This window comes from Ammospiza nelsoni, chromosome 22 (assembly GCF_027579445.1).
Source record: "Ammospiza nelsoni isolate bAmmNel1 chromosome 22, bAmmNel1.pri, whole genome shotgun sequence".
Taxonomy (NCBI): domain Eukaryota; kingdom Metazoa; phylum Chordata; class Aves; order Passeriformes; family Passerellidae; genus Ammospiza; species Ammospiza nelsoni.
Window position 1 is genome coordinate 50,871 of NC_080654.1, and position 123,450 is coordinate 174,320.

Sequence of the window (123,450 nt, forward strand, 5' to 3'; positions counted from 1 at the left end):
GATTCCTTCTTCCCAGCTGATACAAATCACACAGCAAGGGGAGAGTGAAACAGCATTTAAATACTATAAATCCCAGCACTTTCCCGTGAGGAGGATATGAAATAATCAGAGTTTAAATGAATATTAAATGGTCAGAATTTAGTTGAATATTAAATGGTCAGAATTTAAGTGAGTATTAAATGCTCAGAATTTAAGTGCATATCAAATGATCAGAATTTAGGTGAATATTAAATAGTCAGAATTTAGGTGAACATTAAATGGTCAGAATTTAAGTGAATATTAAATGGTCAGAATTTAAGTGAATCTTAAATGGAATTTTGGACAGCCTTTTCCTGCAGGGCCTGGTGGAGTTAAATCAGATTTTTTTCCTTTCCCTATTTCTGGAATGATGATCAAAAGTTGTTTAATGTTTCTCTGCTATGGGACCACAGCCCTGGAGGAGGAATACTGAGAATTTCAGGTGGTTGTGAAGAATTCCTGCAGGCTCCAGCAACAAGAACTCCAGGCTCCAGGTCAGAGTTTTGGTTTTTTAAATCACACTGAGGAATAATTTTAGATGGAGGTGATCACAAAAATTGGGGACAAATAACTTTGCAGTGTACCAAAAAGTTCTTTTTCTTTTTTTTTTTTTTTTAATGAAAATACTCACTGGTTTAGATTAATTTACAAATTCTTTAACTGAGCTGGACTGCTTAAAATCCAGTAACACACAGTGGAAAGATAGAAAAATTTTAATCTAGGGAATAAAAAAGCAGAAATGGAAAAACTTTTTAGGAATAAAAGAGCAGAATAATTCCTTGTCAACATGAGTGGGGAAAAGAAAAACCTTGGTGATGTGACTAGGTATTGACTGGCTACTGCCTGGCAAAAATGTGAAGTTTTGGGTGAATTTTGCCTGGTTTTGGGGAGGGAGGAAGCCCCTGCTGTGCCTTTGGAGGGTGAGATTTGCACAGAGCTCATTTACATGTGCCTGTCCCTGATTTTCATGGAACACAAATGGACTGAGGTGGGATTTGAATGGGAAATGCCCCCTCTGTGTCCCACACAGCACTGCTGGCACCTGCCAGAATGTTCTTTTTACACCTCTTTTATTTGGTTTATTTGACAATTCTGACAAGGCTTGGGAAAGGCTGACACCAGCCAGAATGTTCCTTTTACTCCTGTTTTATTGGATTGGATATATTTGATATATCAGAATTATTGTATAATTCTTACAAGGTTTGGGAAAGGCTGGTACCTGCCAGAATGTTCTTTTTACTCCTCTTTTATTGGGTGCATTTGATATATTAGAATTATTGTATTATTCTGACAACACTTGGGGAAGGATTCCTGGATCCATCTCAGGAGCTGTTAATTAATAAGAAAGGGAAATTACCAGAAGTGTTTAGAGGGAAGTGCTGTTGGTGACTCACACTGACAGACTTGAGAAATGGGTGTAAAATACCATTTCTGGAGGTTCTTCCATTAACTGAACCTAATTTTGCTCCCTTTTGGGGCTGAAATGTGTTTGCAGAGAGGATGGAGAGGATGGACTTGTGAGCCCTGTGCTTCACAACTCTAATTCAGATGTGATTGTTCCTGGGACTACAAAGTGCTCATAAACAGGATTTTCTCCTTAAAATCCAGGTTTTGTGAGGAGCAGGTGACACAAGGAGTAGTTTATTGTCTGTCCTCCTCTGGCTGCTCATCAGAGAGGTTCTGGAAATAATCCCTCGTGTTCAGATCAGGCCTGAACACCAAGATGTAGCACTTGGGCACAAAGTAACTGGCCAAAATGCCCAGGGTGGTGGCCAGGATGGTGCAGATCTGGGTGACAGCCCTGAGCACCGTCCTGAGCGTGGCAAAAATCACCAGGAAGAAAATCCAGATGATGAAATAGATGAAGGTGGCAAAGGTGATGCCCCTGGCCACGTTGTACCTCCTGCCTGGGGTCTGCACCATGAAGGTGCACAGGAAGCAGACAAAGACTAGGCAGCTGTTGTAGCCATGCAGGAGGGCAAAAGCAGCCCAGGACTGGGTGCCACACACGAGCAGCACCTCCCTGGGCAGGGATTCATAGTCAGCCACCAGGTAATCAGGGCCCAGGTGGAGGTGGCACCAGCAGAGCAACACCTGGGTGAGGATGGACACGGCCACCACCAGCCAGGCCCTGCCGTGGGTCACCCAGCGCAGCAGCCTGGGGGCACAGCGGGGGAATTCTGTCACCAGGGTGATCTCCAGGGCCTTGGGCAGCAGGGAGGAGAAGCAGCCATTGAGGCACAGGGCGTAGCAGAGCTGCTGCAGCAGGCACAGCGCCGCGCTGGGCCTGCCCACGTGCAGGCAGCAGCTGAGGCTCTGCAGCAGCAGCCAGAGCAGGGCCAGGAGGCTCCTGGCACCTCCTGCCAGCTGCACCAGGGGGCTCTGCAGGTGCTGCAGGAACAGCAGGGCTGCCCCACAGCTCAGGGCTGCAGTGAGGGCCACCAGGGTTAGCAGGGCCACGGCCAGGGGTTCATCCCAGGACAGGAACCGCTCGGCGCGGTCGTGGCAGCGCGTGCTGCGGGTGGGAGCCCACTGGTGCTGTGGGCACGGGGAGCAGCTGGTGCTGTCTGCAAAGAGAGACTGATCAGCATTGGCGACTGATCAGCATTGGAGACCTGATCAGCATTGGAGACCCCCAGAACTCAGGCCCCTCCCCTGAAGATGCCCTCATGGGTATCACCACAGACGTGGCATTTGGGGTGAAAAAAGAAGTGTCTCCAGCCATTCATAAGTGTCTCTGGGGTGAAACAACCACACACCCAGTGAAACACCACACATTCAGCTGTCCAAAAGTGTTTTTGGGGTGAAAACTGTCTCCAGCTGACCAAAAGTGTCTCTGGGGTGACACACCACACATCCAGCTGACCAAAAGTGTCTCTGGGGTGAAACCCCACAGTTGCTGCTGTTTGGTTCAGCACCAAGGGCAAGACAAGCTCAGGCATGTCCCATCCAGATATATTGGTAAATATTCCAGTAGGGACCTGCCACCCCTGGGGGAGGATTACACAGGGATCTGGTGGTGGTTTGGGTGGTGTTTCCCCTCCCTCCAAGGTGTGTTGGATGTCCAGAGTTTGTGGTAGTTCAGCCTCTGCTTTTCCACCCTCATCCCTGAAGGATCCTTGTGTTTCTTGCCACTATTTCCTTCCCCCAGCAATCCCAGGATTTTATCCTCTGCCTCTCTTCTACCCATGCCCCCAGAATTCCATCCTAGCCCTCTCTCCAAGCTCTGCAGATAAAACATAGATGTTGTCCTAATTTTCCTTCCCTCTGGGCCCAACAGGGGCAGGTCCCAGTGAGGAGCAGGACAGGGAGGAGAGCTCCCAGCTCATCCCCACCTCAGCCTGGAGACAGAATAATCCACTTAAAGCCTTTCAATTGCCCAGAGCTCACCTGTGCTGCTCCAGAAGGTGTTTTCTGAGCAGTCTGTGCAGTCATAGCAGCAGAGGTTGAATCCTTTTGTTCTTCTGAATTGCCCTGGTTGGCAGCGCCTGAAGCACTCGGATGTGGGCTCCTGGCAAAGGGCAGGAGTGAACATCAGCCAGGATGAACAAATCTCCAAAGAATCGGAAGGAACTGATCAGAAGGAACTGATGAAAGGAACTGATGGAAGGAACTAATCAGAAGGAACTGATCAGAAGGAATTGATGGAAGTAACTGATCAGAAGGAACTGATGAAAGGAACTGAACAGAAGGAAGGAATCTGCCATTTTTACCTTCTTGTCTGGGGTGTGGAACTGGATCTGGGACGTCTGGACATACAGGGACTGGTCGTAGTCCCCCACAGGCAGGTAGGTGACTGTGCCCTCCCTCCAGGCCCAGAGGATCAGTTTGTAGCCCGTGTTTGTGCCGTGGGATTGATCAAACCTGAAGCTCTGCCCATTCACCTCAAAAGGGAGGGTGTTCATGAAGTGCAGCAGCTGGGGAGGAAATGAAATCAAAATGGATTTTGGTCCAGTTCTTGTTTGGAAGTGACAGTTCTGCCAGCTGACATCAGCTGTGCCATAGGTGGGCTAAGATTGTGCCAACCTGGCTGTGAGGTGACAAAAATTGGCTGTTTGTCCCTCAGATCTGCCCTCACCTGTGGGGCAACAGCCTGGTTGGAAAGCGAGAAAACTTTGTTTTCTCACAGTGGATTTGTGAGACTTTTTAGGGAGTTATAGAAAAACAATGATAACTTGTTATATAAACAACCTACAGGTGCTGTTTTCCTACTCTGTTTGTCTGTTCTTCTCAAGGACTGTTTGTGAGAAAGATGTTCTTTTAAATTTTCCAATCAAGTAGAATGTGTCAAATCTGTCTATTAAAGAGAGGATTTTCATATTAAACTTGAAAGGGACTAGCCTGCAAACCAGCCTTGGAGTGAATTTGTGCCATTTCTGCCTCAACGGTGACACTCACCTGCCAGGACCTGATGGGTATTTTGGGACACCCTTTGGAGGTGCAGCCCAGAGCCCTGTGCAGTGCATGGGCCACGCTGTACACGGCCACGTGCACGGGCTGCACCGGTGTCACCCCCAGCATGGGCCAGATGTCCCCAAGGGTGACATTGCCGCACTGCCGGCAGTGCGTGTCCAACACCTCGGTGTCCTCCAGCCCGCTGAGCTCCCGAGAGCGCTGGCAGAACTCCTCCTGAGCCACAGAGTTGAACAGCTCAGCCACAAACTCCTGGAAGCCTGGCACTGTCCCCGTCCTCATGACAAAGCCCAGCACTGTCCCCACACTCTGGATGTTGGGGACAGAGGTGGCGATGTCCGACAGCAGCCAGGCCTCGCTGCCCAGCCAGACCTTCTTGCCCAGCCCCATGGCCAGGCTGTGCTGCAGCAGGGCCTGGGCTGGCACGCTGTGTGCAAACAGCACAATCACGTTGACTTTGGTGCTGTTAATTAATTTAATTGTGTTCTCCAGCTGCTTGGTGGCATCAGGCTCGGCCAGCTCGGTGGGGATGAGCCCCTCAAAGGCGATGCAGATGCTGTTGGTGCCAGCCATGCTGAGGAAGAGCACCTGGGCTCCCCGGCCATACTCATCATCGCTGGCCACCGTGGCCACCCAGTTCCAGCCAAAGTGGTTGAGGAGCAGCACCACGGCCTCCACCAGGTTCTTGTCGCTGGGCACCGTGCGGTAGAAGGACGGGTAGAGCTCTGTGTTGCTCAGGGTCTCGCTGCTGGCGCCGTAGCTCACCTGGGGGGAAAAGATCCTCACAAAGAATTCCAAAAGTTTATAAAAACCTTATCAAAAATACAACATGGAATGGAAAAATTCTTAAAAAGCTTGGGAAGGGATTCTTGGATGCATCTCGGAGCTGTTGAGTAAGAAATTTACTTGAGAAATTTCTATAAGAAATTTAAATTATTATTTAAGAAATTTCCATAAGAAATTTATATTAATACTTGAGAAATTACTGGAAGAAATTTATATTAAAACACAAATTTCTATAAGAAATTTATATTAAAACCTGAGAAACTCCTATAAGAAATTTGTATTAATAGTTAATAAATTTCTATAAGAAATTTATTTTAATAGTTAAGAAATTACTATAAAAATTATATTAAAACTTTAGAAATTACTATAAGAAATTTATATTAAAACTTATTAAATTACTAGAAGAAATTTGATAAGAAAAGGAAATTACGAGGAGTGTTTAGAGGGTTAGACATTCACACAAAACGTCACTTCTGGAGTTTGTTTCATTACCTACAAGGGAGAATCCTGCTCCTGCAGAGACGTTTTACCTGTGGGATGAGGAAGGAGCTGAAGAGCTTGGCGGTGAGCAGGCACAGGTCGGATTTGTGGGGCCCGATGACGGCGATGACGCGGGGCTGGTACTCGCTGTAGTCACACAGGACCCCGATGGCCCTGGTGCCATTGCGGGTGAGGAAGAGGAGGCTGGGCTGAAGGGCCACCAGGGGCTCAAAGCAGGTGTCACATATGTCATAGCCCAGGGTGACACCTGGCAGCAGCCAGCTGCTGTTGTTGATCTGCTCGATGGCAAACCTCATGGCCAGAGCCCAGATCAGCCCGTCCGTGAATAACCTGGGGACAGCAGGGACAGGACCTGTGCTGCAGCTGGCACTGGGCTTCTTCATGTAGGAAAAGCTAATTTTTCATTAGATATTTTATTAGCATAACTGATTTTTTAATATATTTTAATATAATTATTTTATTAGCATAACTGATTTTTATAGATATTTTAAAATTATTAGCATAATGGATTTTATATATATTTTTATAGAATTATTTTATTATAATAACTTTTATCCATTTTTCATGTTTATATTTTTATGTACTTTTAGTAACATAACTTATTTTTATACCTATATTTCTACATTTATTTATATATTTAGGTGCTTGATTATTTTACAATTTAACAGTTTGATTCAATTTAACTGATTTATTTACAATTTAACTGTTTGATTCATTCAGGATGTGTTTGCTTCAATTTAACTGATTCATTTACAATGTAACTGTTTTATTCAGTTTAACTGATTTATTTACAACTTGGGTGTTCGCTTCAAACCCTAAGGAAACCAGTGCCGCTATAACCTTTTATCAAGGTGAGACCAAAGCTTGTCAGCACCAAAAAACCACAAACCCATTTCCATTTTGGGACCTGTTGATGTCCCAGTGCTCCAATTCTCCTCTATCCCATCCCATATTTTCCCTTTTTCCCCATATCCCAGCCCTTACCTGTCACAGAGCAGCGGGGTGGGCTCAGAGCGAGCTGCCAGGTTCAGGGTGTCCTTCCCAAAGGGGAACAAACCCCCCAGGACAAAATCCCCCGGCCTCCTGAGCTGGGCTGAGAGACACCAGGGGCTCAGGGGGGCAGCCCAGGCACAGCCCAGGCACAGCCACAGCCCAGCCACCACGTGCATTCTGGGGAAATCTAGGAAATCCAGGCTCAGATGGTCCTGGGAAGTCTCTTTAAATAGAGCTTGGGAGGAATTTGTTTGGCAAAATAAATTGAATTCACTTTAGTGGGCAATAATCAAATATACTCCAAGTAAAAACCACTGCCCTCATCCTGATTTCCTTTACTCAGTGAGTAAATGTCCTTTACTCAGTGGGCAATAATCAAATCCCCTCTGAGGGCACTTGAGTGTAAATCCTGATTTCCTTTACTGAGTAGCTTTTACTCAGAGTGATTTACAAGTTCATTAGCACAGCTGTGGAAATTTGGGTTCCTCTGGCAGAGGTGACAAAACTCAGGTGCCCCGCTCTGATTCTGGTAAATGATTTACACAACAGTAATTTTTATTTATTTATTTATTACATTCCATTAAAAAATTTAAATTATATTTTAATTATTTAAATTTTAAATACACCTCATCATGGAAATAACCAAATCTTCCTGAGGGCAGGGTAGGAATTTGCCTGGAGAGGCCATTCCTGGCCTCTTCCTCAGCCTTGCTGTCCCTCAGCTGTACTGATATTATTTTAGGAAGTTGTTACTGGCTGATCTATTTTTCTTTCCCTCACACTGAACTAGAATATTAATTTCAGTTTAAAAACTTAAATCTGAGTTCATAGCATGGTAATTTAGGTTTTACTACTGTATTTTATTGTTGGATTTTAGGACAGCTCTGAATGAAAAGTTCAATTTCATGCATTTTCTATATCAGAAAACTGCTTTTGCTGCCAGTGCTGCTCCAAGGCTGGAATATTTTCCTTGCAGGAAGAAAAGCAGATTTAGAGACCTAAATACAGGAATGCACCAGCTGCAGCTGTTTTTTCCAGGTATGTTCATACTGACATTTTTTTAGGCATCGTTTCCCTTTCCTGGACTATTTAAGTGTCAGTTTAACTATAAAACTTTAAAAAATAAGTTCTAAACACAATTCTGAATTTTGGGCAAGTTCATCTTCAATATTAGCAATGGTAATTATAAATATTAATATTTATCTCTTAAATAATTATGAGTGTGACAAGGGAGAAAAAAATTTTTCTTGTGGTCATGCCATCATTTCTAGAGATTTAAACCCATTTTTTTTCCCTTGACACACATTATTTGATTTAGTTGAAGGTATTTAATTCACTGCACTGGTGAAGTATCAGTTGGCCTGATCTCCAGGGAAATGAAACAGATTTTTCCAGGGAAATAAAATCTGAGTAGGTTTTCTGTAACTGGTGTTGGACCTCCGAGTGTGATCCCACAAAGGACACTCCTCAAAAACCATATTATTCACATCATTTAATGTGTAGTGAGTCCAGTCTCCATGAGGTAATTGTGATTTCCTGAATTTTTCAGTGGTACATTAGGGCAGAAAGAGGCAATCAGCTGCAGGATTGATCCCTGCAATAACCCTGCAGGGCTTCTCCAGCTCCCAACGCTCAGAAAGTCCCACCTGAGACCCTCTGGCTCCTCCAGGGGTTTGGCAGAGGCTCCCAAAGCAGTGATTTACAGTACAAGTGTGGATTTTCTGCCCCAGGGAGGCAGAAAAATCCTTTTTGTAGGCATTGAACACATTGATAAAAATTAAAAATAAACACACAAGAACACAACTCAGAAGCAAACAGCTCCAGGCTGGGCTGGACAGAGGGGATTGTGCAGCAGAAATTACAATTTGCTGCACATCCCAAGTGCAAAATCATGGATTGAACAGGGAAGGGGCACAGGGGAAGCTGCTGCTGGGTGGAACAATTTTCTCCTCCTTCCACCCCCATTTCCTTCAGCTCCCACAGTGGCAGGGAAAGGGCATTTCCCCAGGGCATTGCTCAGCATGAAATCCTCCAGGTGGGATTTTTGTACAAACCAAAGTGTGGGAATGAGCTCAGACACCACAGCTCCAATTTGTGCTGCCACACAAGGCCACAAATATTGCTGTAAATGCACACAAGCTGCTGCGCTTGGGCTTGAAAAGAAAAGCCGTTTCCAGCTTTGCCAGGAATAAAAAAAATTAAAACTTCAATCCCTTAGCAGCTCATCCTAATGTGGAATTATTTTTCTAACTCTGCACAGCTCCTCCTAATGTGGATTTTTTTTCTAATTGTAGAGATGTAAAAAAAGGTGTAAAAAAAACCTATTCCATGTTTATGAAGTGGAATAACTTGGCCAACTCCTCAGCTCCAGGCTGGAAAGAAAAAGTGGAAATAACCAAATAATATATGTGCAAAAATGTTATTTTCACTCTGGGCTCATCCTGGCAGGATGGGTCAAGCAGCCTGTGCTGCAGAAAGAGCTCCTGGCTCATGCTGTAAGGTGGGAATAAAAAAAAAATCCCTTAGCACCTCAACCTAATATGGAATTTTTTTCTAACCGTACAGATGTAAGAAAAGGACTGGTCCACATTTATAATATGGACTTGTTTTGCCAATTCCTCAGCTCTAGGCTGGAAAGAAAAGTGGAAATAACCACGGACAGTGTGTTGCTTGTGCATAAATGTCTTTTTCAGCCATCAGGGCAGATCGAGCAGCTTGTGCTGAGCAAAGAGCTCCTGGGTGATGCTGTAAGGTGGGAATATAAAAAAATCCCTTAGCAGCTCAACCTAATGTGGAATTTTTTTCTAACTTTAGAGATGTAAGAATAGAACTGACAGATGTAAAAAATAACCGGTCCATGTATATAATACGGAATCATTTTGCCAAATCCTCAGCTCCAGGCTGGAAAGAAAAAGTGGAAATAACCATGGACAGAATGTCTTGCTTGTGCAAAAATGTCATTTTCACCCCAGCACCACCGTCAGGGCAGGTACACAAATAGTTCCTGGGTGATGCTTTATGCTAGGAATAGAAAAGAATCAATCCCTTAGCAGCTCAACCTAATGTGGAATTGTTTTCTAACTTTAGAGATGTAAGAATAGAACTGACAGCTGTAAAAAAATAACCGGTCAACGTTTGTAATATGGAATAATTTTGTCAAATCCTCAGCTCCAGGCTGGAATGAAAAAAGGGAAATAACCACGGACAGAGTGTGTTGCTTGTGCAAAAATGTCATTTTCAGCCATCAGGGCAGGTTAAGCAGCTTGTGCTGAGTGAAGAGCGCCTGGGAGATTGCTGTAAGGTGGGAATTAAAAAAATAAATCCCTTAGCAGCTCATCCTAAATGTGGAATTTTTTCCTAACTTTAGAGATGTAAGGTAAGAACTGAGAAACGTGAAAAAATTAAAGGTCCACGTTTATACCATGGGATAGTTTGGCCAACTTTCCACCTCCGGGCCGGAAAGAAAAAGTGGAAATAACCACGGACAGAGTGTGTTGCTTGTGCAAAAATGTCATTTTCAGCCATCAGGGCAGGTCGAGCAGCTTGTGCTGAGTGAAGAGCTCCTGGGTGATGCTGTAGACATCTCCGATGTAGGGAATGGCTTCTCCCAGCATGGCCACGGCCTCCTCTTGCGAGCCCACGTTCATGATCTCCAGGAAGGCATCCCGGGAGGGCAGCGTGCAGAAAGCCACGGTGGCCGCCTTGCGGACAACCCAGGGGTGGTGCTGGGCCAGCGAGGCGTTGTAGGCGTCGGTGCAGAGCACGGAGGTGCGCGGCTCCCCCGAGCGCAGCCCCTCCAGGAAGAGCTGCAGCCAGCGCAGGGCGCGGTGCAGCCGCAGCACCGTGCGGCAGCCCGAGTCCGAGCGGGCCCGCAGCGCCGCCAGCCCCGCCGCCAGCTCGTGCTGCACCAGCGACTGCAGCGACACGAAGCCGTGCTGCTGCTGGTGACCTTCCAGCAGAGCCACCTTGGCCACGGCGTCCTTGGAGATGAAGGAGAAGACGGCGCCCAGGCTCTGCAGGAAGCTGAGGGGGAGAGGGGAGTGGTGGGTTAGGTGGGCGAGGGGTGGGGAGAGAAGAGGAAAAAATACCTGAGGGGTGAAAAAACCAACCCCAAAGCCACCTCGGGGGGAAAAGAGAACCCTGCCGCCCCCCCGCCAAAAAAACACCTCAGGGGTGAAAAGACGACCCCGAAACATCTCAGGGGTGAAAAGAGAAGGCAAAAAGCATCCGAGGGAGGCAAAGCAAAGCCAAAAAGCATCTGAGGGGGGGAAAGAGAAGCCAGAAAGTAACTGAGGGGGAAAAAGAGAGCCCAAAGAATTGCCTGAGGGGTGTAAAGAGATAGCAAAAAGCATCTGAAGGGTGAAAAGAGAAAGCAAAAGCTCCATCAGGGGTGAAAAGAGAAGACAGAAAGTATCTGAGGAGTGAAAAGAGAACCCCAAACCCACTTCAGTGTGAAGCCGTCGCTCCCTGATCGGTCACTGCATCCTTCTGCCCACAGCCCCCCCGCTCGCTGCCGGGCACTCACCGGATGAGCCCCCGCCAGCCGCTCAGGTAGGGCTCCAGCAGCACCTCTCGCTGCTCCGTCACGCACCTGCGGAAGGCGTCCAGGACCTCCCTGAGGCTGAACGGGCCCGCGGCCGCCGCCGCCATCGCGCCGCGGCGCCACCGCCGCCGCCTCCCCCTCCACTTCCTCCTCCTCCTTCCGCATGCCTCACCGCCCTCTCGGCCAATCAGCGCCGCGTCCGTCACCCGCCGCGCCCCGCGGGCCAATCCGCTTCGCGTGCGTCATTGTGGCTCGGCCAATCCGCGCGGGGCGGCGCAGGCGCGGAGGAGGCGCTGGGGCTGCGGCCTGGCCTAGGTGCATTTGCGGGGGTTTTTTTGTGTTATTTTTTGTGGTTTTGTGCTTTTTTTTGCCCGTTTTTCTGTGTTTCTACACGTGTTTTCCCGGCTCTCAGCAGTGGTGGTGGGTATTGCAGCCAAACGGGGCCGCTTTCCCGCAGGTTGTTGTTTATCACCTCACCTGTGTTTTCTGTCTCGCCTCAGGAAAAAGTTTGGGCTCTGCTTGAGTGTTCGGCCGGATCCTTGAAAGAATTGAAATGGCGCCGGTAAAACCAACGAAATCTTCTCTCGTTGTGCCCCCATCGCATATGCTCCTGGGCTAATTTTCTGTGCGGGTTTGGGACCTGGAGTGGGGTAAAAATGCCCGAGATCAAAGTCACCCCCTTGGGTAAGTCCGGCCTAAAATCGCCTTGAAATGCCAACACTGAAACCCTGGGGGAAATTCTGGCTCATATTTGGAATCCGTGATGTGATTCCTTTCTGCCCTCCATTGTTTTTTCCAGTGACCATTATAACTGTTTGGATTAATTAATCAGGATTAATTAAGTTACTCTTGTAAAGGTACTGTGGTGTTGTGGAGCATTTAATTCACTACAGTGCTAAAGAGCCACAGGAAGAAAATATTTCTCATTTTTCCCTGTTCAATCTTTTTTTAAATGTGGTTTGTATTGAGAGGGCAGAGGATGTACTGAGCAGCAGATCTGCTTTATCGTCCTGGATAGTTTTCAGCCTTGGTGCGGGTTTAACTTAATGAGGCTTAACGAGGGCAGAGCAGCTGGAGAAGGAGTTCTGATCCTTGCCAGATGAAGGATTCTTCTCTCTTCCTTGAAACTGCAATTGCAGGAAGTCTGTGCAGAACTTTGCCTGCTTTTATTTTGAAAGAATTGCAGCTTTTCCCAGAGGTGTTTTACCAGTGTCTTACTGGTGTTTTATTGGTGTTTTGCCGGTGTTTTACTGGTATTTTGCTGATGTTTTACTGATCTTTTACTGGTGTTTTGTCAATATTTTACTGCTATTTTGCTGATGTTTTGCTGGTATTTTGCTGGTGGTATTTTTCTGCTGTTTTCGTGGTGCTTTCCTGGTGTTTTATTGGTATTTTGCTGGTGATGCTTTATTGGTGTTCTTCCAATATTTTGCTGGTGTTTTGTGATGCTTTCCTGGTGTTTTGTTGGGGTATTATTGGTATTTTCCTGGTGCTGTCTTACTGGTATTTTGCTGGTGTTTTGTGATGTTTTCCTGGTGTTTTACTGGTGGCGTTTTGATGGTGTTTTACTGGTTTTTCACTGGTGTTTTCCTGATGTTTTCCTGATGTTTACTGTTATTTTGCTAGTGGTGTTTTGCTGATGTTTTACTGATATTTTGCTGGTATTTTGTGATGTTCTCCTGGTGTTTATTGATGTTTTTCTGGTGTCCAGGTGCTGGCCAGGACGTGGGCCGGAGCTGCATCCTGGTGTCCATCGCTGGCAAGAACGTCATGCTGGACTGTGGGATGCACATGGGCTACAATGATGATGTGAGTGTCCCCTGGGCCAGCTCCTGTCCTCCCTTCTGTCCCTCCTGCACCCCTGGGCTCCTCCATCAGCCCCTGCTGGGGCTGGGCTGGGGCAGAGCTGTTCTTCCCCCTTCCCCTCAAGTGTTCCATGAAATATCAGCCCTCCTTTCCCTGGCTCGTGGACTTGGGGAAATGTTTATTAATGTATATTAATGCAGCTGCAAATGCTCCATTCCAGCTGGGGTCGGACTCTCTGGGTTTCCTCTGAGCGGGAATCCTGTCCTAAGCTTTGGGGCAGCTCATTCCACGTGGAATCCTCATCACATTTCTGCTGCTCCAGGGGAAGAGAAGGAAACTCCTGATTTTGGCTTCCCTGACTCAGCAGGAAAGGAATAATGGCACAGATATTCTGTAGGATTTAGTTCAAGCAGCACATGTGCTGACAGGAAAGCTTTTGGGGCTTTGTACTTCAGAGCCAGGATGTGATCACTTCCTGTTTTATTTGGGAGATAAAATTATTTATTTATGAAAGGGTCAGTTTCTGTTTGTGCTCTCTTTTCTGCCTCTCCTTGCACACAAAAACTGCCTGAAGAGTGCTCAGCACATTCCCAATGTCGCATTCCCTCCATTTTTGTTGGATCACTGATGCTGGTGTTATTGGAAAAGGATGAGTACATTCCCAGTGTCCCATTGTCCCATTCCCTCCATGGTTTTTTGGATCACTGATGCTGGTGCTGCCTGGAGAGGCCTCAGCACATTCCCAATATCCCATTCCCTCCTATTTTTGTTGGATCAGTGGTGCTGGTGCTGCCTGGAGAAGGATCAGCACATTCCCAAAGTTCCAGGCCCTTCCCTCCGTGGTTTTATTGGATCTGCTGTTGTCTGGAGAAGGATCAGCACATTCTCAGATCCTTCCATCCATGTTTTTTTTTAATTAGGAGTGCTGGTGCTGCCTGAAGAGTGCTCAGCACATTCCCAGTGTCCCATTGTCCCATTCCCTCCATGTTTTTTGGATCACTGATGCTGGTGCTGTCTGGACAGAGCTCAGTACATTCCCAGTGTCCCACTGTCCCATTCCCTCCCTGTTTTTGGATCACTGGTGCATTCCTGCTGGATCTCCTGTTTTCCCCCGGCTGTAGAGGCGCTTCCCTGACTTCTCCTACATCACCCAGAATGGCAGGCTGACTGATTTCCTGGACTGTGTCATCATCAGGTGAGGCTCCTTCCTTCTCCCACCTCTTTTTGTGCCGTCCCAAGCCCACCCCTCATATTTTATCTGCTTTTTCCTCCCTGAGAAGATCTGGGAGCCACCCAAACTGAATTCTGTGCAACCATTTAGTTTTTTTTTTGTTTGTTTGTTTGGGGTTTTTTTTCCAGCCACTTCCACCTGGACCACTGTGGGGCCCTGCCCTATTTCAGTGAGATGGTTGGCTATGATGGCCCCATCTACATGACCCACCCCACCAAGGCCATCTGCCCCATCCTGCTGGAGGACTACAGGAAGATCACCGTGGACAAGAAAGGGGAAACCAACTTCTTCACATCACAGATGATCAAGGACTGCATGAAGAAGGTGGTGGCCGTGCACCTCCACCAGACAGTGCAGGTCAGGGGGCTTGCAGTCAAGGGGGTAAATTGGAAATGTAGCTAATTAATCAAGAGGTTAATTTGGAAATGTAGCTAATGAGTCATGGGGTTACATTGGAAATGTAGCTAATTAATCAGTAAGTTGTTGGAAATGTAGTTAATTAATCAAGGGGTTATGTTGGAAATGTAGCTAATTTATCAAGGGGTTAAATTAGGAATATAAGATAATGAATCAATGGATTAAGTTAAGAATGTTGATAATGAATAAGGAGTTAAATTAGAAATGTAGCTAATGAATCAATGAGTTAAGTTAGAAATGTAAGGTAATTAATTAAGGGGTTAAGTTAGAAATACAGCTAATGAATCAATGGGTTGAGTTGGAAATGCAGCCAATGAATCAAGGGGTTAAATTAGAAATGTAGCTATTAGGCAAATTCTCCTTCCTCCTTTTGAGTAAATCCAGAGGGATTTAGATTTCCACATATTTCCAATTGGAGTTGAAATACTGGCATTGCTGAGGGGTTTGCTGTTTATATTTTATATCTATATAAAGTTGAAATGCTGGCAGTGCTGAGGGTTTGCTGTTGGCAGGTGGATGAGGAGCTGGAGATCAAAGCTTACTATGCAGGCCACGTGCTGGGAGCTGCCATGTTCCAAATCAAGGTTGGCTGTGAGTCTGTGGTGTACACTGTGAGTATGCCCAAAGTTAGAATTATTCCCCTTTTTTAGCTCTAAATATTCCCAGATATCTATATTTTATATCTATATATAATGATATATAATTATATATATTTTTATATATATATATATAATTTTTTTTATATTTATATTATTGGTACACAATATATTATATATAATATCTATTATATTTATATATTATTATTCATATGTTATGTATTTATATTAATGGTATACTGTGGTTTATATTATATATATACTATATATTTATGTATTAGCATACATATATATTATTTATATTACATTCTGTTAGATATTTGAGTCTCCATTGGTTCAAAAATCTCTTAGGGTTTCTCTTCTCCCCTCAGGGTGACTATAACATGACACCAGACAGACACTTGGGGTGAGTAAAAAGCTGAATTTCAATTTTTATCTGAATTAATTTAAACAAAACTACCATAGAGCTCCAAAGGCACCCTTTACTCCCATTTCCTGCACCACTCCTTAATCCAGCTTGGAGATTTTCAGATTTAACCTGCCAAACACCCTTTCCTGCTGTGATTTTGTGTTGAATATTATTGCATTTAGAACTGGTAATAAACTGGACAAATACTGCTTTTTGAGCTCTGTAATTTCAATTCTGAGCTGGATTAATTCAAATTAAGCTACCACAGAATTCCAAAGGTATTATGGGATTTATTCTCATTTCCTTTATTTTTTATTTTTCTTTATATATTTATTCCCATTTCTACTTTATTCCTATTTCCTGTGGACACAATGACATTCCCCAATACAACTTGGAGATTTTCAGATTAGAAACACCAGAAACTGTTTCCTGCTGTGATTTTTGAATTTTAATGCGTTTAAATTAATGCATTTAAAACTGGTAATAGACTGGATAAATATTGCTTTTTGAGCAATCTCAATTTTGAAATTTTAATTTTTGAGCTCTGTAACTTCAATACTGAGCTGGATTAATTCCAATTAAGCTACTGTAGAGTCCCCAGAGCCCACTTTCCTCCCATTTCCTGTGCCATTCCCCAACCCACCTTGGAGATTTTCAGATTTAACCCAGCAGAGCCCCTTTCCTGCTGTGATTTTGGGTGGAATTCCCTGTTTTCAGGGCAGCCTGGCTGGACAAGTGCCGTCCTGACCTGCTGATCACTGAGTCCACCTACGCCACCACCATCCGCGACTCCAAGCGCTGCCGCGAGAGGGATTTCCTCAAGAAGGTGCACGAGACTGTGGAGAGAGGAGGGAAGGTACAGAAGGAATGAAAATAAGTAAAAATATTAAATAATAAAGAAAAACAAATCATAATAAATGTATGAAAATAAATAAGAATTAAAAAAAATTATAAAATAAAATTTAGAAATAAATATAAATATAATTATAATAAAATATAATATAATAAAATAAGTAAATAAAAATTAACAAATAAAAAAATAAAAATATACTCAAATAATGAAAATGTAAGAATTATTATTAATACTAAGTAATAAATAATAATAAATATGTAATTGTCTTTCCCACACATTAACAAATCCTCAAAAATATCAATTAGTGCTGGAGATTGCAGTTATCAGTTGGTGACTGAAAATGTAATAATGGAAAATTATTATTATATCTATAATATATTATTATTTATATTATTATATATGTGGTTATATATCTATTGTATATAGTATATAAAAAGTAAATATAATAAAATATGATTATACAATATATTATATACTTGATAATATATAATATATAGTAATATATTCACATATAAATATATATTATTATATATATATTATATCATAAAATAGAAATATACTACTACTACTACTAATGTAAATAATAATATTAGTAAATGAACGCTGTTTGGCTCTGTCAGACTGAACTCCCCCTGTGTTCCAGGTTCTCATCCCAGTTTTTGCCCTTGGCCGTGCTCAGGAACTTTGCATTTTACTGGAAACCTTCTGGTGAGCCCCCGCTGCTTTTGGGATCCTTTGTGTGTGATGAGTGCTGGAAATGTAGGAGTTGATCTGTGGGGAGACAGACACTGAAACCTGCTTGGGCTTGAATGCCACTGACAATATAGAATTATATATAAATTATTCAATAAATAATGTTTATAATAACATAGAAATATATTTAATATATATTATATATATTATTTAATATTCCTCCAGGAGTGGAATTGCCCTGGGTGCAGGGAGAGCTAAAATTAAAATTATTAAATATTGAAAATATTTTATACAAAATAGTTCTTTCTAGCTCATGAAAACAGGGAAATACACCCCAAAAAAACCTTGGGAGACTCCCCAGCTTTATGGCCAGCTGAGATATATATACTATATATTATATATTATATATATATATATATATATATGAAAATACATATATATAATATTTATTTATTTTTAATATATTTTTATATTATTTTGTATGGAGCTATATGTTATATATGCAATATATTATATATAGTTATATATATCATGTTATATATATCATATGCTATATATATGTTAGATGTATGATATGTTATGTATAAAACATGCTATATTGTGTTATATTTATAAAAATATGTTATATATGTTTAATCTCATACATATAAAAATATGTTATATAATATATAGCATAATATCATATATTTTATATTGTTCATTATATATTATATATTTGCCTCTTTCTTTTCTTGCAGGGAAAGGATGAACCTGAAAGCTCCAATTTATTTCTCCACGGGCCTGACAGAGAAGGCAAACCATTATTACAAACTATTTATCACCTGGACCAACCAGAAAATCAGGAAAACCTTTGTGCAGAGGAACATGTTCGAGTTCAAACACATCAAAGCCTTTGACAGAGCCTTTGCAGACAACCCTGGGCCCATGGTAGGAGAGGCTTGGGAGCTTTTTTATTCCAGATTTATCTCAAATTATGGGGGGAAAATCAGCCTGAGCATCCTCCACCCCAGTAATCCCAACACAAAACGTCTCATGGCCAAGTCATATCTTTAAATACCAAATTTCTTTAATTTCTGTGATTTTTTTTTACTTCATTGAAAGTGAAACAACCAGAAAAAAATGAAAATTTTGAATGTTTATATCATCAATCCCACCTGAAAACATCCCATGGCCAGGCCATCTCTAAATATTACATCTCTTTCTGTATTTCTCTGAATTTTTTGTTTCATTTAAGGTGAAAAACCCAGAAAAAAATGATTGATGTTTATGCCATCAATCCTACCTCAAAACCAGGGCATTTCTCTTTCTGAATTTTTATTTAATTAATGGTGAAACACCCAGAAAAAAAAATGAAAATTTTGCATGTTTATGCCATTAATCCCACTTAAAAACCTCTCATAGCCAAGTCATCTCTGTAAATATAAAATTCCTTGATTTTCTTTGAATTTTTATTTCATTAAAAGTGAAACACCCAGAAAAAAATGAAAATTTTGCATCTTTATTTCCTCTACACATCCTGATTCATACCAGGGTTTTCTTTTCCACACAATCTTTTATTGGATGCTCTGCACAGATTTAGGCTATTTCTATAAACCTTGGAAAAAATGGGTTTTTGCATCTTTGACTTGCAGGTGGTGTTTGCAACCCCTGGGATGCTCCATGCAGGACAATCCCTGCAGATCTTCAGGAAATGGGCAGGGAATGAGAAGAACATGGTAAGAAATTGGGGTTTTATGGGGTTTTTATTGGTTTTTTTAATAGGATTTATTGGGTTTTTTGGGGGGTTTTTATTGAGTTTTTATGTCTCATATTAATGTGAGTCGAAACTACTGAGATTATGGCAAAGCTTTTCTTGAGGAGCTGGAATTAAAGGACAAAAATCCTCCTTGAACTAACTCTATTTTGTGACTTTTTAATGTTTTAAATGGATTTCCCAGGCTAAATCCATGGAATTTTTGATTTTTTGGGGTTTTTTTTTTCCAGGTGATCATGCCTGGCTACTGTGTCCAGGGAACTGTGGGCCACAAAATCCTCAGTGGGCAGAGGAAGCTGGAGATGGAAGGAAGACAAATTGTGAGTTGGATTTTCAATTCCCAGCACTGAAAATACCTCAAAATAATCTTTACTTTTGGAGTTGCACTTATTTGGGTATTCTTTTCCTTTTTTGCTTTAGCAAAGTTTGATTTGTTTTATTTTTTCCCCCCTTTTGCATTAATTCCTGCCAAAAAAAAAAACATTGAAGGGCCCTTTGATTCTGCTGTAAAATTTAGGTGAATAAGTTTTACTAAAACTTAAGAAGTTTTACTTCTTAATTATTAAATAAATTAATAATTAACTAAATTCTTAAAATTTCTTTAAATACTTAGGGGCATTTTATACTGTTAGTAACAAGGCAGGTGAAATTGATATATTTTCACATTTCAATTGATATATTTTCAATTTTTCATTTTTCAATTGATATATTTTTCCATTTTTCATTTTTCAATTGCTATCTTTTCACCCATATAAAGCACATTTGGGTAATAAAACACCAGCTGACCTGCAATATTTGATTTTTGTGACAAATATTGTCTGAAATGAGGCAATTTGAGCTTTTCAATTACAGCAGCTTTGTGTTAAGGCAATTTAGGTTTTCTCCTTTTTCCTTTTAAATAAATCCAGAGGGATCTGGGTGTTCCTGGGTGTGTCCCAAGGAATTCCCAGTTCCCAGAGCTCTGCTCTGTTCCTCCCAGCTGGAAGTGAAGCTGCAGGTGGAGCACATGTCCTTCAATATTTGATTTTTGTGACAAATAATAGTCTGAAATGAGAGAATTGGAGCTTTTAAATTATGACAGTTTTTGTCAGGGCAATTTAGGTTTTCTCCCTCTTAATTTTAAATAAATCCAGAGGGATCTGGGTGTGTCCCAGAAGAATTCCCAGTTCTCAGAGCTGTGCTCTGTTGGAAGTGAAGCTGCAGGTGGAGCACATGTCCTTCAATATTTGATTTTTGTTTCTTGACAAATTTTTGTGACAAACATTGCCTGAAATGTGGCAGCTGGAGTTTTTAAATTACAACAGCTTTTTGTCAAAAAAATTTAGGTTTTCTCCTTCCTCCTTGGAAGTAAATCCAGAGGGATCTGGGTGTGTTCCCAAGGAATTCCCAGTTCCCAGAGCTGTGCGCTCTCAGTTTCTCTTGTCCCCAGCTGGAGGTGAAGATGCAGGTGGAGTACATGTCCTTCAGTGCCCACGCAGATGCCAAGGGCATCATGCAGCTGATCCGGCAGGCTGAGCCCAGGAATGTGCTGCTGGTGCACGGGGAGGCCAAGAAAATGGAATTCCTGAAGCAGAAAATCGAGCAGGAGTTCCGTAGGTATCCCTGGGCAGGGGGAGGGAGCCCTGAACGGCTGGGAATCACATCTGGGGCCCTCAGCATGGCTGGGGAGGGGGGCACTCACAGCTCCCCTCGAGGAAGTGATGATTCTAACACCTTAATTAACATTAATTAAACCCTGTTAATTGCAGTGATCCCCTTGGACACAAATTAGAACTGTTTTCCATGTGAGAGGAGGGAATGGAATTAAAATTTTACACATTTTGGATCAATTTTGGATCCTTCAGCAAAGTTATGGAGGGTGGCACTTACAGCTTCCCTCAAGGAAATGATGCCTGTAATACCTTAATTTACGTTAATTAAGTTAATTGCAGTGATCCCCTTGGACATGAATTAGCATTATTTTCCATGTTAGAAAAGGGTATTGAATTAAAACTTTGCACATGGATCCCTCAGCACAGGTAGATGGGGTGGCACTTACAGTTCTCCTCAAAAAAGTGAGGCCTCTGACACCTTAATTAATATTAATTAATTGCAGCGTCCCCTTGCATGTGAATTAGGATTGTTTTCCATGTTAGAGGAGGGAGTAGAATTAAAATTTTACACATTTTGGCCCTTGGGGTGACATTTACACTTCCCTTCAAGGAAGTGATGCCTGTAACACCTTCATTAACACTAATGAAGCCCAGTTAATTACAGTGATACCCTTGGACATAAGTTAGGATTGTTTTCCAGTGGAGAGGAAGGAATGGAATTAAAATTTTACACATTTTGGATCCATTTTGGCCCTTTGGGTGGCATTTACACCTCCCCTCAAGGAAGTGATGCCTGTGACACCTTAATTAGCATAAATTAATTGCAGTGGCCCCCTTGTAGCTGAAGTTTCTTTTGTTACTGTTCCCTTTGCAGATGTCAGCTGCTTCATGCCAGCCAACGGAGAGACCACCACCATCCTCACCAACCCCTGCATCCCTGTGGACATCTCCCTGGGCCTGCTCAAGAGGGAAACAGCCATAGGTGACTCTGCCCACCCCATTTCCTCCCTGCTAATGGGTTATAAAGCTGTAAATTTATATTGAAAATAGAATTTAGATGTAATTTTTTATTTTAAATTTAAATGTAGGTTTATATTTAAAATATAATTTATGTGTTTCAAATCAATGTGCACACCCTGCCTGGTTTGCTACACGTGTGTGCTTGATTTGGGAGATAAACTGAATAGATAAATATATATATATAAAAATAAAATATTTATATTTTTAATATAATTATTATATATAATTATATTATTGATAATATAGTCATATAATTAATATAGTTATATTAATAAATATATACCATAACTACGCTATTACTATTTATATATTAATAAATATATTTTATATTTATTTATATAAATATATAGATTATATATACTATATATAATATAAATATATATTTATAAACAGAATTTTAGAAAAAAATAATCTCATTTTTACATGAGGAATTGCTCTGGGAAGAGAGGGAGTTGCTCTGTATCATTAAATATTGATTTTAGGTGTCAATATTGCCCTGTTTAGGTGCTGCCCCTGATGCCAAGAGGCCCAGGCTGATGCACGGCACGCTGCTCATGAAGGACAACGTGAGTACAGAGCCCTCAGCTGCCCTAGGGCCTCACAGGGTGGGTTTGTGTTCTCTGCTTTTTGTGCCCTCTGAGGGTGTTTTTTGTGTCCTCTGAAAGTTTTTTTCATGTCCTCTGTGCTTTATGTCCTCTGAGGCTGTTTTTTGCCCTCTGAGGCTGTTTTGTGCCCTCTCAGGGTGTTTTTTATGCCCTCTGAGGTGTTTTTGTGCTCTCTGGAAGTGCTGTCCTGTTTCAGACACACAAAGAACACAAATTACCGCCAGCGCTTTCACTTCCTCCCAACAAAGGAAGTTCATCTGCAATGTCATCTTTCTTTTCAAACATCGCTCCCCTGCTAGAGCTTCAACCACCTTCCAGAGACCAGCTGGATGCTGTTAAATATTTATTTATTTATAATTATTGAGGTGGGTGTTTTGTCCCACTCTCAGCTCTCCCTTTGAGCAACAAACACTCCACGATATCCCAGCCCAGAAAGGGAATGCCCTTCCCTGCTTGGCAGCACCAAAACTCCCCCAAGCTCTGAGAATTAATTTTCTCCCTTTAATCTCTTTTTCCCCCAGAGTTTCAGGCTGGTTTCCCCTGAGCAGGCCCTGAAGGAGCTGGGGCTGGCTGAGCATCAGCTGCGCTTCACCTGCCGCGTGCACATCCAGGACCCGCGCAAGGAGCACGAGACCGTGCTCAGGGTCTACAACCACCTCAAGGGGTGAGCCCTTGGGGGAATCCTTAACATCTGAGGGGTTGGGAAAGCTGCAAAAGGCCTCAGAGACAGCAGAACTGTGATCAGAGCTAAGCAAGAGCCATGAGATTGGTCAGCAGAAAAATTATCTAAGAAGTAGAAAAGTAAAGACAAATAGAACAATGGTTTGTATATTAACGCTTCTCTAGAATAACTCCCTAAGCTACAGAAAAGTCTATCTAGAGAGATATTAGGGAGTTCTAAGCTTAATAATGCAGCTCTGTGCATTGTGTTTTGAGGCTTACAAGCAGGTAGTGTATTTGAAATTAGCAAGCATTGTTTTAACCAACAGGATTTGTGCTTACAGTGGTTGGATAGAACTACTGTCAATGTGCTTTTGCTTTGTGTGATTGGTCACAAAACTTTTTACAACTACGGCGTTCTTTGTCTGCTGCCTGGAATGTGAGCTGCTGGGATCTTCCCATTGTCATAGCCATGGAATGAGACTGATGCTGGAAAATAAAACAGCTCCGGGCACGTTCCCAGCAGTCCTATCCCATTCATGACTTGTACACAGCCCCAGCCAGCAATGAGCCCTGAGCCCTGGCAGGGCTTTTCTGGCTCTCAGGGATTCAACTGATTCTTTTATCCCCATGGTTTTTTATCCCATGTTTTTTTATCCCCATGGTTTTTAAGCCCACGTTTTCAAGCATGGGGTTGGAAAAGTTAAAGGAAGTGGAACAAACCAAAGCAACAACTTGTAAGAAGTGGAAGATCTCTCCAGCCACCGCTCACGAGAATTGTCTTGGTTTGGAAAGAGGTTCTGCTTAAAGAAGGCAGGAGCCTCCCCTGAAATGGAAAATGTAAACCCACTCCCTTTGAATTGTTGTAATTTTGAAATTAAGGGGCTCTCAGGCAAAAATATGGGAGCAGGAATAACAGTTCCTTATTAGGGAAATGAAAAAAAAATACAAATGCAATAGTACAAAAAGAAAAATCACCAAAATGAGCAGTGGATCAGCTCCTTTTCCCTTCTTGGGCTCAGAACTGGGATTTGGGATGAAAACCCAGCATTTATTTCCCAAATAAACCCCAAATTTCTCCTTTCTCTGCAGGGTTCTGAAGGATTACTCAGTGCAGCACCTCCCTGATGGCTCCATCACTGTGGAGTCCATCCTGATCCAGGCCACAGCTCACTCTGAGGACCAGGGAACCAAAGTCCTGCTGGTCTCCTGGACCTACCAGGTGGGAATTCCTCATTTCTCACCCAAATCCCTCCATCCCAACCCTGCCTCCTCTGGCTTTGAAGGAATTTGCAAGACAAGGGGCAGTCCCTGGTGTTTTCTGAGCAGAAATGATTTGACAGCTCTGTTAAGCAGAGAACTTCTGGGCTAATTCCACTTAATTCAGTTCTGAATTAAGTATTTCATTTTGTATTTCTAACTTAGAAAATTTCAAACAAATAGAGAACTATTTCTGATTTAAACATTCTTTTATTTGAGTCATCCCATCACCTTCCCTTTCTGTGGCTGGATTATTAAACGTCCTGGATTATTAAATTATTAAATTGAACTTTCTGGACTATTACATTTTCTGGATTATTGGATTTTTCTGGATCATTGAACTTTCTGGATTATTACATTTTCTGCATTATCAAATTTTCTGGATTATTAATCTTTCTGCATTATTAAATTTCCTGGATTATTAAACTCTTTCTTGACAGCAGGAAATGCCTTTGGAAGGCAAAGCAATAAAGCAATTTATTCCTTGATTTCCAGCAAAAATGAGGCTTTTCCTCAAAAAAACCCCTCAGGTCCTTGGAGAAATGGAATTTCACAGCAATAGTTTGTAAAAACAGCCAGAAATGAATTTGTGGATTTTTAAACACAGCTCACATTAGATCCTGCAAGGTCCAGGAATTCTCTCAGTCCATTCTTGGGCACCAAAATTGAATTTACTGCCTCAGGTGGGACAATCCAAGGAGGATTTTGCTCTCATGCTGTTTATTTCTTCTGTTTTAGGATGAAGAGCTGGGCAGTTACCTGACATCCCTGCTGAAGAAGGGGCTGCCCCAGAGCACCCCCTGAGAGCTGAGCCCAGATTTTATTTTGTTTACATTTTCAATGCTTTTTTCTGCTTGATTTTAATAAAAGAATTTCAGTGTTTGTCCAATTCCTGCAGTGACACCAGCACTGGGATTTTCCCCCTTGGAAAAAAACAGCCAGGGAGTCAAGAATTTGTTTTTAAATAGACCCGAGGAGCTATTTACACATTAAAGTAAAAGTTACTCAGTGTTCTCCCCTCCCACAGCTGAAAATCCCCTGCTTAAAATTAAAAGTATAAAAGCATCACAGAAAGTAAAAAACCCTAAATGTACTGAAAACCAAGCAGCAAAACATCTTTAGTTCCTCATCCTTCCCTCAGGCTCAGCTGCAAGGAGCCTCTAATCCAATTTTTTTTACATTTTTCAATAAGATTGTGATAAAAGGAGTTCCCCTCCAGTGCTGGGAGGATTTCCCACTGGGAAAAAATGGGATAAAAAAAAAGAATTTCTGCTCAAGGTAAAGGATTCTTAAGGGCTGAGGCTCTCACAGTGCCAGGAATTAGAATTTTCCAGAGTTTACAAAAGTTGCAGCTGAATTTTTTCACCAAGGTTTAAAAATCTGAGCAAAACAGAGAGGGAGAGGCCAGAAGCCAACCTGCGTTTTTTGATAATAATTAATGAGGTGGCCAATTAAGGACAAATACCTGGGTGAATTTTGGGGAAAAAAAAAAAAAAAAAAAAACAGAAAGAAATCAGAAAAAAAAAAATTACCAAAAAAACCCCTGAAAAAAACCCAGAAAAATAATCAGAAAAAAAAGCTCCAGGAAGCACCTGGGATCTGTTTCATTCCCCCAACCCTCCCCACTGGAAGCAGAGGTGTTGGAATATGAATTTTTATAATTTAGGAATGGGGTAACTGAGAGGTGTTTTAAAAACTTTTATGTGAAGGGTGAGACAATACAGATGTTACAATTTTTATAATTGTTTAATTCAATTTATAATTTATGTTATAAATTCCTTTCGGCTCAGTCCACAGAGCTCCTCTTCTGCTGGGGCACTTGGAGGGGCCAAATCTGAGAGGAGAGAGCAGAAAAAACATTGATTTAGGGAAAAATATTGATTATGGGGAAAAGAAAACATTGATTTAGGGAAAAACAAATACTGATTTAGGGGAAAAGAAAGCATTGATTTAGGGGAAAAGGAAACAGTGATTTAAGGGTAAAGAAGCACTGGGATCTTGGCTGGTTGAAAGCAGGTATTTGCAAATCCATCCCACTTCTGTAGGCTGAAAATTGTTAAATTTCAGCTAAATTGTTAAATTTTGGCTCAAATTGTTCATCATGGGAAGGTCTGAAAAAACTCATCCCATTCTACCCCTGCCAGGGCCACCTTCCACCATCCCATGTATATTCAATAATTATAATAATATATAATCACAAATAATTATAGAATAATGTATATATTAATCTATATTATAGTATATAAATTATAATATGTATTTGTTTTCTAAACCAGGACACTATTACATATTAATTAAGATACATTAATTTTATATTATATTAAAAATAATTATATCATTATTATATCAATCAATCTATAGTTAAGTTATAAAATATAATACAATATATTATATAATGATTAATATATTAATTTCATATTAGTATAATTATATAATATATAAATTTATAAAATATAATACAGTATATGTTTAATATTCTATATTGTTATAGAATTATATATATTAATCTAAGATATAAAATATATAGTATATAGAATATATTTATTGTATATTAATTACATATTATAAATAATTATATAATTATACATCATAATATAGCATTGTACATTATAATATTCTATCATAATTACTATGTATATTATTTATTAATATTTATCAATACTTATAGACAGTTACCACTGTAATAATGAGTTATTATGATGAAGTAGCGCTGCCCACCTGTCGGGCTGTACTCCACGCTGTGCAGGAAGAGCCCCTCGGGCGGGGCCGTGGCGTGCGGGGGCAGCGCCCGGGGGTCCCTGAGCTCCAGCAGCTGCTGCAGCTGCCCCGGGGCCAACCTGCCCTGGCCCACGGCCACCAGGGCCCCCACCATCCTCCGCACCTGGCCGCAGAGAGGGGACAGCGCTGGGTCCAGCCTGACAGCCCAAGCCTGGCTCGGTGCCCGTCCCCGCCTGGAGTCACCGACCCAGCCCGGCTGCCCCTGCTGTGCCTTTGGGCTCATCCGGGGAGCGTTTTTGTCCCTCAGTCCCACCCCAGCAGCCACAGCCACCCCAAAATCTGCAGGAGAAGCTGCTTTTCCCCCCTTGGTGACATTCTCAGCCTGCCACGTGCAGGAGCATCTTCAGGTGACCACCAGGGCTCCCACCATCCTCCTCACCTGGCCACAGAGAGGGGACAGTGCTGCGTTCAACCTGACAAAGAACCAGCCTGGCTTAGTGCCAGTCCCAGCAGCTCATCCTCCTCCAATTCTCTAGCCCCAATTCTCATTTCAATTCTCCACTTCCAAAAGTCCACCCCCAATTCTCCATCCCCAATTTCCCGTTCTAAATTCCCCATCCCCAATTCTCTGTCCCTCACCTCCAAATCTCCATCCCCAATTAATTTCCAATTTTCCATCCCCAATTCTCCATTTCAATTCCCCCTCCCCAATCCTCATCCCAAATTCTCCACCCGCAATTTTTCATCCCCAATCCCCCCTCCCCAATTTTCCACCCCCACCTCAATCCCTGATTTGGATTTAACAAAAATTCCATTTTGACCTTTCCAAACTCTCCCAACCCTCCCTGCAGTGCTGGAACAAATCCCTGGGCTGAGTTTGTGACCCATTAATTAAAAAATAAATAAACAAAAGCCCCCTGAGCAACCTGCTCATGATCAGCACTTCAAAAATATCCAACAATCCAAGGTGGTTTTATCCAGAGGGAAATTTTGGGACCTTGGAGTGCCCAGAATTTCTCTCCAAGCAGCTCAAATCCTCCCCTCTATTATTTCATCCTCCCTCGCTAGAGGTCATTGCATGCCATGACTTTGCTGCCTCCACAATTCAGGAAAAATCAGATTAAAAATCAGATTATTGGCACCCATCAGATTAAAAATCAAATTATTGGCACCCATCAGGTTAAAAATCAGATTATTGGCACCCATGTCTGTAGGTTTGGTGCCTCCACATATAAAAATATCCACATTCAGCTTCCTAAATGGTTAAAATATTAACATATTAAATATTAAAATATTAAGATAATGATAATATATAACTATATATTAATAATTGTTATTATTATTATTTTGGAATTATTTCCAAAAAATCCAGGGGAGTTTCAGGGCAGAGGGAGAATTTCTGCAGTTTGTAAAGCAAAAAAACCCTTTTTAAATTTTTTTTTCCAAAAAAAGCCAGGAAGTGAAATTCCAGACAGCTTTTCCTAGGCTCAAATCCACTGAGCGTGGAAAAAAATTAAAAAGAATTTTTAAAAAGAGCCGAGATTGTGAAAAACACATTTTTTTCCATCCTGCCATCTGATTTTGTGAAGGTTTTGGGCACAAATTTAGGAGATTTTGGGATCAAATAAAGAGCCCAAGTCCTTGTGAGTGCGACACAGATGGGACATTGCTAAAATAATCGATTTTTAGATGAATTAGTTACTTTTAAAGTTAATTAATAAATTTAAATTTGGGTTGGCAGCAGTTGCAGGCAGTACCTGTCGGTACAGGAAGGATTTGCTCTTCACCTTCACCTCCCAGAACTCCAGTCCCCTAAAAAAAAAACAAAAAAGAGCATTTAAATCAAATTTCAGGTAGTTTTTAACTTCCCAGAACTCTAGTTCCCTACAAAAAACAAACAAACAAACAAACAAACAAACAAAAAAAAAACAAAAAAAAGCACTTAAATCAAATTTCAGGTGGTTTTAACATTGGGCTGTCACCTGTGCAGACAGGAAAATAAAACCTAACTCCTTGACAGAGGTGGATTTTAGCCATGAGTGTAAATAACCCAAAAAATGAGTGAAAATGACACAAAACCCCCTCCCAGGAGCTGCTCCCTGACAATCCCACACTCCAGCCTGTTCCCCCCAGATTTTCCCTACAAACCTGATTGCCTGGACTCTCACCTGTGCAGGTAGAGACTAAAAAAACCCAAACCAATTTCTCACCCAAGGTGGTTTTTAGCCACCAAAATGAGTGTAAATAACCCAAAAAATGAGTGTAAATAACACAAGAACCCCTCCCAGGAGCAGCTCCCTGATATTCCCACACTCCAGCCTGTCCCATCTGGCTTTTCCCTAAAAATCTGACTGCCTGGACAGTCACCTGTGCAGGTAGGAAAAACCCAAATCCATTCCTTGGCAGAGGTGGTTTTGAGCCACCAAAATGAGTGCATATAACACCAAAAATGAGTGTAAATAACACAAAAATGAGTAATTAACACAAGAACCCCTCCCAGGAGCCGCTCCCTGCCAATCCCACAGCCCCACCTGGATTTTCCCCACAGCCCTGAGTGTCAGGGCTCTCACCTGTGCAGGTGGTGCTGGCCCAGGAGGCCGTGGCCGGGCTGGAGCTGCAGCAGCTGCAGGGTCCTGACGGGGCTCTGCGCCGCGGCCTCGGGGCGCGGGGAGCGGAAGGTGCTGAAATCGTGGGTGCCCAGCAGGAGCCGCGCTGCCGCCCTCATGGCCGGGATGTCCAGGGGGCTGCGGTGCACAGAGCGGGCTCAGGGCACTGAGCCAGGCCTAAACACCAGGGAGTTACAGCAGGCTCAGAGCCCAGAGAGTTATGCCAGGCTCAAACCCCAATAAATTATGCCAGGCTCAAACCCCAAACTCCTTTTAAGGCAGGAAATCAGAGCTCTGACCCATCTCCCTGTCCTCTGTGACTGCTCCAACATCCAGAAAAGGGTTTGGGCTTCCAGGTCCTGACTGGTTTCCAGTCTGAGCAAAATGAGCGACCCAAAACCCTGCCCAGATTCTATTTCAACTTTTTTTTTTTTTTTTTTTTTTTTTTTTGTGATCAGCACTCCAAACCTCACTGGGCAGCAATTCCCACATCTAACAACTCTTTAACAGGGGAAATTCATCCTAAAGCTCTCCTGGGACCCTTAAACCCTCCTGATGTCCAACTTAAACCTCAGCCTGAGACCATTCCCTCTCCTCCCGTTCCAGAGCCCAAGCTGGGGCTGTCCCCTCCTGTCAGGGACTTGTTCAGAGCAAAAAAATCCCATTTTTTTCCCCTCCCAGCCCTGATTTCCTAATTTCCTTGCAGAGGAGCCTCCCCAGGGAGCTGCACTCACCCTCCTGAGGGAGCCCAGCACAGATCCTGCTCGAAGACAGGGATTTGGGAGCGGTGGGCACAGCCCAGCAGCAGGCGGTAGATGTAGGTCCTGGAGAGGGCACAGAAACGGGCATGGAAGGTGCTGGAAACCCGCTGGGCACTGAGGATGCTGTGGGACAGAGGGGAAAGGTGACAGGGACACTGAAATTCCAAAGGTTTTCCATTGACAAGGACACAAATTCCAAAGGTTTTCCATTGACAGGGACACAGAAATTCCACAGACTTTGCACTGGAAGGAGCTGGACACTGAGGATGCTGTGGGACACAAGGGACAGGTGACAGGGACACAAATTCCAAAGGTTTTCCATTGACAGGGACACCAACATTCCAAAGCTTTCCCACGGGAAGGTGCTGGGCACTCACTGGGCACTGAGGATGCTGTAGGACATGGGGTACAGGGACACCAAAATTCCCAAGTGAGAGGAAAGAACTCCCCTCTGTTCCCCCCAAACAGCTCCTAGAGCATATGGAGATGCTTTCAAGGAGGTCCCTTCCCTCAGGACCTGCAGGACTTTGTGCAGCCAGGAAAATCCAGGAAAATCCCAACATTGGAGGGGTGGGGTGGGAGTGAACCCAGCAGAACCCTCTCAGCCCCAAAAGCCATTCCCCATGAGTGTCCACCCATCTCCCACCAACCCCAAAACAGCCAAAAAGGAGCTCCCAGGCACCTGAGCTCCCCTGTTTTCCTCCAAAGGCAGCAGGGAGAAAATTCCCTGTTTCTCCAAACCCGAAATCGCCACCCCACAGAGCCTGGGAGGCAGAGAGGAGGGCACAGAGAGCAAATTCTACCTGCCAGGGAAGGAAATGGAGCTTCCCTGAGCTCCTGCAGCTCTCCCAAAAGTGTTCTCTGGACTGGATGTGACTCTCCCAAAATCCAAAATGCAAAATCCAAAATCCTGCAGGAAAAGCCCTGCTCAGAGCCACCACCCTTGCAGGTGCTGCTTGAGAGGAGAACTCTCCTTACAAGGGAATTTTTCTCCTGCTGTTTTGCCTCTCTGCCTTTGGAATTTAGTGAGGAGAAAGGAGCCAGGGCAGCCAAAAAACCCAGGATAGATTTGGGATCACAAATGTCTTTATTTACTTTAAGGAAAGTTGGTGCTCTGGGGATTTTTGGCCTCTGGCTCTCAGCCCTCCCTCCCCTGGCTCAGAGCACAGAGGGAGAAATGAGAGTTCCTGGAATTTGCTTTGGGCCCAAATTGGGGTTCTGAGTGCTTCGAGATTTGTCTCCAAAAAATAAAACGCTGCCACAAAGATTTGCAAAAACCAGATTTGTCTCCAAAAAAATAAAATGTTGCCACAAAGATTTGCACAAACAATCCCAGGAATTGCTCCAGTGCCATAAACCATCAGGAGAAATTTAAATTCCATCCTCCAGGGTTTGAAGGAGGAGCTCCAGCCTCCTCCAAACACCAGAATAAAATGATGACATTTATTTCCCTCTGTCTGCATGCCTCTACAAGCACCCAGCCTGCCTTGAGCTAGCACTTGTGTGGTTTTGATTAAATAACCATCCTTTTAGGGAGGTTCTTTCACAGGAGTTTATTTCTGCTCACAGAATTCCTCAGTGCAAGCAGCTTTTCCTGTTGCAATTGTTCCTTTTAGCCAGGAATTGGTTTTGTCCAGAATTTTCTCCAGCAGCTGCATTTCAGATTCCAAAGATTTTCTCAGATTGCAGATTCCAAAGATTTTCTTTCTCTGCATTTCAGAGATCCCATTTTTAAATCTCATTTGCTGAGATCACATTTTTAAAAATTATGGTAAATAAAGAACTGTGGCTTTTTTTTTTTACCTTTTCTACATTTTTTAGCGTTTCCAACAGGGCCTGAATTTTGAGATCAAAGGGAAAAAAAAGCCCAAAGACATTTAATTAGAAATGGAAATATATGAGAGAAAAAATCCTCCTGTTCTCTCCACCTCAAAGCCAATTTGCAGGAGGTGGGAGGAATCCCAGCTCTGCCTTGTCACTCAGAGAATTTTTATTGTGTGGTTACAAAACCAGGAACAGGAGGTGTGAGACTCCTACACTGCCAGTCCCACTCTGAGGGCAGCAGAACCCTCCTAAAACAGCTCCAAATATTCTGAATATATTCTCTGATTGAAATATTCTAATTTTTGGGGGATGGTGTTGGAATCTGAAATGTAAAGAACTCTCAGAACTTTGGGCCTGGAAGCCAAAGCTCAGAATTAAACCCAGGATTTGATTTTAGACCTTGGAAAAATCTCCCAAACTTAGGTGTTACAAGTGAAAATGTGGATTTATAGTTTAAAGCAGAGACAGGTTAAGGTAAGTAGAGAAAAATCTAAAATTTTATCTGAATATCGCAAGTCCTTTGAGCACTGAAGGTTCTCTCCTCTCCTTTAATCTCTTTATATCCTCCACCCTGAACTTAAAAAAAAAAATTTATTTACATGCAGGAATTGCTTGGATAGGGACATAGAGAAAAAATTACAGTTTTAAGGTAAGTAGAGAAAAATTCAGAGTTTTATCTGAATATCCAAAGTCCTTTGAGCACTGAAAGTTTCCTCCTCTCCTCTAATCTCTTCATATCCCCCACTCTGAACTTCAAAAAAAGTGCATTATTTACATGCAGGAATTGCTGGATAGGGACCAGTTTTTCCTGCTCTTGCAGTAAAATCATGCCAAAATAAAGGAATTTTTTGCTCTGCACTTGTTGGAACCCGGGAAATTCCTCTGGCTGCCCTGGAGGAGTCAAGCCCCTGGCTAGGGGGCTCAGAGACCTTGGCACAGAGCCCCAGACCCTTGTGCCTTGGATTGTGCCTGGAAAAAACAATCACCAACCTTTATATGAAGAATTGCAGTTCAAGAAAGTTTAAGCAGAATGACAGTGAATTTATCACAGGGTGAAAAATAGATTTTTGGCGTTTTTAGAATGGGAATTCAAGGGGCAAGATGGAGGGATCTGGGCATGTCCAGCCTTTCTCCTTCTTGTTCTTGGCCTCCATCTTCTGCTGTGATGTTGGCACTTTTGGATTGGTTTAGAGTAGAAGCTCACTGTCTAACATAGGTGGTAGGTATCGATAAATAATTGTAAATATTGCACATGTAGTTTTTAGGATAAAAAGATAACACTAGTGTTTGAATTTTTCATCACTTGGGGTCACCGATTGTGGTGGTGTTTGCAGGGGACCCAGGGTGAGGGAAGAGAGGAGGATCTGACTCCATGTTTCAGAAAGCTGATTTATTATTTTATTATATATATTATATTAAAACTATACTAAAAGAATAGAAGAAAGGATTTCATCAGAAGGCTTGCAAGGAATAGAAAGGAATGATGATAAAATCTTGTGACTGACCAAAGAGTCCAAGCCAGCTGGACTGTGATTGGCCATTAATTAAAAACAACCACATGAGACCAATCAAAGATGCACCTGTTGCATTTCATAGCAGCAGATAATTATTATTATTATTTACATTTTGTTTCAGGAGAAAAAATCCTAAGGAAAGGATTTTTCATAAAACCTGTCTGTGACACACCACCCAGGGGCAGGCAGAGTGCTTCTGTCTGTCCTGCTGAGTGCACCTCAGCTGGACAGGAGAAAAAGGTTTATAGATAAGAAACAATTTGATAGATAAGTAACAATTTCATAGATAAGAAAAAAAATTTATAGGTAAGAAAAAATTTTATAGATAAGAAAAATATTATAGATAAGAAACAATAAACAACGTTGAGAATAAGAAATGAAGAGTTCTGACTCCTTCTATGAGCACTGGACAGGGAAAAGAGACTTTTAACACCTTGGGGTCCCTGTGAGCAGCAGAAATCCCGAGATTCTTGCAGTAGAATATGGCCAAATGAAGGATTTTTGACGGACTCACCGGATAGGCTCGGGTTTGAGGAAGTGGTTGAGGCCGTGCAGCAGCTGGGGGCCAGTGAAGGGTGCCCTGCCCGGGGCCCTCTGGATGTCCAGGTGGGCGGCGTTGGCCAGGGCGTGGACGCCGCTGTCCGTGCGGCTGGAGATGTGGAACTTGATGGGAGCGCTGGGCTTCAGCTGCTCTGCTGCCTTCTGCAAGCAAACAGCAAGAATGCAGCAAGAATCTGGCAAAAAGTCAGAAAAAATTCAGCAATAATTCAGCAAAAATTCAGCAATAATTCAGCAAAAATTCAGCAATAATTCAGCAATAATCTAGCAAAACTGTCGTCCTCCTGATGCCTTGTGAAGGCTGACCTAGGACAGAGACTGGACAGAGTTAAAGAATAAAGCAGGGATTTAGGAAAAAGATGTCCTCAATGGATCTACCTGGTGCAGCACAAGAGCCCAGCCAGGGCTGCACCCAAGATGAACCAAAATGGTCCCAAAAAATGGATGGTCAGTCACAAAACTCTAAGTTCTGCTCTGTTTGCATCTTGGAGTGAATGGTCCAATTCCAGCTTTAGCCTATGCAGTCCCATCCTTGTTTTTCTCTCTCCAGCCCACGGTGTTTGTGCTCCTGGGCTGAGATTTGGATCATTTGTCCTTGGTGCCCAGCTGGAGCAGGAATTGTTTTGTCTCCCTGCTCTGTGCACAGAGCTCACCATCCCACAGTATGAAGCCCAGACCCACCCACTAAAGCAGCACAGAATGTGAAAAATAGAAAATCCAAACCAGAAGCATCACTCCTGGCTAACCACACCTTGTGCTGCTTCCAGAGGAGTTTGGAGTTACTGTGGGTTATAAAGAATTGAGGGTTTGCGGGAATTTCTCCTAAAATCAGTGATTTCTCAGCTTCTGCCCTGAAATCATCTCACACAGAGGATCCAAAATGCCATGAGAGCTTCCTTAGGGGGATAAAATAAAGTCAAAATAAACTAGTAAAAATTAACTACTATCTATCCTCTGCTTTGTGTCATGTGAGCTTCCTTAAGAGCACAAAATAAAGTGAAAAATATTCATTTCTTTATCTGCTTTGAGTTGTTGGGTGAGGGGGAAAAAACAGAGGATCACCCATTTCAGCTCATTTCAACCCAAACCCAAGACCGAAAATCCAGTGAAAATTACTGCAGGGAAGAAGTGAAACATCTCAAAGAGTGAAAAACCACAAAAGAAGGCAGGAAACCAAAGGCATGACTCAAAATCTCCCTCTCCTTCCCATCCCTGCTCCCGAGTTCTGAAAACCAGCGGTTTTTATTGGATTTTAATTTTCTACAAGAGTCAATAAAATTCGAATTGCTGACTCACAAATACCTTCCAGACTCCTGGAGGAGCAGTCAGAGCTGTGAGCTCTCAGAAATGTTCCTTGAAAATGCACAGGGAGGCAGGAAAAAAACCCGTAACCAAGCTGCAGGGGGAGGCCTGGGAAAGAAAACCAAACTGATTTTTCCATTCCATTTGCAATTCACATGTGGTTACAATTAACAGTGAAAAAAAAAAAGATCTGTATTATCACCCCCAAGCAGAGAGGAGCAGACAGAAATGAAATAATTTCCTGCAGCAGACCTTGGCCTGTGCCTCAGCAATTTGTCTGAGAGCAGGGCCTGATTTTTAAGAGCAAAGTTCCTCCAGAGATGTTTGGGTTTTGCAGGCTCCTCCCAGGTTCCTCTCTCCACCCTTTTCTCCCCCTCCGTCCTCAGCAGACAAAAACCAGCCAGTGGAAAACAAGAGCTGGGAAAGACAACAGGAGAGAACATGGCAAAAATCCTTATTTTTTGGGGTGCAGCACTGCTTTGGATCCCTCAGTGCATCCCAGCTCCACCTGGATCAGCAAACTGAATTTCTCCACTAAAAACCAGACTGGAGAGGAAAAGAGGAGCAAAGTCTCAAGTAAATCTGATTATTTCCCCCGCTCAGGTCAGCCAGCAAATCCAAAAAGGTGCAGGACAGGGGCTTTTCCTTCCACAAATGAGATTTTTCTTCTCCATCGGATTTTTCCTACCTTCCTGAGCATCCCAAGGGGGAGTTTTACCATCAGCACCACCAAATAAATCCCAGTCTGTGAAGCTCAAAGCTTTATGGATTTTTCCTCCAGCACAACAAAACACACTGATAATATCCTACCAACTATTGCCTCCAGCTTCAATTTTAATATTTAATTTAATATTTCATTTATTAATATTAGTATTTATTATTTCATTTCTTTTGGATGGGATAGAATCTCCTGGAAGAGAGAATTCCTGAACTGCTCAACTTCTCTTTGCAGGCAGCTGAAAAATGACCCCTTCACCTTTGCAAATATCTCCTGTCTGAATATCCAAAGTCCTCAGAGCACTAATGGTTTCCTCCTCTTTTAATCTCTTATTATGTCCCACCCTGAATTTCAAAAAAAAGTGCATTATTTACATGCAGGAATTGCTGGATAGGGACCAGTTTTTCCTGCCCTTGCTGTCTTTCATCTGAGGTTTGGGTGCTGCTCATCCAGATCCCAATCCTGTCTGGGATCCTCTGTGGGTTCCCAGGGTGGGACTGAAGCAGGAATTAAGATTTCACCCAGCTAAAAAAAAATGAAGAAGATAAAGGAATAAATGAGTCCTGTGTGTGCTCAGTTCACAGCTCTCTGCTCTCTCCTTTAAGCCATATTTTAATTTTTTTTTTGTTTTCTTTTATTTAGCAGGTGCTATAAACACTGAAATCTTGGCTTTGGCACCTGCTGGAAGCCTCTCATATCTCACCCTTCTGAATTTATCCCAATTTTTTCCACCCAGCCACATTCCTGGAGCAGCCAGGGTGGAAGTTCATCCCTCAGACACTCCAGGGATGCAGGGGAAGCATTAATTGCATTTAGCTGCGTGTCCTACTTCATTCACTGGGCCTTCCACAGCTGGAATTACGCTGGAATTTCCACTGCTGGCTGCCAGAATGATATGGATCCACATTCCAGCTTGCTTTTATTGCTCCCAGCTCATTTTTCCTCTCATGCTGATGAACATCAGCCATGGCAGGGGAGCAAAAGTTCATCCACTTCCCTTCCTGAAATCTGAATTAAAAAAAAAAAAATCCTCAGGATTTTCCATTGACCTTTACAGGCCAATATTGGGAATGTTTTGTAAAAATAAATTTCTCTTCCCCTAGACTGGTCATGGTTTTATCCTCTGGACACAGAGGCTGCAGAGCCCTGCCAGGGAGCTGCATAATTTATTAATTACAGTGTTCTAATAATTAATAACACGCAAGCTGCTGGTTGTAAGTCATGCCAGCCTCCCTGACTCACTGGGTGCTATGTCAGCTGAAACTAATTAAAAACCCAGCTCGTTTGCAGTTGGATTGATGAAATGGAAGTGAATGCCAGGAAGGACACGCCGAGAATGTGGATTTTGTTAGAAGAGAATGTTTCCAAAGCAATCTGCCACGTCACTGGGATTATTATCAAAACAGAGGCTGAAGATGACAGTTCTCTTTGTCTGTTTGAAATTCTTGCTCTTTTTTTAAAGGATGTAGGGAAGGAGGTTGTACTAGAGCTGCCTTGCATAGTAAGGAGCTGGTGTTTCTCCTTTCTCTCTCTCCTCCTCCCCTTTCCTTTCACGAGGAACAATTTCTGCCCTCAGCACAAGGCTACTGGCCAGAACAGGCTTTTGGGAGGGGAGGATGAGTTTGGGCAGAAATTCCCAAGAAAATGAGAAATGGGAGATGGTTCAGGCAGGTCTGAGAGGGAAGGGAACTCTGCAGATCCTAAACACCAGCAAAAAGTGAGATCTTCCTTTACAGCAGAGGCATTTTTAAGTATTGAGACAGAGCCTGAAGTCCTAGATGTGAAAATTTCCATGAATTACTGGAGGGAGCCAAATCACACAGCTCCAACATCAGAGGAAACGAGGCCTGGAATTTGCTTTGGGCCCATGTTGGGCTTTCAAGACTTGTCTCCAAGAAATAAAATGTTGTCAGCAAAGTTCATCCTCCTCAAAAAGAGATTAAAAGCTCCTACAAGAGACAGAGCATGAAGTCCTGGAAGTGAAAATTTCTGTGAATAACTGGAGGGAGCCAAATCACAGAGCTCCAACCTTCCAATGAGGGGAAACGTGGAAACGAGGCCTGAAATTTGCTTTGGGCCCAAGTTGGGCTTCCAAGTGCTCCAAGACTTGTCTCCAAGAAATAAAAGTTTATCCCCTTCAAAGGATGAAAAGCTCCTACAACAGACAAAACATGAAGTCCTGGATGTGAAAAGTTCCCACAAAGAACTGGAGGGATCAAAATCACAGAGCTCCAACCTCCCCATGAGGGGAAACAAGACCTGGAGTTTGCTTTGGGCCCAACAAGCCCAAGTTGGGCTTCTGAGTGCTCCAAGAAACAAAAGTTCACTTTTCTCTAAGAAATAAAAGTTCATCTCCCTCAAAGAGAAAAGAAAAATTCCTCCAAGAGGCAGAGCATGAAGTCCTGGGTGTGAAAATTTCCGTGAATTACTGGAGACAGCCAAATGACAGAGCTCCAAGCTCCTCATGAGGGGAAACGAGGCCTGGAATTTGCTTTTGGTCTAAACTGGTGCTTCAAGACTTGTCTCCAAGAAATAAAATGTTGTCAGAAAAGCTCACCCCCTCAAAGATAGATGAAAAGCTCCTACTAGAGACAGAGCATGAAGTCCTGGAAATTAAAATTTCTGTGAATTACTAGAGCGAACCAAATGACAGAGCTCCAACCTCTCTGTCAGAGGAAACGAGGCCTGGAATTTGCTTTGGGTTCAAATTGGTGCTTCAAGAGTTGTGTCCAAAAAATAAAATGTTGTAAACAAAGCTCACACCCCTCAAAAAGAGATTAAAAGCTCTTATAAGAGACAGAGCATGATGTCTTGGATGTGAAAAGTTCCCTGAATAATGGAAGGGAGCCAAATGAGAGTCCCAACCTCCTCCTGAGGGAAAACAAGGCCTGGAATTTGCTTTGGGTCCAAACTGGGGTTCCAAGTGCTCCAAGACTTGTCTCCAAAAAATGAAATGTTGTCAGCAAAGCTCACACCCTCAAAGAGAGATGAAAAGCTCACACAAGTATCTCTGGACTAAACCAAGGCTCCATTACCTCTGGGCAGCCACAGGGCTCTGTCACAGAGCAGCACCAAGAACTAACAAAGCTTTGCAATGACACTGATCTGTTCTGCCCCAGCCCAAACTGACACAAAACCAACCAGCCCATCCCAATTTCCACAAAACAGCTGCTGGAACACCAAGTCTGCACCTCCCAGGTTATTTGCTTGCAAACAAATGGCTGAACATCCTCAGAACACAGTAAGGACCTCATTAGAGCTTTAATTTTGCCCTTCCCTTCGCTTGCCTTCCTGGCTTTGGGGAAAGCAGTGAAGTTCAAGGCTGCGGAGAAAAGGAGGAAGGAAGAGAAATTCCTGCAGGCCCCAGAAGTTTTCTATTAAAGCTGCTTTAAGGCTTCCCATGTGGTTCCAATAGACACAGCAGTGCCCAGCATCAATAGCACCACATGAAAGCACTGAGCTGGCCTGCAAAGTGCTGATACTGAGGAAAAGGCAACACCAAATAAGCTCATGTTTGTCTTTTTCTCCTCTTCTTTTCTCCCCTAATCACCCTCCCTACCCATCTGCCTGCTCAGACACCACTGGGATAATGCAGAACAACTGCTGGGCTCAACCCATGCCCAGAGCCTGGGGCCCTGCATGGCTGAGGATGAGATAAATGGGATAGAAAATCCTTTTTGGGCTCTGCACAAAATTTAGCCACTTTCTCTGCCACAGGCTCAGGGCAGGAAGCCACATGAATGCACCCTGAGAACTCTGATTCCAGCCATAATTCCTCACACTTTCCTTTCGAGTTGATGCCTCAGGTTTGGCTTTCCTATTCTCCAGATTCTGTGCTGATTCCTCTGGTTTTGGATTTTCTATTTTTCACATGCTATGCTGCTTTAGTGGGTGGGTCTGGGTTCACATTATGGGATGGTGAGCTCTGTGCACAGAGCAGGGAGACAAAACAATTCCTGCTCCAGCTGGGCACCAAGGACAAATGATCCAAATCTCAGCCCAAACACCGTGGGCTGGAGAGAGAAAAACAAGGATGGGACTGCATGGGCTAAAGCTGGAATTGGACCATTCACTCCAAGATGCAAACAGAGCAGAACTTATAATTTTGTGACTGATCATCCATTTTTGGGACCTTTTGGTTCATCCTGGGTTCATTTTGGGGACCATTTTGGTTCATCTTGGGTGCAGCCCTGGCTGGGCTCTTGTGCTGCCCAAGGTGGATCCATTGAGGAGAAACTTTTCTGAATGTTTCTGCTTTATTCTGTAACTCTTTCCAGTCCCTGTTCCAGACCAGCCTTCTCAAGGCACCACAGTGAGAGCAGCAGGAATTCTGAGCCCCACAGAGCGCGGGGATGTCCTGCCCTTGGACAGCTCTGTCTTCCACACCAGCAGAGCATCCCAAAGTGCTGCAATTTGGGATTTGGGTCAGACAGACTGACCACAAATGGGAACTGAGTGACAAAATGTGCTCTGAATCAACATGACTCAACAACCTCTTATCTTCCAAGCCGGCACAACTTTCCTTTTGAACCCCATGATGCTTCCAAGACAAGAGAAATAATTCACCTTCCTTTTGATTCCTGACTCAGCAGCTCAACAGCAGCTTGTAATTAATTTACAATTTAAATTCCCAACTGCACCACCACGCTCAGGTGACCCATTTTCTACTCCTGGGTGTAAAAATGTTTTTTTTCCATTCCTGTTCAAACTCTCTGCCAACCCAAACAGCAACCTGGCGTCCTCAAACCATTCCCAGATCCAAGGGAATCCCTGGGAGCAGTGCAGGGATAACAGGATCATTTTTTTTCCCCCCAGGCATAACAGAACTCCAAAAAAAAAAAAAAAAAGGAAGCAGAACAGAACAGCGGACATCCTGCTGTGCTTTGTTAACAAACCTCTGTCAGGAACATCCTCCCCTGGGAGGAGACAGCATCCAGCTGCTAAATCCATGAAGGAACTGGACATGCAACACAACTGAGGCAGTTTTAAGGACAAGCCACAAGTCCTAACAAAGCTCAGGTGGGCCAGCACCTGATAAGGCTCTTAATTGAGCAGTTCTGGGCTCAATTTTAAGTCTCTTTGAAGGGTTCACATCTTTTTAAGGTCAGAATCTTCATCATGATATAGTATAGTCATGGGATTTGGGGATTTGGTTTTGAACTTCGAAGTGTTTAGCACTCTGCCAGTTTTATTGAGCATCCATCTCAAAACAATATTTACACCTGTGTGACCCTAAAAGCTTCATTTTTATGACAACAGGACCTACCTCCAAATAATTCTGGACTCCAACCAGGGCCTGATCACTCTTGGTCTCCATAACCCCACTGCAGAGCAAAACAAATATGATTTATTGATGTCAACATTTAGGGACTTGACAGAGCCCACCAAAAAATTCAGGACTTCTTGGATCTTCCCACAGAACTTGTAGGGACCAAACACTGAGGAATGAGCAGGGAAAGTGCCTTATTGGTTATTAAACTTATTAAAATCTAAATTATTAAAATTAAAAGTGGTTATTTTCCAGAAGGGATGTTGGAAATAAAATAACCCTTCAGATGTTGCTCTCTGGACTGGCCCTTGAGATAGAGGCTGAGAAGAGAGTAAAGCAGATAAGTTAGTTTGAGATTAAACTATTTTAGGGCCAGGAGTTGGTTGCCAGTTGGAGGCCAGGACTTGTGAATGTCATAAATTGACTAAAAGGCCACAAGGACAGTTTGTGGTGAACTTCCTGCTCTGTCCTGCTCCCCCAGCCTGAGAGAAACTTTCCTTCTCCTCTGCCCCTTCCTGTCTTTTTGCCTTGCTGGTTTGATGCATTTGCTGCCTGAACCATCCCTTTTTCTGTGCACAGCACGGTCCAGCTCTCACCTGCTCAGGAAGGGGTTAATCTCTCACCTGGACACTGTTCTCACCCAATCCTCATCAAACTCTCCAAATTCTCCTCTACCCAAACTCTGCCATCCCATATTCTGCTCTCCCTAAACTCCACTGCCCCAAACCCTGCCCTCTCTCCAAATCCTGCCATCCCAAATTCTGCTCTCACTCCTTCCTCCCCAAACTCTGGCCTGCCCAAACTCTGCTCTCCCAAATTCTGCTCCCCCGAGTTCTGCTCTTCCCATTGCACTCATCCAGCCGTCCCCAAACCTTGCTCTCCCAAACCCTGCTCGCTCCAAACTCTATACCCAAGCTGTCCACAAACACTGTCCCCAAGTTCCATCCCCAAGCTCTGCTCTCCCAAATCCTGCTCTCTCCAAGCTCTATCCCCACGCTGTCCCCAATCTCTGTCCCCAGCCCCGCTGTCTCCATGGCTCCCCGGCGCAGGGCGGGGCACGTACCTGTACCTGGTGCCAAAGTACTGAAAGAACACCAGGTACCGGGCAGGGGCACCGGCCATGGCCGGCCCGCCGGGACCCGGGCACAGCCCCGGGAACGCAGGCCCGGCACGGAGCGGGCCGGGCAGGGCAGCACCGCCCGCAGCACCGCCCCTTCCCCCGGCCGGCACCGCCGCTTCCGGCACGGCACGGCACGGCACGGAACGGAACGGCGCGGAACGGCGGGGACCGGGAGAGAGCGGGGTGGGATCGTGGGGAACGGGGTGGGCTGCAGAAGAAGGCAATGGGATCGCGGGAGCCGGGATGGTCTAATGGGGAACAGGGATGGGCTGGAGAGGAACGGGATGGGCCGGTGGGGAACGGGGAGTGGACTCAGGTGACCGGGATGGGCTGCTGGGAACCGAGGATGGGCTCTGGGGAACAGGGATGGGCTGGTGGGAGATGGGACCTGCTCATGGGAACTGGGACCTGGTAATGGGGACCTTGGATGAGCTCATGGGGATCTGGGATGTGCGGTTCGGAACCTGGGATGTGATCGTGGGAGTCAGGATGTGCTGATGGGATGGGAACTGGGATGTTGTGCAAACATCAAACCCCTCTGGAACGCTGGGCTTCACCTCAGCTGCTCCTCAGCTCTCCACTGTGCTGCCTGCAACTCAGTTGGATGGAAGCAAACAATAATAATAAAAATAATAATAATGTTATGTTGATTTCAGCTAAGAAAACACATAAAGCAGGGACCACAAGAGATGCTCCAAGGGCTGGGAGAGCTGGGAATGTTAAAAACCTGGAGAAGGCTCCAAGGAGACCTCAGAGCACCTTCCAGGGCCTAAAGGGGCTCCAGGAGAGCAGCAGAGGGACTGGGGACAAGGAACAGAGTGACAGGACACAGGGAATGGCTTCCTTGGAGTGGAATTCCAGAGCAGCTGCCCCTGGATCTCTGGAAGTGTCCAGGGCCAGGTTGGAGCACCCTGGGATGGTGAAAGGTCCCTGCCTGTGGCAGGGGGTGGGAAAAATGGCATTAAACATCAAATTTCACTTCATTTCGTCCCTGTTCCTGTCCATGGCTGGGTGAGGTCTCCTTGTGACATCTGTCAGGGCCCCCTTGGCCTGTTGATTCACTCATGGCTTCAGTTTAGAGGTAGGATTTTCACGTCAGGCCCTTCTCTCAGTTCACAGAAAGTTCATCTGAAACCATCAGTGAGCGATGTGGTTGCTGCTGCTGGGTCTGTGGTGCTGGGTGGGTGGAAGATCAGGATTAATTAACCTCAATTAGCCACACCACTGTTTGTTGCCTGTCCTGTGGCAATGGAATTCACCTTCAGCTGGACCCACAAACCCAGATGTGCTCCTTCCCCAAGTGATTCCTGCCGATTTATCCCCTGGCTGCTGGCAGCAATAAATCCAGAGTTTATGGAAAATGAAAAACTGGATTAAGGAGGGACAGGATTGATGCCAATCCTGCTGCTGGTTATGGAATTTTACCATTGGATTGGGTTTGTTCTTCCTGCCTGGAAATCCTGCCTGGAAATCATGGAAGGGTTTGGATTGGAGAGCTGAAATTCAGCTATTCTGGAAATCATGGAATGGTTTGGATTGAAAAGCTGAAATTCCTAATGACAGGTGAAAAAAAAGGGGGAGAAGGGATAAATCCTAATGGCAGGTAAAAAAAAAGGGGGGGGAAAAATGTGGATAAATCCTAACAATAGGGGAAAAAGATGGATAAATCCTAATGGCTGGTGTGCAGGAGGGGCGGTCAGGGCTGTGTCCGTGCCGTGTCCGGTTCTGTCCGTGGCTCCGCGGGAGGCGGGTCCGTGCTGTTCCCGGTTCTGTCTCGGTGCTGCGGGAGGCGGATCGGAGCCGTGGCAGGGCTGGACCGGGGGCTGTGCCCGGTGACGTACCCGGTGCCGTAGCCGGTTCCGTGGGAGGCTGGGCTGTATCCGGTGGTATCCCCGGTGCCGTAGCCGGTTCCGTGGGAGGCTGGGCTGTATCCGGTGCTATTCCCGGTTCCATCCCCGGTTCCGTGGCGGTTCCGTGGGAGGCTGGGCTGTTCCCGGTGCTATTCCCGGTTCCATCCCCGGTTCGGTGGCGGTGCGGGAGGCGGGCCGGTGCTGTAGCCGGTTCCATCCCCGGTTCGGTGCCGGGAGGAGGCGGGCCGGTGCTGTAGCCGGTTCCATCCCCGGTTCGGTGCCGGGAGGAGGCGGGCCGGTGCTGTAGCCGGTTCCATCCCCGGTTCGGTGCCGGGAGGAGGCGGGCCGGTGCCGCGGGGGGCGGGCGCTGCCCGCGCTGAGCGCAGCCGGCGGGCGATGCGCTTCCTCCGCTGAGCGCAGCGCGGCCGAGCCCGAGCCGGCAGGATGACGGTGGAGTTCGAGGAGTGCATCAAGGACTCGCCCCGGTTCCGGTAAGCGCCGGGGCCTCCCCGGGAACGGCTCGGGGCGGTGCGGGGGGAACGGGAAGACGGGCAGGGCCGCGGCCGGGCGGACGGAGCGGGGCCCGGTCAGAGCGAGCCGGGCTCGGGCAGAGGGAGCCGGGCCCGGGCAGAGGGAACCGGGCCCGGGAAGGAAGGGCCGGAGCCGGGGCCGGGAAGGGCCGGAGCCCAGCGCGTTCTGCCGGCAGCCGGCGTTGCTCGGGCCGCAGGCGCTGCCCTGCCGTGCCCGCATCCCTCCCGCACCCCGACTTCCCGTTGCCCGCACCCTCCCTTCCATGTGCCCCTCTTCCCTCCGTGTGCCCCATCCGTCCTTGTGCCCCCCATCCCCCCGTGTCCCCATCCCTCCATGCCCCGCATCCCTCCGTGCCGCGCATCCCTCCGTGCCCCGCATCCATCCCTCCGTGTGCCCCATCCCTCCGTGCCCCGCATCCCTCCGTGCCCCGCTTCCGTTCCCCGCATCCCCGCTGCTCCCGGAGCTTGGCACGGGAACAATTCGGGGTTTTTGGGGCTCGCAGCGCCGGTCCCCGCCGGGAACGCGCATCCCCCGGGGCTCGGCCGGGCGGCGCTGCCAGGAGCCGCCCGCAGAGCCGCTCAAGGGGAATACACTCATTTTCCATGCGCTCACATTCCCGGCTCTCGGAGGGTGGATTTTTTAATTTTTTTTTTTTTTTTTAGCGGTCTTGGAGGAATCTGGGCTGTGACAACAAAGGCTCCGGCTTGGCTGTGCTCTCGCATCCACATCAGGCCGGGGCTGGCGGGGAAGGAGCCGGCAGCTGCCGCTCCATTGTGCCCAGAGCATCCTGGCTGCGTGTCTGGAGGGGCTGGGATGTGCTGGGATGTGCTGCTGCTGTTCGGGGAGAACAGAGCTCCCGCAGGCAGCGATCCCCGCCGCCCCAGCGCCGTCTGCATCAGCCAAATGCAGACAAAAGCCTGCAGGAGCGGCTGGGGCTGCCTGTGTGTGCAGGGGAAGGAGTTATTGGAGGGTGTCTCTGCTTCCTGCAGATGTTTTGTGTTGTTCCTGCTCGGAATCTTTTTGTTTATTGGGAAAAAAACAAACAAACAAAAAAAACCCAAGAAAAAGCAGCTTGCGTTTTGTTGGAAGTGTGTTTAGGAATGGTTTCTAAAGCATTGAATGGTTTTCTGAAGCATTTCTAGAAGTGGTTGGGGTGCAAAAGGGTTGCAGTGGTCTGTGGCTGAGGCCGGGCTGCCAAATTGGCATTTTGTGGTGCTGAGTGCTTGTGGAGGTAACACACGTGTGGCTGGGATGTGGGAAGGGTCACCCTGCACGTGGTTTTGTTGGGATCCTGCTGGGAGATCTGCTCATCCTGCAGGGAGAGAGATCCTGCAGGGAGATCCTGCTCATTCTACAGGGAGATCCTGCAGGGAGATCCTGCAGGGAGATCTGCTCATTCTCAGGGAGATCCTGCTCATTCTATAGGGAGATCTACTCATCCTCAGGTAGATCCTGCTGGGACATCTGTTAATTCTCAGGGAGATCCTGCAGGGAGATCCTGCTCATCCTCAGGTAGATCCTGCAGGGAGATCTCATTCTCAGGGAGATCCTGCTCTTCCTGCACTGCCAGGTGCTGGGCAGGGCCAGGTGAGATGACAGCTCTGGCATCATGGGACTTTTCATAGAGTGAGGCAGGAAATGCTTTCATCAACCCTCTGCTCACTTAGCATCCATTAGGATTTATCCACCTTTGTTTCCTGGTTTTTTCATCTATCATTAGGATTTACTCACCTTTTCCCCCCTTTTGTTTTGTATGTCATTAGGATTTATCCACTTTATTTCCCTTTTTTTTGGCCTTTCATTAGGATTTACCCACCTTTTTTCCCTATCATTAGGATTTATCCATCTTCTCCTCCCCCTTTCTTCCCACATATTATTAGGATTTACCCACCTTTATTTCCATTTTTTTTCACGTATCATTAGGATTTGCCCACCTTTTTCTCCTCTGTCATTAGGATTTAACCACCATCCCCCCTTTTTTTTATTCCACAAATCATTAGCATTTATCCACCTTTATCCCCCACTTTTTATCCACATATCATTAGGATTTACCCAGCTTTATTTCCTTTTTTCCCCTATCGTTAGGATTTACCCATCTTTATTCCCCTTTTCCCCCCTATCATTAGGATTTACCCACCTTTATTTCCCCTTTTTCCCCCCTATCATTAGGATTTACCCACCTTTATTCCCCTTTTTTTCCCACATATTATTAGGATTTACCCACCTTTATTTTCCCCACATATCATTAGGATTACCCACCTTTATTCCCTTTTTTTTTCCTGTCATCCCACCCCATTGTGCTGCAGAGCACGTGAACGGCAGGGTGGCCCCGAGCCAGAGCTGTGACCTCACTGTCCAGCTGTCTGTCTGTCTGTCTGTCTGTCCCACATGGCACTGACCCTTTTCCTGCTGACGTCAGCCCTGATTGATCTGTTTATTTATTTATTTTGCCCCTGGTGTGTGTGTGTGGGCTCCAGGCCAGGTTTTTCAGCATCATTCTGCTCTGTCCATGAAAACAAAACAGCTCTCAGAGCCCTCCCTTGGACCTTGATCAAAACCACTTATTTAAGGCTGGAATTATGAACTATTTCCCCCATGGCCAGACACAGAATCTCTGTAAGAGGGAGAACAAGAGATTAGACATTTCAGGAGCTTGGGCATTTCAGGAGGGTTGGAATATGTGCAGCAGGGGAATATTTAAATTATGAACACCTCATATAGTGAGAAATTCTAATGTTAGGAGGGGAAAGAAGAATCAAGTTGAGTTATTGAGAATTTACACTTTGAATATTCAGAAATCCTAACATTAGAAGGAAAAAAAGGAACCAAGTTGAATTATTCAGAACTGACACCTCAAATATTGGGAAATTGTGATGTTAGGAGGGGAAAAAAGGAATCAAGTGGAATTATTGAGAATTTATACCTCTAATATTGAGAAATCCTGACATTAGAAGGAAAAAAAATTAAGCTAGTTGAGTTATTCACAATTTACACCTTGAATATTGAGAAATCCTGATGCTAGAGGGGAAAAGAAGACTCAAGGTGAATTATTCGGAGCTTACACCTTGAATATTGAGAAATCCTGATGTTAGAAGGAAGAAAACAGAAACAAGTTGAATTACTCAGACTTGACACCTCAATTATTGAGAAATCTTGATGTTAGAAGGAAGGAAGGGAACTAAGTTGAGTTTTTCAGAATTTACACCTCAAGTATTGAGATAATCCTGATGTTAGAAGGAAAAAAAGGAACTGAGTTGAATTACTGAGAATTTGCACCTCAAATATTGAGAAATTCTGATTTTAGGAGGAAAAAGAACTGAAATACTCAGACTTTACACCTCAGATATTGAGAAATCTTGATGTTAGAGGGAAAAAGAAGAACCCAGTTGAAACATTCAGAGTTTACACCTCAAATATTGAGAAATCCTGATGTCAAATCCCCCTCATCACTTCCTACCTGATAAGTTCCAGTTCCTACAAAGAAAATTGACTTTTTTTGATGTTTCAAATGCCATTATTTAGATGTGTCTCAGCTCCAGCTTGGCAGATAAAGCTGATTTCTGCCAGGCACTTGCAGAGGCGTGGCTGCAGTTCAGGTAAACAATTTAATGACCTGGCAGGACCTGTTCTTGCACCTCTGAGGGTTTTTATCTCCCAGCAGGAGTTTGGGAAATCTAGGAACACTCTTTGTGGGAATGGATTTGTAGAGAATTCCTAAATCCACTGAGAAATCCAATTTAATCAGTCCTCTGCTCACTTACCATCCATTGGGATTTATCCACCTTTATTTCCCGTTTTTTTTTTGCCTGCCATTGGGACCTATGCACCTTTTTTCCCCTATCATTAGGATATTCAATCATATATTTATATTTGTATATTTTTAGAATATAGTTATGTATATATTTATGTTTCAATATATTATATATAATATAAAATATATAATTATATATTTTATATATTTATATAGTAGTATATAATATAGTTATATATTGTATATATTTATATATTTATATAAAATTATTAATTCTTTTTATATTTATATTTATATTTATATTTATATTTATATTTAGGTACTGGCTTGGGTTTTTTTTTTTTTTTGTAAGGTATTATTTATATACAAAAATTCTGCTCAGAGTGGACGGAATGAGGCTGAAGGCCCAGTTTGGTGTCAGGGCTTAGCAGGGAACAGCTGAATTTTGGAGAGGTTTTTGCTCTGGATTATTTTGGGCAGGAAGGTTGGGAGCTGTAACCTGAGCTGCAGGAAGGATTTGGGATTTGGAATTTGGGGTTTTGGGTTTGGGTTGGCTGCAGCTGTCCCTGAGTTTGTCCCACAGCACTGCCACCCTCAGCTTCAAAATCAAAAATTAATTTTAATTAATTTCCTACTTACAGAACTCTCAGCTTCAATATCAAAAATTCATTTATTTCCCACTTATAATACTTTATTAATTACATTCAGTTTATTAGCTGAAAATATCTATTTATCTATTTTAGTTTATCTGGTTTAACTTTGGGGTCTTCCCACAGGGATATTTGGGGTCTTTATAAAGAGATTTTTGGTGTCTTCCCACGGAGATATTTGGTGTCTTCATAAAGAAATATTTGGGTTTTTCCCACAGGGATATTTGGGGTCTTCCCACAATATTATTATTTACAAAACTGGAAAGCTCCTGAAGTGGAGGAAGGAATGAAAATCAGATTTTGGACTCCCAGGCTCTTCTTTAGCGGTGGCCCCTTTAAATCCTGGTTTCATAACTATGAAATTTCAGCCACAGGATGAATTCTTTTATTTAAAAAAAATGAATTTTTCTGGTTTTGCTTAAAATTAAACCAGGCTTCTGCTGGCTTGGTTATCTGGAATAAAGAAAAGAGCCCTTGAAAGGGACCTGGAGTCCAAGTCTGGCTGAATTTTGAGAACAGGACAAAATGTTTTTGTGAGCTTGAGGGTTTTTGGGTTGTTTTTATTTCTTTCCTTGTTTGCTTCCCTCTCTCAGGGCTGGATTGGGATTCCAGGCATTCGCTGGGTGCAGCTCCCCAAGTGTTTGTTCCACTCAGGGATTTCTGAGCTTTATCTAAGGTAAAGTTTTGCTCAGAAATGAGGGTGGAGGAGAGGAGGTGATAAAAAAGCAGAATTCAGGGGGTTTCTGGGAAAAAAAAAGGGGGAATTTGTTCCCTTTTTGACAGCAATTCCAGGCTTGGAGGGAGGAGGGAACATGGAAAAATGAGATTTTTTTTTACCTGGCAGCTGCTTTTCCTTCTTTGGGGCAATGCAGGGTTAAAATCTGGGAATGGGAATTTGAGGAGCAGAATTCCCTGCCTGGAGGGGGTGGAGCAATGGGAGTTGTGTTCCTTGTAATTAATTAAGGAATTAATTGTAGGCCTTAATCCCAGGCTGTGGGGGGATTTGGGGTGAATTGGGGGTCAGTTGGGGATGAATTGGGGGTGATTTAGAGGTGAAGAGCCAATAGTAAAATAGATTATATTAATTATAAATTATATTAATAGCAAATATCATTTGACATTTTATTAATTATAAATAAATGTAAGATACAAATATAATATATAATAGATGGAAAAGATAATATTATTATTTATTATTATTGTATTAATTATAAGTAAATGTAAGATACAAATATAGTCTAAAATATAATAATAAAATATATACATATTATTATATTAATTATAAATAAGTGTAACATACAAATATATAATATATAATAGTTTAAAAGATAATATTTTAATTAATTATTATTATATTAATTATAAATAAATGTAAAATACAAATATAATTTATATAAATATAAACTAGAAATCTTAATTAATATTCTATTAATTATAAATAAATAAAATTATAAATCTTATATAGAATATGAAGTATAAATATAATACAAAAATATTAATTAATATTATGATTATTATAAATATTATTATATCTATTTTCTTTATAATAAATTTATTTATTATAATTAACTAGGTATTGTATCTAAATATTAATAAAAAATATTTTATTTTTGTTTCGTTATTTATTAATTTATTATTTTATTTATATTTATTTATTAATAAGATAAATTAATATTGATGATATTGATAAGTACAAATAAATAGTAATGAATTATTTTATTTGTTATTTAGAAATATTAATATGTACCCATGATGATGCGTGTCTGTGACACGGGGCTGATGGCCCAGCTCATGGGTGGCACGTGCCAGAGCCCGGTGCTCACCCAGCCCTGCAATCAGCCCTGAGCGGCACCGTCCCAAGAGATCCTGTCACATCAGGGGCTGCTGCAGGGTTTAACCCTTTCCGTTCTCTGGGAACTGCGGCCGCTCCCAGCTGCTGTGAGAGCACAGAGGGGCTGCCAGGACGTGGGATGAGCTCCCGGGATGTTTAATGGGAATATCACACACCCTGCACGCTCAGGGGTTGTGCCAGGCTCTGGGGAAGCATCCCCAGGCTTTGGAATGCTCATGATACCTTGGAATGCTCAGGATAAACTCTCAGGATGTTTAATTGCAATAAAAGGCCCTGCACACACAGGAGTGGGCTTTTCTCAGCACCCAGGGGTTGTGCCAGGCATTGGGATGCTCAGGATGAGCTCACAGGATTTTCAGTGGCAATAAAACACCCTGCACACTCTGGGGTGGGGATCCCCAGCACCCCGGGCTTGTACCAGACTTTAGAATGATCAGGATGAGCTCCCAGGATGTTTAATAGGTATAAAAAGCCCTGCACACGCAGGGGTGGGGATCCTCAGCACCCAGGGCTTGTGCCAGGCTCTAGGGAAGCACCCCCAGGCTTGGCAGAGCTGGGGGATGCAGAGATCTCCTGAGCAGCCCTTCAAGCCTTGTCCTTGTCCTGCTCCATTCCAGCTCAGGGACACGCTGCTGTTCCCACAGCTCAGCCTCGGGGCACAGTGTCCCCCCTCTGTTCTCTGATAAACCCAGACTTTGGCAGCGGGGCAGGGTTTGTCCCCAGGATGGCAGAAACAGCCACCACAGTGCTGGCACTGACCCAGCAGGAGGGGCCTCTGCCTTTTTCCTTTTTCCTTTTTCCTTTTTCCTTTTTCCTTTTTCCTTTTTCCTTTTTCCTTTTTCCTTTTTCTTTCCTTTTCCTTTCCTTTTCCCTCCTCTTCTCCTTTCCTCTCCCCTTCCCTCTCTTCCTTTCCGTTTCCTTTCCCCTTCCCCACATTTCCCCACCTTCCCTCATTCCCAGATTTCCTTTTTAACTTCCTCCTTCCTCTTCTCCTCCTTTCCTCTCCCCTTCCCTCCTTTCCTTTCCCCTTTTCCACCTTTCCTCACCGATCCCTTCACCCTTTTCCTCATTTTCCTCCTTTTCCCTCCTTTCCTTTCCCCATTCCCACCTTTCCCCACCTTCCCCCATTCCCACATTTCCTGCTCTGCCCACCTGGCATTTGGGGGCCGTGGAGGCAGCAAAATGACATTTTTTTGAGGCAACAAAGTGACATTTTTTTGAGGAGGGACATCCTGCCTTTGATTCCCAGAGTGGAATCCGAGCCAGATTGAGCCGGGGAGTTGGGAAGGAGGCGAGGAGCTCTTGATGTGCCACTGACTCATCTGAGCTGGGAGATAAAGCACGAAACTGTGGGATGGTGCCAGCTCCCAAACTGGGCTGAGAGCCTGGAAACCTCCAGGATTTGGGATGGGGGAGATGGCACAGCCAGGTTTGTGGGCTTTCATCTCAGCTCCTGAGCCTTCACCTCACCTGGGGGTGACAGGTGGGTGCACACAGGAAATCAGGAGTGAATTTTAGCTGAATGCTCAGTGTGGAGGATGGAAATATGGGAATCCTGTGGGGCTGAGTCCTGCTCTGCCCTGGGCTTGGGGCTGGAGTTCTGCTCTGCTCAGCCCCATTCCTACAAGGCCAGCTTTGTTCTGCCTGCAGCACAGAGGATGCTTTCATTTTCTTCCTCATCCATGTTTCCTGCCTGATGATTCCCCCTTCCCTCAACAATTTGGCTTTTTCTGTGAGCCTGGGAATGCAGGACATTCTCAGGGATGCTTTTCCTGCATCCAGAGGGGATTCGGGACCTCAGAGGGATGGGACAGGCAGCAGGAAATCTGGGAATGGGGGAAATGTGGGGAAGGGAAAAAGGGAAAAGGGAAAAGGAAAGGGGAAAGGGGGAAAAGGAAAGCAGGGAAGGGGAGAGAGAGCACCCACAGCACGTGAGGTACTCCCTTCCAAAAATAATCCAAAATCCCCTCCAAAATGTCCTTTCCCACACCTGGAGCACTGACACGCTGATTTTTCATGTGGGGATGAATTCCACAGCCACATTCCCCTGAAAAGTGGGACTGTGCCCCAGCCCCTGAGGGGAATAAATCAAAATTAGGGATGAGCAGCTCCAGGGCTTTCATTCACACTCCCCCAGCAGCCCCATAAACTCTCACCCTTTTAGGAGAGGGTTGTGGCACTGGGAAAAAATCCCAATTTTGTGGCACAGCAAATTCCATCTGGCACCAGTGGGAAGGTGCCAAATTGTCACTTGTCACCCAAATGGCACCAAGAGGAAGGGGCAGGGGCTTGGTGCCACTGCAGGGCTGCCTTTGGCACGAAAAGCCTTTTCAGCCCCAAACAAAGCCAGCCCAGAGGTTGGGGAGCTCCAGCTCCAGCCAAGGCCCAGAGGAGGAGGGGAAAAATGGAAAAAAATTAGAAATAAAGAGCATTTAGTGCTGAAAGAGATCCCTGCTGGGGGAAGTCTCAACAAAAGCTGCTGGAGCTCCTCCAGCCCTGTGGGTAAACGGTGCCACCAAGGTCACTTGGGGAGAAGACAGAACTGTTTGAGGCCGTTTTTTTTTTTTATTTAAATCCATTTTGCTTGTCAAAGAAAGCAAACAAATGTCTAAAGGGTCTTGTGGCACAGAATGTGTCTTTCTTCAGCTCAGGAATAGAATATTCCTGTGTTCAGGGCTGCCTGTGCAGTTCCACTCTTGTGCCAGGCATTTCTCACTGGGGTTTCCTAAAAGCACCCGGGAGCTGTGGTGCCAAAATCTTCTGCTAAAATCAAAAATCAGCTAAAATCAACCCCGCAGCTGGACTGTTCCCCTGAAAAAAAAAAGAAAATTAAAAATTAATTAATATTCAGTGCAGAGAGGAAGGTGGGGATGCATTCAGGGATAAATTCCTACAGTGAGCTCAAGGTGGGAGCTGCAGAAAAATAAAAATATTCAGAGCAGAAAGGAAGGCAGGGTCCATCCAGGCCTGGAACCAGTTCCAGAATAATTTACCCAGAATAAATCCCTGCAGGGAGCTGCAGGTGAGTGGTGCTGAGCAGGTGATTTCCAGAAAATTCCAGATGTTCCTGGGGAGGTTTGGCTGGGAGTTGCCAGGGAAAAACCCGTTATCATCAGATCCATGACATCAGGAGTGCATTAGGAGGGCTAAGGAAGGATTTCATCTCTAAGCCGTTAAATCCTGCAATAATTGAGGTTGGAAGAAACCTCTGGAGGTCACCAAATCCTCATGACCTTCCCCAAGTAGCTCCTTGGTGCTGCAGGAGCTTGGAGAAAAACACTCAAATATTGATTAAATTTAATTTAAGTTGATTAAATTCCAATTCCCGACTCTTAAAATCGGAGCAGAAACGAGAAGAAAAATGGGAAGAAGAAGAAAAAGGAATGGGATTTTGTGTGCATTATAAAACTCCATCTTTTCTGCTGGAAACTGCCAGGTTTTTGCTAAATATTAATGTTTAAAAAGTCAACTAAACACAGCATGCAACCAAAACTCTGCAATCTTACTCATCCTGCTTCAAAGCCTTGTCTAAACATCCACCTCCAGCGTCTCAGGGAGGGGAAGGAGCTGTAAACTGACATTTAACAAATTCCAGACAGGAATTGGGGTTTTTTGGGGCTCTGTAAAAACCTCCTGAGCTCTGCTGCCAGAGCCAGAGCTGAGTTCGGGCACAGAAATGGAGAAAAGTTCATTTAGGGGTTGTGCAGCTGCCTAAATCTCAGTGAAAATTGGGGGAAACAAACACCAGGAAATGTCTGTGAAGTGAAAATAAGATTTGGGCATTAAAAAGAGGATTTGGGGTGGTGGAGCTCTGTGGGAGAGGAGCTGGAACTGAAGGATTTGGTGAAAAAATCTGAATTTTTGAGGAACCACTGGAAGGAAGAAGAGGTTTTTCATCAGGCTTTAAAAAAACCAACCAGAAGAGAATAAAATAATGAAGAGAGAGATGATTTTGGTGTCACAGCCTGAATTTCTGCTGTTCCACCTGGAAGAATTTGATGAAAAATTCAAAATTTTGAGGAACCACTGCAATGAAGAAGAGATTTTTCAGCAGGCCTTTGGGAAAAAAAACCTGAAATGAGGATAAAACTATGAAGAGAGAGATGATTTTGGTGAATTTCTGCTGTTCCACCTGGATTTTCTCCTCCTGCTCCCACTGGCACAGCCTCCACCTCTCCATGGTGCCCTCGGCCATCTGCGGAGAGATTTTAGTCAAGATGAGAATCCAGCTTATTCCATTATCCTGGAATAAAAACCAGGAGAGCCCAAGCACTGCAAACAGCTCTTCAGTGCCATTCCTCCATTAAGAAATTGCTGTGAGGGGGAAAAACACCCCTTTTATCCCAAGGACAGGGACATTTTAATGATGAGGTAAATCCCCTCCACACTCCTCAGCTCACAAAAGGGGCAGTAAATGAATTATTCTTTATAAAACCTAACATGAACCTCAGGCAAGGTGATAAAACAATTCAATTTTAAATTTTTTTAGTGACTTAAATATGAGTGGCTTTAAAATTATTTTTACAAGCTGTTTTTCCTTGGGTTTTTCCCACTTATTCCAAATTTTGGGTGAAGCAGCAATTTCCAGAGGGAGGGAAATCAGCAGGGAATGGAGATGTCAGGGAAGGGAAGCCGCAGGAGGCACAGAGCTGGAAATTGGAGAATTTAGCAATTTCTGGCTGCTCAGGGTGGTTGAAAGGACAGGTAGCAGAAAATCTCATTGCTGCAGCAGTGCCAGCAGATCAGATCCCTGTGGAATTAGCATAACTCCTGCTATAAATAGATTTATCTGGGCCAGAGCAGAGCTCAGCTGCTTTTGCCCACAGTCACCTCCAAACAAAGCAGCTCCTGGGGGCTCGGGGGCTCTTCTGGGATTCAAAGGAGATTTTTGGGGATGATCCCACTGAGGGGGCAGAGATTGCACTGAACCAGCCTCTCCTTTTTGTGGCAGCCAAGCTACCAGCAAAAAACCTTTGCCAAAAAAGCTCCTTGCCAAAAAACCTGTCCCAAAATCTCCTCGCCAAAAAACCATTACCAAAAAATAATGGGAAATGGGAAATGGGAAATGGGATGATGGGAAAGTGGATAATGGGAAATGGGATGATGAACAATGGGAAATGGAAATGGGATAATGGACAGTGGGAAATGGGATGATGGACAGTGGGAAATGGAAATGGGATAATGGGAAGTGGAAATGGGATGATGGACAGTGGGAAATGGGATAATGGGATAATGGGAAGTGGAAATGGGATAATGGACAGTGGGAAATGGAAATGGGATAATTGGAAGTGGGAAATGGGATAATGGACAGTGGGAAATGGGATAATGGACAGTGGGAAATGGGATGATGAACAGTGGGAAATGGAAATGGGATAATGGACAGTGGGAAATGGGATAATGGGATAATGGGAAGCCAGGCCCAGCATGACAAGGCCCAGCCTTGGCAGGGGATCAGGGAATCTCACAGAGCAGGACTGTGGGGCTGCAGCCAAGGGAACACAGCCCCAGTGTGGGGCTCACAGGGAGCTGCTGTGGGGGCTGCCACAAGGGAGGGCATTGTCCCCCTGCCCGGGCTGTCCCTGCCCAGGGAGCCCCAGGAGACAGTGGGAAAGGGGGAAAAGAAGAGAAAAGGGGAAAAAGAAAAGAGGAAAAAGAAGAGCAAAGGGTGAGGCAGCAGGAAAAGAGGAAAAAGAAAATAGGAAAAAGAAGAGCAAAGGGGGAAAAGAACAGAAAATAGAGAGGCAGTGGGAAAAGAAGAGAAAAGAGGAAGAGAAGAGCACAGGGAGAGGCAGCTGAGCTGGAGCAGCACATGCAGCATTTCCAGCAGAGCCGCTGGAATCTGGGTCAGGCTCAGTCTGGAGCTGCCTCGTCAGCACAGCAGGGCTGGACTAAATCCATCTGTCCGTCCGTCCATCCGTCCATCCATCCCCGGGGTGCCCAGAGAGCTGCCCACACCCCCGGGGTGGCACTGAGGGCACCGAGGGCATGGCACAGCCAGCAGGGCTGGGATGGGATGGGATGGGATGGGATGGGATGGGATGGGATGGGATGGGATGGGATGGGATGGGATGGGATGGGGGCTCCTGCGGGGGACACAGCCCTGGGCCACCAGACAGCCCAACCCTGGGAATTTGGCTGCCCAGGGGTTTGTCCCAGGCTTGGCACTGATCTCCATCCCAAGGGAGCCATAAATGTTGGGTTTTACTTTGGGCCTGTGCTGGAATTGCATCCCCCAGCACAGCCAGGAGGTGGGGACAGGGACAAAAGGGGATAAATGACATGGGGATGGGGGTAAAAGGATGGGGGCAGGGGTAAATGGGGATAAATGGAATGAGAACAGGGTAAGAGGGGACAAAGGACATGGGGACAAGGGATCCCTTTCCCAGGGATCTGATCCTGCTCAGGAGCTTGGCAAGGATGGTGAGAGGAGGGAGCAGCAGGATGGGAATCCCAGATTTCCACTCCAGGATCTCAATTCCCAGTTTCTTTTTCTCTTTAAACTCCCAAGGTTATCCCGAATTTCCCCTCCTTACCCTCACACACCTGTGGCTGTGCCCTGAGCTCTCCCAGGAGGAAAAATCCCTGGAATTCAGCAGGGCCTGGGCAGGATGGGGCTGCCATGGATACTGTCACCATGGAGCTGTTGTCATGGTGACCCTGCTGTGGATGGAGGAAAGGGAAAGGGAAAGGGAAAGGGAAAGGGAAAGGGAAAGGGAAAGGGAAAGGGAAAGGGAAAGGGAAAGGGAAAGGGAAAGGGAAAGGGAAAGGGAAAGGATTCCCCTCTGAATTCCTGCTGGAAGGTTTTTTTTTTAGGAATTCCTCACTCACCCAGTGAGGTTTATTCCCCTCTGAGTTCATTCTGGAAGGGATTTTTTAGAAATTCCTCACTCAGTGGAGTTTATTCCCCTCTGAGTTCATTCTGGAAGGGATTTTTTAGAAATTCCTCACTCAGTGGAGTTTATTCCCCTCTGAGTTCATTCTGGAAGGGATTTTTTAGGAATTCCTCACTCAGGCGTTGCCATCACAAGGTACCAAATCTCTGCTCTGACTGTGGCACTCCTGATTTATGGTCCATCCAAAAGGGGAGAGTTTGGCAGCTGGGAACAGCTGGGAACAGCTGGAACAGCTCAGGGGAGCTCCAAACCCCTCCTTTCCAGCTGGGAGAGGCTTTTGTGGAGATTTTAGGGTGGGAGAGGCAGAAATTAGCCAGAGATGGAGCTGGCAGAGGCGCAGGAAGAGGGAGGGAAGCTTCCGGAAGCATTCCTGCTCCTGCTGCAGGGATCTGTGCCCTGGGAGCTGGCTGGGATCCCACTGGGATGAGCTGACTCGGAGCTGGAGCTGCTCTGGGGCAGCTGGGGAAGGGAAAATCCCCAGGATGATTTTTAGATGGTGACTGAGAGAGGCTTTATGTATCATTTTTGGTCTAATTTTCTAATTTTTGGCATAATTTTTAATATAATTTTCGATTTTTCTGCGTAACTTTTTGCCTAACATTCTATTTCTCAGCATAATTTTCTGCCTAATTTTCATCATAATTTTCTGGCCTAATTTTCTTTATAATTTTCTTCATAATTTCCTGCATCATTTTTGGCTTAATTTTCTATATAATTTTCTATTTTTGTGTGTAATTTTCTGCCTAATTTTCATTATAACTTTTGGCCTAATTTTCATCCTAATTTCCCGCGTCACTTTTTACCTAATTTTGTATTTTTTGACATAATTTCCTGCGTAATTTTTTGCCTAATTTTGTATTTTTTGTCACAATTTCCCCTGGATCCCTTTCCCAGTGATCCTTTCCCTGGATCCCTTTAGCATGCAGCTGCTCCTGGCTGGAACTGGAGCCATAACGAACTCACAGCTCGTTATCTCTGGGGCTATAAAACCATTCCTGGTGGGATTTTGGCCACGTTCTGGGTGATTTTTGCCATTTCTGAGCCAATCCAAATGCACAGAGCAGGGCTGTGGGGATCTCTGAGGGAGCTCAGCCTCGTCTGGCAGTGGAAAGGGCTTGGGGGGAGGCCAGGGATTGTTGTGCAAAAAGAAAAAGGAAAAAATCCTGGCAGGGCTTCAGCAGGAAGGGAGAGCGGCAGGAAACGCTCGGGGCACGGGGCCAGGACAGGCTCAGGCTGGGACAGAGCTTCATTCAGAGCTTTTTGGGGTGAAAAGAGCCAGTTCTGGGACAGAGCTTCATTCAGAGCTTTTTGGGGTGAAAAGAGTCAGTTCTTGGCCAGTTCTGGGACAGAGCTTCATTGAAATCATTTTGGGGTGAAAAGAGTCAGTTCTTGGTCAGCTCTGGGGGTAGAGCTTCTTTCAGAGTATTTTGGGGTGAAAAGAGATGGTTCTTGGCTAGACCTGGGGACAGAGCTTGATTCTAATTATTCAAATATTCATTTTGGGGTGAAAAGATTCACTTCTTGGCTGGGCTGAACATGGCTAGGGTTTGTTCAGGAGGCACAGATGGGATGGGATGGGATCCATGGGATGGGATCCATGGGATGGGAATGGATTCTCATTCCCACATTCCTCCAGGATGGAGCAGAATTGGGACAGAGCTTGATTCAAATCATTTTGGGGTGAAAAGATTCAGTTCTTGGCTGAGTTGGGTTCCTGCAGATCCATGGAATGGGAATGGGAATGGGAATGGGAATGGGAATGGGAATGGGAATAGGAATGGGAGTGGTGGGGAGCAGATGTGGATTCTCATTCCCAGATGCCTCCAGGATGGAGCAGCATTGGGACATCACCTTATTTCAATTATTTTGGGGTGAAAAGATTCAGTTCTTGGGTTGGGTTGGGTTCCTGCAGCTGGGAGAGGCTGAGAGTCCCTGGGATTTGCTCGGGAGGCACAAATGGGATGGGAGTGGGGATGGACTGGGATGGAAATGGGAATGGGATGGAAATGGGAATGGGGATGGGAATAGGGATGGGATGGGATTTATAGGATAGAATGGGAATGGGGTGGAATGGGAATGGGAATGGGGATGGGAAGAGGGATGGGATGGGATGGGATTTATGGGATAGAATGGGAATGGGGTGGGATGGGAATGGTGAGGAGCAGACATGGATTCCCACTCCCGGATTCCTTGGGGATGGTGCTGAGGTGGCATTTCCTCATCCCTGAGGAGTCATCCCAGGTCCCCAGGGTGCTTGTGTAACTCTGCCTTTCATCTCTGACACGCTGGGAGCAGTGGGAGGATGGAAATTTGGGAGTGGAGCTGGCACAGCCTCAGCTTGCCAGCAGTGAAACTGGGATTCCTCAAGGGAAGCAGGATCTGTGGGATCTGCAATTCCATCAGTCAGCAGGAAAAGGACATTTTAACCCCAAAAATCTGGTGCTGTGCAATTCCTTCAGTGAGCAGGAAAAGGATGTTTTAACCCCCAGAAATCCAGTGCTCTGAAATTGTATCAGTTAGAAGGAAAAGGACATTTTAAATGTCCTTTAAATCCCCAAAACCCCAGGGATGGACTTGGGCATGGTGTGCCCTTGAAGGGTGGGAAATCAGGGGTTGATCAGGCCCTGAGATGCAGAAAGAAAAATCCCTGAGCAGCAGAGCCAGGTGTGTGGGAGGGTTTGGGATTGAATTTTGGGATCTTTTTGCTTTCCACTCCCAGCTTATCTCAGAGTTCCTCTCCCCAAGCTTCCTTAGGATATAAAAGTACCTGAAAAATGCTGGATAAATGTAATTTTCTTTGCTTCCTGGATCTCCTTTACAACCAAATAAATCACTGGGATCTCTGCCCTTGCATTCAAACCCTTTTAACCTTTTCCATCAAGCCCATACCAAATAAAAAGCTCCAATTATTTGCACCTTGTGTTCCCCAGCCCCAAAAACATCTCCCTCCTCCACAGAGCCCAAATTTATCCATGGGTTGGGATAAAAATAGGCGGTAAATCATAGATGAATAAATCATAGAATAGACGAAGGAAGATGAACATAAATGAATAAATGATAGAATTATATTAAATTACAGACAGGAAATCTGCTGCCTGGATTGCAGATTCCACAATGGCTTCCCTGGAAAGACGATGCCCAGGAAATCCAGCTCTTTCCTCTTTTCCAGCTGCTCTTTGTGCCCAGCTATCAGCAGCACGAGGAAACCGAGTGGAAAAATTGAATCTGGCAGCAGATGCATGAAGGCACACGAGCCCCAAACCCAGGCACCAAAAATAGCTGAAAGAGGGGGGGAAAAACCTGAAAAGAGCCTTTTTAACAATTCCTTTTCTTTCCAAAGCTTTGCCCCCGGGCACAGCCACGCTGCTGTTTGTGTGTGTGGGAGGCAGAGCAGAGTGGGACAGCTGCTGTTTCTTTATTTTATATTTCTTTGGTTTGTTATTCCATGGAAAAACTCCCTTTTTGTTGTTGTTTTTTGGCTCTGTTTTCCATGTTTTCCAAGGGCTGGTGGTGGCCAGGGCCCTGGGCACTGAGCTCCAGTCTGGATTTCATTTTCCAGGGGGTTTGGAGGGAGTTTAGGAAGGCAAAAAAGGGGCAACCCAGCATTTTTTTACTGGAGAATATTCCTGGGCTGAAGACACCCAGAGCCCGAGACACAAATCCTGATGGTTCCTGCAGGAATGTTGAGGATTGAGGGTGTCCTGTCCTTTACCTGAGAGCAGGACCAGTTCATGTCCCTCCAAACCCCATCCCTGCAGCTGGCACATGCTCAGGGCTGGGATTTTTCCAACTTTGGCTGGAATATTTCAGGAACCAGCTTTTAAAATCCTGATCCCACAAACCTGTGAAGCTCCCTGACTAAAATTAGGATTCCAAACCCTTGGTGGTGTGAGGTTTGACCACATTCCCAGGTGTGTGGTTAAAGAAATCACCCTCTGAGTGCTGTGCCAGGGAACACCCTCAGCTCTGCAGGGTTTGCTGCTCTCTGCCCTCCCAAAATCATTCCAGGAGCACATTCCTGAGCCTGGGAATGCCTCCTGCAAGTGGCTGATGTCATGTTTGCCTCGGAGAGGGAGGCCTGGTGACCTTTGCAGCTGGGCTGTGACAGCTCCTCGCTGTCACATCTGCCTGCTGACGTGGAAAAGGAGCAGATCCCAAAATCCTGGAGTGGATTTATCCCTATCCAAGCACAGCCCCACGTGTGTGGAGGAGCTTTTCGGTGTTCAGAGGCCCAAGGGCTGCTCTGTGTGGGTCTCAGGGGTGGTGCCTGAGGTTTAAAGGTCATAATTCAGCACTTCAGACAGCATGGAAATGGGATTTGGTGGTGCTGGAATGAGGAATTTGTGCCTGGTGGGGCTGGATGGAACAAGGGTTATCCCTGTGTCAATTAGCACTGCTGCTAATTAACAGAACAATGCCACTAAATGAATTTGCTGGGGGTGTCTTCCCAGCCCTAGAATCATCTGGATCATCTCCATCTCTTTTCGCAGCCCTGGACTTCGTTCCTGAGGGATTCAGTGCCAACATCCCAGTGGGAATAGCGAGTCCCTCAGCCCCTCTGATCCTCCTCACCCCTTCCTGGCCTCCTACCCAATCATCACAAGCCGCCAATTAATGATTCCCTGCTGCTAATTAACGATTCCTCCTCGCTGGTCTGTTGCAGGGCAACCATTGATGAGGTGGAAACGGATGTGGTGGAGATCGAGGCCAAGCTCGACAAGGTGAGGGCAGATTGTGGTCTGAAGGACACTGCTGGATCCCCTGCTCAGGAATGGGGACCCTCCAGGTGTCCCCTAAAATCTGAGCCCATTTCCAGCCGTTAAATTCAGATTTAGCACCCCAGACCTGGGGCCTGGCAGGTGTGGTGGAGATGGAGGCCAAGCTTGACAAGGTGAGGGCAGATTGTAGTCTGAGGGGGACTGGTGGATCCCCTGCTGAGGAATGGGGTCCCTCCAAGTGTTCCCTAAATTCTGAGCCCTTTTCCAGCTCATAAATTGATGTTTAGCACCTCAGGCTTGTCCCCAGGACTCCTCTGAGCTGGGATAAGAGCTCCAGTCCAGCTCCTCCTGGGACAGGCTGTCCTGTCCCAGGATGGGACTTCATCCCTGTCCTGGACTGGGATTTTACCCCTGTCCTAACCTGGGCTGGGATTTTATCCCTGTCATTTCCTGGGCTGGGATTTTACCCCTTTTCTTTCTTGGGTGGGATTTTGTCCCTGTCCCAGGGTGGGATTTTCCCGCTGTCCCACCCGTGACAGTTCCCAGCACAGCAGGAACGGGAAGGGCGCCTGTCCCAAAGCTCTGGGCTGGGTGTGGGACAAAGCCAGGCTGGTCTAAAGCCCATGCTGAGCTCATGTCTGTGTGTCCCCTTGTGTCCCACGTGTGTCCCCCTGTCCCTGTCGGCGTGTCCCCAGCTGGTGAAGCTGTGCAGTGGCATGCTGGAGGCTGGCAAGGTTTACATCACCACCAACAAACATTTCGTCAGCGGCGTGAGGGACCTGTCCCAGCAGTGCAGGAAGGACCAGATGATCTCGGTGAGCCTGGGGGGCTGGGGGTGCTCAAATTCCTGACTGGGGGGCTGGGGGTGCTCAGGGGGCTGGGGATGCTCAGATCCCTGTTCCTGGCTCAGGGGGGAAGATCCCTGCTGCTGGGAATGGATCACAAATCCAAGCCCCTCACGCTGCTTAAGCAGCCACTGAAAATGAGATTTGGTGGGAAATCAGAGTGAGATCCACTCAAAATGAGATTTGTGTTTGGAGGGATGCAGAGAATCTGATAATACCAGGCTGGGAGGTCAGAGATCCATTTAAAATGGGATTTGCTGGGAGGTCAGTGTGAGATCCATTTAAAATGAGATTGGGTGAAAGGTCAGGCTGAGATCCACTCAAAATGAGCTCTGGAGGGAGATCAGAGTGAGATCTACTCCAGCTGAGCTCTGCAGGCAGTGCTGGGCTGTGCAATGTAGGTCAGTGAGCAGCAGGGATTTGGGAGGTGAGCAGCCCACGCAGAGCTGCACACGTGGAGCTCAGCTCTGCACTGTCAGGGAAAGGCTCCAAGGGCTCAAAACCCTCCCTGGCAAGGACCAGGGGCTCCTTAGAGCCTTCCTGAGCCTCCACCCAGCCCTGGCAATGAGGGGCAGCTGCTCCTCTTCACTGCCAGGTCCCTTCACCTTATTTATTTTTATTTTATTATAATTTTATTTTATTTTTAAATTTTTATTTAATTAATTTAATTTATCTCATTTAATTTTTATTCCTTTTTTAACTGTATTTTATTTCATTTTTATTGTATTGCATTTTACTGTATTGTATTGTGTTTTATGGGATATTTTGTGGGATTTTATCCCTGTCCTTTCCTGGGATGGGATTTTCCCCTGTCCATGTATTGCATTTTATTGTATTTTATTTTATTTTTATTATTGTATTGTATTTTTGTTTTTTCAGGAGTGCCTGGATAAATTTGGGGACAGCCTACAGGAAATGATCAATTACCACATGGTAAGGGGCTGCCTCCTCCTCTCCCCTTGGGTGCTGGTGGTATTGCTGATGTCCCCTGTGTTTGCCACAAACAGAGGTCCTGCAAGGGGGACAAAAAAAAGGACGAGAATTCACCAAAATCTTGCACTCCAGAATTTTCTTTTCTTCCTTTTGGGCAGCAGAGGGAGGACACACAGAGCCCTGAGGAGGATTTTGGCTGGTAAAAACCTTTTGGGGGCAGATTTTTTTCCCCCTTTCTCAAAATAATTGATATTTTTTCCCCTCTTCTCTCTTCCAGATCCTGTTTGACCAGGCCCAGAGGTCGGTCCGGCAGCAGCTGCACAATTTTGTCAAAGAGTGAGTGTTTATTTAGTGTTTGTCCTTTTCCTTCAATTTGCAGCTTCCTGAGCTTCCCATTCCTCCTGTCCTGGGAATGCAGGGAGCAGAACCAGAACCTCCCTGCAGGGCTGATCCTGCAGGATGAACATCCCAAAATCCACCTGCAGGGCTGATGCTGCAAGATAAGCCCATCCCAAAGTTCAGATCCTGCAGGGCTAATCTTCCAGGATAAACTCCTCCCAAAATTTAGATCCTACAGGCCAAGCCCGTGCCAAAATCCCTCTGCTGATCCTACAAGGGCTGATCCTACAAGATGAACATCCCAAAGTTCAGATCCTGCAGGGCTGATCCTGCAGGATAAACTCATCCCAAAATCCATCTGCAGGGCTGATCCTCCAGGCAAAACCCATCCCAAAGTTCAGATCCCTACAGGCCAAACCCATCCCAAAATCTGCAGGGCTGATCCTGCAGGATAAACTCCTCTGAAAAATCAGACCCTGAAGGGCTGATCCTGCAGGATGAACATCTCAAAGTTCTAAAGAAAGACTTGACTGAAGCTGGAATGGACACGCTGGGCTGAGCTGGGATCCTGCTGGCACCCCTGTTTTATTCTCACTTTCTAACCTTGCTTTCTCCCCATTTCTCCCAAATTGTCCCATTTGTGGCCGCAGTGACGTGAGGAAGTTCAAGGAGACCAAGAAGCAGTTTGACAAGGTGCGAGAGGACATGGAGATCTCTCTGGTGAAGAACGCGCAGGCGCCGCGGCACAAACCGCACGAGGTGGAGGAGGCCACAGGCACGCTGAGCATCACCAGGAAATGCTTCAGGCACCTGGCCCTGGACTACGTGCTGCAGGTGGGGGCACCTCACCCTCTGAAGCCTCTGGGTTTCAATTTTCTGTTTGTCAGATTTACTGGGTGGGTCTGGGCTTCATATTAGGGGAAGTTGTCCTGCTCAAATTCAGGATTTTCCTGATTTTCCGAACTTTTCTGGATGTCCGTTGCGGCTGTTGGGCAGCTCCAGCTGCTCAAATTCAGGATTTTCCTGGTTTTCCTGACTTTTTCTTTCTTTGAATTTCAATTTAAATCCTACGTTAGGCTCTCTTCACAGAGTAGGGATGTTGGAATAGGGTTTGTTTTTTTTTTTATTTAGAAATGGGGTAACTGAGAGGTGTTTGAAAAACTTATTCTGTTTTCAGTCTCATGTGAAGGGTGAGACAGTACAAATGTTGTAATTCACACCATCACAATCAGAAGTTAACTGTTTTCTTAATTTCTTAGTTATACTAATTTCTTAATTATAATACATAGTAATTATATTACTAATTTCTTAATTATAATGTGATATAAGTGTTTCTTGGCCTATCAGTGTTAGTTATACCATGCTGTAAATGCTTTAATAATCTAAAATTACCCTTTTAAGAAATCATTTCAATAAATTCTATGAAATTTATACATATATACATAAATTATATTAAAATTGTATCAATATATAAAATAATTAAACAGTAAGTTATATATTACATATAAATATATTACAATATTTATATAAAACTTATATATATATATATATATACAAATAAATTATATAAATTATCATAACATCCTTTCAATAAATTATTTGCTCTTAGTAAGAAAAAGGAATATAAGTTTCCCCAGCAGTGATTTTAACCAGGTGAGAAGTGTGCATTTATTGCACCTTTTCCAGAACCCACCTTACAGGCACTTTGCACTGGAATAATTCAGGAATAATTTGGGATCGATTTCCCAGTGGATCTGGAGATTCCCAGGCTGGCTTTGCTGCTGGTGCTGAGAGGAATATTTTGATTTTTTCCCCCAGATCAACGTGCTGCAGGCCAAGAAGAAATTTGAGATCCTGGACGCGGTAAGAGCTGCAGGAGAGGAGCCCTGGCTGCTCCTCAGGGAGAAAATTCAATTTTTGGGGATTTTCAGGTGCTGCTTTCCCTTCTTTGTGCCCACAGCAGAGTGCAAGGAAGGAGAAGAGGGATAAATTGCTTGGGGAAAGTAAAGAATAAAGAATTAAGAAAGAAAAATTAAAGTAAAAATAAATTATTTTGAGGGGGGAAAGGGTTTAGGGTTTTTTACTCTACCCCAGGAAATGGAGTAAAGCAGGGATAAATTGCTTTGGGAAAGTAAAAAAATCAAAGGTTAAACCCATTTTTTATGGGGAAAAAGGGTTTAGGGTTTTTTACTCTGCCCCAGGAAATGCTGATTTGTGCCCACAGTGAAGTGGAAGGAAGGAGAGGGATAAATTGCTTGGGGAAAATATAAAGAGTTAAACCTAATTTTTCTGTGGGGAAAAAAGGCTGAGGATTTTTCACCCTGGCGCTGACCCAGCTGTTGTTTCCATCCCCAGATGTTGTCCTTCATGCACGCGCAGTTCACCTTCTTCCAGCAGGGCTACAGCCTCCTGCACGAGCTCGACCCCTACATGAAGAAATTGGCCACCGAGGTGAGGGGGGCCTGGGCTCTCCTGACCCCCAGAAGGGTTTGGGAACCCCAAAAGGGTTTGGGACCCCCAAAAGGGGTTCCCCTTTTGCTGCCCCATGGCCAGCAGGGAACGCCTAGGGGCTGCTGCACGAGTGGGGCCCACCCCAAGCCGGCTTTGGCCTCCCTTGTGCCCCTTTTCCCTCCTTTTGGCCTCCTTTTCCCCCCTCCTTTTTGCCTCTTTTTTGCCTTTTTCTTGCCTTCTTTTCCGCCTTACTTTTCTTGCCTTTTTCCCTCCTTTTTGCCTCTTTCTTTCCTTCTTTTTTCCCCTTTTTGCCTCTTTTTTCCCTGCTCCTTTCCTCCCTCCTTTTCTCCTCTTTTTCCCCCCCCCTTTTTCCCCCTTTCCTCCCTTTTCGGTGCTTTGGGCCCAGGATATCTCTGTCCCACCCCATCCTCTCCATCTCCATCCTGATTTTCCCCCGTTGCTTTTCCAGCTGGACCAGCTGGTGATCGACTCAGCCGTGGAGAAGAGGGAGATGGAGCACAAGCACGCCCTGATCCAGCAGAGGGTGAGCTCCAAATTCCCAAATTCATTATTTTCCTGGAAATTCCGGATTTTCCTGACTTTTCTGGATGTCCCTCGTAGCTTTTGGGCAGCTCCAGATTCCTCAAATTCAGGATTTTCCTGATTTTTCTGATTTTTGTGGATATCCCTGAGAGCCTTGGGGCCACCTCAAATTCAGGATTTTCCTGATTTTCCTGCCTTTTTCTTTTCAAACTTAAATGTAAATCCTACATTTAATATTCAAGTCAAAAAAAAAAAAAGCAGAATTTAAATAGAATAAATTTCTTTTTATTCTCACAATAGAATCTGAGGCATCTCAGATTTTCCACCCTTGGCAATGATTCCCAGCCTGAAGGTTGGGAATAAATAATGAATTACTGTTAATAATAATAAATTAAATTAATTTAATTATTTTTCTTTCTCTCCTCTTCTCCCTGCATTGCTGCCTGGCCCTGCAGACCCTCCTGCAGGTGAGTTCCCACCTGGATTTCCACCCTGATCCCAGAAATCCCGTGCAAAACTTTGGCAGATTTGTCCCTTTTTCTTGCTTTATTAACCCCTCTCCACCCTGATCCCCTGGGGCCTGTCATTCTGAGTCTCTTTCCTCTCCCCAGGATTTCTCCTACGATGACTCCAAGGTGGAATTCAACGTGGATGCCCCCAACGGGGTGGTGATGGAGGGGTACCTGTTCAAGAGAGCCAGCAACGCCTTCAAAACCTGGAACAGGTGAGAAATTATTCCAAATAATTACTCCAATTAATTGAAATATTAATTTTAGCAATCAAATAAATATTTATATTTATATTTATATTTATAATACATATACTTAATAGAATAAATAAATGCAATTAATTAATTATAAATACATTAATGATAATATTAATGATTAACATTATTCCAATTAACTGATATAATTCAAATTTCACCTGATCTTGGGGCTGAGGCTTTGCACTCTTCCCTGCCTTACCCAACCCTTTCAAACAACTCTAATTCCAAACCTTTTTGGAAAAGGAATACCCCAATCTTATGGAATTAATTAATTTTTTTAATTAATTAATTTTTTTCCCATGCAAATAAAGGCAATTTCTGTGTGTAAACAGTCCATTAAAGCATTTAATTATTGTATTTATTTTATTTATTTATTTTATTTTATTGATTTATTTCAAAACCTAATGAAAATTGGAATTTTTAATGGGGAGGTGGTGATGTCTGTCTGTGTGCTTGTCCCCCCTCAGGAGATGGTTTTCCATCCAGAACAGCCAGCTGGTCTACCAGAAGAAGCTAAAGGTCAGTGCAGCTGCCCCAGGTGACAGCAGGGGATGAACCAAGTGATTGGTTAATTAATTAATTAGTTAGTTCATTAACCAGCTGCTTGGCTGGGGCGGAGCAGGGATGTGGATCAGGGGACAGCAAGGCCATGAGTGGGCTCCAGGAAAAAAGCAGCAAAGATTTGTGAAATAATTATTTATTAAGTAATTATTTATGGAATAAATATTTATTAAATATGTATTTGTAAAATAATTATTAATTAAATCATTACTTATTAAGTAATTATTTTGGGTGGTTGGGTTAGGAGTTTGGGGGGCTTGGGAAAGCCTTGGAGGGGTTTGAGGCAGGAAGGACTTTGAAAGTGTTGGGAAGGAATTTGGAGGGTTTGGGCAGGAAGGATTTTGGGAAGGAATTTGCAGGAGCTGGGAAATAATTTGCAGGGCTTGAGGCAGGGGGGGACTTTGGAAGTTTTGGGAAGGAATTGGCAGGGCTTGAGGCAGGGGGGGACTTTGGAGGATTTAGGAAAGAGTTTGGAGGGTCTGGGCAGGAGTTTCCCAGTGGTGCCCTGGCCCCAGGAGCCCCCCAAGCCCCTCCAGGCCCCGCTGTGTCCCCAGGACGTGCTGACCGTGGTGGTGGAGGACCTGAGGCTCTGCACGGTCAAACCCTGCGAGGACATCGAGAGGAGGTTCTGCTTCGAGGTCGTGTCCCCCACCAAGTGAGTTTGGGGCTCCCCACGGATCCCTGGGTTGGAGTGGCAGCACCTCTGGCTGTCCAACCTTGTGGGAGGCATTTTTACCTGGAAACTTTGGGATGGGAAAAAGCCCCAACCTTGTGGGGCTGGAAAGTTTGGAAAGGGAACAACCCCAACCTTAAAGGGTAAATTTTTACCTGAAGGTGTTGAAGAGGGAACACCCCAAGCTTGTGGGGTTAAGTTTTAACCAGAAGTTTCAGAGTGGGAACACCCCAACCTTGTGGGGTTAATTTTTGCGTGGAAAGTTTGGAGTGGGAGCACCCCCAACCTTGTGGGGTAGATTTTTACCTGGAAGCTTTGTAGTGGGAACCTCCCAACCTTGTGGGGTGAATTTTTGCCCTGCTGCAATTCCGGTGCTGAGGATGAGGAGGAGCAGCCTCACCCCAAGCCCTGGTGGTGTTTTTGGCTCTCCCCACCCCGTTGCAGGAGCTGCATGCTGCAGGCTGACTCGGAGAAGCTGCGCCAGGCCTGGATCCAGGCTGTGCAAGCCAGCATTGCCTCTGCCTACCGCGAGAGCCCCGACTGCTTCTACATCGAGGTGAGCCCTGGGAAGGAAGGCTTGGAACTGCTCCTTTTACTGACTTTTTAATACTTTATACAGCTCAGGAAAGAGGGGGAGATGTAGGAAGTTGATTTGTAAAAAGAATTCTCAAAATCTGGCAGAAAGCTCACTCAGTCTTGTACATGTATATGCAAACACTGAGATAAGCATTTACAACATAGTGTAACAAAAGCTAACAAGCCAAAAAACACTTAGAGTATGTTGTAATTAAAAAACAGCTTCTAATTGTAATAACATAAATTATAACATCTCACTATGAAAATAAAATGAAAGTTTTTAAAACACCTCTCAGTTACCCCATCTCAAAAAAATCACTTAATCCAATACTAAGGTATCATCCCCCTCCTTTAGAGCCACTCCAAACCAAGCTGAGTTTGCTCTCCTCCAGGTGTTAATCTCCTGACTTATTGGAGGTGCTCATCTCCTGATTTTTTCGAGGTGCTACAGGTGCTCATCTCCTGATTTTTTCGAGGTGCTACAGGTGCTCATCTCCTGATTTTTTGCTTTTCCCTGCAGAGGCTGGACAGAACAGCCTCCCCCTCCACCAGCAGCATCGACTCAGCCACGGATTCGCGGGAGCGGGGCGGGAAGGGGGAGCCGATCCTGCAGAGGGTGCAGAGCATCCCTGGGAACGAGCAGTGCTGTGACTGTGGGCAGCCAGATCCCCGCTGGGCCAGCATCAACCTGGGCATCCTGCTCTGCATCGAGTGCTCTGGCATCCACAGGTGCTGCTGGGCTGTGGGATCCCGGGAAATCGTGGGGAAAATGGGCTGGGGTGGAGGGCAGGATCCTGGGGAAATGGGCAGGGGTGGAGGGCAGAATCCTGGGGAAAATCCTGGGAAAAATGGCTGGGGATGGAGGGCAGGATCCCAGGGGAAATGGGCAGGGATGGATTAAAAAATTCCCAGGAAAAAAAGCCCGGGAAGGATTAAAAGATTCCCAGGAAAAATGGCCAGGGATGAAGTGCAGGATTCCAGGAAAAGTGGCAGAGCTGGAATTACAGAGAGATAATTGAGAACTCATTAGGGAAATTCTGGGCTTGTGGGATTGTAATTATTTCTGGATTTTCTCCCTCTTGGCTGAACAGGAGCCTGGGTGTTCACTGCTCCAAGGTCCGATCCCTCACGCTGGATTCCTGGGAGCCAGAGCTGCTGAAAGTGAGTGCTGGATTTTCCCAGGGAGAAATGCTGGGAATCCAGGGATTCCCTGGAAAAGGGGAGAATTCCTCCCCTAAGCCTTTAATTCCCTCCCTGAATTTCACTTCCAGCTGATGTGTGAGCTGGGCAACAGCACCATGAACCAGATTTACGAGGCGCAGTGTGAGGAGCTGGGGCTGAAGAAACCAACAGCAGGGAGCTCCAGGTGAGCCCAAAATCTGTGGAAAAGCAGGTTCAGGGAAAACATGAACTTCAAAACTCTTTTTGAAATATGAGAAACAGGTGGACAAAACACCCCAGAGCAGCAGGTCCATCCCCTCATGGTGACTTTGAGCAAACCCAGTTCCTTCTGTTCAGGCAGGTCCAGAGACCTCAAAATGCCTCATTTTAGAGTTTGAGAAATAGGAATTTTAGACCTCAGATGGAATAGGAATTTTAGGCCCAGAGAAGCAGCTCCAACTCCTCATCGTGGCTTTGGGCCAACCCAATTCCTTCAGAGGGCCGCAAATGCCTCATTTTAAAGTCCAGGAAATTGGAATTTTAGACATCAGGTGGATTTGTCCACACTCCAGAGCAGCAGGTCCATCCCCTCATGGCAGCTTTTCCCAAATCCCCTAAATTGCTGTTTCTGTGCTGCCCTCCTCCCTCAGGCAGGACAAGGAGGCCTGGATCAAGGTGAAGTACGTGGAGAAGAAGTTCTTGAAGAAGCTGCCGGGCGGGGAGACGCTGGCTGAGGCCGAGGCCGAGCCCAAGCGGCGCCGCTGGTGCGTCAAGAAGTGCCAGAGGCACAGCAGCGGCTCCCGGGCACCCGCGGCGCGCAGGAAATACCGGCAGGAACCGGGCAGTGCCTGCCCCGCCATGCTGGCCTCAGGTGGGGAGCCATGAGGGAACCTGGAAACCAAACATGGGGGGCAATGCAGGAAATACCGGCAGGAACCAGGCAGCGCCTGCCCCGCCATGCTGTGTGCAGCTCCAGCTGGGGAAGGCTCTCCCTTGCTGGCCATTAATTCTGAGTTTCCCTGGGAAGCAGCAGCCACCCTGGAGAGGAAATTCCGCCGGGATTCTCTGTTCTGCCCCGACGAGCTCGACTCTCTCTTCTCCTACTTCGACACCGGCGCCGGCTCCGGCCCTCGCAGTAAGTACTCTGAAACAGATCTTGATTTTTATTTTTAATGGATTTCGGTTTTACCTCTGCAAGAGAGGCTGTGTCTAGCAAGGGCTCTGGCTGCTCTGAGGTGGCTTTGGTTTAAAATCTGTGAGATTTTGGGTTCTTAGGAAGGTTCTGCCTGATCTGGGATGATGTTGGTCTGAAATTTGTGACATTTTGGGTTCTTAGGAAGGTTCTGCCAGCTCTCAGAACTCTGGGATAACTTTGGTCAGAAATTTCTGGTATTTTGGGTGTTTAGAAAGGTTCTTAGGAAGCCCCTCCCTTCCCTCCCAGTTCAACTCTCTGTTGAGTTGAGGTGTTGGGTCAATGGTCTTGAAGGTCTCTTCCAACCTGGTCATTCTGGGAATTTGGTGGAATTCTGTGAATTTGGGGGAATTCCCAGGAACTGGGGAGGTGCTGAAGTCACCATCCCTGGGTGCAGCACTGGGTGCCAGGGTTGAGTTGAGCTCTTGGGGTTGGACTCTTGAGCTCTGGGTTGGACTCGATCTTGACGGTGTCTGCCAACCTGGGGATTCTGTGGATTCTGTGGATGTTGTGGATTGATTCTGTGGGTGGATGGATTGGATGGATGGATGTATTGATTCTGTGGATGAGTTCTGTGATTCTGTGGATGTTGTGGGTTCTGTGTTTTCTGTGACCTTTTCCCGGGGGAGGAGCAGCCCGGGCAGGCCTGGCTCCGGGCTGGGTGTTCAGGTGGCCGTGGTTTGTGTCCTGTTGGCCCCGCAGGTCTGAGCAGTGACAGTGGCCTGGGCGGGAGCACCGACGGCAGCGGCGACGCGCTCGTGTTCGGCTCTGTGGTGGACAGCGTCACCGAGGAAGGTGGGTGGCACCCGGGGGGTGGCACTTGGAAGGGCTGAGGGCATTATCCAGAACCTTCTTGGCTGGAGCTCTCAATAGAGTTGGGCTGAGGGATTTTGAGGAGTTGATTGGGAAAGCAGAACTTTTCTATCGAATCAAGAACCTGAGTCCTGCTGGAGGGCAGGGTTAGATGGGGTTTTGGGGAAGGAGTTTGAGGGTTTGGGGAAGGAGTTCTTCCCTTTGAGCATGGAGAGGGGCTGGGGTGGGTTTCCCAGAGAAGCTGCCCCATCCCTGGCAGTGCCCAAGGTCAGGTTGGAGCACCCTGGGATAAGTTTTGGCAGCCCTTCCAATCCAACCCAGTACAGGATTCTATATTTTCTCACGGAATTTTCCCCAATAAAAGGCAGAACTCCACAAACAATGCCAGGCCCAGCTTCCCTTAGGCAGGGTGGATGACCAGGATGGCATGGAGACCATCCAAAATGCACTGAGAGGCTTTGGGCTGACTTTTCCGCCTTTGCTCTCCCTTTTCCCCTTTCCCCTCCTTTTTGCTCTCCTTTTGCCCTTTTCCCTTTTGCTCTCCTTTTGCCCTTCCCTCTGCTTTTCCCCCCTCTCCTTTTCCGCTTTCCCCCCTTTTTTCCTTCCCCTCTCCATCCGAGCAGAGTGCGAGGTGTCGGATGACTCCAGCGGGGAGGCGGAGCTGGAGCAGGAGGTGTCGGACCTGGAGGAGGTTCGGGAGGTGCCGGCGGGGCTGGTTCTGTCCCGGGCTGCCCAGAGCCGGAACCTGCCCCTGCTGGCCGCTGCCCTGGCCCACGGAGCCGATGTCAACTGGGCCAACGAGGAGGACGAGGGCAAAACCCCCCTGATGCAGGCTGTCAGCGGGGTGAGGGTCCCCAGGGGCTGGGGATCTGGGCTGGGAGGTAAAACCCCCCTGATGCAGCTGTCAGCGGGGTGAGGGTCCCCAGGGGCTGGGGATCTGGGGTGGGAGGTAAAACCCCCCTGATGCAGCTGTCAGCAGGGTGAGGGGTTTGGGATCTGGGGTAGGGGGCTGGAGCATGGGAGCTGTTCAGTGCAGGTGAAATGGTGTGGGAATTCCCTCTGGGAATCGTCTGTTGGGGTGTGCGAATTCCCTTTGGGAGTAGTCCAGTGTGGGTGAATTGGTGTGGGAATTCCCTTTGGGAATTGTCTGGTGGGGGTGAAACGGAGTGGGAATTCATTTGGGAATTAGGTATGGGTGAAATGGTGTGGGAATTCCCTATGGAAATTGGGTCTGGCTGAACTGAGGTGGAAATTCCCTTTTTGGAATTGTCTGGTCTGGGTGAATTGATGTGGAAATGCCCTTTGGGAATTTGATATGGAAATTCTCAATTGTCCAGTCTGGCTGAACTGAGTGGAAATTCCCGTTTTTTTCCCCATTTTGCCCCTTTCCCAGGGCTCCCTGCTGGCCTGTGAGTTCCTGCTGCAGAACGGGGCCGATGTGAACCAGCGGGACGCGCGGGGCCGGGCGCCGCTGCACCACGCCACCTACCTGGGGCACACAGGGTGAGTGCAGCCATCCCTGCCACCTACCTGGGGCACACAGGGTGAGTGCAGCCATCCCATCCCTGCCACCTACCTGGGGCACACCAGCTGAGTGCCACCCATCCCATCCCATCCCATCCCATCCCATCCCATCCCATCCCATCCCATCCCATCCCATCCCATCCCATCCCATCCCTGCCACCTACCTGGGGCACACAGGGTGAGTTCTGTCACCTACCTGGGGCACACCGGGTGAGTGCCACCCATCCCTGCCACCTACCTGCCACATCCCTGCCGCCCATCCCATCCCTGCTTCCTGCGAGGAATTCCCACCTGGAGAGCACAAAACCTCAGGATCTGGGGGAATCCAGCTGGAAAATGCAAATGCAGCTCGGGGCTGGCACGGGGCAGGGTGAGGTGGGAGATTGGGGTGGGATCTTTTCCGAGGTAGGTGGGGAAGGGCTGGGGTGGAATTCACAGAGAATTTGAGGCTTCCCCATCCCTGGAAGTGCCCAAGGGCAGGTTGGAACAAGCTAGGATAAGGATGATGAGCTGAAATTCTGTTCCTTGGAACTGGAATTCTGTTCCTTGGAGCTGGAATTCTGTGACTCTCAAATTCCGTTCCTGAGGCTCCCTGTCCCCCAGGCAGGTGCGCCTGTTCCTGAAGTGTGGGGCTGGAATTAGGGATTTGGGAATTCAGGAATTTTGTAATTCCTTTCCTCCCCAGGCAGTTGTGCCTGTTCCTGAAGCGTGGGGCTGGGATTTGGGATTTGGGAATTCAGGAATTGTTTCATTCCCTCCCCAGGCAGGTGTGCCTGTTCCTGAAGCGTGGGGCCACCCAGGACACCCCGGACGGGGACGGGCAGGACCCGCTGAGCATCGCGGTGAGCGCGGCCAACGCCGACATCGTCACCCTGTGAGTGCCACCGGGGCTGGGGAATGCTGGGAGATACTGGGAGACACTGGGAAACACAGCCTGGGGACTGGGAAATACTGGGAACCAGCAGGGGCAGGAATAACCCACCCTGCTGTCCCCTGCAGGCTGCGGCTGGCGCGCATGAACGAGGAGATGCGGGAGGCAGAGGGGCCCCTGGGGCAGCCCGGCCAGTACCCCAGCAACAGCCCCACGGAGCTGCAGTACAGGAAATGCATCCAGGAGTTCATCAGCCTCAACATCGACGAGTGTTAGGGACAGCCCGGTGCCCTCGGCCGGCCCGGAGCCGGGCGGGGTCCCCGCGAGCCCCACCCTTGGATATTCGGTGTTTTCCCTGCTGGTTGGTCTGGTTGTGATGCCTGCACACCCCGAGGGTTGAGCTGCCCTCAGGGGGTTTTTCCTTGTGGGGTTTGAGTTCTCATGCTTGACTACTGGATGGCTGATTTTTATTTTTTTTTAATTTTTTTTTGGAGGGTGTTTTTGGAGTAGGAGCCTCCCCAGGGTATGACCATGGAGTGCGTTGTAAGTGTGGGACATGAGCTTAGAGGTTAAAAAACAACATAAAAACAACAAAAAAAAGGAAAAAAAATTCAAAAAGAGAAGAAAAGGAAAAACTTCTTGTGACCAGGGGAGAGCCACCAACACCAGGAGCAGACACAGCTCTCCCTAAAGAACTGGCTTGGAATTCTGGCAGGGATGGTGGCTGGAGCCTGCTCTGCCCTGGGACGGCCCCGAGGTGCCCTCCAGGCTGGATTTGGGGCAGGGATGCTCCAGAGGCCCAGCCGGATCAGGATCAGGATTGGGATCTGGATCAGGATTCAGGATCTCCAGCTCCTCGCCCGTCGCTGCTCTCAGGACTGAACCGGCCGCGCTCCCCTCGACTGCTGCCCCGGCTGCTGGGCTGCCCAAAGCCATAGCTGCCCTGCTTCCACCCCCTGCAATTCCCAGAAGGATTCCCATCCTGCGGGATTCCTGGAAGGATTCCCATCCCATTGGAATACCCAGAAGGGTTCCAGCCCCACTGGAATTCCTGGAAGCAGCAGCACTGATCCCTGTCGCTGGCGATGGGCTCGGGGCAGGGAGGGGAACAAGCTCCAGCTGCTCGGTGCAATTTCACAGAATCACAGAATCCCAGATCCCATTGTCCCAGAATCCCAGATCCATTATCCCAGAATCCCCAGGCTGGGAGTCACCCTCAAGACCACGGAGCCCACCCCACACCCCCACACCCCAACCAAACCACTTCTAATCCCAATCTTCTTCCAATCCCACCCAGGGATGGGGAATTTGCCTCCTCTGGGTTCCCTGCAGGTCTCCATGGGGGAAATTCCACCTGCAGGAATCCCCCCTGTGCTACCCCATGTGCTGGGGCAGCTCAGCAGCTTTGGAGCTCCCCAGCTCTGAGGAGCAGCAGAATTTTTGTGGTTTTCTCCTTGTTTTTCCTCTCTCAGCTGCAGTGAGGGTGCGTGGCTCTCCTCGGAGCACTTTGCTGCTGTCTCACCCTGTCCTGGGAGGGTTTATGGGGCTCAGGGGGCTCTGGAGTCCTGGCTGGAGCTTGGAGACTTTCCCAATGTCCCCAGCTGCAGCTGGCACCAGGGTTTGTCAGGATTTGGGGTCAGGTTCTGTCAGGATTTTGGGTCCCAGTCCTGGCTGCTCCTGGCACAGTTGGGATGGGGCTGGGAGCTGATCCTGCTCCCGAACCCACCCGAAACCCCGGCCTGGCTCCAGCAGGACTCCCCAGATCCCTGAGGAAGCCCCGGAGCTCCCCAGGAGCCCAAACCCCGCTGGGTCCCAGCCTGGGGCTGGCCCATCCCAGGAATTCCCTCCCCGTTGGTGCTCCCCCATCCCTGGGGCAGCGCTTGGTGCTGATTCCCCCTCGAGCCGTGCACATCCTTCAGGGTCCTTCAGAGCTCTCGGGAGAAAAGAGAATTCTCACGTTTGGGAGGGGAGGAGAATTGTCATCATTTGAGAAAAAAGAATTTCTTCATTCTTGATAGTGGAAGAGAGTTTTCACCATTTGAGAGCAAAGGAGAATTTTCACATTTAAGAAAAAAGGAGAATTTCACATTTGAGAGTGGAGAATAATCCTCATTTGAGAGCAAAAGAGAATTTTCACCATTTGAGAGTGGAGGGGAATTTCTTCCCTCTTGAGAACAAAGGAGAATTTTCATATTTGAGAGTGAAGAATTTTCACATTTGAGAAAAAAGGAGAGTTTTCACATTTGAGAGTGGAGAAATTTCACCATTTGAGAGTTGAGAATTTTCCCCATTTGACAGCAAAGGAGAATTTCTTCACTCTTGAGAGCAAAGAAGAATTTCCACCATTTTTCACCACTTTTCAATTTTCACCAGGACAATTTCACACTCTGCTCTGCTCGTGGATTTCAGCACGGCCATAATTTGAATTATTTGAATTTTTTAACCTGTACAGCAACTCCAAACTGATTTTCAACCCCCCCCCCCCAGCTTTTCCCAGCTTTTTTAGGAGGAGTTCAAAACCCAACTGATCCTTTTGAGAACCGAGGAAAAACCACAGCTTCCATTTTTGGGTCATTTTATTTCACTTTTTCTGGGAATTCTGGCCACAAATCCTGGCCAGGCTGCACCCTGGAAGCTCAGACTCACTGCTGAAGTACATGAAGTTGGAAAAAAAATGTAAATATCGATGCAAAAAGCAGCATCTTGCAAGACAATGGATTTATTTAACATTGTATTGGTACTTTAAATATTTAGATTCAATGTATAAAAGCAACTTGGTGCACTTTTCCTACCTGACAGTATTTTGGGGGGTTTTATGTTCTTTTGTTATGGGTTTTGTGCTGTCTTTTTTAATCAGTGGAATTGTTTAAGTATTTAATTTATTCTTATTATTGATGTGCCCAGAGGACTAGTGCAATTTTTATTCAATACAGTTGGTCTGTATTTAATGTCAGGATTTTTTCCGTAGCGTTTTTAGGGAATATTTTTCCAAAATTGCCTCTTTTTTTTTTCCTCTCATCCCAATTTTCCTCCCTTCCCCCCCTTTTTCCCTTTCTGTTTCCATCCCGGATTCAAAGCCTCAAAATTTGAGATAAACCAAACACCCTGCAGTCCCCAAACCAAAACTTTCTCCAGGAAAAACACGTTAAGGATGCACTTCTCCCTGTTTCCTGTGTTTCTTGGACTTTTATGTCTCCTTGGGGGGGTTCTGGTGGGGTGTGGGCTCCAAATTTTGGAGGGGAGAGTGGGGAAGGCTCGCAGAAAATTCAATTTCAATTTTCAAATGGAAATTTAAGCATTTCCAGGCTCTGAGGGGGATGAAAAAATGAACATTTTGTTGTTTTTTTCCTGCCTGAAACGCAGCTGGGTTTGTGTTGTACCATCCTGGTTGGAAGATTTTGATGCCCTAAATTAGATTGTCTTTTTTTTTATTATTTTATCTTTTATTTTTCCAAGGGGGTGTGAGTGTTTTCTCTTGGATTTAACCACATTTAACAGGAGGAATTTAAAAGTTAAAACCCCTCACCCAGGATCCTCCATCCTTGGGACTTTTTGGGATCTGGGGGAATTTTTCTCTCTTTATTTAACCCAAGTGCCTGGACTTGGAACCAGTCTGGGTTTGGATCTCTGATTCCAGCTGGGACTTTCAATATTCCAGGGTTTTTTCAGGTATTCCAGCCTTGCTGCCTCTGAGCTGGGAAATTTCTTGGAGTATTTTAAAGGAAAAAATTTAAAAAAATAATGGGATTGGAAGATTTGATGCCTTCAACCAAAAATCCAGGTGTGAGAAGCTGAGCTGGGCCAGGCATCAAATGCAATTGTTTGTTGGAAAATACCTCTGAGATCATCAAATTAATTAATTGATCATTAATTAATCATCCTGCAGCTTCCAGGAGAGAACTGGAGGGAGGATTTTGGGATTGAGAGATCAGGAACATCAAAAATATCAGGAAATACCAAAATGAGGATCAGGAACAGCAGAAAATTTGTGATTTGTGTAAAAAAACCCCAGGAACTGCTCAGGGAATGCACAGAATTCCTGACATGGGTGGAAAAATGGAATTTTTGAGTTTCCCAGCAATTCCTGGGTTGGGTTTTGGAGTTTCTTGGCAATTCCTGGGTTGAGATTTTGAGTTCCTCACCAATTCCTGGTTTGGGTTTGGGAGATTCTCACAATTCCTGATTGGAATTTTTGGGTTTCTCAACAATTCCTGGTTTTGGAGTTTTTTAGCAATTCCTGGTTGGAGTTTTTGAGTTCCTCACCAATTCCTGGTTTGGATTTTTGGGTTCCTCAGCAGTTCCTGGTTGGAATTTTGGAGTTCTGGGGTTCCTCAGCAATTCCTGCTGCTGTCCCTCTCAGAGCCAGCAGGGGCCGGGAGGTGACACCGGTGACGGAGCTGGGGACAGCCCTGGGGACGGAGGGGCTGAGGGACAGAATGGCTTGGGGAGGTTCCAGGATGGGTGGGATGTCCCCATTTCCACGGGAACGGGGCTCACTTGGGAATGGGCTCCTCAAGTCGGGCTGGGCTGTGCCGGGAATTCCCGCTGGGAATGGGGCTGGGGACACCGGGAGGGGACACCAGCACGGAGGGGTTTGGCTGGAGATGCTGCTGTCCCCAGAGGTGGCACCTGGGGACACCACGGGGACAGGGAGAGATCCCTGGGCCAGGCCAGAGGGGTTTGGCCGGGCCAGAAGCCTTATTTGGTTATATTAGAGGGGTGTTTTGGCCATCTCAGACATTTTTGTGGCCATCTCAGAGGGTTTTGGCCACCTCAGATGTTTTTTGGTCAGTTCAGAGGGTTTCTGAACAGCTCAGAGGGGTTTTTGGCCATCTCAGACATTTTTTTTTGGCTATCTCACAGGGGTTTTTGCCATCTCAGAGGTTTCTGGCCAGCCCAAGGCTCTGCCCTCACTGTAAATAAAATTAAACTCCCACCCCTGCTCTCCTCCCTCCCCGCTCTCTTTGCACCAGGATTTTTTAACCCTTTCCCCCCTTGCACCTCTGGAAATTCAGATTTTCTCTCTGTAATCACCTTTGTACAATTCCAAAGCTCTTTCTTGTGCTCTCTGCCTTTTTTCCCCTCTCCTTTCTCTGGTCTCTTGAAGCACTCTTAATAAAAATCTGGATAAAAACTCCTTCCCTCCTTCTTCTCAGCTTGGTTTCTTGCTGGATTAACCAAAATCTGCATTTTTAACCCCTTTTCCTTCTCCAGGCTGAGCTGTGGGGCACTGAATGGCACACAAAAATCTGGGGTTTTTTAAAAAATAGTCAAAATCTGTTTTCAGAGCATTTTATTATTTAAAACATAATTTGAAAAACCAAAGTGTGTGGGTTTCAAGAGAGTAAAATGCTCCTGTGCAAACATACCCATCAAAAATAAAGTTTATTCTGTTTTATGTACAGATAAATTAACAAAAATTAACAAATATTAACAAAAATTAACAAAAATTAACATTATCTCTGTTATCTGCAACAAAACCACAGCATTCCACAGGAATCAGAGGGTTTTTCTGGGACCTGAACAATTCCCAGTCCTGCATTTTTTTCTCTTTATTTCCCTCTGGAACAGTCAGAGTTGGTGGGAATTACCCAGGAAATCCAAAAGCAGCGGGAATTCCAGAGGGAAGGAGGGGTTTGGGAATTCCAGCTGGGATCAGAGTCCAGGTGACTTCCAAGCACTGCCAATGCTCAGGGAGCTCCCAGCTGTGGACCCAGAACATCCCTGGCACTTCTCCCCCAGAATCTGGGAATTCCAAGCACCGCCAGTGCTCAGGGAACTCCCAGCTACGGATCCAGGCTGTCCCTGTCACGTTTCCCCCAGAATTCGGGAATTGCAGCCCCCAGCTCCTCACAGCGGTCCCAGCTCCAGCCGCTGCCCCAGTCCTGCGTCCCGGGCTCGCCCGTGGCCGTTCCGCGGCTCCTCCCGCAGTTCCCCGGCGCTCCCCGGGGCCCGGCGGACGCTCGGGGTGGGGCCGGAGCCCCCGCGGCCCCTCCTGGGCCGGAGCCTCTGCAGGCAGAAGAGCAGGGACAGCACCAGCGTGTCCAGGAGCAGCTCCAGCATCTCCACCACCGAGAGCACCGAGGAGCCGAACCACAGGCTCCACTGGCTGCCCATGCTGGACAGCAGCAGGTTCTCCTGGAAAACCCAAAATGATCAGGTACGGGACTGTGTTTTTCCTATTCCTCACACCCGTATTTGAAACATATGGGGTCAGTGGATCATTTTCCCAATAAATGAAAAACCAAAACCAATCCCAAATCCCCAAGCAGCAGGTTCTCCTGGAAAAAAACCCTGATTTTTTATTTATCTGAGCTCTGGGAATAGGAACTCTGCTGTGGGCCTTGTGCACAGCCTAGGAGTTGAGCTGATTCATAATTAGTATAATATAATAAAAAAGTATATATATTTATATATAATATAAAATAAAACCAAAATTCTATTAATTAATCATTAATATCAAATAAACATATATATTTATATATAATTAAAATAAATCTTTAATTTCTATTAATAATTAATATTATCATAGACATAAGTACACATATTCCTATATAATATAAAAATTTAAATTCTATTAATAATTAATATCATATAAACAAATAGATATATTTATATGTCATGTTAAAATAAAGCTTAAATTAGTTTCTATTAATAATTAATATTATCATATAATTAAACAGATATGTTTTATATACTATAAAAATAAAGGTAAATAATTAAATCTTAGGAATTAATTCCTGCTGGAACTCTCAGGAATTCCATGGAAAGGGAATAAAAAGGAGCTGTCACCTACTGAGAGCAGCGGGGCCTCGTGCACAGCCTGGGAGCTGAGCTGGCGGTAGAAGATGGTGACCTTGGCAATGTCCCTCCTGCAGGGACAGCACAGCTGGCACGCCGGGCACCCCCAGGTGGGACTGGGGCATTCCCAGTGGGCACCAAGACATTCCCAGTTGGCACCAGGCCATTCCCAGTGGGACTGGGGGAACATTCCCAGCTGGCACTGGGCACATTCCCAGTTGGTTCCAGGGCATTCCCAGCTCGGATTGGGGCACATTTTTTTGGGACTTATTGGAGAATTACTGGGAATTTATTGGGGGTTTATTGGGGATTTATTGGGAATTTTTTGAGGGTTTCTAGGGATTTTTTTGGGATGATCGTGCAGGTTTTCCTGTTGGCCTCCCTCCCCATCCCAGGCGCCATTGGTTGGGCTGATCCCATTAGGATGGGGACGACCCCACTGGGACGGGAATGACCCATTGGGATTGGGATGAGGATTTCCCTGCTGCCCTCCCCGCCCATCCCAGACCCCATTGGGATGGGGATGACCCCATGGATTGGGATGAGCCCAGGATTTACCTGCTGCTGCTGGAGTTGTAGCCGTTCTGGTGGCGCAGAGCCTGGCGCACCCAGTCCTGCCATGGGAACATTGGCATTGGAATGGCGGCATTGGAATATTATCAATGGGATATTTATTATTGCAATGCTGGCATTGGAATATTGTTAACAGGATATTGTTAACAGGAGTTTGGCATTGGAATGTTGTTAATGAGACATTGTTACTGGAATGTTTTCATTGGAATATTCTAAATGGAATATTTGTTATTGGAATGTTCATTATTGGACCATTGGCATTGGAACGTTTGCCACAAGGAGATTCGTTATTGGAATATTTGATATTGGAATATTGGTAATTGCAATGTTCAATTTTGGAAGATTTCTATTGGAATATTCGTGATTGGAATTTTTGATATTGGAATATTTGTTATTGGAATATTCGTTATTGGAATTTTTGCAGTACCTGGGATTTTGCCGAGGGCCACTTGGCTGTGCCAGCTGAGACCTTGTACAGGGATTCCCTGGGGAGAAAAACCAGGAATTCTGGAAAACCTGGAATTCTGAGCACCAGGAGCTGCCCAGGGAGAATTCCCAGAAATCCAGAAAACTCCAAGGGCAGCTCTTCAGAACCTTTGGGAAAAGCTTCCCAATTCAGCTCACAAAATAAACCCTGAATAATTAAATATAATAAATATAAATAATAGAGATAAATACATCTATATTAAATTAAATATTGATTAAATAGAATAAATCTAAATAATTAAATTTAAATGAGAAAAATATAGAAACATTGAATAAATTTGATTTTAATTTAAATTAAATTTTAAAAGTTGGGAGCATTAAATTGAAATTTGAGTTGAGATTTCTGGGGCTCACCTGCAGGGTTTGGGGCAGTGCTGGAAACAATCCAGGCGGTGATTCCGGAGCCGGGAGTAGAGCTGGTAAAAACAGTGCCCTGGAAAATGGGATGGGAGGAACAGGGTTGGGAATTCCCAGGAATTCCCACTCCCTTTGGAATTATCCCAAAGGAAAATAATCAGAATTAAATCCTAAAATCCTGGAATTAAATCCTAAAATCCACAAATTTAGGGTTGGAAGGGACCTTAAAGGTAATTCCCACCCCATGGATCCAGGATCCTTTAAACCCAGGGAATTCTTGGATTCCAGGGATTCCCCAGGGACTCAGGAATTTCCAGGGATTTTTTTCACAAGTATTCAGGAAATCCCAGTGATTATTTCGCAGGATCCAGTGAATTCTATTATTATTATTATTAATTAATTCCCAGGCTCCCTTACCCCAGGTGGGCTGGTGGCTGTAGTCGCTATTCCCAGGTAATCCCGGAGATTATTTATTATTATTATTATTTTTAATTTTTTTAATGTTATATTTTATATTGTTATTTCTTTTGCTGCCTTACCCCAGGCAGGCTGGCGGCTGTAGTCGCAGTAGCGAGCCCCGGCGGGCAGCGGGTAATAGAAATATCCACAGCCACAGCGCTGCACCATGGCCCGCTGGAAACACGAGTGCAGGCACGCCTGGAAACAGGGAAAAACACTGGGATAAACAAAAAAAATCCACATTTCTAGCACGGAACTGGTAGGAGAAAAGGGGAAAAAAAAATTGGATAAATCAGAAAAAATTTGGAATCTGTAGGATGGAATTCTTAGGAGAAAAAGGTAAAAAAATTTGAACAAATAAAAATAAATTCTGATTATGTAGGATGAATCTCTTAAAGAAAAGGGCAAAAAAAATAATTGGATAAATCAAAAATATTCTGAATCTGTAGGATGGAGCTCCTAGAGAAAAGGGTAAAAAATTGGATAAATAAAAATAAACTCCAAATCTGTAGGATGGAGCTTTTAGGAGAAAAGGGCAAAAAAAAATTGAAGTTGCTGTTGTAGAGCAGTTTCAGCCTGGCTAAGCCAGGTGTAGCTAAGGCAGGCTCAGTACCTGCAGGGTGTAGGAGTTGTTGTAGAGCCTGGCTAAGCCAGGTGTAGCTAAGGCAGGCTCAGTACCTGCAGGGTGTAGGAGTTGTTGTAGAGCCTGGCTAAGCCAGGTGTAGCTAAGGCAGGCTCAGTACCTGCAGGGTGTAGGAGTTGTTGTAGAGCAGCTCCACGGCCACGTCGGCCCCGTCCGTGGTGCACCTGCCGTAGTTGCCCCCCAGGCGATTCACCTGATCCTGTGGGGACACAAGGGATGATTAACAAGCAGGGTTCATTAATTAGTGCCCTGAGTGATTGATAGGCAGGGTTATTTAGAGCCAGCCATCACCCTGCAAGAAGGGCAGGGAGTTAATAAGCAGCAGAGCTGGACGTTGGTAATTAATATCAGGGAAACAATATAAATTAATATAATGAATATAATTCATATACAACTTATTATATACATTAATATTTTCTATTTTATATACTATCTATTAAGTGGGAATGAAATCAGGCTCCAAAATTTTGAGAGCCAAAAGAACATTTGAGGTCTTCTTATTTGGGGCTGAGCCCAGTGAGGAGAGGAAGGAGAGGACCCCAAGCCAGGTGTCCCCATGCCCCCAAGGAGCCATGCCCACCTGGCAGATGCCAAAGGGATGCTTTGGGATGGTTTGGGATGCTTCCACCCCATGCCCACCTGGCGGATGCCGATGGAGGGATGGTTTGGGATGGTCTGGGATGGAATGGTTTAGGATGGTTTGACCCTGTGCCCACCTGGCGGATGCCGATGGAGGGATGGTCTGGGATTGTTTGGGAAGGTTTGGGATGGTTTGGAATGGTTTAGGATGGTTCCACCCCGTGCCCACCTGGCGGATGCCAATGGAGGGATGGTCTGGGATGGTTTGGGATGGTTTGGAATGGTTTGGGATGGTTCCACCCCGTGCCCACCTGGCGGATGCCGATGGTGGTGGCGATGCCCGGGCGGATGTGGAAGCCCTCGTGCTCCAGGAACGGGGTCTGGTTGTGGCTGTGGATCATCACCTTCACCCCGGCCACCGTGGACAGCAGCGGGAGGTGCTCCTTCTGCTCGGCCCGCAGGATCAGGGACAGCCCTGGGGACACACAGGGGACAGGGGAACAGCTGGAGTGCCCAGCACTGAGCAAATCCCTCCTGTCTGGGTTTGGGTCCCAGATTTGGATTCTGGGATCCCTCAGTTTGGATCCCAGAAAGCCATTTTTAATCCTCAGAGCCCAGGTGACAATGGCAGCTATTCCGAGCTTCCATATTAAATAATAAATAATAATAACCCTATAAATAAAATGCAGCAAACCCAGATTTGGATTCTGGGAGCCCTCAAGAGCCATTTTTATTCCTCAGAGCCCTGGTGATACTGGCACCTATTGCAAACCCTCAATAATCCCATAATAAATTAAAAAAAAACCTCTAAATAAACCCCAATACTCTGCAATATACACTGTAAGAACATCCTGCTCCAAACAAAAAATAAATTCTGCTTTTTTAAGCCCAGATGCTGCTGGGGCTTAAAATAATAACATTGTGGTGGCACAATAATTTGTGTCACGCAAGAGAGGCTAGAATTTGCCACTAAATCCTGCACTGAGGACAAATTTAATGAATTCTCTTAATTTTAGCTCTTTTTCCCCATTTTGCAGATCACTCACCATAAGGAATTCCTGGTTTTGTGGCTGCCCAGAAGGGATCTGTCCCCTTGCTGTTAAAAGTGTAGCAGCTCCCAAAAACTGGGTGGTGGAAGTGAACGTGATCACTGGAAAATCAGAGATTTGATGGGGTTTAATTAATTGATTTATTACCTTAATTCAAAGCTGGGTGTGTTGGGAAAATGAGATCACTGGAAAGTCAAGAGAGATTTGATGGGGTTTTAATGGAAAATCAAGAGAAATTTAATGGGGTTTTAATTACAAGTGTGAGACCACCTTAATTCCAAGCTGGATGTGTTTGGGACAGGGTGCATTCCCTGGAAACCCCGATTTCACAGAATCACAGAATCCCCAGGTTGGAAGAGCCCTTCAAGACCATCGACCCAACACCTCAACTCAATCCTGGCACCCAGTGCCACATCCAGGCCTTGTTAAACACACCCAGGGATGGGGACTGCAGCACCTCCCCGGGCAGCCATTCCAGAACTTTATCCCCTCTCCACAAAACCCTTTTTCTGAATCTCCAGCCTGGATTCCCTCGGTGCCAGCTGAGGCCGTTTGTCCCCCTGCACCCACCTGGGCCTGCAGGGCTCCCCATCGTACTGGCAGGAGTAGACCAGGTCCTGGAAGTGCTGCTGGTGCTGGGGCAGCCCCGGGGGCAGCTGGGCCATCACGTTCATGTAGTGGAAGCGGAACCACTCGAGCAGCGCGTCCATGCCCGACGGGTGAGAGGTGTAGAAGCAATTCCCACCTGTGGAGTTGCACTGGGACACAGGGAAAGGGCAGGGAAAGGGGATAGGGTCTGTTATTAGCATGGGGATTGTTAGTATTTTGTGATAATAATTATATTATGTTATGTTATATATATTATTATATTATAAGGGAACTGTTATTATACCCATAATAGTAATAGCTTATTACCATCATCTATTACTATTATTGGAGTTACTATTAAATTCTAACTATTATATTATAATCACTATTATATTACATATTTATATTAATATATAATATATTAAATATCTTCTTAGATAATTCTAATAAATAATGATATGAAATATCTATCAATATCTATAAATATATGCATATAATAGTATATAATATATATTATTTTAATATTTTATATATATATATATATATATATATATATATATATATATATATATATAATTATTGTATTATATGGGAACTATTATTATTCCCATAATAGTAACAGGTAACAGGATATTACCATAATCTATTACTATTGTTGGAATTATTATTACTTTTTATTTTATTTTATTACGTTACATTACATTATTATATATTTATACTCTCTCTCTATATTATTATTATATCATATGGGGACTATTATTATTCCCATAATAGTAATAGATCATTTTTGTGTAAATCCCATCCAGGTATTTTGGGGCGAATCCCCAGGTATTTTGGGGTGAATCCCCAGTTCCTTTGGGGTCAATCCCCATCCCAATCCCCAGTTTCTCTGGGGTGCACCCCACCCTGCGGTGCCCCGCTCCCCCTCTGTGCCGCTCACCAGCCGGAATCCCACTCTGGAATGTTTTTCGCCGGCCCTGGGGTCCCACATCCTGACCAGGGAGAAGTTGTGGCTGAGCCTGAAGCCGGCGCTGCTGAGGTTGGCCCAGGCCTGGACCCGGATGGCCCCGTCCTTGTCCCTGTCCCTGTTCCTGTCCCTCAGCTGGGACAGCCTGGCCGAGGCCTTGGGGCCGTACAGGAAGGTCAGCGACTCCTCGGCCATGCGCTCCAGCTGCTCCAGCTGCTCGCTGACCAGCTCAAACCTGCAGGGAGTGGGGAAAAATCCACATTTTGGGAAAATTCCAGATTTCTGATCTCACAAGCTCCATGGAAAGGTTATTTCTTGGGATCTGTGGGAGAATATCCAGAAATTCTGCTGCTCAGCACACCTAAATCTAATAACTTTATTTAGTATTTATTTTAATAATCTTTATTAATAATATTAATTTAATATTTAAATTATTAGTATTATTTATTAATAATAACAATGTTATATGTCCCTCCTGGGAGAGGAATCCCTGACCCTTCCCAAACCTTTGGGACCATCCAGGTGTGCTGGGATGGCAGACGGGGATGGTTGTGGGATGCATCCAGGGGGTTCTTGACTCTTCCCAAACCTTTAGGGACACATCCCAGACCTTTCCAAACCTTCAGGACACATCCCTGCCCATTCCCAAACCTTGAGGGACGCCTCCCAGACCATTGCCAAGGCTCAGCTCACCTGGAGGGATCCAGGTTGCAGATGGTGACGGCCGGGAACATTTTGGGCTCGGAGTCCATGGACATGGTGAGCACCACGGGGTAGGCCCAGAACTGGCTGAACATGAGGGCGAACTGCCAGTAGAGCATGCCCAGGCTGGCCAGCAGCAGCAGCGTCCAGAACGCCGTCTTCATGCGGTTCCTGCCCGAGCACACCAGGCGGATGGTGCCGTGGATCGTGGTGTTCTTGCAGAAGAACTCAAACATCTCCTTGAAGGAGCCGTAGAACTCGATCAGCCCTTCCTCAGCTGCTTCTCCTCCTCCTTCTCCTTCTGGAAGCTCTGGTTCCATCCTCTAAGTGGCTTTCTGTGCATGGAAAACAAGGGAAAATCGTATTAATGTGAGGGAAAGACTCTTCCAAAAAGGCTTTTTCAAACAGACTTTGTCCAAAGGGGCGTTTTCCAAAGAGGGTTTTTCCAAAGAAACCTTTTCCAAACAGGTTTCTCCCAAATGGGCTTTTCCAAAGAGGCCTTTTCCAAATAGTTTTTTTTCCAAAGTTTCCTCTTCCAAAGAAACCTTTTTCAAGCAGGACCCAAACAAGTTTGTAATTAGGAAAACCTGACAATAAAATTGCAGAGAATCTGAATCCAGGGAGATCCCCCAGGATCTGGATCCTGGAAGGAGCAAAGAACCCAAATTCTGCTGCTGCTGCTGAGGGATTCTGAGGAGCTTTCCCACATTTCCAGAGGATTTCCTTGCCAAGGTGGATTTGGGAAGTTTGAGGCCAAAAAAGGTGAGGAATTTCCTTCTTTCCAAGGAGCAGGGTTTGATCCTGAATTATCAACTCATTGTGGTCCACACAGATTTGTAATTCATGATGAGAGGAATAATTCTAGTGGAATATTCTGGTTTAATCATTATTATTTATTATGTTATTTTATATATGATTTATTATTTTTATATATTTATTTTTATATATTATTTATTATATCTATTATTTATTATATTATTACTTCTTATTTATTCTTGTTTTATGGGCCTAAAACAAGACTGACTCAAAACCACTATGGCTTCATCTTTATGGCAAAGAATTAGGGAAAAATTCAACTTTCAGCTGGTTGAATTAGAAAATTAGAAGCTGGTTTTAATTTTTGCTGTAGGATCTCATTCTGCAGAGTAAAAAGGATGAATTTCTCTCTGAACTCTGCTCCAAGATGAAATGCAGGAGGTACAGGCAGGTATTTTGGGATGGAAATTAAGAAAAACCTCAGTTGGAAGCACAGAAGGGATGGGCTAAATTAGGGTGCGGAGAAAGAATTTAATTCAAAAATTGTAGAAACCACTGGAAATAAAATAAAAACGCCCTCAGGGTGTTTCTTCAAGACCACCAAAATATTAATTAAATAATATTATTGATATTAATTAACATTATTAGCAGTAATTTTGCCACATAAATAGGAATTTAGGTATTTGTATTTTACAGCAGTGAAAAGAAATGGAAAAGAAATTGAAAACCACTCACAAGAGCGGCATAAATACAACTAAAAACCCAGATATTTTTATTATTATTTCTCCCAGTAATTAAAACATCTCCTGTGCTATTCCAGGGAAAATTCCAGTGTTTCTGAGCATGGAAAAGTGGCTCTGGTGGCAGTTTGGGACAGCAGAGTGACACTGGGACATTTCCGTGTCCTGAAGATGACAAGGTGAGAATTTCCAACATGACAGCAGCCCGTGAATCACCCTGCTCATTATGTCATTAAAAGGAGTTTACTGAGTCCAAACTTTGGGACAACCTTTGCTCCAAATAAAATAAATAAAATTAAAATTAAAATAAATCAATAAAAATACAGGGATAGAGGCTGAAATTGAGGAGAGGAGAAGCAGCTAAAGGATTGTTGGGAGAGGTTCTGTGACGGAATTAATGAAATTAATTTGATTTAATTCAATGAAATTAAAGCTTTGAGTCTTTAGCCATGAGGAAATGTGGAATATAAAACAAAAATAATGACCTAAAATGAATGCTAAAAGAATCTAGTCCTTGCTCATGAGGTAATGTGGGAAAAGGGCAATAATTACCCAAAATGAATGCTAGAAGAATCTAGTCCTTGCTCATCAGGAAATGTGAAATAAAAGGAATAATTACCCAAAATGAGTGCTAAAAGAATCTAGTCCTTGCTCATGAGGAAATGTGGGAAAAGGGCAATGATTACCCAAAATGAATTCTTAAAGAATTTATCAAACAGATTTTTAAAATCTAATTTTGACTATAAAAACCATCAGACAAAACCTGGTTTTCAGAGTTAATTCAGATAATTTTCAGGTGTTCTGAGTGGGATTTTAAGTTTATGGTGAATTCATCCTGTTTAAATCTGCTTTGCTAAAATGATTCATTCTAAAAATTTAATAAAGCAAAATAATTCAGAACCAATCTGGAAAAATAGAACAACCCAAGATTTAGAGCTACAAATATAAAAATACGCATTAAAAAAATGAAATTATAACCGAATTCCAGCCCCTTCCCCACGGTACCTTGGCAGAAACTCTGATCTGTGAGCGTTTAGAGAAGCCACTAAACCCAGCCCCGGGCTTAACCCTGAGCAGAAGTCAGGTCCTGGCCCAAAGCTGTGGGATTTGGGAGGCCCTGGAGCTGTCCAGCCTTTATGGAGGGAAGGGATGACATCAAAAGGGGCAGGACTGGAGGAAGAGATGATGGAAATTATTCAAAGCATGATCCAGGGAATAATAGGAAGTGAATAAACTGGACAGACGGGTTAATGTGGAGCTTACACCGGAGTTAAGCTGGGTTTAAGGGCTGCTGGCGTGTTCACCTGGATTTTTTTTTTCCCCCTCATGATCAGAGTCATCGTTTTTAGGGAAATAACCGTGGGTTCCAGAATGTTCTTCCTGCTCTGGATTTTCCATCTTTGTCCTTCCCGCTCTGGATTTTCCCATCTTTGTCCTTCCCGCTCTGGATTTTCCCATTTATGGAGGATCTTCCTGCCTTCTTTCCCTGTTTTCCAGAGCCTGGCAGGATCCCAGGGAATTGGAGCCCTCAAGCCTTGAGGAATTGCATTCCTTGGTGGAATCAATGTGGATTTCCTCCTGCTTCTTCAAGAATATCCCCATCCCAATCCCAATCCAACCCCAATCCCATCCCAATTCCAATCCAATCCCATTCTAATTCCAATTCCATTCCAATCCCATCCAGGATTCAGGTTCTGAGATGGAACCAGAACCAAACCAACCCCGTTTAAATCAGGTTTTGGGTTAAAGAGTGGCAAAAATGAGGGAGAAATGGATTTGGGGCACCAAGGAGAACTTCCATGATTATTTCTGATTCTTTCCCATGCGGAAAACAGCTCTGCAGGAAGTTTTTTAATGTGAAAATGGGAATATTTGAGATTCAGATGAAGTTTAGAACCTCATTTATTTTTGATCCTTTCCCATGTGGAAAATAGCTCTGCAGGAATATTTTTAATGTGAAAATGGGAATATTTGGGGTCCAGATAAATTTAGACCCTGCCTTTCCAAATTGGATTTTCTCTCCCACTGGAAGGCATGAAATATCAGTGTTTGAAAAAAACCCCTGAAATTTCTTGTGAAATTTGATTCAGAAAAAAGGCAGAAAGGTGAAAGGAAAGAAACTCTCCTGATTTTGATTGATTTCAATCCTACTTACACTTGATTTATGCTGGATTTTGTTCCAGTTAATTACCCAGTGCAGGGCCAAGGACAGAGTTTGCACAGTTCATACATAAAAACTTCCAAGAAAAATGGTAAAATTCCTACATTTTCTTTACCTCTGCAGCTTTTATCAATGAAACTGGATGTGATTCCATGAAAATCAACAAATTAAAAACAAAAAATTAAAATGAAAAGGAACCTTCTGGCCACGTCCACAATTGCTGCTCCTCAGGACACACAGAATATTTTCTCCCTCCCTCCCTCCCAACCCTAATTCCTTACTCAGAATTTTTAATTACAGCCCTGCAACCCCCCAGGACTTTCTCAGGGCTCTTATCTCCACAATCTCTGCATTTTGAAATTTAAAAAAAAAAATCACATTTTTAAGCAGTGAAGGAGTTTTTCCCCCCACATTTCTCCCAGTTCAGGATCCACAAAAATGCCCTAACAAAACCAGGAGATTTTCTCAGTGATGCTGATCCAGATTTTTTCCTTATTTTCCAAGAAAAAAAAATCCTGGAGGAAATTTTGCAGGGATTTTTTCTGAGGTGCTGCCATTGTGAGGCAGCAGGACAACAATGTTTTGCTCTGGTGGCTGCCCCTTGTGCAATAATTGCATTGTCAGGGATTGATTGTTGCATTTTCCATTGCACAACCCGGGGTGAGGAGAGACACAAACGTGACAGAACAAGGTTCCCAAAGCTGGGAGGTTTTTTATGAGATTTTAGCTAATTAACTCTTCACCTGGCTCTGCTAAAACTCGTCATTCAATTTGATTTCTTTTTAAATTAAAAATTAAAATTATTTTAAAAATTTAAAACTACAATTTCTAATTAAAAATTCTGAAATAACGTGGGTTTTTTTTTTTTAATTTAAACAAGGTTCCAGGTATATTTTGTGAAATTTCCTTTTAATATTAAAGAGGGGTAGAACAGACTAATAACAGCTGGTTAATAGGATTTGAATCTCTTAAATAATTGTAAAATTTAAGCGGAATAAACCACATGTCTCATCTTCATTCTTTCCACTCTGCATTGCCAGGGGAAATTTAGGTGTGCAGAGCTCCAGGAGAGCAGGAGAACATCCAAAACATGCAGAGCTCAGCTCAAAAAGCAATTCAGAGATTCTCAGCGGAAATTTAGGTGTGCAGAGCTCCAGGAGAGGAGGAAAATCTCCAGAATATGCAGAGCTCAGCTCAAAAAGCAATTCAGAGATTCTCAGAGGAAATCTGGGGGTGCAGAACTCCAGGAGAGCAGGAGAACACCCAGAACATGCAGAGCTCAGCACGAACAGCAGTTCAGAGGATTGCCAGAGGATTTCAGGGTTGCCAGAGGAAATTTGGGGGTGCAGAGCTCCAGGAGAACACCCAAAGCACGCGGAGCTCAGCACCAGCTGCAGTTCAGGGATTGTCAGAGGAAATGTTGGCGCGCAGAGCTCCAGAAGAGGAGCAGAACACCCGGAGCACCCGAGCTCAGCATCCCTGCCGGGGCAGGGCAGAGGGAGGTGGGCAGAAGCGCCCCTGGAGCCCTGCAGGGCAGGCTCTGCCTCCGGAGCCAGCGGGAATTGCGCGGCCAGAGGGTGGGACAGCAGGGAGGGGACGGAGCAGCGCTGGGAGCTGCACACGGGCGTTTGGCTGGACTGGCTGATCCAGTGGCCAGCTCTGCACACCAACCTTCCTTCTGGCACTGCCTGCAATGCTTTTTGTGCTAAGCTCTGCATTTTCTGCATGTTCTCCTTCTCTCCTGGAGCTCTGCACCCCTAAATTTCCTTCAGGAAACCCTCAATTGCTGTTTGTGCTGAATTCCTGCATTTCCTGGATGTTTTCTTCCTCTCCTGGAGCTTTACACCCTTAAATTTCCTCTGAGAATTCCCTGAGAATTGCTTTTCATGATTAATTCTTCTGGTTTCTGGATGTTTTCCTTCTCTCTCAGAATGTCAGTGGAGCTCTGCACACCAACATTTCCTCTGGGGATACCTGAATTGCTATTTTTACTCTGGGAATCCCTAAATTGCTTTTTGTGCTGAATTCCTGCATTTTCTGGATGTTTTCCTCCTCTCCTGGAACTCTGCACCCCTAAATTCCCTCTGGAAATCCCTCAATTCCTTTTTTTCCTCTGGCAATCCCTGAATTACTTTTCTTTTTTTGCCTCTGGAATCCCTGAATTGATAATTTTTTTCCCTCTAAATTGTTTTCTTGTGAGCAGCTTTGGGCCCTGGCTGGGGGATTTCTCTGCAATCCCTCCCAGGGATCTGACCCTGCACGATTGGGATGTCCCAATGCTGCCAAACCTGCTCCAGGCTGGTTCAACACCCCTTAACCCCTGCTGGGCTCGTTTTTCATCCAAATTTTCCAAAATAAAACTCCCTGGCACATGAGCAATGGGCATATGACTAATCTGTTAATCAGCAGCCATGGAAATATTCCTTAATTACCCCTCCTTAATGAGCAAGCTCCACGTCAGCCGTGCCCTGGGTGCAGAGGGTTAAATCCAGCCCGGAAATTCAAATTAAAATGAAAATTAAAATCCTGCTGGGGTGAGCCAACATTCATTCGTACTCACTCACCTGTGTGAGGAGGGAACCTGCAGCTGCTCCTGGCATCCTCTGGAATAATTCCGGGGTTTTTTGGGATTTTCTTCCTCTTCTGGGTCCTGTCCTCAGGGATCTGTCACCCCCTGGAACCCCAAATCTGAGATCCTGCCTGGGGATGGGTTTTGCTCTGATTTCCAGTCAGACCCAGCAGGATCTGGGGGAATTCCGAGGGCTGGAGAACACCAGAACCTCCCTGCTGGGAGGGCACCAGAGCTGCAGCCATCCTGGAGCTGCACACAGCATCGCTCCCTCCTGAAAAAGGCCAAAAATCCCAAAAGAACCCTGGAAAAGGGGGTGGAAATCACTCCCAGCTCCTGGAGCAGACCCAAAATCGATTCCCAATCCAGGAATTCCAGCTGGAGAAGGAGCAGGTGAGGAATCCCAAAAAATTCCTGGGAAAAGAGGTGGAAATCACTCCCAGGTCCTGGAACAGCCCCAAAATGGATTCTCAGGGCAGGAATTCCAGCTGGAAGCTGAAGTAGGTGAGGAATCCCAAAAAACTCCTGGAAAAAGAGGTGGAAATCCCTCCCGGCACCTGGAGCAGATGAGGAATCCCAAAAAATTCCTGGAAAAAGAGAGGGAAAATCCCTCCCAGCTCCAAAATGGATTCCCAGGGCAGGAATTCCAGCTGGAACTGGAGCAGGTGGCAGCTCCCAGCTGCCAAAAATCAAAAAGAATTCCTGGAAAAAAGCTGGAAATCCCTCCCGGCACCTGGAGCGGATGAGGAATCCCAAAATGTTCCTGGCTTGAGGTGGAAGTTGCAGCTGGAGCAGCAGGAAGAGGAGCAGTGGCAGCAGGGAGGAGGGGATGGAGCAGGAGCGCTCATTAACAAACCCTAATTAAAGCTGGCATTGCTCAATGCCTGTGGCAGCTCCTGCCCCGTGCAGGGTTTGCTTTGGGATCAGTCCAGCTGCGATTCCCCGGCTTCCCAACTTGGAGGGTTTCCCCGCAGCGGAGGAGCATGGAATTGCAAAGAAAGCTTTAAAAAAAATTCTTTTTAAAAATTATTGAAAAATTCTTTTTAAAAAGCCTTTATTAAAAAAAACCTTTATTTTTAAAGAAAATTTATTTTAAGAAAACCTTTATTTTTTAAAAAACTATATTTAAAAAAATCTTTATTTTTATAAGACTTCATTTTAAAGAAAGTTTATTTTTAAAAAACTTTTAACAATATTTTTTAAAAGCAGAAAAAAAAGCTTTAAAAAAAAGGGAGGGAGGGAAGGAGAAGGAAAATCAGAGGGAGATGGGAAAAGGAGAACACCAGAGAGATTTGAAAAGCTTTTAAAAACTTTATTTATCTTTATTAATATTATTTTCATACATCAAATACCAGGTTTTCTTGTATCCTTTAAAAACCCTTAACATTTGCTATTAAAATCTGCTTTTAATTTATTTTTAGTGCCCCAAACAACCCCTTAAAGCCTTAAAAATCCCATCTATTTCCTATAAACATAAACTGTTTTTATTTACTAAACATAAACTTCTTTTTATTAAGATATAAAAAATTAATTTACATAAAATCCCCCATTTTATACATTAAAAATACCATTTAATTCTCATAAACACAATTATATTAAAAAAATAACTTTTCTACACCCCTGCTGCTTCACCTGCCAGGCAGGCCTGATGACACGGGGTTAATCGTTAATTAAAATGTTCATTAAATTGTTAATTGCTGTTTGTGCAGAGCTCTGGTGATGCCACCTGCCCTGGCATGGCTTTGTCACCTCCCCTTATTGCTCCACCCTTGTTAAAAATGAGATTTTTTGGGGGGATATTCCTCGTTAAAAAGGAGATTTTTAAAAGGATATATATCTAAACATACTTTTTAATATACTTCTACATATATATATTATTTTAATATATCTCATATATATGTAAAATATATGTTTTTACACACATATATATATTACTTACATATATCACATATATATATATGGAAAAATATATTAAAAATTATTTTAAGCTAAGGCTGTGCTTTTTGACAAATTGCGCTGGATATCGCCCCTTTTATCCTTTATTCAACATTTTTATATAAAATCTTTTAAACTCTGAGCCCTATTTCTCGAAGTTTGCGTGTCCGGATCACCCTCCCCGCTGGAGCGCGAAATTTCCTCGCATTCTGTCGCGACAGGGCTCGCGGGGCTCGCTCCCCTCACGGTTCCCGCCCTGCGCGCGCGGCCCCGGAAGCGGAAGCCGCGCAGGCTCCGGAAGAGCCGCCGGCTCCTTCCCGGCAGCGCCGCCATCTTGGCTTGGGCCGTGAGGGAGCCGCGGCCGCCGCTGCCCGCCCCGCCCGCTCCGCCGCCATCGCGGCCCGGCCGCCGCTCCCCGCCTGCCTCCCTCCCTCGGCCGCGGGCAGGAGGGGCCGCCCGGGGCCTGGCGGCCGCGGAGAGGTGAGCGGGACGGGGAGGGACGGGCGGGCTGCCTTCCTGTCTCACTGTCTCTCTGCGTTCTCCTTCTCCCTCCGTTTTCCCCTGTCCTTCCCTCCCTTTTTCACCCTTCGCTTCTCTTTCAGTCCTTCCTTTCCTCGGCTGCCTTCCTGTCTCACCCTTCTCTGCCGTTCTCCTCCTCTCTCCTTTCCCCGTCTCTCTCGTTTCTCCTTCCTCCCTCCTTTTTCCCTCTCCTATTTCTCCCTCTCCTTCCCTTCCTCCTTTTCCACCTTTCCCCTCTCTAAGTCCTTCCTTTCCTCTTTCCCTCCTTCCCTCCCTCTCTGGTTCCTCTTTCCCCTCTCTCATTTTCATTCCCTCCCTTCCTTTTCCCTTTCCCCTTTTCCTTTCAGTCCCTCCCTCTTTACCTCTCCCTTTCCCCCTTTTTCTTTCCCTTCTTTCTTATTTTCTCCTCTCCCTTTCACTCCCTCCCTTCCTCTTTCCCTTTTCCCCTCTCTCTCCATTTTCTCTTTTCCTCTTCTCCCTTTTATTCCCCCGTTTTCTCCTTTTTGTTCCTCATTTTTACTCCCTTTCCCCCCTCTTTTTCTGTTCTTCTTACTCCTTAAAAATTCAAATAATGGAATTTAAATCCAAATCATTGAGTATATCTCTCAAAACAACCCATAAAGTGGATTTTATAAAGACCTGGAGAAAGCTTCTACGAAGCTCTGTGCTTATTAAAGTTACACTGGTTAATTGTTGTAAATTAGATTATATTATTACGATTTTCCATTATTTTTGCTCTGTAAAAATTGAAATATTTGAGTTTATATCTTAAATACAACCTATAAAATAAAATTCTTTGGGATTTTATTTTTAAGGTTTTCTGTGATTCTTGCTCCTTAAAAACCGAAATAATTCAATTTATATCTCACAGCCCATAAAGTGGATTTTTTTTAAGGAGCTGGGGAAAGGTTCTACTAAGCTCTGTGTTCACTGAGGTTGCATTAATGAATTTTAATGAGTGGATGTAATTGTAATTAACGTGTGTGTTAATCAGATGAGCAGCAGCAGCAATAAGAGGGCCCCCACCACAGCCACGCAGAGGCTGAAGCAGGATTACCTGAGGATCAAAAAGGATCCAGTGCCTTACATCTGTGCTGAGCCCCTGCCCTCCAACATCCTGGAATGGTGGGCATGGGATGGGGAATGGGAATTGGAATGGGAGTGGGGAATGGGAATTGGAGAGTGGGAACTGGGCTGGGAATTGGGACAGATTGTCCCTCACCCCGGGAGCTGGGGTGCACTGTCCCTCGCCCCTGAGCAGCAGAAGCTTTCCCAGGCTCTCAGCTCCTTCTCCCTCTCTCTGGAGTCTGGGCAGGTGCAGAGGGAAGCTTTGCCTGAGGCTGCTCCTGGTTTTTTGGGCTATTTGTGGGTTTCCCCAGTGTTCCGTTCCCCTCTTTTCCAGGCACTACGTGGTGCGAGGGCCTGAGCTGACCCCGTATGAAGGTAAATCCCTGCCTGGAGGGTTTCCATGGAAAAACAGGAATGCCAGGGGGTGGGAAAAGGCAAAATAACCCCACTAAAAACAGCTCCAAAAACTGGGAAGGAGGTGAAGAAATAGGGATGCTGCTGTCAATCGTTCTTGTCAGGAATGGGATTTATTTAATACAATTTTATATGTATTTATTAAATATAATTTATTTCACACATTTTTGGGGTAGTTAGGAGAAGGAATAAAGCAGGGGAGTTGGGGATGGGAATTTGAATTGGGGTGGGAATTATTAATTAAATATAATTCCTTCAACCCATTTAGATGGTTTAGAAGAAGGAATGTAGCAGGGGAATTGAGGATGGAAGTTATTGATTAAATATAACTCATTTAACCCATTTTTTGTTGTTTTGCAGGTGGATATTACCACGGAAAATTAATATTCCCTCGAGAATTCCCTTTCAAACCCCCCAGTATTTATATGATCACCCCCAATGGAAGGTTCAAGTGCAACACAAGGTAAGGGCTCCTTCCTAACCCTGCAGCCATTCCCATCCCAGCCATTCCCATCCCAAATCCAGGACTCCTTCCCAGTATTGCTGCCATTCCCATCTCAAACGGGAAAAAATCTGGGGAAAAAAACCCAGCCATCCCAGCCATTCCCATCCCAGCTGGGTCCCATCCTAAATCCAGAACTCCTTCCCAGTATCCCATCCATTCCCATGCCAAATCCGGGACCCCACCCCAGCCGTTCCTTCCCAGCCCAATTCCCGGTTCCTGGCTGTCTGTCCCTGGCCAGGCTCTGTCTGTCCATCACGGATTTCCACCCGGACACCTGGAACCCGGCCTGGTCCGTGTCCACCATCCTGACGGGGCTGCTCAGCTTCATGGTGGAGAAGGGGCCCACCCTGGGCAGCATCGAGACCTCTGAGTTCACCGTGAGTCCCTTGGGGAGAGTTCCACCAAATTTGGGGGTTCTGGGGGGTAAAGCCTGGCTGGAATTTGGTTCCTTTTTCCAGTCCTTTTTCCTTGACCCTGGTCAAAAATTAACATAATTTATATGTACAGACATTAATTTGAGTGAAAAATACTCAATTTTAAGAGCTACAAACCACATAAGAAGCCTTGGGAATTTGGGAAAATTTGCAAGGTCTCAGGGATAAAGCTTGGCTGGGATTTGGTTCCTTTTTCCTGTCTCTCCCACAGGTCCACAGGATGAAAAATGAAAAAAATTTATGCCCCACAAACCTCTATTTTAGTCAGTAGTCCTCACAAATGTGATGTTTTAAATGTTAAAACCCACTTGGTGTGAGCTTTGCACCGTTCTGGTGGGAAATCAGGGGTGGAATTGAAATAAATGGATTGAATTTACATGGAATTGCTGATAAATTTGGTTTTTCTCCCCAGAAAAGGCAGCTGGCTGCGCAGAGCTTAGCATTTAATTTAAAAGATAAAGTCTTCTGTGAGCTCTTCCCTGAAGTGGTGGAGGTAAGGAAATCTTCATTCATGATTCATTTTTCAGCTCCAGACTTCCCTTGCCGCCCCTCCCCAAATTCCACTTTCCCATGCAGGAAATAACCAACAACACCCAAATCACCCCAAATTCCATTGAATTTTCTGTTCCCCCTTGCAGGAAAGCAAACAAAAGCCCCCAAATCCCCACAAATTCCACTTTGCCACTGAATTTCCTCTCCCTTTTCAGGAGATGAAGCAGAAGCAGAAGGCCCAGGACGAGCTGAGCTCCAGGCCTCCGTCGCTGCCGCTGCCCGACGTGGTGCCGGACGGGGACGCGCACCTGGGGCACAACGGGCACCCCCTGCTGCAGGGGCAGCGCGCGGCCCTGGTGCCCGGGCACGCCGGGGGGCTGCAGCAGCCCCCCAGGAACCACGGACTCTTGGGGGGAGCCCTGGCGAACTTGTTTGTCATCGTGGGCTTCGCCGCCTTCGCCTACACAGTCAAGTACGTGCTGAGGAGCATAGCCCAGGAGTGAGAGCCCCGCAGAGACCAAATTTTACTGGGTTGGGGGTGACCGGGGCTCTTCGGCGGGGAGAGGTGGGGTTTGGCCCTGCCTGGGTCACGGCGGGCTCGGGGAACCTTTTGGTTTGTAGAGTTCTGCTCCATCTGTGGCTTCAACAGTGAAGATCTTCAGCCAAGTTTTATTCTGTTGAGTTTTCACTTCAGGATGAATGGGACTCTTTGGGTGGAAAATTTGGGATTTTTTGTCCTTCCTGGGTCATGGTGGGGCTTGGTGAGACACGTTGATTTGTAGAGTTCTCCTGCATCTGTGGTTTGAACATTGAAGATCTTCAACAAATTTGACTCTGTTGACTTTTCAATTGAGGGTGAGTGGGACTCTTTGGAATGGGGCTCTTGGGGTGGAAAATTTGGGGGTTTTTGCCCTTCCTGGGTTGTGGTGGGGTTTTGGGTTCAGAAGTCAAAACATTGTTGGGGAGCCCCTTTGATTTGTAGAGTTCTCCTCCATCTGTGGTTTTAACAGTGAAGATCTTCAGCCAGTTTTGACTCCATTGAGTTTTTCATTCAGGATGAGTGGGACTCTTGGAATGGGACTCTGGAATGAGACTCTTTGGGTGGAAAATTTGGGGTTTTTTGCCCTTCCTTGGGTCATGGTGGGACTTGGTGAGACACGTTGATTTGTAGAGTTCTCCTCTATCTGTGGTTTGAACATTGAAGATCTTCAACAAATTTGACTCTGTTACAGAGTTTTCGCTTCTGGTTGAGTGGGACTCTTGGAATGGGGCTCTGGGGTGGAAAATTCGGGGTTTTTTGCCCTTCCTGGGTTGTGGTGGGGTTTTGGGTCTTGCTGCTGGTGAGAAGTCAAATATATTGGTTTTATTGTCCCAATAATTGGTTTTATTGTCCCAAAAATGGGGGTTTGTGTCCCAAAATTCAGCATCTGGGGCTCTGGGGATGGAGGGAACAGCACCTGGGGAGGGAAAAATTCCAGTTTTGGGGTGGGAATAACAAAGGAGCTCCTGCAGAGCAGCTGGGTCAGAGGAAAACCCCAAATGTGGTTCCACTTGATTCAGGATTTGCTTTAATTCTTAAAAAACCCAAAATTCCTTTGGGATTCATCTGCTGAGGTAAGACTTAAATTTTGTTTAAAACCATCAAAACCCCAGCCCAAATTTTTTGGTTTTTCCCCTAAAAAATTGTTGCATTTAAACCCCAAAATTCCAATACTTTGGAATTCCCTGGATTGGGAGGAAGATTTGTGGGATCCCTGTGGATTCCGGGATTTGGGAATGGAATTTTTATTCCCATTTTTTGGGGTTGATTTGTGTTTTCCTGGGAATTCAGCTTTTGCCCCCCAAAAAAAGAAAAAATTAAATTTCAACCTCTCCCTCGGATAAAATCTTGGGATAAATCCTTGAAATTGCAGCTGCAATTCTGTGGATTTAAAAGTTTGGGAATTTTCCCACTGAATCTTTATTTTTAATAAAAATTCCTGGATTTTGGGGGGATTTTCCCCCTTTTCCTGGATTTTCCAAGCTCAGAGGAGTCGGAATGGCTGCGTTATAAAGTGATTTATTCATGATAAAAATCCATAAAAAATCGACTTTGTGGGGCTTTTTTGGGGAATAAAATTCCATGGGGAAAAAAATGGGATTTGGGATATTTCAGTTCATAAATAAAATAATGAAAATATTCATTTTTCCTGATTGTTTTCCTTTTTTCAGTCGGATTTTCCAGCTTCCCTTGGATGTCTTGGTGTCTTTCCTTCATCATTCCATAATTCCTGTAATTCGTGAAATTTTGGGATATTTTTGGAGCATTCCTGATGATAATTACTGATTTTAATTAACATTAAATTATAAATAATAAAATATAATATTATAAACTAGATAGATAATAATTGCAATTATGTTAAAATTATATATCTGATTTGTTTATAGACAAATTACAAATTATGAATACTTGATCATTTAATAATTACAGATAATTTAATTATTGATTAATCATGGATTAATTAATCCTGCCATTTTCATGGGGAAAAAAAAAATGGATTTTTAAAGCCAGAAAATCTGTGTCCAGCAAAAAAATCACCAAAAAAAAGGGAATAAATTCCATAAAAACTCCAGGAATTCCCAAATTCCTGGAATTTCTTTTGGGAATGAGGACGGCTCATTAGGATTAATTAGGAATTCTTAATTAGCGCCGGGAGCTTTGCCCTGCCGGGTTATTTCCCTTTTGGAGTGGCAGAAATTTGGGAATTTTTTCCATTTTTCCGGGAATTTGGGGTTTTGGGGATCGGCCACGAGGTGGCGCCACCGTGTCGGGAATTGGGGCTGGAGGGGATTTGGGGAATCCTGGAAAATCCTAAACTGGGAACGATCCCGAAATCCCGAAATCCCAGCCTGGGGGCGGCTCTGGGAATGGGGGAATTCCCTGGGGAATATTTTATGGGATTGTCACAAAATCCCGGAATGTTTGGGGCTCTGGGAATGGGGGATATTTTATGGGGAATATTTTATGGGACTAAAATTGGGAAAAGAATTTTTGGGGCGATCTCCAACCTCTCCAGGAGAAAGCCAGGATGGGATGATCCCAAAAATCAGGAAAAGGATTTTTGGGGATTATCCCAAAATTGAGAAGAGGATTTCGAAATTGAGAAGAAGATTTTTGGGATGATCCTGAAATTGGGAAGGGGATTTCTGGGATGATCCAAAAATCAGGAAAATTATTTTTGTGATAATCCCAAAAATTTGGGGATATTCTGGGGGGATTTTTGGGATTTTTCCCAAAAAATCAAGAAAAGGATTTCTGGGATGATCCCAAAATTGGGGAAAGGATTTTTGGGATGATCCCAAATTCGGGAAGGGGATTTTTGGGATTTCCCAGCCTGGGGCTCTGGGAATTCCATCGGCCCCGGGAAGGTCCCGCAGGCGCCGGGGAAGTCCAAAATTATCAACAAATCCCAAAAATGAGCAACAAATCCCGCCTGGAATGTGCTGGGCTGAGCAGCCCTTAACTCCTGCCATGCTGAGGACGTTCCATCGGGACTTTTCCCCTTCCCAAATTCCAGGGTTCCATTTCTTCCCATTCCCAAATTCAATTTTATTCTTTTTTTCCCTTCCCAAATTCCTTTTTTTCCCCATTTTTTCCTGCCCTCAAATTCCACGTTTTTCTGGAGGTGCTGCCAAAAAACCAGGGGAAAAAAATTGATTTTTCTGGATTTTGGGTTGGGAGTGTCCCGTGCCTCAGTTTCCCCAAGATCCAGAGTTTTCCTCCCAATACATAAAACTTTTTCTCCTTATCCACAAAACTGGGAAATAAAACAGGGATTCTGCTCTATCCATGCTGGAGTTTATCCCGAGGCAGGGATTTCCAGCCCTGCCAGGTGCTCCAAATTCCCAAAAAAACCCTGATTTCCCTGGGATAAATTCCCCCAAAAAAGCTGATTTTCCTGTGAGAAATTCGCAAAACCCTCCTGATTTCCTCAGGATAAAATCCAAAAAATCCTGAATTCCCTAGGATAAAATCCCCCCCAAAACTCGGATTTTGCTGGGATGCGCGGGGAGGGAGCGGGCGCTGATCCCGATCGGGGGCAGTTCCATTATCGGGGAATGTCATGGCATCGTGGAGCGGCGCCTGCAGCTCCTCCTTTTTTCCCTTTTTTTTTTTTTTTTTTTTTTTTCCTGTTTTTTTCCTCCTCCTTTTCTGGGAGTTGATGGAAACTCCTCCGGGAAGCCGCGAGGAGCCGGAGCCGCGGCAGGAGCTGCGATTTGGGATTTGAAATTTGGGGTTTGGGATGGGGAACCCGCGCCCTCCTGCCCCCTGACAGCGCCGGGGGCTGCGGGGATTTTTTAGGGAAAAACCGAAAAAAGGAAAAACTTCGGGAAGCTCCATCTGCTCCTGCCGGGCTCGGGAGGTTTCGTTCCCCCCGCGGAGCTTTTGGGGTGTGGGGAATTTGGGGTTTGGTTTTTGGGTTTTTCTCGGGGGGACGTGAGGCATTTGGGGTTTGGGATTGTTTTTTGGGATATGCTTTTTGGGGTTTGTGTTTTGGGATGTAAGGAATTTGGGGTTTAGGATTTGTTTTTTGGAGTGTGAGAGGTTTGGGTTTTGGGATTTGTTTTTTAGTGTTTGAGGAATTTGGTTTTTGGGATGTGAAGGATCTGGTTTTGGGAATTGTTTTTTGGGGTGTGAGAGGTTTGGGGTTTGGTTTTGACGGTTTGGTTTCTTTGGGATGTAAGGAATTTGGGGTTTGGGATTTGTTTTTAGGGATTTGTGTGAGGGGTTTAATTTTGGGGTGTGAGAGGTTTGGTTTTGGGGATTTGTTATTTGGGGCGTGAAGAATTTGGTTTTGGGGATGTGAAGGATTTGTTTTGAGGGATTTGTTTTTTAGGGCGTGAGGTATTTTTGGGGGGGTGTGAGGGGGTTTTTTTTTTGGGATTTGAGGGATTTGGTTTTTGGGGTGTGACTAATTTGTTGTATGGGATCTGGTTTTTTGGGGTGTGAGGGGTTTTTTGCCGTTTGTTTTTTGGGATGTGAGGGGTTTAGGTTTTGGGATTTGTTTTTTGGGATGTGAGGGGTTTGTTTATTAGGGAGTGACAGTTGTTTTTTGGGATCTGTTTCGAGGAATTGTTTTGGGATGTGAAGGATCTGTTTTTTGGGGTGTGAGGGATTTGTATTTTGGGATCTGTTTTTCGGAGTGTGAGGGATTTTTTGGGGGGCGTGAGGGATCTGGTTTTTGGGAACTTTTTTGGGATCTGTTTTGGGGTGCGAGGCATCCGTATTTTTGGATCTGCGTTTTGGGATCTGCGTTTTGAGATCTGTTTTTGGGCTGTGAGGGATTTTTGGGGTGCGAGGCTGGGTCTGTCCCCCCAGGGCCGGCCCGGGATGCCCGCGGTTCCCCCGGTCCCGGTTCCCCGCAGCGCCGAACGCAGCTCGAGCGTTTCTGCCGGGAATGGACGGGGCGGTGCCGGGCTCTGAGCCGAGCCGGGCTCAGCCCTGCCCCGCAGCTTTCAGCACCTCCAAAACCAGCTTTAAACCAAACCTGGGAGGGTTTAGAGCCTCCAAAACCAGCTTTAAACCCAATCGGGGAGGGTTTAGAGCCTCCAAAACCAGCTTTAAACCCAATCGGGGAGGGTTTAGAGCCTCCAAAACCAGTTTCAAGCCCCATTTCGGGGGGCAGAGTAAAACCAGTTTTAAATCTGATTTGGGGTCAGAAGGGGCTGAGTAAAACCAGTTTCAAACTGGATTAAAGGGGTCGGAAGGGGCTGAGTAAAACCAGTTTCAAGCCCCATTTGGGGGGTGCTGAGTGCCTTTCAAACCAGTTTTAGGCCGGGTTTAGGGCAGAGCATCTCCTCGCCTCTGGGATTTCTGGGAAGCTCCCACGGACTCAGCTGCATCTCCTGAGGATCCAGAATTCCAAACAAATTCCAAATAAATTCCAAATAAATTAATCTCCGGCTTTTCCATCCTGAGGAGCTGCTTGGAACCTCCTGGAATTTGGATTTTTTTGGACACAAATCTGCTTGGATCCTTCTGAAATTCTGATTTTTCTTTATACAAATCCAGTTGGGTCCTTCTCACCTGCTTAATTCTGGATTTATTTTAGAGAAAAATCTGGCGTTTTTTGCTCCTGAAGGATTCTCCTCCGGCTCCTTGATTCTGACCTGGTTAACTTGGATTTATTTTGGACACAAATCTGGGTTTTTATTGCTGATTGCTTGGATCCTTTTCACCTGCTTCATTCTGGATTTATTTTAGAGACAAATCTGATTTTTTTAATTGCTCCTGAAGGATTTTCCTCCAGCTTCTTGATCCTTACCTGATTAATTTGGGGTTTTTGGATTTTTATTGGTACTGGAGCATTTTCCCCCTGGCTCCTTGATCCTGACCTCAGAAACTCAGGTTTTTTTGGACACAAATCTGATTTTTTTGGTCCTGGATCATTTCCCCTCTGGCTCCTTGACCCTGACCTGGTCGGTTCCAATTTTTTGGGACACAAATTGGATTTTCCTCGGTGCCACCATGCGGGGCTGGTGGCTGCTGCTGGCGCTGCTGTGCCACCAGCTGTGTCCCCGCATGGTGACAGCAGCCAGGAGGGACAGGGACAGGGACAGGAGGGGCAGGAAGGAGCACCCAGAGCCCCTGAACACCTCCCTGGCCAACAGCGAGGAGCAGCCCAAGGTGGGTTTCCTGCCTTTTCTGAGCTGATTTTGGGCTCATTTCACCAATTCTCTTTGGTTTTTTATGTAATTTTCATTGTTCTCCATGTTGGGAACAGCAGAGAACTCCCAAGGTGGATTCTGGGAGTTGAATGATCCATTTTTCCATCCCCTGAACATCTGGGTGGGTTTTCCATGGAATTTCAGGGGATTATCAGGGAATGGGAGTCCCAGCAGTTGCAAAAAGATCTCTGAGGGACTCAGAAAAAAAATCTGAGGAATTTTCAGAGCTACTGGCTCCTCCTAATCCCTCAGTGTCCTCCAAAAGCAGCACCACCAGCCCAGGCTGGATTTTTGGGACTCCTGAGGCAAATGATTTACTGGGATTTTCCTGCCTTTTGGGCTGGATTTTTGGGACCCTCTGAGGCCAGTTCTCGTCCTGGTGTGTCCCCAGCTCCTGGGCTGGATTTCTGGGAGCCCCTGAGCTCAGTCAGTGCATGATCCTTGTCCTGGTTGTCCCCAGCTGCTGGAGGCTGCAGATGCACGGCTCACAGACCCCCGCAGGACCTGGATCTCCTTCGTGCACCGCCCAGATGACGGCAGCAACTCCAAGAGGAGATGCAAAGGCAAAGACAAGAAATTGGTAGGACTTGCACTCCACGTGTCCCAGTTTCCGTCCTGCTGCTCATCCTCAAGGTTCCAGCTTTTCCCAGCCCAAAGAGTGCTAAATTTCCTTTTTTTTTTTTTTTTTTTTTTTTGTTTAATTTCTCCATTTTTGAGAAATTTGAACCTTCTTGCTTTGGCAGAGGAGATGTGGGAGTTTTGAACCAGCCACTCCTAAACTGAGCCTTTCTCGTCTCTCAAATTGAGCCTTTTTTAGGTTATTTTCCCGCTCGTTAAAAACAAAATCAGTATTTTTTTTCCCCATCCAAGAGATAAAGTCCAAGTATCCCAAAGGACCAATTAATCAAGGTGTGGACAAGTGGTTTATTTCAAATTAATGAGCTGAGTGACAGCTCATTAATCACGTGGCACTTTTCATCTACTGCTTGGACAATCTTGGATTCTTTTAATAAATTTAATTATTTGAGGAATTATTTGCATCCTCTGAATGTCTGGGCAGCTTTTCCGTGGAATTTTAGAGGTTTATCAGAGGAATGGGAGTCCCAGCAGCTGGAAAAAAATCTCTGAGAGACTCTCAGAGCTCTTGGCCCTTCCTGATCCCTCAGTGTCCTCCAAAAATTATCAGGAATTTTCTGGGAACAACCCCCCTCACGTTGCTGATGTTCCTGTAGGATTTTCTGCAATTCCCAGGTTTTAATCCCAAATTTTCCTTTGTTTGTTCCCTCAGCGAGGCCTGGTGGGGCCTCCGGGGCCTCCTGGGCCTCAGGGACCTCCAGGAGCTCCTGGGGCTGAAGTCACCAGGGAAGATCTTCTGCAGGAGTTCAAGGAGATCTTGAAAGGTAACAGATTTTAAAAAGTCAAAGATTTCCAGAGGATATTCAAGGTAAAGGGTGTTAAAGGCTGGAGGATCTTTGTTTTGGTGAAGAACCATGAACCAAAATGGTGACCAAAAATGTTCCCCCAGTGCTGCTGGGCTTTAATTGGAGATCCAAGTGCAGAATTCCAGGCACACATTAATGGTTTCATAGGCCAGGCCCTTAAATGAAGATTTTATTTCCTTTTATTTCATTTTATTCCTCTTTTCCCCTCAGAAGCCATGGAGCACAGGGCCTCCCTGCCCATCTCAGCCCAGCCCAGCCAGCTGCTGCTGTCCCTGGAAGAGGTTCCCTCACAGGAACAGTCAGGCCATAAAATGAAGATTTTATTCAATTTTATTTCATTTTATTTCCCTTTTCCCCTCAGAAGCCATGGAGCACAGGGCCTCCCTGGCCATCTCAGCCCAGCCCAGCCAGCTGCCCCCACTGCTGCTGTCCCTGGAGGAGGTTCCCTCGCAGCGGCGCGTGGAGGAGGCGTTCCACTGCAAGCTCAAGGGCCAGGTGCTGGTGGACAAGAAGACCTTGGTGGAACTCCAGAACTTCCAGCCGGTGAGGAACTCCAGCCTCATCCTGCTGGGGATCAGCTCCAGGGCTCTGTGGGGCTTCTGCTCAGCCCAGAAACTCCTCTAGGGCTAAAAGGAAGAGACAAATCCATGAGGTGTCCAAAGGAGGCCACAGGTGGATCCACCTGGGATCCCCTTTTTAAATTCATTATTCTGGAGGTTCTGCCTCTGATGGATCCACCTTGAATCCCCTTTTAAAATCTGATATTCCAGAGGTTCTATCCCTGATGGATCCACCCGGGTGAATTCCCTTTTAAAATCCATGATCCCAGAGGTTCTGCCACTGATGGATCCACCTGGGATCCTCTTTTAAAATCTGATATTCCAGAGGTTCTATCCCTGATGGATCCACCCTGGTGAATTCCCTTTTAAAATCTATTATCCCAGAGGTTCTGCCACTGATGGATCCACCTGGGATCCTCTTTTAAAATCCACCATTCCATTATTTCCCAAACTTTTGGCAGCCTAGCTTGGCAGCCAGACAGGATCAGCCCTGAGGCATGGGCAGGGCTGGAGGGAGAGCTGCTGCCTCATTAATTAGCAGGGAAAATGGGACTAATTAAGGCATCCCAGCAGTGGGCTGCTGCTTCCTGTGCCTCAGGCATGAGGTGCCCAATTCATTCCTGATTTTTCCTGGCTGGGAGCTGCTGTGGGAGGCTCTGGGTGCCAAACTGGCGCCGCAGCCAGGGACAAGAAGAGTCGAGTTTGGGCTTGTGCCCTCTGGGAAAGGGGAATGCAGAGCCAGAGCAGAGCAGGGATTTGGGATCAGCACAGGGATGGAGCCAGAACAGAACAGGGATAGATTTGGGATCCGCACAGGGATTCAGGATCAGCCCAGGGCTGGATTCGGGCTCAGCCCAGGGCTCAGCTCTGCTCTCTCTCCACAGCCCGTGGCCAAGGGCGCATTCCTGCGGGGCTCGGGGCTGAACCTGGCCACTGGGCGCTTCACTGCCCCCGTGGGTGGCATCTACCAGTTCTCAGCCAACATCCACATCGGTGAGTGCTGCCCCAGGGAGCCTAAACAACCCAGAGAACCCCTGGAGAATCCCCAGATATTCCAGAGGTTCTGCCACCGATGGCCCATGATGGATCCCCTTTTTAAATCTGATATTCCGGAGGTTCTATCCCTGATGGATCCCATTTTAAATCTGATATTCCAGAGGTTCTGCCCTGATGACCAGTGATGGATCCACCTTGTATCCATTGCCTTTGGCTCCATCAGATAAGGAGGAACCCTCTGGCACCTCCTGCAGCCATCCCAAGGCTGCTGATGTCCCTCTGTTCCTCAAACCCCAGAATTTGTGGGATTTCTGACATTTTCCCTCTGTTTCTCCCAGACCACAGCGAGCTGAAGAGCAAAGTGCAGCTGCGGGCGCGGGACAGCGTGCGGGTGCTGATCTGCATCGAGTCCCTGTGCCACAGACACACGTGAGGCACCCCAGGGGCACTCAGGGGACTCCTTCCCTCTACTTTTCCACATTTCTGAACATCTCAGCCAACTTTGGAAGATGAAGTTCACCAAAAGTGGATTTTATGGCATAAATTATTTTTTTGTGTCCCAAGGGAGGCTCAGGGGAATTTTGGGAGCTTTTCCAGCAGAGGGCAAAGCTGTGGCTCTGTCCTTGGCCCCAGACCCCAAATCCCTGCCCAGGTTTATTTTAATGCCCTGCCCTGAGCTCCTCCAGAAATCCACAGGTCCAGAAATGAGGGTGACTTTGGGACAGATCCCAGAGCAATCAGTATGGATTTGGGACATGTCCCAGAGCAGTGGGAGTGATCTGGATGGATTTGGAACAGATCCCTGAGGATGGATTTGGGACAGATCCCAGATCCCTCAGGATGGGTTTGGGACACGGATTTGGAGCAGAGATTTGGGGCAGGTCCCAGATTCCTCAGAATGGGTTTGGGACAGGTCCCTCAAGATGGGTTTGGCGCAGGGATTTGGGGCAGGGATTTGGGACAGGTCCCAGTCCAGGCGCGCGTGGCTGGGACAGACGGACGGAGCCAGCAGCAGCAGCGCTGGGAGCCTGCCTGGACACATTTCCTGTGGAATTTCCTGGGAATGCCAGCCCTGACTCACCCATCCATCCATCCATCCATCCATGGGGCTGGAAAGGCCCCGGGTTTTGGGACGAGCCCCGGAAGCTCGGGAAGAGCAGGGGAGGGCTGGGGCAGGACCTGACACAGCCTCACCTGAGCGGCTGCCAAGGGCTCCAACCTCTCCTTTCTCCTGGGAAAAACTCGCTGGGACTTGCTGGGATTCATCACAGGGAAAAATATAATTAATAAAAGTTAGGAAAGGAGTTGGTTTAATTGGGAAAATAAGGAAAAGCCAGGATTAAAACTGAGTTTAACTGGGTTTGTGCTGAGTGGCAGGTGCCAAGGGGCTCCCACTTGCTATTTTTGCTGGAAAAAGCATGTTGGGTTTTGCAGGGATTCATCACTGGGAGAAAAATGATTAAAAAAGAAAGGAGGAAAAGGGCTGATTAAATTGGGAAAATAAGGAAAAACAATGATGGGCAGGAACCAGCCAGGCTTAAAACTGAGTTTAACTGGGCTGAGCAGGTGCCAAGTGGCTCCAACTTTTCATTTTTTAAATCTGTTTATTTCTTATTTTTTAGGTCCTTGGAAGTCATTGCTGGCCTGGAAAGCAACAGCAAAATCTTCACTGTTTATGTCCATGGCTTGCTGCAGCTGCAGGTGAGGCCCTGAAAATTGGGAATTTCTGCCCCAAATCTCTGGGCAGGACAAGGAATTAGTTCCTGGACTCTCCCCTGGAATTCCAGGAAATAAATAGCAAATAAATAATTAAATAATAAATAAATCTATAAATAATGATAATGTTAAAATTAATAATTATTAATAAAGAACAATAAAATGAATAATTAAATAAGTAGCAAATAATAATTAAATAATAAACCCTCTTTGTTCCTACATTTAAAGGAGGGAAATTCCTCACCTGGGCCAGCACCAGGAGGAAAACCTGACTGGGGTTTCACATTCTGAATTGAAGGCATGGGAAAAAGAAAAATCCAATACTTATAATAAATTTTAATTTATTTTTATTTCCCAACTCTCCCCTGGCATTGCACTCCCAGTGGAGTTCTATTTCCAATGGAATTTCCATTCCCAATGAATTGAAATTCCATTCCCAAGGGGATTTCTTTGGGAATTTCTATTCCCAGTGGGATTTCCCCCCTCCCAGGAGGGGCTCTGAAGCCACTTCACCCAAAAATGCGCCAGGACAGGAAGGATTTTTTTTTCAAAAAAACCCAAAAAACCCCAGACCAAATTCCTTCCAAAGCCACAAAAATTCTTCCACGTCATCAGCTCGGCCCCAGACTTTGGGCTGAATTCCTGCTGGGAATTTCAGGTTTCTGTGTGCCAGGCTCTGACCCCCAGGAGAGCCCTGCACTGACCTGGGGCTGAGGAGAAGCTTCCAGAAGGGAATGGTGGAACTGGGATTGTGGGTGTGGGGTTTGGATAGAAGGTGAGATGTCACAGGGTGGGAAACTCAGAGTTTGGGGTTTTAGAATATGGAAATAGCTATAGAGCAAGATGGAGGTTTTAGGGTGGTGGCTGGTCCTTCTTCTTCACCTCCTTCTCCTTTTTCTCCTTCTTCACCTTTTCCTTTTCCTTTTTCTCCTTCTCTTCCTCCTCCTCCTCCATGGCTTTGAGTGGTTTTGTGTAATTGGATAAAAACTCCACATTGCAGGCCATGGGTGGTTGGTTATTGAGTAAAAAGTAAAAATAATTTCTTAATTGGACACTTTATCCTTAAAAGGCCTTCTAGAGACAGACAGGGCTCCATTTTTTGGTGAAGTGCTGCAGAACTCTCAGTTTATAGGACAATAATATAGATAAGAACTAACAAACATCTGAGTCGAAACAAGAAATTCCATCTCTCACATTTAATCCCAGCCCTGGCTAAAAAAGAAGCTAAAACTCAGCAGATTCCTGCTGGTGGGAGGGATTTTCCCCTGTTTTCCCTGCAGAAACCCCCATTTTCCCATTTCCCTGCAGGCTGGCCAGTACACCTCCATCTTCGTGGACAACGGCGCCGGCGCCGCCATCACGGTCCAGCCCGGATCCGATTTCATGGGAATGCTGCTGGGAGCCTAGCAGCGAGGATGGCACCCCAAAATCCCCAAAATTCCCAATTTCCTGCCTTTTGGACTGAAAATAACCCCCTCACTTTGACCTTGAAACTGCTCCCTGCTCCTGCAGAATTTGAGTTCATCCCCAGCTCCTCCAGCTTTGCTTCCAGAAGTTGCTGCTGATTTTTGAGGTCCTCACCAGCTCGTTCTTCATCAGAATTCTGCTTTTTGTCCTCTTTTTACCCAAAAAATCCCTTGGAATATTTAATTTGTGCTTCACCAGGCGCTCACGGAGCAGCACGCTGACTTTGGGGCTCGTTGTGTTGTGATTTGATTATTTCACTGTAGCACTTGTAACCAGCACGGGTTTGGGTTTTTTTGGGATTGATTTGGGGTTTGTTTTGGGGTTGGAAATGAAGGATTGAGATGGGAAATATCAGAAATAAATCAGTGACTATTTTCTGTGTGGTGGGGAAGAAGGGGACAAGGATTTTCCAGCAAAATTACTTTTGCCAAGGGGTTGAGAATGGCTTGGATCCTCTCCCAGGCTCAGATTTGGGTGTATTTGACCAGGAAAATGTTGAATTTTCCTACAATCCAAGGAATCCAAGGCTTGAACTCTTTTATATCCTTTATATCAAAATAAAATTATATAATTATATATATAATATATATAATTATGTCTCTAATTATATATTTTCTAAATATAATTATATATATTTTATATTGTTCAAAAATATATAATATATATGGTTATATTTATATATATGGTTTTCCATAGTTTATATAGACAGTTTTCCCAGTTTATTTATTCACTCTCCCTCAATCCCGGAATCCCAAACTTTTCCCCAATCCCAGAATCCCAAACTCCCCCCATTCCCACCCCAGCCCCATTCCCGGGTCCATCCCATGGGTTTATCCCGCTCAGGACCCCAAAGGAGGAGCAGGGATTTGGGGATTTTTTGGGAATCTCTGGAGTCCCCTCCCGTCCCCCCAGCCCCAAAACCCCCGTGCTGAGCAGTTCCCTGTCCCACCCCGTTTATCACATCCTGGCATCGCAGATTTTTGTTTCATTCCCATTTTTTTTTGGCTCCAGGAGCTCTGGGAGTCAGGAATTTAAATTGGTGTTCACAGAGGAATGCGGATTTGGGTGCCAAAAACCCGATATCATCTGTCTGGCACCTCCAGGGCAGGTGATTCCCGGGAAAAATGGGAATGTTGGGCTGGGATTGGCACAGCCTGCAGCCCTGGGGGCTTCTCCTGCTCTCCCAGCACAGGGAAAAAGGGAATTTCCAGGACTTTCCAGGATTTTTCTGCTGTTCCTCCCTCCCTGCCCATGCCCAGTGGCTGTGGAGTCATTAAAGCTGGAAAAATCTGGGAGAAATCTTTAATTCTCTTCCCCACTCCCTGTCCCGAGTGTTTGGGAGCTGACCTGTGGGACTGGGATGTGGGATGAGGAATTTTGGGAATTTGGGAAGGGCAGATTCCAAAGGGGAATCCAGGAAAATCAGGGAGCTGCTGATCCTGTGAAAGCAGGAAGGACCAGTAAAACATGGCATTTTTATGGTTTTTTACTATGGAATGCTCCCTCAGGGATATTTCCCAGGGAATCAGGGATTGGGGTCCTCAGAAGTGCAGGAATTATCCCAAAATTCCCATTTTTTTTTTTCCAGGAGCTGTTTTCTTTTCCTCCCAGGTTTTGATTTCTTTTGTCACTTTGATCTGCAGACCAAGAGCGGGAGGGGATGGGAGGTGAGAGGCGGTCACGGGATATTGGATGCCCAAAAAAAAAAAAAAAAAAAACCACATGGAAAGGGGAAAAAAAATGGGAAAGGAAAAGCGAAAAATGAAAATCTGAGAGGGGACGGAGCAGGGGGGGCTGTGGGCATTCCCTGGGATATTTTGGGAATTTTTCACTCTGTCCCCAAAAACTGGGATACGATTCCAGAGCTGGAATTCCACTTTTATCCCTGGATTTGGCTGGGACTGGGAGAGATCCATGGAAAGTTCTGGTCCTGGAACTTCCAGAGATTCTGGGTCCGAATTTGGGTGGATTTTGGGGGAATTTGGAGTTTTCTGTGTGGATTTCGGGGAGTTTGGGGTTTTCTGGGTCCAAATCCATGCAGATTTTGCCAAGTTTGGAGTTTTCCGTGTGGATTTGAGAGAATTTGGAATTTTGGGGAGTTTGGAATGTTTTGGGTCCAAATCCATGCAGATTTTGTCAAGTTTGGCGTTTTCTGGGTGGACTCTGGGGAATTTGGAGTTTTCCATGTCCAAATGCAGGTGGAATGTGGATTTTGGGCAGTTTGGAGTTTTCTGCATGAATTTTGGGGAGTTTGGATTTTTCTGTGTGGATTTTGGGGCACTTTGGAGTTTTCAGTGTGGATTTGAGGCAGTTTGGAGTTCTCTGTGTCCCAATCCAGGTGAGTTTTGGGACTCTGGATTAGATCCCTGTGCCTCCCCTCTGCAGGAGCCGCTCCCCGGGACAACCCCGAACCTCGGGAACCACAGATTTGAGCAACTTTTGGGAATCTCCTCCTTTTTTCCATCATTTCCACCAAAACCCGCCAGCCTGGGCATGGAGCCAGCAATGAAATAATCCCAATTTTCTTTGGGAACGGCTCGAATTCCCTGCAGGCGCCACATCCCTGCCCGGGGGGTGGGATCCTGCTCGCCTGGCTGGGCTGGAGCCGGGATTTCTCTCTTTTCCCCTCCTCTTTCCCCCTTTCCCCCCTCCTTTCCTCCTCCTTTTTTCCTCCTTTTCCCTTTATTTTCCCCCTTATTTTTCCCCTCCTGTCAACCCCAGCTTTTCACTTTTCCCAGAATTTTTTCCTGGCTCCCAGTGAAAATTCCCAATTTTTTGGGATCAAGCCTGTGGACAGGGGAAAGGGATGGGGTGGGAAAAAATAAAAATCCCTCCAAAAACACCCAGGATAAACCCCCTTTTCCAAACTTCCAGCATTTTTTCTCCTTGGAGAGGGAAGCTGGGGGAGAGCAGAGGCTGCAAATCTTGGGAAGGATTAGGGTTTGACTCGGGCTCCAGGAATGTAAATGTGTTTGGCTCCATCCTGGCTGCAAACTCCTGCCTGGAGCCCGGGCCCAGCCTTTGTTTGCCCACCCTGGATGGGCTGGGAGTGCTCAGACTGGGACTTGGGAGGGACCAAACTGGGATTTGGGAATGGCCAAACTGGGATTTGGGAATGGTCAGAGTGGGATTTGAGTAGGGTCAGACTGGGATTTGGGAATGGCCAAACTGGGGTCTGGGAGTGTTCACATTGGGATTTAGGAATGCTCAAATAATTGGGATTTGGGAGTGCTCAAACTGGGATTTGGGAATGGTCAGACTGGGATTTGGAAGTGCTCAAACTGGGATTTGGGAGAGGTTTCGGTTTTGTGGAGGAGATTTGGGGGCAGCAGGAGGAGTTGGGGCTAAAATTGTGGGGATTTCCTTTCTTTTCTCTTCCTTTCTCTTTCCCCTTTCCCTTTCCCCTCATCAAGCCCAAATATTCACTACCTCAGCACCTTAAAAATTATTTTTTAATTAAAAATCACCTTTTAGGGATGTTTTTTCCCTTAGGTTTTAACAATTCCCATACCAGGATAAGGCCGGGATGTGCTCCCAAATCTGCTCCCAAATCCCGCTGTCCTGCAGGAGTGAATCCGCACAAAATCCAGGTGTGAACTCCCAAATATTGACCTGTGTGTGCAAAATCCAGGTGTGAACTCCCAAATATTGACCTGTGTGTGTGCAAATCCCAAGAGGCAAAATTCCCCCTGGGGAAGGAGCCAGAGCTCCCAGGGAAGGGAGATGAAGGGATCTGTCAAGTGGAATTCCAGGAGAAGTGGAAACTGCCAGAAATGGAGAGTCTGGAATGTGCCTAAAATAAATATTCCCTGCTGGGTGTTTATTTTGTCTGGAGGTTCCTGTTCAGGGCTGCAAATCCCTGCCTTGGGGTTCTCCAGGGAATGAAGGTGGATTTGGGATTTGTCTGCTGCAAATCTTCCCCTCATTCCCACATTCCCTGCAGGATGAGGCTGAAATTGTGCTGGGATGCTGTGGGATCACCCCTGGAATCCCAAAAGGATTCAGCTGGGATGGAATTCCAGGGTTCCTCCTCCCCTTCCTCAGGGAAGCAGCTGAGAATCCTTGGAAAAGCATCCAGGTGGGATTTAAGTCCCTGCCTTGGTATTCTCCAGAGAATCCAGGACTTGACATTGTCCTAAAGTGGATTTTGGAATTTATCTGCTGCAAATCTTTCCTTCATTTCCCCATTCCCTGCTGGGATGAGGCTGGAATTGTGCTGGGATGCTGTGGGACCACATTCAAGTCCAGCTGCCCCATTTGTTTTCCAGGATTCTCTGCCTGGATAAAAACCCCAAAACTCCCTCAAAAAATCCCACTTTGGGAGCACAAATAATTGATCATTGTGTTAATAATAAATCCCAATATTTGGGTTTATTCGACAAGGCTTTATGTTCATTCCTTTTTCTTCCCACACCTTTGGTTTTCCTGAAGGAATCCCTTTTTCTTTTTGGGATGCTTTGTGGGTTTTGGGTTTTTTGGGGGTTTTTTGGTTTGTTTTTTGGTTTTTTTTTTTTTTTTTTTTTTTTTTTTGGTGGAATTTTGGGGGTTTTAAAAGATTTTCTTTCTGATTTTCAGCTTGCTGCTCAGTGCTCCCACCAGGACACATTTCCTGGTTTTCCTGGATTTCCTGGATGGAATTCCAAGCTGTTTTCTCCCATCTGGAATCCAGACACCCACAGCAGATGTTCCCACTAATCAGAGCCTTCCAGATGTTCCCAGCCTTGGGATGTTTGTTTTACACAGGCAAAATCCCCAAAATTCCCCTCCAAATCCCAAATCCAAGAGGGAAACACCATCCCTGGGACTAATTGTGTATTCCTAAGGGATCTTGGAGCCTTTTCCCAGTGGATCATGGAGCCTTTTCCCAACAGATCCCAGTCCCATTTCCCAATAGATCCCAGCCCTTTCACCAAATGTTAGGAAAATTAATCCACAAAAAACCAAAAGACTCTGTCTCCTTTTTGGACACAAACCTCTGATGTTTGTGGACTGATTTTCCTAACACAATAGATCCCAGCCCCCTTTCCCATTGGAGCCCAGCCCCTTTTCCCAATGAATCCCAGCCCCATTTCCCAAATGGATCATGGAGCCTTTTCCCAACGGATCCCAGCCCCATTTCCCAACGGATCCCATTCCCATTTCCCAGTTCTGGGAAGGCCCCAGGCGCAGGAACCCGGGCGATCCCAGCCCCAGGAGGGCCCAGGGTGATCCCTGCTCCTGCTGCCGTTCCCTGGGAATGCTGAGCCCCCCTGGATGCAATTCCCCGCTGCCAGCGCGGCGCGGGTTGGACGGAGCCCGGCTGGAACGGCGTCTGCCGCTTTAATTCCCTAATAACAGCTCTGCCCTCCAGCCAGGCTGGAGCCATCGCCCGCAGCAGCCCCTGGCATGAAAAACTCCTCTGTGTCTGTGACACTGGGGCCTTTGATGGAGCAGCCCGGGACGGTTTCAGCAGCGGGGATTAAATATCCCAAATATCCCAATTAGTGCAGTTCACAATTAGTGACAATTAGCTGGTCCCTCTCCAACATTCCCCAAGTCCCCATCCTTACAGGAGGAGGAGGGAGGCAGCAGCAGGAGGATGCTGCAGAGATTGTTTCGGGGATGGTGAGGATAAATGTGAGATTAAATCCACTTCCCAGCCAGAATCCCCCATCTCAGTGTGATGGAAAAATGGAATTTTGGGATTCTCAAAAATCCCAAAATCCGTTTGGGATTGCAAACGACAAAGGAGAAGAGGCTGGATCTGCATAAATTTGCCCAGCAAAATTCTTTATATTTATATAAAGAAATATTCTATTCTATTCTATTCTAATCTACAACGAATTCATTAATTTGTATTCTGTATCCTGCCCAAGCCCCCAAACACAGGATTTTCCCTCTCAATTCCCACTTCTTTGTGGGAATGAGAGGAAAAAAGCTCTGACAGATAATTTTGAGTCCCAAAATGTCCAAGGGGAAGCACAGGAATGTTCAAATTCTCCCCAGTTCTGGCTGGAAATCCAGGTGGGTTCATAGCTGCCCTCTTGAGGGTCCCAATCCCTGCTAAATTTGGGAATCAAAGGTTGGAAAAGCCCTTTAGGATCCTCAAAACCACCTGGCTGCTGTTGTTCCCCAGGGCAGCTACAATAAAATTCTCCTTTCTCTGGATTGTTCTGGATTTGCCCAGAAAAATGAAAAAATAGGGAAAAAATCCTCCTATTTCCCTTTAACCAGTATCCCCCATTCACAACCAGGGCAGGATGTGAATTCCCAGCACTGCGGGGTGATCTCAAGAATCCCTTAAGGATCATTTAATCCCGATTTCTATCCTGAATTTTGTCTTTTCCTCGCCTTCCCTTTCCTGCTCTGCGAAGCCAGAGAGGGGAACAGGCAAAGCTGTGGGAAAATGTTGGATTTAAAGCGTTAAAAAAGGAGAGAGGGGGAAAAAAACCCCAAAATTCCTGGCTTTTAAATCAACCTCAACGCTGCTGATACAGTTGTTTACGAGCCGCTGTTCCAGCCCATTTCACGGACAAAAGCCAAGGGAAATGAGCTGTTTGATGTCTGCAAAGGCATGGAAAAGCCATGGAAAAGCTCCCATGGAAAGGGAAGTGCTGGGATAAACACTCCCTGATTGCGGGGAAAGGCTGCGGGGAACCAGGGATCATTCAAGGAATGGGGGCATTCTCCTGGAATTTTCATCCCCATGGGGAATATCCTGAGCTGGGAGGATCCATGGGATCATCAGTTCCCATCCTGTTTCTACAGGACACCCCAAAATCCCACCTTTTGTCCAAACAGGGAAGGAGCTGCATGTACCCCTCCAGGGAAATCAGGGATCGTTCAGGGAATGGGACACTGGGACACCCAGAATAATGGAATTGGGAAATTAGAGAATATCCTGAGCTGGGAGGATCCAGGGGATCAGAGTCCAACCCTTATCCCTGCCCAGGACACCCCAAAATCCCACCTGGGAGTGTTGTCCCTGCATGCTCCCCATGAGGGAAATCAGGGATAATTCAAGGAAAGGGGGCACTGGGACACCCAGAATCATGGAATTAGGGAATAGCCTGAGCTTGGAAATCAATCCCTCTCCAAATTTTCTAATCCAGGTTTATTTTCTCTTCATCCAGGTGATGCCTGAGGTCCCATCTGGAGCCACTGCCAGGATCAGGAGATGCTGACTCCACTCAGGAATTCCTTTTCCAGCCTCCTGCCCCGGGCTCTGGTTATTCCCTACCTCCTTCCCAGCAGGAATTGCAGGTTTCTAAATTCCCTCTTGGAATTAAAAAAGTAATTTTCCTCCTTAATTCCTCCTTTTCCCCTCAGTCCATCCCCTGTGGTGCCCCCAGGGAAAACCAGGCTAGGCCAGTCCCGCTATCCCACACCTTGCAATATTTATGGATTTTCTTGGAGACAGAACTCTTTGGGAGCCTGCAGCTCAGGTTTTAGAATTTATTTTGGTGTCTCCAGCCCTGCTGTCTGAGCCTGAAAATAGCAACCGAGGCTGATCTTATCAGCAGCTCTTGGAGACTCCAATTATCTCCTCCCATGGCTCCGCAGAAATTGGATCCTGGTTATTGTTTTGTTATCCCACTCCCTGTCCTCAAAAACCTCCCAGCCACAGCCCTGGAGCTTTCCAGGAGCCAGGCTGGAATTTTATAAAGTGGGAGATAAGCACAATTCCCGAAATCCAGCCAGACCTGCACCCCAAAGCCTTGGGGCCAATGTTCTGAGGGAGAAACTGAGGCAAAATTTCCATTTTAGCAGATACTCCTGATCAATTCCTTTGCAATAATGGATTTATGGTACCAGGATGGGATTTGGGAAGTCTGTCCTTGGATATGGAGTGGGAGATTCCAGAAATCCTGACTCCAATTCACTGTAATTCCTTAAATCCAGCCAGGCCTGCACGCCAAAGCCTTTGGGATCAGTGCCTGAGGGGAATGATTTGTTCCCAATGTTCTGAGGGAGAAACTGAGGAAAAATTTCCATTTTAGTAGTTCTTCCCACTCAATTCCCTTGGAATAATGGATTTATGGCACCGGGCTGGGATTTGGGAAGTTTGTCCTTGGATATGGAGTGGGAGATTCCAGGATTCTGCTCTTCCCAAAATCCAGCCAGGCCTGCATCCCAAAGCCTTGGGCCCAATGTTCTGAGGGAGAAACCGAGGCAAAAATTCCATTTTATCACCTTTTCCCACTCAAATCCCTTGGAATTATGGATCCACAGCACCAAGATGGGATTAGATTGGATATTTGGGAATATTTCCTCACTGAAAGGGTGCCCAACCACTGGAATGGGCTGCCCAGAGAAGCAGTGGAGTCCCCATTCCTGGAAGTGTCCCAAAAACCTGTGGATTCCCATCCCAAAAACCTGTGGAAACCCCTGGATGTGGCACTTGGTGACATGGTTTAGTGGTGGATGCTTGGATTTGTATCTTGAAAGGTTTTTCCTGCATTTTTAATTCCAAGGAGCAGGTGAGTCACTCCCATCCCACAAAAACCCCAAAATTTCCTCCTTGCCAGGAATCCCTATGGAATTAAAGGGAATGATAAAGAAAAGCAGGATAATGCAAATTTTTCCAAGTTGTTGTGCACAGCACCTCAAATTGGGAAAATCCTGAAAATTCTCCCGATGTTTTTCACAGTGGGATTTGGGAAGGGACAGCAGGATCTGCAGAGCTCTGGACTCTGAGGAGATGCAAATCCCAGCAGGGAAAACGTCACCCAGGAAACTGCAAAAAAACTCCAATATTAATCCCAGTCTGGGATTTCAGTTTAGCAAAGCCATGGATTCACCCTGGATCCAGCCCAGCACATTCCCAAGGGTAAGCTGGACACTCATTTTTGTGGGATCAGGGCATGGAAAGAAGGAGAAATAATTACCCAAGATAAAATCAGAAGGATTGGCCCCAAATTCCAGCTCCTAGCACCTCAAGCATCAGGATTTTGGCAGATCCAGATCCAGAATCCTGGCTCGAGTCCTTCCCTAAAATCAACACCTAAAGTAAATATTTGGAATTGTCCTGGCCAGCAGCAGCTCTGGATAAATGTTTTTTCCAGTGGTTTGTACTGTGATGATTCCAAGCCCTCTGGCACCACCCCAAATCCATCGATCACCAGCGGCAACGACGACGTTTTCCTTTCCTTCAAAAATCAGAATTATTCCTTTTCCAGCCTTTTTTGTTCCTCATGGATCTTGTGCTTTGTGGGAGCTGCTCCACTTGGCCAGAGCTGGAGAGTGGAAAATAAACAGGGCTCACATTCCTGGGATTTTGGCTGTCAGGGGAAGCAGGCAATGATGGGGACCACCAGAGAGTGGGAATTGTGGTTTTCCACCAGGAGATGTTCTTCCCAACTTCCTGGGCATTCCTTGGCACCTTCCAAAATCCTCTGGAAATTCCTTTGGAAAATGACATTTCCCAGCTCAAATCCATGGAATCTTCAGCTGAGGAAACCCCAAAAATTCCTGATTAAAAGGGGACAGAGGGACTGGCCTTTTGGGTTGAGTTGTTCCTTTAAAAAAATCCAGGAATGGTTTTCATTATTTTAATTAAATTTCAATAATTTTATTAATTTTCCTGTATTTTAGGGGCTTTTTCAAAGGTTTCTCTTTAGGTTTCCACATCAATTTCCCATGGATTCCATGGAAAAACATGGTGGCCCCATCCGCAATAATTCCCTCATAATTCCATTTTTTAATTGGAAAACTCCTTTCCCTTTTCCCCCAATTATTTTATGTTAAAATCAG

At 45.6% G+C, this 123,450-nt stretch overlaps 8 protein-coding genes across 15 annotated transcripts; 4 read left to right on the top strand and 4 right to left on the bottom strand.

Annotated features, from left to right (window-relative positions):
- Nucleotides 1–1,659: 1,659 nt before the first annotated feature.
- TAS1R3 (taste 1 receptor member 3) lies at nt 1,660–6,887 on the bottom strand. The gene is made up of 6 exons (XM_059487609.1): nt 6,703–6,887; nt 5,748–6,048; nt 4,417–5,196; nt 3,732–3,935; nt 3,409–3,529; nt 1,660–2,585 (listed from the first exon to the last, which is right to left on the bottom strand). Exons 1-6 carry the CDS (start codon nt 6,885–6,887, stop codon nt 1,660–1,662), a joined length of 2,517 nt encoding a protein of 838 aa, XP_059343592.1.
- Nucleotides 6,888–7,260: 373 nt separating this feature from the next.
- Nucleotides 7,261–11,366, bottom strand: CPTP (ceramide-1-phosphate transfer protein). Its single transcript, XM_059487655.1, has 2 exons — nt 11,237–11,366; nt 7,261–10,734 (listed from the first exon to the last, which is right to left on the bottom strand). The coding sequence occupies exons 1-2, from the start codon at nt 11,359–11,361 to the stop codon at nt 10,236–10,238; spliced, it is 624 nt and encodes a 207-aa protein (XP_059343638.1). The 5' UTR covers nt 11,362–11,366; the 3' UTR covers nt 7,261–10,235.
- Nucleotides 11,367–11,527: 161 nt separating this feature from the next.
- On the top strand, nt 11,528–25,038 carry INTS11 (integrator complex subunit 11). 4 transcript variants are annotated; one of them, XM_059487570.1, is made up of 18 exons: nt 11,528–11,569; nt 11,755–11,938; nt 12,966–13,063; nt 14,182–14,255; nt 14,420–14,648; nt 15,221–15,319; nt 15,676–15,710; nt 16,431–16,569; nt 17,210–17,274; nt 17,997–18,186; nt 18,891–18,974; nt 19,243–19,332; nt 20,442–20,604; nt 21,479–21,586; nt 22,129–22,229; nt 22,751–22,893; nt 23,982–24,111; nt 24,888–25,038. In XM_059487570.1, the coding sequence occupies exons 2-18, from the start codon at nt 11,911–11,913 to the stop codon at nt 24,951–24,953; spliced, it is 1,842 nt and encodes a 613-aa protein (XP_059343553.1). In that variant the 5' UTR covers nt 11,528–11,569; nt 11,755–11,910; the 3' UTR covers nt 24,954–25,038. The 4 variants fall into 4 exon arrangements, with proteins under 4 accessions (XP_059343553.1, XP_059343552.1, XP_059343554.1 ...); XM_059487569.1 differs by having other exon boundaries at nt 11,545–11,674; XM_059487571.1 differs by having other exon boundaries at nt 11,545–11,674; nt 22,129–22,190.
- An 833-nt stretch (nt 25,039–25,871) lies between these two features.
- Nucleotides 25,872–42,633, bottom strand: PUSL1 (pseudouridine synthase like 1). Of its 4 annotated transcripts, none has more exons than XM_059487577.1 (9): nt 42,483–42,633; nt 41,417–41,474; nt 34,087–34,274; nt 30,208–30,297; nt 29,438–29,611; nt 28,625–28,679; nt 27,307–27,340; nt 26,868–27,030; nt 25,872–25,983 (listed from the first exon to the last, which is right to left on the bottom strand). In XM_059487577.1, exons 1-9 carry the CDS (start codon nt 42,539–42,541, stop codon nt 25,896–25,898), a joined length of 909 nt encoding a protein of 302 aa, XP_059343560.1. In that variant the 5' UTR covers nt 42,542–42,633; the 3' UTR covers nt 25,872–25,895. The 4 variants fall into 4 exon arrangements, with proteins under 4 accessions (XP_059343560.1, XP_059343558.1, XP_059343557.1 ...); XM_059487575.1 differs by having other exon boundaries at nt 30,208–30,357; nt 42,489–42,628; XM_059487574.1 differs by having other exon boundaries at nt 30,208–30,357; nt 42,483–42,624.
- A 2,093-nt stretch (nt 42,634–44,726) lies between these two features.
- ACAP3 (ArfGAP with coiled-coil, ankyrin repeat and PH domains 3) lies at nt 44,727–81,169 on the top strand. The gene is made up of 24 exons (XM_059487582.1): nt 44,727–44,880; nt 62,730–62,787; nt 63,480–63,599; nt 64,509–64,562; nt 64,840–64,898; nt 65,552–65,735; nt 66,720–66,764; nt 67,257–67,352; nt 67,822–67,896; nt 68,351–68,362; nt 68,507–68,619; nt 69,129–69,180; nt 69,777–69,877; nt 70,340–70,451; nt 70,992–71,200; nt 71,563–71,632; nt 71,743–71,837; nt 72,283–72,503; nt 72,663–72,767; nt 73,527–73,619; nt 74,261–74,481; nt 75,031–75,140; nt 75,925–76,035; nt 76,161–81,169. The coding sequence occupies exons 1-24, from the start codon at nt 44,834–44,836 to the stop codon at nt 76,306–76,308; spliced, it is 2,511 nt and encodes an 836-aa protein (XP_059343565.1). The 5' UTR covers nt 44,727–44,833; the 3' UTR covers nt 76,309–81,169.
- Nucleotides 81,170–81,882: 713 nt separating this feature from the next.
- On the bottom strand, nt 81,883–95,741 carry SCNN1D (sodium channel epithelial 1 subunit delta). The gene is made up of 13 exons (XM_059487695.1): nt 95,458–95,741; nt 89,228–89,571; nt 88,508–88,769; nt 87,550–87,737; nt 86,977–87,080; nt 86,242–86,405; nt 85,452–85,550; nt 84,789–84,906; nt 84,247–84,325; nt 83,834–83,891; nt 83,392–83,447; nt 82,829–82,904; nt 81,883–82,170 (listed from the first exon to the last, which is right to left on the bottom strand). The coding sequence occupies exons 2-13, from the start codon at nt 89,554–89,556 to the stop codon at nt 81,883–81,885; spliced, it is 1,821 nt and encodes a 606-aa protein (XP_059343678.1). The 5' UTR covers nt 89,557–89,571; nt 95,458–95,741.
- Nucleotides 95,742–97,673: 1,932 nt separating this feature from the next.
- Nucleotides 97,674–101,656, top strand: UBE2J2 (ubiquitin conjugating enzyme E2 J2). The gene is made up of 7 exons (XM_059487526.1): nt 97,674–97,877; nt 98,911–99,041; nt 99,319–99,359; nt 99,759–99,861; nt 100,142–100,280; nt 100,750–100,830; nt 101,045–101,656. Exons 2-7 carry the CDS (start codon nt 98,911–98,913, stop codon nt 101,330–101,332), a joined length of 783 nt encoding a protein of 260 aa, XP_059343509.1. The 5' UTR covers nt 97,674–97,877; the 3' UTR covers nt 101,333–101,656.
- Nucleotides 101,657–105,058: 3,402 nt separating this feature from the next.
- On the top strand, nt 105,059–114,300 carry C1QTNF12 (C1q and TNF related 12). Of its 2 annotated transcripts, none has more exons than XM_059487510.1 (8): nt 105,059–107,496; nt 107,998–108,117; nt 108,826–108,937; nt 109,341–109,522; nt 110,424–110,532; nt 110,874–110,964; nt 112,158–112,236; nt 113,560–114,300. In XM_059487510.1, the coding sequence occupies exons 1-8, from the start codon at nt 107,338–107,340 to the stop codon at nt 113,656–113,658; spliced, it is 951 nt and encodes a 316-aa protein (XP_059343493.1). In that variant the 5' UTR covers nt 105,059–107,337; the 3' UTR covers nt 113,659–114,300. The 2 variants fall into 2 exon arrangements, with proteins under 2 accessions (XP_059343493.1, XP_059343494.1); XM_059487511.1 differs by having other exon boundaries at nt 109,344–109,522.
- Nucleotides 114,301–123,450: the final 9,150 nt, after the last annotated feature.

Bases quoted from the DNA above. Each gene is read 5' to 3' on its own strand.
- TAS1R3 (XM_059487609.1), bottom strand. From the start codon at position 6,887: ATGCACGTGGTGGCTGGGCTGTGGCTGTGCCTGGGCTGTGCCTGGGCT. The intron at 6,049-6,702 runs GTAAGGGCTGGG...TGCTGTCCCCAG, and splicing joins ACCCCGCTGCTCTGTGACAG to GTTATTCACGGACGGGCTGA. The intron at 3,530-3,731 runs GTAAAAATGGCA...GCCCTTTGCCAG, and splicing joins TCCACACCCCAGACAAGAAG to GAGCCCACATCCGAGTGCTT.
- CPTP (XM_059487655.1), bottom strand. From the start codon at position 11,361: ATGGCGGCGGCGGCCGCGGGCCCGTTCAGCCTCAGGGAGGTCCTGGAC. The intron at 10,735-11,236 runs GTGAGTGCCCGG...TCTCCCCCTCAG, and splicing joins GGCTGGCGGGGGCTCATCCG to CTTCCTGCAGAGCCTGGGCG.
- INTS11 (XM_059487570.1), top strand. From the start codon at position 11,911: ATGCCCGAGATCAAAGTCACCCCCTTGG. The intron at 11,939-12,965 runs GTAAGTCCGGCC...TCTGGTGTCCAG, and splicing joins GATCAAAGTCACCCCCTTGG to GTGCTGGCCAGGACGTGGGC. The intron at 24,112-24,887 runs GTGGGAATTCCT...CTTCTGTTTTAG, and splicing joins TGGTCTCCTGGACCTACCAG to GATGAAGAGCTGGGCAGTTA.
- PUSL1 (XM_059487574.1), bottom strand. From the start codon at position 42,541: ATGGCCGGTGCCCCTGCCCGGTACCTGGTGTTCTTTCAGTACTTTGGC. The intron at 30,358-34,086 runs GTGAGTCCGTCA...TCTGTCCCACAG, and splicing joins CTCAAACCCGAGCCTATCCG to CATCCTCAGTGCCCAGCGGG. The intron at 27,031-27,306 runs GTGAGGAGGATG...CTCTGCGGCCAG, and splicing joins TGTCCCCTCTCTGTGGCCAG to GTGCGGAGGATGGTGGGGGC.
- ACAP3 (XM_059487582.1), top strand. From the start codon at position 44,834: ATGACGGTGGAGTTCGAGGAGTGCATCAAGGACTCGCCCCGGTTCCG. The intron at 68,620-69,128 runs GTGAGAAATTAT...GTCCCCCCTCAG, and splicing joins GCCTTCAAAACCTGGAACAG to GAGATGGTTTTCCATCCAGA. The intron at 72,504-72,662 runs GTGGGGAGCCAT...CCTGGGAAGCAG, and splicing joins CCCCGCCATGCTGGCCTCAG to CAGCCACCCTGGAGAGGAAA.
- SCNN1D (XM_059487695.1), bottom strand. From the start codon at position 89,556: ATGGAACCAGAGCTTCCAGAAGGAGAAGGAGGAGGAGAAGCAGCTGAG. The intron at 87,738-88,507 runs GTGAGCGGCACA...CCTGTGTCCCAG, and splicing joins CCAGAGTGGGATTCCGGCTG to TGCAACTCCACAGGTGGGAA. The intron at 87,081-87,549 runs GTGGGTGCAGGG...CTGATTTTCCAG, and splicing joins GGGGAGCCCTGCAGGCCCAG to TGATCACGTTCACTTCCACC.
- UBE2J2 (XM_059487526.1), top strand. From the start codon at position 98,911: ATGAGCAGCAGCAGCAATAAGAGGGCCCCCACCACAGCCACGCAGAGG. The intron at 99,042-99,318 runs GTGGGCATGGGA...CCTCTTTTCCAG, and splicing joins CCCTCCAACATCCTGGAATG to GCACTACGTGGTGCGAGGGC. The intron at 99,360-99,758 runs GTAAATCCCTGC...GTTGTTTTGCAG, and splicing joins TGAGCTGACCCCGTATGAAG to GTGGATATTACCACGGAAAA.
- C1QTNF12 (XM_059487510.1), top strand. From the start codon at position 107,338: ATGCGGGGCTGGTGGCTGCTGCTGGCGCTGCTGTGCCACCAGCTGTGT. The intron at 108,118-108,825 runs GTAGGACTTGCA...TTGTTCCCTCAG, and splicing joins AAGGCAAAGACAAGAAATTG to CGAGGCCTGGTGGGGCCTCC. The intron at 110,965-112,157 runs GTGAGGCACCCC...CTTATTTTTTAG, and splicing joins TCCCTGTGCCACAGACACAC to GTCCTTGGAAGTCATTGCTG.